The 144,179-nt window shown below is 41.6% G+C and overlaps 2 protein-coding genes and 1 long non-coding RNA gene across 8 annotated transcripts in view; 1 reads left to right on the top strand and 2 right to left on the bottom strand.

The window, feature by feature from the left end:
• Kiaa1549l (KIAA1549 like) overlaps positions 1 to 44,096 on the top strand; it is a 273,131-nt gene extending 229,035 nt beyond the window's left edge. For both annotated transcript variants that reach the window (XM_006975888.4, XM_015994802.3), the window contains exons 17-21: positions 20,251 to 20,601; positions 31,132 to 31,229; positions 32,891 to 33,039; positions 34,659 to 34,810; positions 40,713 to 44,096. In XM_006975888.4, the coding sequence (XP_006975950.1) occupies positions 20,251 to 20,601; positions 31,132 to 31,229; positions 32,891 to 33,039; positions 34,659 to 34,810; positions 40,713 to 40,994 (1,032 nt within the window). In that variant the 3' untranslated portion in view covers positions 40,995 to 44,096. The remainder of the gene's footprint in view (positions 1 to 20,250; positions 20,602 to 31,131; positions 31,230 to 32,890; positions 33,040 to 34,658; positions 34,811 to 40,712) is intronic.
• On the bottom strand, positions 30,608 to 32,896 carry LOC121828758 (uncharacterized). The gene is made up of 2 exons (XR_006071307.2): positions 32,675 to 32,896; positions 30,608 to 32,206 (listed from the first exon to the last, which is right to left on the bottom strand). It is a non-coding gene; the product is annotated as an uncharacterized LOC121828758 (long non-coding RNA).
• A 19,163-nt stretch (positions 44,097 to 63,259) lies between the features above and the next one.
• On the bottom strand, positions 63,260 to 134,104 carry LOC102914100 (uncharacterized). 5 transcript variants are annotated; one of them, XM_076570195.1, is made up of 21 exons: positions 134,036 to 134,104; positions 120,536 to 120,602; positions 117,604 to 117,697; positions 115,408 to 115,478; positions 114,841 to 114,928; positions 112,373 to 112,434; positions 109,962 to 110,055; positions 101,404 to 101,432; positions 101,242 to 101,314; positions 97,896 to 97,951; positions 95,373 to 96,268; positions 89,786 to 89,966; positions 85,311 to 85,360; positions 84,262 to 84,379; positions 83,361 to 83,569; positions 80,028 to 80,241; positions 77,420 to 77,532; positions 75,525 to 75,645; positions 70,069 to 70,283; positions 68,088 to 68,316; positions 63,260 to 64,217 (listed from the first exon to the last, which is right to left on the bottom strand). In XM_076570195.1, exons 5-21 carry the CDS (start codon positions 114,917 to 114,919, stop codon positions 64,179 to 64,181), a joined length of 2,778 nt encoding a protein of 925 aa, XP_076426310.1. In that variant the 5' UTR covers positions 114,920 to 114,928; positions 115,408 to 115,478; positions 117,604 to 117,697; positions 120,536 to 120,602; positions 134,036 to 134,104; the 3' UTR covers positions 63,260 to 64,178. The 5 variants fall into 5 exon arrangements, with proteins under 5 accessions (XP_076426310.1, XP_042131764.2, XP_042131765.2 ...); XM_042275830.2 differs by lacking the exon at positions 134,036 to 134,104 and adding an exon at positions 129,432 to 129,546; XM_042275831.2 differs by having other exon boundaries at positions 63,394 to 64,185; positions 134,036 to 134,100.
• Positions 134,105 to 144,179: the final 10,075 nt, after the last annotated feature.

Here is a 144,179-nt window from a genome sequence, read left to right as displayed (position 1 = left end):
TAATTTTTGTTGTATTTGTTTTTGTTTGTTTTTTTAATACTCATTCTTGGTGAGGTTTTTTGTTTGTTTTGAGAGAGAGAGAGAGAGAATGAAGTTGGATGAATAGGGAGGTAGGGAGGATCTTGGAGGAGATGCAGGGGGAAGAACATGAACAAAATATATTGTACGAAAATAATCTAAGAGTTAATAAATATTAAAGGAAAAGTTTCCCATAGAGCCAGAGCTGTTGGATCTGCAGAGGAGAGAGCCCTGCGAGAGTTTGGAACTGCCATGTTTTGCAGCAACAACTCTGGACTTCCTCTCCCTCCATCAGCCAGGACACTGAGTGATTGTGACCTAATTAGTGTCATTTTCTAAGAGTACACACTCATGATAAAAGGGTGAATTATGTTTAAAAAGATGTCCTAAACTGATCACTCTTAACAGGCAGACTAGATAATTAAACCGTTTTTGGCTTTGAACTTAATTCCTCCTAATGCATATAGCAGGAAGAAAACAATATCAGACTAATGTACAAAGGGGGGAGCCTCTAAAATTTAAAAAAGCTTATCTTTGTGTGTATATGTGTGCACATGTTTGTTGTGCATGGTGTATGTATGTGTGCATGTGTGTATGCACCTGTGTGCGTAGGTGCTTGCACACCCATGTGTGCCTGTGTGGAAGCCAGAGTAAGACTTCAGGTATCTTCCAATATCACTCTCCACCCTGTACCCACCCTTCCCCCAAGACAGAGTCTTTCACTAAACTTGGAACTCACTGTTTTCCATTTAGGCTGGCCAGCAAGTCTCGGTCATCCCCAAGTCTCCACACCCTCTGCCCCTTGTCCTGGGGTTACAGGTGCATATGGTCATGTCTACCTCCTTTAAAGGGATTTGTTTTTATTGTTTATTCATTTGAATGTGAGTATGTATATTTGTGTCTGAGCATGACTGAGTGTGCTGGTACCCATGGAAGCAAGATGAGGGTATCAGAGTCAGCAGGCCTAGAGTCATAGGCCATTGTGAGCCACCCCATGTGAGTCCTGAGAACAGAACTCTGGTCCTCTGCAAGAGCAGCATGCCCTCTTACCTGCTGACCATCTCTCTAGATTTCTAAGTATAAATTTTCCTAAAATGTTGCTTTCTGAGCTGGAGAGATGGCTCAGCAGTTGGGAGTATGTCTTGCCTTTGCAGAGGCTGGGGGCTGGCTCCCAACACCTACATTGGTGACTCACAACCATCTGTGTCTCCAGCTTCATAGCATCTGATGCCATCTTCTGGCCTCCTAAGGAATCTGCACTCACATGACATAATTTTTAAAACATAATTTTTAAAAAATATTTTTAAAGCCTATGTTAAAATAAAATAAAATGTTACTTTATGAATGAAAATTATGTAGAAAACAATTAATTCATGAATAAAAATGTCCCACCCTAAATCTTGAGCAGAATAAGGACTGAAATGACTTCTTCCTGTACCAGCCCAACCGTTCACCCAACGTGCACAGGTGGAGCAGGCTTTACTTCTGGAGGACTAAAAACATTCAAATCATCCCCAGAACTAAAAATGCACCCCTCAGCTGGTTATTTTGTCCCTTTTGGGGGACATTTGTTTCTTTGCTTTGCAATGCTGGGTAAGTAACCCAAGGCTTCCTACATGCTAGCTAGACAGTCATTCTACCACTGAGGGACACCACCAACCCTGAGGTCGGTCTGTCTGTCTGTCTGTCTGTCTGTCTGTCTGTCTGTCTGTCTCTCTCTCTCTCTCTCTCTCTCTCTCTCTCTCTCTCTCTCTCTCTAATTATATTAAACTTTCGTCCTCTCAGATCTGCCCTCTATTCTCCAACCCCACTTAACTTCTTGTCCCGATCCAGTTTGTACCATCCATATAGTTATGGGCATGGAGCCATCCATTATCCGCTGAAGCGTGGTTGGCCTACCAGGGCTGCAGTCTTAAAAAAAAAACTAACTTTCCCTAACCCAGAAGGCACCTGAGGTGTTTCTGGAAGTTTGTGTGTTTTTAAGTCTATGACAGAAATGGAGGCACCTCCAAGTCTTGACAGTGGGGGAGCATCTGAAATGACTATTTGACCTCCAGCTTTGAGGATGAATATTAACCTCTAAAAAATGCCATTGTTACCAGCTAGGGGTCTGGATTGAGTGGTTTCTCTGCCGGTTACAGAATTTAAAAGGCAGGAGAGGATCTCACGCATAACAGGTAGCAGCGTGGAGAATCTCAGACACAGCAAACAGAGTCAACCGATGAAAACCAACCTCCAGTAATGGTGAAAGGTCACACACACAGCAAGGAACACAGAAAGGGGGCCTCTGCACAGAAGAGGGGGCCAGGAAGCCAAAATCTAGGCCCTCCTCGAGGGCTGGGGATTTTGAGTCCTTGGTGGTGGAATTGGGGTCCTCTTCTCTTAATTTGCAGTTTAAACCAAGACAGGGACACTGATAGGAGCACAAATTTGGGTAACCCTGGCCTGGTTTGGCCTTGAACCTGTTCAAAGCTTTTGCTGGCAGGCGTGGCCTCTTTGTGGGAGAGAAATGCCTACCAGGCCTTGTCCCAAGCTACCAGGCCTTGTCTCATCTCAGATAAGGAAGGTGAAGAAGAAGCTGAAAGTGTGCCATCTTTATTGTCCGTGGTCCCTGTGCCTAGCAGGGATCTGTCTAACTCCCGGTCCTTCATTATAAACTGATTCCCTGAAATTTCTCTCCAGTGCTTTGCCTGAAGTTCCATATTCTAGAGCTACAGGTGGCCCCTGACACACGAGGGTTTTATTTGTGACATTTTTTTTCCCTTCAGGGTGGTGATTAAAGCAATATGTATTCAGAAGAATTTATATTTCAGAGTTTGAATATTGATCCTTTCCTGGGTTCATATGGGGTCCCACGTGACCAATGATGCTGGCTGCCACAGTGAACCACAGCTTCCTAGTCGGAAGCTCCAAACTCTTCCTCCTTCCTCATGCACACCAGCTCCAGAGGGCCGAAGACCACACGGTTAGGTTTATCACAGCGATGGGTCCACTTTAGTCCCCAACTTTCCGCCTCAGTCACCTTTCCCACTGCTCTGACAAGAGCGACTTGGGGAGGGAAGACGCGGTTTGTTTCGGCCTACGCTCTGAGGGTCCGTTCCGCGGCAGCAGTGAAGGTCTGGCGGCCGGAGGGTGTGAGCTGTGCACAGTGTGTCCACAGCCAAGAGCAGACAGAGATGAACGTGGGTGCTCAACTCACCTCCTCCTTCCTGTTCCCTCTGTGGGACCCTAACCCGGGGGACAGTGCCACCTACGTTCAGGGTGGGTTGTCTCTGCTCAGTTAAACCCTTCTGGAAACTCCCTCATAGACATACTCAGGGTTATATTTCCGTGATGATGCTAAATCTAATCAAGCTGACAATGAAATTAGTTATCATAGAGACATGGGGGGGATGGCCCCTGGCTCAGAGCTCAGTCCCCAACAGCTCATGAAGCTTGGATACACTTTTTCATGTGTAATGGGTGTTTATATGAGTGGCCGTGTGCTGACAGGGCCGCCAGCTCCCTTGGTTAGAGAGGAGCAGTGGTTCCCAGAAGGAGGCCAAGGAGTTGAAACAGTTATTTTGATGGATTCCATATAGAAGGGAATAAAATATGATCTGGAAATAAAATATGCAACAGGCCATAGCAACTCTGGGGTCTTCTAGGTAATATTGTTTTGAATGCAAACTGTTCTGGCCCCGACTTCCTCCCTCTCTCTCAACATCTTCTGGCTTTCATAGAGACCAAGGCAGATCACAGGTATGTCCTGCAGTGTTGGAAACATTCCTACTGAGGGGCCTGTCAGCTTTTGACTTCCCTGGGAAGCGAAGAGCTAGACTTGGGACTTTGCCCTTCCCTCTGAGTGGTTTGTCGTTTATCCTAGAAGCAGCCTGCATGTTGCTCCCTTAGCTAGCTTCTCTTGTGTTTAACCCCATCTCACCTGGAGCTTTCCTATGTAGTCCCCCATCTCAGCATTTAACCTCTTCCCCCACTTCTGCCAACTGATTTGTGCAGTAGTGACCTTAATTTGATACATTACCTGAAGTTCATTTGCAGTACATTGTATTTTTACAGGGGCTTCCAGTCCAAAGGAGATCATCTGGTAATGGGAACTTGGACTCTGGGAGAACCCAAGACAGAGGTTGAGGTACTTGTGGTAAAGGAGCTGTAGGTGAAGTCCTAATCTCATCAAGCTAGGCCTGTCCAGGAAGATACTGACCTTACCAAGATGGGAGCCACTTAGTAAGGTGCGGAAGAGGGGGTAGAAGATGGAATTCTTGTGGGCAGGGTTGTGGGGCAGCAGGAAAGATGTCAGAGTAGCCTAGTAACTTTATTCAGGACCATGCATGGCTCTGCAGGCCCAGGGCTTCTCTTCCATAAAGACAGCATCCCACTGACAAGTGACAAGCCTTCCCTCTGCCAGGGCCACTCGGGTGTTACCCACCCGCTCATTCCATCAGATCCCCTGTGCTCTAGATCTGCCTGCTCTTATCCTGGGCTCCTACCTGGGCATCGTAACGTCTCTCAGACTCTCAGATCTGTGGCCTTAGGGTAGCCCCTGAATGCAGGATGATCTTTATATAAATACCTGTTGCCAAAGGGGGAAAAGCAGGACTGGGCAGAGTTAGAAGACAGACCATGGTGTAGATACCATTAGGTCTCAGATGACGTCCACTGGAGTATAGATGGCCCTGCAGCGTTGTACTGAGTTTGACTGAAGCAGCCTGGCTTTATAAACCAGTCATTGGGTATCTTTGGTTAAGGTTCCTGTCTTTATCCATGGATGGGTGTTCCTAGCAAGAACTGATCTCTGAGGCTGACAGCTGGAGATGTGCCTAGCACCTGGGCCCTCTCGTCCTGAGAAGCAATCCTAGTCTTCTAGTTTCTTCTATGCCTATGTGTCCTTTTGCCTACCTGTGGGTCCCTAAGCCTTTGGGGAGCCAATGCCTGTCAGCATACACATGAGAACACTCCTGGGGACTCACTGTCCCTTCCACTGCCCATCATACTTTTGTGGAGGCGATAGAAACAAGGTCTAATGATATTGCCCTGGCTAACCTGGAACTCACTATGCTGACCAGGCTACTCTCCAACTCACAGAGATCTGCCTACTTCTGTAACCCAAGTCCTAGGATTGAAGGCTTGTGCTGCCCTGGCCTGCATCCATCATACTTATTGAGTTTGATAAAACCATTACAGGCTGTGTGCATTTAACTGATTCAAATTCAACAACATGGCCCTCAAAGAAAAATAAAAAGTTAACCTATTGCTAAAAACTATCTTTTATGTATATTCTGTTCACCTTGTATACATACATTTCTTTTTTTCCCCCCCTACTTTCTATAAGACTATGCACAAGGCCATGTATGCAGTCCTGCATGGGTTCTTTAAGAGAGTTTCCAAAAGCTTAACTCTTCATGATTTTACCTTCTCTACTGGCATGAGTATCTAAGCCTCATATGTGAGGTTCTACTGTCGTACCTGGGCGAAACTCTGGGAGGGTGTGGTGGTTTGAAGAAAATGGCCCCCAAAGGGAGTGGTGCTATTAGGAGATGTGGCCTTGTTGGAGGAAGTGTGTCACTGTGTGGGCGGGCTTTGCGGTCTCCTTTGCTCAAGCTTCCCTCAGTGTCAGTCAGTCACCTTCCTGTTGCCTACAGGATGTAGTACCCTCAGGTCCAGCACCACATCTACCTGCATGCTACCATGCTCCCCATCATGATGATAATGGATTAAACCTCTGAAACTGTAAGTGAGCCACCCCAATGAAATTATTTACTTTATAAGAGTTTTTGTGGTCATGGTGTCTCTTCACAGCAATTAAAAACCCTAAGACAGAGGGGATGCTGAATCAATTCTGGGGCCTGTCCCAGGTTATGATTAATGATGCAATGAACTTGGGTAGGGGAAGAAAGAGTCCTTCAGGAGGTCTGATCTTCCCTGGACATCCCACAGCCACTGCCCAGTGTAGTCACTACTGCTCACTATCACGGACTGAGTGACCTCTACAACACCACACACTCTGCCTGCAGATCCTCTTGTAACTCCTAGAGCTTTGAGTCCAGATCTCGAATCTAAGTTCCCAGCATCTCAAGACTTACATGCTGTGGCTGAGCCAGCCATGTTCTGCTAGCTGGTACTTCCACTCCATCACCTAACCCATCAGCTGCAACCCAGATGCCCTTCCCCATACCTGTTGTGTCATGTGATTTCTTTGCTCCCTGTATTACATGCTTGTCACTCTATGGAAAGCACGTCTTCCTGCCTGCTTCTTCATCTGATGTTAAGACTTGGGCCTGGTTAGTTTTCGTGTGCTTTTTATTGGACAGCATCCCTGGCTCTACCTGGGAGCTGCCAGTAGCCCCTCCCAGTCACAACAACCAAAAATATCTCAGGACATTGCCCTACATACCCCTCCAGGTAAAGATGCTGGTGTGGACCGTGCTTTCAGAACTTACTTTAATGTCATCTTGCCCACAGTCTTTTCCAACCCCCCCCCCCACGCCTGTCTATGGGTCTGGCTTAGATGCCCATCTTTTTTTTTTTTATTGTTCCAGTAATACCTAGTCCTCAGCCCACAGTCCTTACCTCCCACCGCTGGCTTCCGCTTGTTGGTTTATTTGTATTATTTCTCCAGTTGACTCTTCAAGGGCAGAAATCATGTTTTATTCATTGCTGAAACCTCAGCACTCAGGATAGGAGCTGGCATGCAGTATATGCAGTGTCTCTATTTGTTGAGCAAATGAACAAACAAGGGTGTCAACCAGAAGAGGTGACTCCTGAGCTGAGACTGGTAAAGTGGGCACATTCATCCCCCTGAATCACACAGGCACAATCGAAGCTGTAGACACATGCTCGTGCGCACTGCTGTTTGTAGTGAGTGGTGGTGATTGGTTCAGATGCTCTGGCTGAAAGCAGCAGAACACCCAATGCCACGCAAACCATTTTCAAACAATAGGGAATGCATTCGTTACGGTAAATCCAGGACAGTTTGATTGATATGTCAGTTCATCCCTCTGCATTATACAGGGCTGGGTCCCCTTAGGCATGGGCTTGCTTCTCTCTGACGAGTGGCAGCAGCAGTCCCAGCCGTCACAACTGCACCTTGCATTAACCAGCACAGCAGAAAATTCTTTTCCCAGTTATGAAACAAAATTTATAATTTTTACTCCGACTGCGCCACCATAAAGTGAATGCCCAGTTCCATGTCAATCACGCTGACAGCAAAAGCCAACACTAATTGACTTACCCAAGCCAGGCCTAGCCAGTAGCCCTGGCACAGGCTTTGTCCCACCCAGAGCCCCTGGCTGAGACACAGAGTGTGCTGGCTTGGTTTTGTCAACTTGTCACAAACCAAAGTCACCTGGGAAGAGGGAACTTTGACTAAGGAATTGCCTCTATCAGATTGACCTGTAGGCAAGTCTGTGGGACATTTTCTTGATTAATGATTGGTGTGGGAAGGCCTGGCCCACCATGAGAGGTGCCACCCCTGGGCAGGTAGCCCTGTATTACTTAAGACAGCAGCCTGAGCAAGCCAAGAAGCAGCACTCTGTTCCAGAGTCTCTGCTTCAGTTCCTGCCTCCAGGTTCCTGCCTCCAGGTTCCTGCCTCCGGGTTCCTGCCTCCGGGTTCCTGCCTCCGGGTTCCTGCCTCCGGGTTCCTGTCTCCAGGTTCCTGCCCTGAGTGCCTGTCCTGACTTCCCTCAGTGATGGACTGTTACCTGGAAGCATAAGATGAGATAAACCCTTCCCTCCCCAAGGTGCTTTTGGTCAGTGTTATATCACAGCAACAGAACCAAACTAGAACACAGAAAGGGAGCGGGCAGATGCCAAGGCTGTCACAGTCCTCGCTGCTTAGGAAGGCTCCTCTCTAAGGAAGCCCAGCACACTCCTCCAATGTCACTGTCTCCTTCCATGTCAGCCTGTCCTCTTTGGGTGGCCACTCAGGACACAGCCAGCCTGGGTGGTACAGGGCGCCCTGGTGGTACCTCAGCTGTTCACTGTGGAGTTGGGAAGTCCAAGCTCAGTTGGAAGCATGCGCATTAGAGGTGGATTTCAGAGAGGGGATGCTAAAGAGGCTTTGTCAGGCTTTTGCAAGGCTGAAGAGGAGGAAGAGCCTCTCAGGGTAGGTGTGGGGACAGTCCCTCAGCTACGAAGCAGTGTTTACTCACAGGAGAGGTCCTTCCTGGCCTGCAGCACCGGCTCAGCCAAGGTGATTCATCTCAAAGTACAAAACAAAACAACTTCCCAAGAGGCTTTCAGACTGACTCCTTTGGAAAGGGTAGTTTTTATCCAGGTGACTGTGGCTTATCGATCACTCTCAAAGTTCACAAGCGAGGCAGGAACTGTACTCACAGATTCTGGAGCTGAACTGCAGCCTAGCTGTGTGAACTGTGGATAGTTGCTTCACCTATCTGTGTATAACATGGGAACAAACATGGTCCTCCCTCATGGGATTACTGTGAGAACAAATGGGTTAATGCTGGCAGAGCTGTTTGTACGAGGGAGGCAGGCAACAGTGGTACCCATGGCTTTCAGACTCCACCAGGGGTGAGTGATGCTCTGTCTCCTGTCTCCTTTCCATCCCAGCCCTGTAGACATCTCCCATCTTCTGTGAAAAATGTCCTGCATCAAGGAAAGGACTCATACTACCCAAAGGGAACCTTCCAGGTGTGATAGGTGTGGTGATGAGTTCCTGAGACCTTTCCCTGTCACTCCAGCACATGGCCACACCTCCAAAGGTGATCTCTAAGGTCACACTCTCCCAAACAGTGTGGGCTTATGGGATATTTTAATCTACTTAGTACTGGAGCCCTGCCCCCTCAGGCTCCTGCTGCATGCTAGGGAGCTTCGCTTGCGAGCAGGGATGACAGAGAAGAGTGAGGACGCCTCCTGTCTCTCACTGTCCTGTCTGTGTGGTCTCAGATCTCACTCCTTGGAAGATTAAAAGTCAGTGAAGAAACCCCATCCTGTCTCTTTAGCTCGCCCAGAACACAGAAACCACACTGTCTTCTTCTCACCCTGTGGCCTGTATGACTGCAGTGGGTCCCTAGAATGGATGTGAAATTTTGCAGGTGCAAGAAGTCCTCACAGCCTCCTTTGGACCACAGCCTATGCTGATGAAGGCCAGTCCCGCTTTATTGGTAGAGGCTGGTTGGAGGTGTGGCCTCAGAAGGAAGTGGCTACAGAGGTCTCTCCAGTCCTGTGCCGCCTCCCACAAAAGCAGAGCCCCTGAGTTAGTTTTCCAGAAGTAGCTCTCTAAATATATCCCTGCTTCCGCCGAGGCAGGTAGCACGTGGGCTTGTGAGATCCAGAGCATGCATTAAAGGGGGGAGGTGGGCTGCCCTGTTTTGTGTGGGCCCCAGGACCATGGTTAGTGGTAAGGAAAACAGACAAGGAGCCAGATCCATTCATCATGCCTGGAGCCCATCTTATTAACCATCCTTTCCGGCCTGCTCTTGGGTCCTTGCCAGGCAGATGTAGAATTTGTGGAGATGTAGAATTCCTGGAAGGTGGAGCTGTGGTTAGCACCAAGGAGAAAAGCAGAGCCTTGTGGCAAATTTTGGAGGGGCTTTTCAAACTTTTGTACTCTAAAATGCAGTGTCTGGGTTAGGGCGAGTGTGGAAAGGAGAGGCCTGTGAGATGTTCCTCTACTTTGGGGCCGTAACTGGGATTCTAGAATACAAGCTCTTACAAGCCCCTCAGCCCCATTTAAAATACGACTATCTAGTTCATTCTGGAACTGTGAAGTACCTTCCCTGCTGAAGACCTTTAAACAGGTGTTCTTTAGGACTTTAAAACTACTTTGTACCTATTCATTCCATGAGTATTTATTAAGGTCTCACTATGTGTCATTTGGGGACTCAGCAGGGAACAGGGAAAGTCCCTGCCCTCCAGGACCTTGCAGTCCAGTAGGAGAATGGAATTCAAGGCACAAAGATGGGCAGGGGAATGCCAAAGGGACACTGGAGAGCCAAGGAGTAGAGTGAATGGTAGAGAATGACAGGGACTAGTCTTAATATCTTAGCTAAGGGCAAAGGTCTCTGGGAAAGTCACTTCTGAGCAGGGACCTCACATCAGAGAGCCATACACATTAGCCCCGGGGAAAGAGAGCTCCCAATAATGGAACAGCAAATGGAAAGGTGTAGAATGAATCTTAGAAGGTCTTATTAATAAAATCAAACCTGAGGCCAAGTATTGGGGTGAACACTGGAAGATCAGAGAGACAGAACAAGCGACAGCTAACCTCACCTGGTCAACTTCTCAGCTGGTCTTGTTTCCTCAGACTGGAAGCTTCTGTGTCCTCATCCCAATGGCTCTCAGCTGAACTGCTGCTTGAAAGCCTGAATGCCTAACCAGCTAAAAGCTTCTAGTTTCTGGTCCTCACGCCTTATATACCTTTCTGCTTTCTACCACCACTCCCTGGGATTAAAGGCTTGCTTTCTGAGATTAAAGGGGTGAGTCACTATGCTTGGGCTGTGTCCTTGAACAGATGGATTTCTGCCTCTGGAATGCTAGGATTAAAGGCGTGTGCTACCACTGCCTATCCTAAGTATCTAGTGGCTTTTCTGTTCTCTGACCCCAGATAAGTTTATTAGGGTACATAATATTTTGGGGAACACAATACCACCACGGAAAGGCCCAGAAGAAGACACAGTTGGGGAGCTTGGGGAACATCAAATGTACAAACAGCATGATTTCTCTTAGGAAAAGGCTCAGCCTAATTCCATCCTTCCCCTTTGTTTCTCCCACTTCTAATCCATCAAGTCCTGTTGGTCCTCTTCCAGAATGTGTCGTGAAGTCACCACATTGTCTTTGCCCATGGCCACCCTCATCAAACTCCTGCCATTTTTTTCTTGCCTGGAATAATGCATGGGCCTCCTAAGTAACTTCCTAGAAATTCCAGCCACGCTTCCCTCCTGCTTAGAAGTCTATAGGTGTTTGCAATTGTTCTCTGAAAACAGGCCAACCTTCTTTCTGTGGCCTTTGGGACCTCTTGGGATCAGCCCCAATCCTGGCGTTTGGAACTTCAGCCACAAGGTCGTGTCTTGGTTTGCTAGAGCACAACGTGGTGTCAATAATAGAAGTTTGTTTCCTCAGAGTCCTAGGGACCAGGAGTCTTAGGTCAAGGTGTGGGCAGGATTAATTTGCCCTGGTGTGCAGATGGAAGTCCTGCAGAGTGTCATGCTGTCTTCCCTCTGTAGATATCTGTGTCCAGATGTCCCCCTTAGAAGGACATCCGTAGCGTTGGTTTAGGGCCCACGCAAATGACTTCATTTTGATTTGATCACCACTCTAAAAGACCCCCAAACAGGATCACATCCTGAGTTCCAGGGAATACCACCACAGGGTGTGAATTTGGGGGTCACAGTTCATTCCATAATGGTTCTTTCTCTGTTGCACATGCTCTAAACTCTTTCCTACTTTAGGGCTTTTTTTTAAGCCCTCCCAGTGATAAGTACATAACCAGCCCCTTTGCCTTCAAGTCTCCAGAAATATCAGGTCCTCAGGCACACTTTCCCTGACCAGCCTCTTCAAAGCAGCTCTGGTGCCCCAACCCACTTTGTTTTATCATGGTGAAACTGATATATAGTAAAGTACTCCGATCTGTGGTAAATGTGCACACCCTCGCAGCCACCAGCCCAATCAAAATACAGCAGCTTTTTCTCTCTCACACCCACCCACCCCAGATGGTTTCCTCACTCCCCTTTCAGTCAAGCATCACCCTCCGAGAGGCAGCCACCCTTCTGATACCCACCCTCATGGCCCTGCTTCTTTCTGGACTCAAATGAATTGTTCAGTACAGACTGTGTGCCTGACTTCTTCTTCCACTCTCGATTCGTCTACCCCATTGCATTATCAGTGTCTTGTTCTTTTCTGTTACTATTCTATCTTATAAATCCAACGCTATTTGCTTTTTCGTCATTCTACTCTGGGCTATTTGGGTTGTTTGCACTTCAGAGCTAGTGTGAAAATTACTCTTAGAATTTAGCTGTGTCGTGAACATATGTTCTCATATATCCCAGACGACCAGAATAGGATTTCTGGGCTGTAAGGTAGGTATATAGGTCTGACTCTTTCATAAACTACAGTCAGACTTATAGACATGGGAGCCTTCTCCTTCTCATCAGCAATGATAATTCAATCCTGCTCCTCTGCCTCACCAGCATTTGCTGTTATTACACTTTTTCATTTCACTCATTCCACTGAATTTGAAGTGACATAATTTTCCCAGTCACTGATGATGTATGTGTTTATCGGACATTTTGATAATGTCCTTTGTTGAGATACCTTTTCAAGCATATTATTACATTTTTAAATTGGAAGTCTCTTATTCGTTTGTAGAAGCTATTTGTACATTCTGAATACAGACCCTAGTATTTTCTGCTAGTCAATAACTTGTCTTATCATTAGTGTAGTTTTTTCAAAACTAGTTGTTAATTTATTTTTGAAGACTTAGGGCTACAAATGTTCCCCAAGGCCAAGCAGTAGGATTAAGTTTGTGGAATAGTTTCCAGAAACTCTGTGGGGTCCCCAGCAGAGCTGTGATGTCCCTCAAGTTTGTTCCCATGGGGTATCAAAAGAAACTGAGGTCAAATGAATTCTTAGCCACTGTGTAGGCGGCCTTGGTGTATGGGAATGATCTACTCTTTGGAAAACGACATGGAGGGCTGGAGAGTTGGCTCAGTGGTAAGGAGTACTTTTTGCTCTTCCAGAGGACCCAGGTTCAGTTCCCAGAGCTACCCATATGGTAGCTCACAACTGTCTGTAACTCCAGTCCTGGGGATCCAACTCCTGATCTCTGTAGGCATCAGGCTCGAACACAGCACACACACATACATGTAGACAAAATACTCATACACATAAAATAATAAAGTAAATAAAACATTTTAAAAAATTAAAGAAAAAAACAACATGATAAGAACTGTAGGTGTTTGTCCTATGTGGGGGCACCATAAAGTTCAAGACCAGGGTCCCCTGAACACAGAGAAAGAACAGTTTCAGTTTCTTCTATGGGTTGTGATATACCATATGAAATTCTATAACTGCTCCAAACCTTAAATATGTGCATATTCTCTATACCAGTAATTCCACTTGTATAAATTTACTCATGGCTATATACAAAGTTTAATAGAAAGGATATCTTTTACAGCTTGCTTTATATAGTAAGATATCAAAAGACCATTTAAAACAGTGGACTGTTCATTATAATCTTAAAACTACATATGATAGAGTTACGACATTATTTAGGTTATTCCTTATGAGTGCATGTTTATTGACAGAATGTTATATATAGTATTTATATATAATAATTTATAGATACATTAATCTGTTGTATTTTTTAAAGCTTTACATGGGGGCTGGAGAGATGGCTCAGCAGCTAAGAGCATTTGCTGTTCGTCCAGCACCCATATCAGATGACTTAACTTCTAGGTGATCCAACACCCTTTTCTGGCTTCTAAGGGCACCTGTATACATGTGTCATATCTTCACACACATACACATAAATAAAAATTAAATAAACTTTTAAAAACTTCATATGGTTATATCCAGTTTACATATGCACATATGCTTGTTTTCTGTTTATAAAATCATAAATCCAGACAGTTCATTCTGAAAGAGTTTGTAAACCAAAGAACAATGCTAACAATAATAACTTGTAAATATCTCCAACCCTCTATTCATATTTTTCATATATGTGATATCACCACACTCAGTGGTTATGTTGGTTAGTTTTATGTCAGGTTGACACAGCTAGTCGTCTGGGAAAGGGATCTCGACTGAGAGAATCTCTATGAGATTGGCCTACGGGCAAGCTTATCTAGCATTTTCTTAATTACTGATAGGTATAGGGGGCCAGCTCACCATGGAAGGTGCCATCCCTGGGCAGATGGTCCTGAGTTATCTAAGAAAGCAGGCTGAGCAATGGAGAACAAGCCGTAAGCCGCATTCCTCCTCTGCTTCAGTTCCTGCCTCCAGGTTCCAGCCTCGAGGGCCTGACCTGACTTCCTTTGATGGTGGATTGTAATATAAGCCAAACAAACCCTTTCCTCCACAGCTTGATTTTGGTCATGATGTTTTATCAAAGCAATAAAACCCTGACTAAGATTGTGGTCCTTTTTAAATTCTGCCAATTTCTCTCCTTCGTATACCATGGATATACTTACGTTCTTCTCTAGAAAAAAAAATCCTACTTTAAAAACCCTAAAATCCAGCCAGGTGGTGGTGGCAGTTGCCTTTAATCCCAGCACTTGGGAGGCAGAGACAGGTGGATCTATGTGAGTTCAAAGCCAGCCTGGTCGACAGAGCTAGTTCCAGGACAGCCAGGGCTACACAGAGAAACCCTGTCTCAAAAAAACAAGCAAACAAAACCCTACAATCCACACCCCTCCTCTCTCTAGTTTGCTGCTCCCACTTCCTATTCTCTATCACAGAAGTCAAAGAATTTGATGTCCAAGTATGAGCCCTCTTTAGAAGGGATACAGCTGTCATGGCCAGTATGTCATTATGTATTCTGACTGGGACTGGGGGGTGTGGTTAAAGGTGTTGGTCATGGACAGTATGTTGAAAGTGCTCTGTATGATCTGTATCCTCTTTCAAATGCATAGAAACATCTGGAAGGACATGCATGAAGGTCACAATGTTAGCTGTAGTTATTATAGCAGTCGGATTACAATGGGTTTTAATTTTCTTTGTTTGGCTCATCTCTGTATTCTATTATTATTATTATTATTATTATTATTTTAGTAGTAGTAGTAGAAGTAACAGTCATAATTTGATTGTTTTTTCTCTTTTTAGAATTTCTGTTGAAGTATATCTTGATTAACTTACAGCTTCCCAGGATTTTTTCAATATGAAGTTGAGAAGCAATATACTAACTTTCAAGTTAAATGGGCTTAAAAATACATTCTCTAACCCAAATTTGGCCCCAGACAGACACTGTACTCAAACCAGCCATCAGCCAATATAGGAAGATTTTACTTTTTACTTTTACATAAAGCATATTCATAAGTAAACTTAAATGAAGGGATGGGGCAAGGGCTGGGTGTCTTAGTTAGGGTTTCTATTGCTATGAAGAGACACCATGACCATGGCAACTCTTATAAGGAAAACATTTAACTGAGGTGCAGCTTACAGTTCAGAGGTTCAGTCCATTATCATCATGGTGGGGAGCATGGCAGTGTACAGGCAGACATGATGCTGGAGGAATAGCTGAGAGTCCTACATTTTACAGGCAACAGGAAGTCAACTGTAACATTGGACCGTATTCTGAGCATAGGGAACCTCAAAGGCTGCCCCCACAGTGACAGACTTCCTCCAACAAGGCCATACCCACTCCAACAAAGCCACACCTCCCAATAGTGCCACTCCTTATGAGATTTTGGGCTCAATTACATTCAAACTACCACACCAGGTAAGCTAGTGGTCGTGGTCTCCCTCATCTGAAAATGGATACATCTGTTATATGTTCCTGTGAGGCTAAACAAGGCAACACATATGGTAGACTCCTCATAGGGCCAGAATATTACAGGCCCTCAAGCTAATGTAAATACGCACTACGTGGATTTCTGTAGCAGGAATCTTAGAAGTTCTTATTAATAAAATCAAACCTGAGCCAGGTATTGGGGGTGAACTGGAAGAACAGAGAACCAGAACAAGCCACAGTTACCTCACCTTGATGGATCCTCAGCTGGTCTTGTTTCCTAATCCAGAATGGGTCTCAACTGAACTGTGCTGCTCAAAATCTAATGCTTAACCAGCCAAATGCTTAACCAGTCCAAATGCTTCTAGTTTCTGGTCCTCATGCCTTATAAACCTTTCTGCTTTCTACCATCACTCCCTGGGATTAAAGGCTCACTTTCTGGGATTAAAGGCATGAGTCATCATGCTTGGCTATTTCCAATGTGGCCTTGAACTCACAGAGATCCAGAGGGATTTCTGTCTCTGGAATGCTAGGATTAAAGGCGTGAGTACCACCATTTTCTAGCCTTTGTATCTAGTGGCTGTTTTGTCTCTGATCCCAGATAAATTTATTAGGGTGCACAATATTTTGGGGAACACAATATCACCACAGATTTCTTTCACTCAACAACCAATCAATGGCTTTAGGCATGCAGCCCTGAATTGAGGGCTATGGTTGCCCTAACTCATTAGCTATAGATGGAAAACCCCAGAAGAGTGGCCCATCAGGTGGGGGTAGTTGGTATTCATCAACTGCTTATTGTTAGGTTTACTACTGAGCACTTTGTTTATACACTGGTGCTTTTTTCCTATGGTCTCTGAGATAATCTTAATGATTCCTCTATCTCTGTCCTTGTCTCAGAAGTCTATTTTGGTTTTGGTCAGAGCACACACCTATGGGGTGGTAAGAGATCTGTTTATATAATGGATAAGAGCTTTCTGTTGGACTTGTCAATGCCTGGATTTGCTCATCTGTACAATACAAATAATCATACTCATTAGTATGTGAGAGTAAGAAGGGTCGATGTATACAAAATTCAGACAACAGTGCCTGGCATATAAGCTACTCATCACTGATAGCTGATATTACTGTTGTTGTTTAATCTCTCCTAGAGGATACTCCTTCAAGGCCAGGTCACAGTTTTAGTGATTGCTTCATAATTCTTAATGAAGCCTGAAAAAGAACTAAGGGCTGAAATCAGTAATTGTCCCATCAGGAAAAGAAACCTATGACCCGTGCTGCAAGCAGAGGGCATGGAGGTGTTTCCCTTCCTGAGTGGACATCAGGGGACTGAGGTTAGAGGGATGTGGCACTTCCTGGGACTGTTGGAGTTCAAGAGATGGTGTCTTAGTTAAGGTTTCTATTGCTGTGATGAAACATCGTGATCAAAGAAACTTGGGGAGGAAAGGGTTTATTTGGCTTATGCTTCCATAGCACTGTTTATCATTGAAGGAAGTCAGGACAGGAACTCAAGCAGGGCAGGATCCCAGAGGCAGGAGCTGAGGCAGAGGCCATGGAGGGGTGCTGCTTACTGGCTTGTTCTCATGGCTTGCTCAGCCTGCTTTCTTACAGAACTCAGAATTACTCGCCCAGGATGAACCCACCCACAATGTTAAGAAAATGCCTTGCAGCTGGATCTTCTGGAGGCATTTTCTCAATTAAGATTCCCTCCTTTTGGATGATTCTAGCTTGTGTCAAGTTGGCATAAAACTAGTCAAGACAGATGATAAACGTCAGACAGTTGTAGTTCAGTTGAACTACAGAGAGCAGCATTCCGAGTCCCAGGGGGTCCATGCAGCTTGCCCACGTGTCAAACAGTTCATTAGCATTGGAGGAAATGTGATAAAGAAAGTGGACCTTCCATCTTAACCTCAGGCACACCCCATGGGGAGCTGGGTGGGATTTCTAAAGTCAGGTTGAGTCTCAAAGTTTTATTGAATGCCAAGTGCCTTAGTGTGGCCTCGTGAGAAAGAGAAGTGCCGTGAGTTCAGGGGGTGTCTGGTGGGGGGCAAAACAGACATTAAACAAATTCAAGCATATCCTGAGCCAGAGTCGGTGGGAGCTAGGCTTGTTTCCATCTGTGGAGAAGGAAAGACTAAAAACCACCTGAGAACTGGGACAGAACAAAAGTCTTTGCCGGCCATGGGCCATGACACTGGACACTTAGATTAAAGGAAGCCCCGGTGCAGGATGAAAACCCTGTTGAAAGAATCAAGAGTTAACTTCTGCTGGGGCAGTATGGTGGCAGATGACTGCAGGAGCCTGGAGTCAATGTTTCCCAGCACAGGAACCAACTCAGAGAGGTGCCCTGCCCCCAGCCTGTGCCCTTGCACAGCCCCACCCCGGGGATCTTGAGGAGGAGAGGGAGAGTAAGATATGTTACTAAGACATGCACTCTTGCCCTGCCTAACACACAACTCTAAATTCACACAAGAATATATTCAATCTTCTGACTTCAGATGCATAATACCACTGAAAGGTGGCAAACCATGGCTCAGCTCACCTTGGTGCCATTAATCTCTCACCTGGGAGTAATCTGGCATTAACATCCATTATGTATTAGGGAGACTGAAGAAATGGGGAGGAAGGCCCTGTGTGGGTAGCAACAGGCATTGATGAGGCATACGGCACAGTGGGACATGCCCAGGAAAACACACCCACTCCAGGTGACTTTGAGCAAATCAGTTAACTGCTCTGGCCTCAGCTCCCTCTCCTTTACAATGGAGCTTGAATTAAAGACCCCAGGCTTTGAACTTCAATTCCCAATGTTCTCTGCATTATACAGAAACTTTCTTCTAGAAGTTGTCCTTGTTATCTAGAAGATATCTCTGGGCAAAATCTTAACAGGCAGGTTTGCTGGCCTTCAGAAAACCCACTTCCCAGACAATGATCACAAGCCTTCTAAGATCTCAGTGGCATGACATGTCCTTGTATTAGGGGATAATTTTATGTCCTATCCTATGAACTGCTTTGCATATGTTAAAATAAGAAGTAGTATTTGAGCCGGGCGGTGGTGGCGCACGCCTTTAATCCCAGCACTCGGGAGGCAGAGGCAGGAGGATCTCTGTGAGTTCGAGGCCAGCCTGGGCTACCAAGTGAGTTCCAGGAAAGGCGCAAAGCTACACAGAGAAACCCTGTCTCGAAAAAACAAAAACAAAACAAAACAAAAAAAAAATACCAAGACCAAAAGCAAGGGTTTATGTGGCTTATACTTCCATACCATAGTCCATCACTGAAGGAACTCAGGGCAAGAACTCATAGAGGATGGGAACCTGCAGGCAGGAGCTGATGCAGAGGCCATGGAGGAGTGCTGCTTACTGACTTGCTCTCCAGGCTTGCTCAGCCTGCTTTCTGATAGAATCCAGGACCACCAGCCCAGGGATGGCACCACCCACCGTGGGCTGGGCCCTCTACCATCAACCACTAATTAAGAAAATGCCCTACAGACCTGCCTACAGCCTGATCTTATAGTTATTCCCTTAACTGAGGTTCCTTTCAGATGACCTTAGCTTGTGTGAAGTTGACGTAGAATTATCCATCGCAAACATGAATATATCGCAGCCCTGACTTCTGTGATCTGTGAGCGCAGGGCTTGCCTGTGTGAATGGATTCCCTACTGATATCTTGCTGTGGTGTCCATTTTAGCAGCCAAGTGCCTCATTCATAGTAATTCCAATTCGTGAGAACTTGTATGAGTGACAGCACTAATGGTGATGAGAGCGCTAGCGTGTCTGTGCCCTGCGCCACTGTTCTAAATCTTCACAAAGACGTCCACTGAATCCTTGTACACCCCTCTGGGGCAGTACATCATCCTTTCACAAATGAAGAAGTGGAAATAAAGCAGCTTTCCAGGCTGGGACATCTTGAACGCCCTAGTTTTTAGCTTCTCGGTGCACCTTAGATCTGGCTCTTACCACAGTAGTTACTGTGGAGCAGTGGACTGGACCACCTGAGCCATCCCTTGTCTCCTGCTTTTTGCATTCTGAAGTTTGTGCGTGGCCGGTGTGACAGCGTGAGCACTTACATGCATCCCATAGAACTGGTGAGGAATGGGCCCTCACAGGCATCCCACAGAACAGAATAAACAATGTACTAAACATACCTTCATCAACTGAAGCTGATTGTCCATGTAGACTTCTCTGACGCTAATGAGATCCAGTTGTCTATCTATCCCTCTCAGTTCTACAGCTACACCCTGAATGATGGGTGCAGGTGAAAGAGAATGTTCTAGATCAATAGATCTCAGACTTGAGCAGGCATCAGTCTCCTGGCATGCTCCAGCTGGGCCCCATTCAGGGCTTTTCGTTCATGTCACATGATAACTTGTAGACCATCTGTGTATAAGGAAGACTGTGTTGCTCTCCATGCATGATAAATGGAATCAGGAAACCAGGAAATCCCTAACCAGTGGCCGGAGCCAGGCTCATTTAAAGTGATTTGCCATCCTTTGGGGTATAGACTACAGAATGCTCCACATTCTTATACCCAAAGGCATCTAGATTTTGAGAATGCCATTAATTTAATCAGTGAGAGCCATATCTCATTATTATGCTAATTAGAAAGTCTGCGGGACTGGTGTAGTGTGGACACCTGAAGACTACAATGGTAGTTGGAATACAGCCTTGCCTGTGTAACCCGAGCTGACTGCTCCTGCTGTGGGAATTCCTAGATAGAGCACATTGGCTATGACCTAAGTTAGCACAGACTCATTATCTCATCAGCCCCAGTGAATAGTTTAAGATTCAAGAAAGAGCTTCATTAACAAATTGCTGCGTTTTGTTTGATCCCACAGACTGAGCCCGAGATCATAGAGGAAACCAATGTGGACAGAGTCCATGAGCCCCGGGGCTACGGCAGGGCCCGGCAGGTGAAGGGCCACTCAGAGACCTCCACGCTGAGCTCACAGCCTTCCATCGATGAAGTCCGGCAACAGATGCACATGCTCCTGGAGGAGGCCTTCAGCCTGGCATCCGCCGGCCATGCAGGCCAAAGCCGGCACCCGGAGGCCTACGGCTCTACTCAGCACCTGCCCTACTCAGAGGTGGTGACTAGTGCTCCAGGGACCATGACACGGCCCCGGGCTGGAGTGCAGTGGGTGCCCACCTACCGCCCAGAAATGTACCAATACAGTCTGCCCCGACCGGTAAGTCACAGCTCCCGGCCACCAGCTCCCGGTCTTTGGGTTTGCTCTTCCTACCACAGTCCAACAGGCGACCCACAGCCGGGATTTGGGGGTTTAGAGACCAGCCTTCCTGGAGTCTCTTCTCATTCTTCACTCATGATCCACAGCCAGACCTTGTTCTTGTGGGACAGGTCCCCGAGGAGCCTAATGTGAAACCTTAACCCATTTTTGAGGCATTCCCTTTTCTGCTATCACTCCTGAAAGGGTTGACCCCATTCTCCACTCACTGGTGGTTTTCTCCACTCAGACATGAAACCCAATTAAAATGTCAAAAGGCATCAAGAAGTCCCGCGTGAAGGGCCTGTGCATCCCTGTGGCTAAGAACGTAGGCTGTGAGCCACGTGGCTTGACCTTGAATCCCACCCTGACCACTTTCTGGCTTTGGAACCTGAGGAAGTTGTTTTAAGTTTCTGCTGGTAAAAATAAATACATATGAACAATAACCTACTGCCTAGTAAGTAGGACGTTCCTCTGTAAGTGCATAAGAGTTAATTATTATATGCTGCGCTGAGCTGGGCGTTAGTTGTATGCTCTGCAATCTGTACAATCTACCTCTGAGACAAGGGCAGTTTTATTCCTATCTTACAGAAGAGGGTGTCCAGCCCCCAGGAAACTTGTGTTACAGACATTTGTGAGTTGCCATCTGGGTGCTAGGAATGGAACCATGGTCTTCCAAAAGAGCGTGCTCAGCCAGGTGGTGGCGGTGCATGCCTTTAATCTTAGCACTCGGGAGGCACAGGCAGGCGGATCTCTGTGAGTTCGAGGCCAGACTGGGCTACAGAGTGAGTTCCAGGAAAGGCACCAAAGCTACACAGAGAAACCATGTCTCAAAAAAAAAAAAAAAAAAAAAAAAAGAGCATCTTCTTAACCACTGAGCCATCTCTCCAGCCCCCAACACTCAGCATATTAACTATTTTAAAGTATACAGTTTGGTGGTATTCACATACTCACATCTTGTGCAACTATCTCTAGGACGCTTCATCTTGCCAACGTGATCCTCATTAAAAAAGACTCCCTTGTTTTCCCCCCATAGTCCTGGAAACCACCACTTACTTCTGTCTATAAAGTTGTCTACTTTACGTGCTTCATACCTAATATTTGTCTTTATATGATGGGAATATTTCACTTAGCATAGTCCTCAAGTTTAATCCACGTAGCATGCATCAGAAGGCCCTTCCTAAATTTTAAAGCTGGATAATACTCAAATGTACATACCACATCGTATCTGTTTGTCTGACAATGTGTACAGACTTGAGTTGTCTTCACTTTTGGCCATAGTAAATTGTGCTGATTCTCACACAGGTATACAAATATCTCTTCCAGTTCTTGCTTTCACCTTTTGGGGTACCTATCTCCCCGTGAGTAGGGATGCTGGGTCACATGGAGTTCTATTTTCTACTGGCATCGTTGTCTACAATGGTTGTACCATTTTCATTCTCTCCAACAATGACTTTCTGGTTTCTTCACATCTCATCAATGGTTGTTGTTTTCTGTTCTCTTGATAGTAGACATCCCAGTGAGTTTGAGGTAGCTCTCATTATGCTTTTGTTTGTGTTTCTCTAATGATTAGTGATTTGAGCACCTTCCCATGGTTTTGTTGGCCACTCATACATCTTCTTAACATAATTTAAAAGATACAATATATTTGGGGAGTATAAATTTGTCACTGCCATTAGAAAACTTTAGAAACCATGCATTCCTAAAAAAATGTCAGCAACTCAAAGGCCACTCCAGTCACATTCCCAAAGGCCTGGATCTGAAAAGATGGCAACAGTCTCTCTCAGACTTACATATTTGCTGTTATAAGATGCTTTCACAGCCAGATGTGGTGGCACAGGCCTTTAATCTCAGCACTTGGGAGACACAGGCAGGAAGATCTCTGTGAGTCTGAGGCCAGCCTGGTCTACAGAGCCAGTTCCAGGACAGCCAGAGCTACACAGAGAAAACCTGTCTTGAAAAACCAATAAATAAATAAACGAATGAATGAATGAATAAATAAGTAAATAATAAAATGCTTTCCCACATCATCATCCATATTCCAGTTTCCAAGATCACAGTGTTCTGATAACGTGTATTAAGTTGGTACCTGCCCCATTCAGGGAGGGAATTTCCTCCCTGAGATCTATAAAATACCCCAGTCTTAACGCATTTATATACCCCTCCTAGGAAGTTGTCTTCTGGAAAAGGCCACTCATATCTGTTCTGTTTTGATTACCACCCACTTCATTGACTCATCACTTCCAGTCTCTGTATCAGGATCCCTAAACTTGACCCCTAGCCCAAAGTGGAATGGTGCTCACCAACCAGATAATCTCGGACTAGTTCTGAGTCTCAGAGTCTGCTTATAGTGGTGGTTGTAAGAGGGTTGTTAGTTCCTGCTAAATGGTTAGCACAGTCCTGGCACCTAGCAAACATCCTAGACCAGTTGGTTGATAATCAGTAGACTGCTTGGCATGGTGCCAACTCATCAAATTATTTGACAGACGGTGTCCATTATTATCTAACTAGTTCTTCTGTTTTGCTGGGCCTACTGTCTATGTCCCTCTCCACTTTCTGAGACCACTTCTCCTTCTCCTGCTCTGTTAAGCCCATTTAGGATACGCACTTAATGCCCCACCTCAGGGTCCCAAGGAAACTTTGCTTTTGTTTGGTGACAAGTCTTGGGAGCCACTGGCTGGAGGCTAATTCTAGGAACCCAAAGGGCTCTGGGTTTCAGAAAACTTTAGATGACCGAGAAAGGTCTTCCAGTCAGCATTGAGTGAGCTGTTGCCATAGCCCTTACACCTCAGTCCAATAAAGCCATTTAAAACCATGGGACATGTGAATATTCAGGCATCTGCTTGTTGTGATTGGGAGTTGGCAATTGTGCTGAACAGGACAATCCCATCAGAAACTGTGGTGCTTCATAGGGGAAAGGTCTGAGGCATAACCCAACCTCGGGGCAAACCATCAGACCAGAACACACTAAAGACTATCCATTCGTTGTCAAGGTTTCCTTCTCTGCCCAGTGTACAGGAGACTCCTGTCTCCATGAAAGGAGAAAATAGCCAACAACACACAATGGAGATGATGATGCTCAACCCAAGGTCTTGCAGAGCCCCCTTGCTGTGATAATGTGAAAATCAGTAGAAAAAGCAACATGATAACTATGATTACTTCTTGTCTTAAAAAAAAAGAAAAAGAAAAGAAAAGAAAGTGCTCCAAACCCTGCTGGGGGGATAATTGGGAGCTGGTGTTTTTAATGTGTCAGGGCCAGCCTCGTGGGATTTACATCATGGGTAAGGTTACTGCTAGCATCTTGGGATTTCTGCGGTGCAGTTTGGGAGGCTTTGCTCATATTTTACCTCTTGAATCTATAAAGAAATTGGACCTGACACCCAACGACCAATCCAATCTTGCTAGCAGCCTTAATGGGTCTATGCCACGTGGGATGAAAATATCCTACAGCTTTCCTGCCGGCGAGAGTGTGAGGACTCTTAAAAAGGCATTAGGGTTGAAACATCTCCCCCCCACCCCAGACTCTCTACAGAGGAGTCAACAGTACTGCTAATAATAGCACTTGCCCTCTATTGGTCCCCATTGGTGGCTGCATTCTGATGTAAATGCTGTGTAGACATGATCTCTCCCAATCTATCAACCCTCCCATGATGTTGCTGCCACTAGCCCCAAGTACTCAGAAAACAGGTTGGGAAGAGTGAAGAAACTTGTCCATGTTTCTCACAGTCACCCCTTGATGTCCACAGGGGACAGGTTCGAGACCCCTCAAAAAGCAGCAGAACCCCTCCATACTCAAGTCCATCATAGGCCTCGTTTGCACATGTAACCCACTCATAAGCTCCTGTGTCATCTCTAGGTTACTTAGAATGCCTAGCAGGACATAACCCAAACACTACGCGAATAGTCGTCATCTATTGTTTGGGGAATAATTATAAGAAAAGTTTGTATGTGCTCAGTGTAGCCTCCGTTTTCTTTCTGAGTACTTCCCATCTTCAGTCATTACTGGGATCTGTAGATGGGGACCAACTGAGCCGTTCTTGACGGCAGAAGTGGGTTAGAACTTACTGCTGTCTAACACTGATGCTGACACGTTTTCCATCCCCTGACTCAATGTGAGTTATAGGGAATGTCCCCCCAGCTGTAATGGAAATGCAAATATCTATACTGTTGGAAGTCATAGGAAGATGAATTAGTCTGGGGGGGGCGGCTTTTCCATTCCTGTTATTGGCCTAGTAAGGGAGACAGCTCTAGGGGGGTGACATTGGGGGTTTGACAAGTTTACGTTCCTCCTTCCCCCTTACAAACAGAAGAGTCGTCTCCCAGACCTTTAATAATAAACCATGCCAACATATCAGGCATGTTTATAGTCACCACAGTGCCAGGATTCACAATCTATCACATCGCTTGTATTTCTCCAAATAAAATTTGAGTCTGTCCTGAGCTTCCGTCTGGCCAGGTGGGTAAGTAATTGCAGGGGATGCTCCCGACCAGTCACAGTTGATCGTGTGTCGTGCAGTTCTCAGGATCCTTGAAGGCAGGCCACTGTGCCTCACTGACTGACTCGGTGAGCGGAAGGCTGTTTGCCTTTTCTCTTCCCTGAGCAGTCCCCCTGGAAACTTGCAGAGCTCTGGATATCTGACCAAAGCATGCTCCACTAAACTTAGGAGAGCCACCGGATCTACAGGAAGGTTGTTGCATGGGAAGAGAAGGGAAAAATCTGGAGAACGCCTCGCCCTGCCCACTGAATTAGTTACTGCCATGTCACGAGGACACAGATGCCTGAGTGAATGGCCTGAAGAAGGAAAGCTGAAGCTAGCTCCTGGCTTCAGAGGGTTTGGCCCATGTTTTGAAGGAAAAGGGGGACCAGGGATAAGATACGCCCGAAGACTCACTTCCTTCAGCTTAGCCCTACCTCCTAAAGGTTCCATAACCTCTCCTCAGATACCACCAGTTGGTGACCAATGCGTACCCACGAGCCTACAGGGAAATGCCATACTGAAACCGTAATAGTCGCTGGGTGTTTTTCTGGCTGTTCCAGGAAAACCAGCTTTGTTTTTCCATCACCATCTTGGTCAGCTCAGGCTCCTACTGATGTCTGGGCACCTGCATGATGCGAAACTGTAGGGGGAGTCAGGGAGAAGGCTGCAGCTTCTGGTCCCAGTTTTCCTCATGCCCTGGATGGCATCCCCGAAAAGTGCATGCCAGAAGAGGACAGTGGCACCTTCCTTTAGTGTGGAGAAGTCCTTACCAGACTCCTCCCTCTTCTCCTCCCTTACTGTCTGTCCTTGCATGCTAGTGCTGGCTCTCCTTCCATTCCTGTTTCTTTTCTTTCCCATCCTCCTGTTCTCACTCTCTCATGAGAGGCTTGCTCACCCACTCCATCCTGTCTCCAGAAACGTCCTCACCTATCCCTGCAGGACTATTAAAAGCCCTTGCATCTGGCTCCCTCATCCTCTGACTCTTCTATCCTACATTGGGGTGGAAGGCTTCAGATTCCTAAGCTTTCCTAGAGGTGCACACAGGTCCTGACTTTCAGACTTACCCACATCTTCATGGGATTTAGATCCTCATCCCACAGGGTGAGACAGGAAATAGCCCCTGCGTAGGCATAATTTTCTGTCCCACCAGCCAGCTCCCAAATAACCACACAGAGACTTATTATTAATTATAAATGCTCAGCTGATAGCTTGTGCTTGTTACTGACTAGCACTTACAACTTAAATTAACCCATACTTTTTAATCTGTGCTCTACCACTTGGTGGTACCTTTTTTCAGCACAGCATGTTTATCTTGCTTCTCCTGGTGGCTCTGCCCTTCTTCATACCAACCAGCTCTCTCCTTGTCGCCAAGTCCCGCCTAACCTCTTCCTACCTAACTATTGGCCATTTGGCTCTTTATTAAACCAATGAAAGCAATACATCTTCACAGTGTACAAAAAGATTGTTCTGCAACACCCCTGTAACAAATCCATTGGCATCCTAGACTCTGTTGCCTCCCTTCCAACTTCCCTTTCAATCAAAGGGTGTTTGTTAAGTCCTGAGACAAAGTGCTCTAAATGTTCCTTATTTCTTCCAGGTCTTTAGTCTATCATGGCATCAAATTTAGACCCCACGGGCTTTAGGACTTAAATGGTTGATACTCATAATCTAGGGCTTTGTGATTAGTAACTCCTATTTTTTGAAGTGTCAGAAAGAATCAACTCTTGGCAAGTTTCAATCTGCTGAGACTTTCCTTCCCTGAGGCAAGAATCTGGGATATCCTGGATGTTGGTTGGAGTATGGAAAGGATCTTAGATTCAAAGAACTGTGGGAGGGAAACAAATCTTGATTATTTCAGTTACCATATCAGAGTATTATTTTGTCTCAGAAGAAAATAGTTCACACTTACTGAGTACCTACTTGTCTCAGATTAAGCTAGACAGCCAGCTTTGAGAGGCTCTGTCCACTGCTCTTAGACACTGCTGTGTCCACTGCTCTTAGACACTGCTCTGTCCGTTGCTCTTGGTTGGTTGAGCGATCAAGATAAATAATGAGTTTTGTTTCTTCTTAGAGTGAGATTTTAATTGTCAAGCCCATGTTTTAAAAAGTCAGAACTATCCTTCTAGAAGATCTAGTCTGTACAAAGTTACCTGTCACTGGATATGAAGAGAGTGGATTGCTGGCCATGGGCAAGGGCTTCTGCTGTAGGTTGGATCTGAGTTGTCCCCGAGCCCATGGTACTATTGATAGGTGGTAGAGTCTTTAAGAGGTGAGGCCTAATGTGGCAGGGGATTGTAGTCAGATCACTGGAGATATGCCTTTAAAAGGAGTGATAGAACCCCAGTCTCTTCCTCTTCCTCCCATGATGCACTACCACAAGACCAATGCAATGGGACCAACCAACCATAGACTGAAACGTCTAAATCTTCAAGTGAAAACATAAAAAGAAAACTTTTCTTGGATGATAAATAGATTCTCTTGGGTAATTATAGTACTAGTACAGAAGGCTAGCCAATGCAGCTTCTAATGAGGATAGTTGAGCTTTGACCATGAGTCTACCTTCCTCTGCCAATACAAAGCCCAAGATCCCCTGGCCTGCTCCAGTTGGGATGCTGCTGTCAGCCCTTTATTGCTCTGGTGCTATCCTGTGTTCACATGTCCAGCTGTCTCTCTTTTAGTAACTGTATGCTCACAGGAGGCTCCTACCTATCTGTGTTCACTCCACAGAGATTGCCAGGGAAGATAGCTATGCCCTGGTCCTTCACCCCCAACCCAAGTGGACTGGAGCATCGCCTTCATTCTCTTCACATTGCAATGGAATTTCTGAGCCCAAATATTGCCTTATTTAGTCATAGCCAGCCTCTTTCAGCCTTGGAGACCAGAGACATTTATAAAGGCTGCCTTGAGTTCTGAGTCTCCAGCCTTTCCTGTCCAGAGAACAGGGACCCCTCCACACCCCTAAACCCACAAGATGCATTCTTGGGTGACAAGCTGAGCACATCAAGCATAACTGTGGAATGACAAGCTTGGGGTGCCATCAATAGTTTTGAATAGTAGATGGCTTCTAGTGGTGCAGGAGGAACAGCTCCCCATCACACAGGAGCCAACAAATGCCAGATTGAATGGACGCAGAAAGGGACCCAGGATGCAAGACAGGAATTCAGAACCTCTGGAACTTACATAGAGGAAAGGGAGAAAGATTTTCTCAGCTCATGCACACTTGCAATGGCCATCTCTGCTGTTTATGTGACTGCCAAAGTTCCAAGGACATAGTCCTAGAGTGGAGAATCTGCTGTCTCATGTAGGTGTGCTTTATGCCTGAAAAAGCCCACTAATAAAGGGGACTCCTTTAACGCTCAACAGAAGTGCAGAACTTTTTGTCAAATCTTTTTTTTTTTTTCTTGGCTAGAAAACTGTGTTGAGTACAGAATAAGCCTTCCAAGATCCAGGGATAAAAATAGATGTCTGCATCCTTAGCTGAATAGCATCAGAGGCCAGAAGAGACAGAGGGGTTGTGAACCCCTTTATTTTGTGAAGGGAGCACATCACTTGTTGAATTATTAAGAATTCTGAAGGTACATCTGGGAAGGCATGCAGGACAATGGTTTTCAACCTGTCTGCAAAACTCGGAGTTCAGGAAGCACCACAGGAAGCCGTCATGAAATAGGGACGGGCCAAATTTATCATCCTTTCTCTCCCCGATTTCAACCAGACGCACTGCTTTCAAGTAAGTGTTTCGTGTCTGATAAAATAGTTTCATAGATCTGTGAAGATGGTGTGGTGGATAAAGCTCTTGCTGTATGCAGTAGGAGACCCTGCCTAGGATGATAAAGTGGAGAGCAATGTAGGAAGACGCTCAACATCACTCCTCCTCTCCTGTTCTTCGGCATCGAGATACCGATGTCAGACCTGTTCATCCCCCAACTCTGCATCTTTTCTTTTTATATTTTCAATTTCCTATTTTTTCCAGTTAGTTTTCACTAAGTTCCTCAGTTCTGTTTCCAAGTTTCTTAATTCTCGCTTCATCAATTCTGAATGCACAGAATTGAATTCCCTGACACTGAATGCTTTAGCTCAGGAACCCTCTTTCATGTCTGAAAGTTGTTTTTGAGTATGCTATAGCATTCCTGATGACATCTCAATTTGGTCAGTTAATACTTTTTTTAAAAAAAAATGTATATTTATTTTTAAATTGTATGATATGTGCTATGTTAGAATGTGGTTTTTATACATGCAAGCATCATGCCCACTGGGCCAGAAAAGGTGTTGGAGCTGAGGTTACAGGCGGTTGTGAGCTGTCTGATTCGGGGGCTGGGAACTGGACTCTCGTCCTGTGGAAGAACAGAACAGTATGTGCTCTTAATCACTAGCCATCAGCCCTGCTTGATTAACTCTTCAACAACAACAACATTTCTTACAATGTTATTTTTGTTTGTTTTATGTCTGGACAGTTGAAACTTGGAAGTCTTTAAAAGTTTGTGTCTGTGCCCTTGGTACTGATATTCATTCCTCCCTCTGGTACATTTCATCAGCTCCTGTTTGTAGTATAAGTGCCTATCTAATACTTTAGAAAGAGAATTTCCAGGTGTTTCCATGTAGACTTTGAAACCTCACCAGTCACCCTCCCAAGGAGAGGCCAGGCTTGCCAGGCACATGCCTACCTCAACCACATGCCCTGTGCTGAAGCCTGAAATCATAATTGGACATCGGTTGCCCAATTTATCTTCTGGGAAGCCACATCTTTTGCATTTGCTTCCTGCTCACTTTTTCCACCTCTGGCATCAGCTCACAGTTCTGTTTTAGTTTGCTGAGATGCAGGGGAGGAAGGGTACCAGAGCTGTCCTGAGCGATTTCCCTTACAGCTCACAATTTTCATGGTGCCTTTCGAAAGTGTGTTTTCTCTGCCGCCTCGCTGCTATTACATGGGTTAGCCCTGACAGTGTGGTGTTTGCTGTAGTGCTAGAGGGGGGCAGGGGGCCTTTTCCAGTTCAAAAGAATACTGTTTATGGGGTCCCCTCTCTGCAGAATTTTGTGCTGACACTTTGGGGGCTAAAGGCCTGCCATCCTGTTCTTTTTGAGAGTCTGATAGGCAAGCACACTGTCCTAAAAAGACAAGTTGAGCTCTGTCTACCCCAAGAGCATCTCTAGATTTCCTCTCGATACAGTAAGCCTTGCCCTGACCCCCATTGATCCTGTCTGTCTTTCCTGTATCCCCTCGAATGTTGACCGAAGTCTGTGCTTTGGCTGCACAGTCTGTGCACACACAGGGCCTTGCCTATCTTCTCAGTAACGCCCTGAGTACAGTATTGATGTCTCCACTTCAGAAGAGGACATTGGAATCCACAGAGGCCACCTGACTTCCCTAGGAGTTGAAAGTCTGTTCATGAGATCCTCCTGCCTCACCCCCTCTCCCCGCCACCCCAACACACTACTTTCCCACATTAAATCCCGTTCCCCGAGAAAGGAAACTGCCCCAGCCATTCATTCATTCCTTCTTCTGCGCTAATATTTATTGATCTTCTGCTACGCACTATTCCAGGCATGATATTACTGACAACAAAACCTTACCCTTAAAACCTCAGATTACAGTCTAGCTGGTGGCGGATGATGAATAAGCAAGGAGCCCTATAATTTAGCCAATAAGTACTCATTTCCTTAGACAGAGAAAAGGGAGGTATGGGGCAGGTTGAATGCTATAAAGGAAGGAGCGATGGGCAGAACCAGGAGAAAATCATGCCAGGAAGAGGGAGCAGCATTTGCCAAAGCCCGAGGAGGAAAGTGTGCTCTAAGGCCACTGAAGGGCTCTGGGACTGCAGTGGTCCAAGCGAACCAGAGCCACAGAGAGAGAGGCGCATGGGATGAGCGTGGGGACTGGGGTAAGGAAGATCTAGGGGACACATGTGAGGGAGGACTGAGGGTCTGGCCCCTGGAAGGGTTCTTCCTCCTTAAATAAGGAGCTTTGTGCTGGGGGACACTGGTTTAAACAGCTCTCTCTAATTTGCTCGTCTCTTCACAGGCTTACAGGTTTTCCCAGCTTCCTGAAATGGTCATGGGCTCTCCCCCGCCACCTGTACCTCCCAGGACAGGCCCTGTGGCTGTGGCTTCCCTCAGGCGGTAACGCATTCCTTTCATGGCTTTGGGAGATTTGGGAAAGATTTGACCCCCAGGCTGTTTAGTCCTGTGGGCAGTCGTACCAGTAAACTCACTCCCTTCCCTGTCCCAGTTCAAGGTGCGGCCCCTGCGGCTGGGGCACAGGAGTGTCACGAAGTGGAGACCACACTGAACAATTTGCATGCCTTTCTAAATAGAAGGTCCCTGATACCCCACAATCCAAACCGCCCAACCTGATTGCCCTGCACCTTGATTGCCCATACCCTGACCTTGAAGATATGAAAATGACAAGTGCAGCTGCCTCATCCTGTGTTAGCATACCCAGAAGTCCCTTTGCTATTTGTAGGACAGTGTCTCAGGGGCCAGGGAGTAGTGGGTCTGGGCTACCCACTCCCAGTCTTGACTTTTCGGAGAGGCTGAACTCACACGTCTCAGCATGAGGCATTTGCTACGCCTTCTCTTTGTTCTTTACTGACACAGCCGGCACATGTCTTTAATAAAGTGGGACAAGAAATAGAAAAACCAGGAGCTCTGGGGAAGAATGAACTAATTCTGATACCCAAGCTAGGAATAACCCTGCCCTGGGGAATGCTGGGTCACTGGCCCAGCCTTGCTCCACAACCTTCCCCAACATACTGGGCAGCCCATCTGTGGGCCACAGGCATGGACTTTGTGCAGGCGGTTTAAAAAAAAAGGGGGGGAGCGTCCCTAGGAAAGATGCTGTTTTCAGTTCTGACCGTTCAGGGTCGAGCCTGCTTCACATCATCCCTGAGGCCAGTGGTGTCCAGGGTGGGGTGGTAAGAAGCTGACCAAGGGGCCCGTTGCCTCATCTGCCAAAGGTCTGCCTTGTGATTCATGGCAGACCACCTTGCTTCTTGGGTCCCTGATGTAACTCTCTAGGACTCCTCAGGAAGGGCTCGCAGCAGAGTGCACAGGGAAAGATCCAGAAGTTTTCCTGGAAAGGGTCATCTGAAGCAGAGCTGTGGGAACAAGCCAACAGGGAAGGAGGGATGAGAAAGTGAGACCCCACACTGACCGCCCCTCCTCCGCCCACCCTACTGTGTGGTCGGATCTCCCCAGCCTCCCTGAGGAAGCACGGGATTCTGAGCTACTTCTGTGAACTCTCCAGATCAGTTGCCCACCTCAGTCCTTAGTGGCAGGTCTGCCGATAGCCATCATCTGTCCGTTTCTTCTGCCAATCCCCCACCCCCACCTTCTCCGCCATCTGCCGTCCTCACCCACATGAGGATGACACTTCCTTCACGGAAACCCAGAGCATTAGGCCAGGAACGCACGTTAGAGGTAAAGCCGTCCATCCCATTGGCTGCTCCAGATGTCATTGCCTCCTAGGTCTGCCGTCCCCAGCTAACACCCAGAACTAGTTGCCTCGCTGCCTTTACATGGAAATTAAATATTCTGCTACCCAGAACCATCCTTAGAGAACTAACCTCAAACAGGAAGAACAAAAACCGACCCCGCTATCGCAGGTTCTGGGTGCCTGCTGCCTGCGGACGCCACCAGCGGTTCCGTTGCTATTGGCAGCGAGTCAGTCCCAGGACCTCATGGGAACGGGGGCTTGATGACGTCAGACCACTTTTCAGTGTAACGTGACTGCTTGGTGCCTGAGGCATGCTCACACCACACGGTCCCTCCGCCCTCCTCAGGTCCACATCAGATATCGGCAGCAAGACCCGGATGGCTGAGTCCACAGGCCCTGAGCCCGCCCAGTTGCATGACAGTGCCTCGTTTGCCCAGGTGTCCAGAGGTCCCGTGTCCGTGACGCAGTTGGATCAATCGGCTTTAAATTACTCAGGTGAGCAGAGGAGAGGAAGCCTGTTCCCTGTGAGGAGCCTTCTTCCCAGTCCACACAAACTGCCGCTGTCAGGACCCAGAGCCACCACAGGTGGACCAGAGGAACTACTGGTTTTATTTAAAAAAAAAACAAAAAACAAAAAACTGAAACCACGCAAAATACCTAGTTATGCTAAAGTCAAAGTAATGTTAATATTTTGTCATATTTCAGGTTTCTGTTTATTTTACCTTCACAGCATGACACATATAGCCATTCTTTCCCAAGGTGACCATGGTCCTCAGGCCATGGGTTTTAGACCTGTGTTGTGTTATGTACCTATTTAAAGATATATGCTAATTCTATATGTATTTTAAATTTGCATAAATCATATACTACCCATTCCTTTTGCACTGTCTTCTTAACTCGATATTGTTGCAGTACTTCTCCAGATGGCTGTCTGAGCACGGGTTAGCCATTCATTTCCACCGCCATCCTTCCCATCATGTCCCGTGACATGATGTGCAACGGTCCATTCCTTTGATGGACATAAGGGTCATTTCCAGTTGTGGTGGGGTTTTTTTTGGTCAAACTGACAGACAATGACAAATGGAACTGGAGGTTTGCACACACCCTACTTTGTGTGTGACCTGGTTGAATTTTTATTGTATACATGCCATACCTTTATGGTTAGACCTACTAGCACCAGTTGCCAACCATTTGTGGTTTCCAGGAATTCCTCTGGTGAAATCCATTCCTTTTGACTGTTTTTGTTAAATCTTTAAAACCGCATGTCCTCCTGGGAAGAAAGCACCTGCGTCCAAGGTGTCCTTTCCTCTGAACAGGTCAAGGCCATTAGGGTAGGATGAGGGAGAGGATGGGGGCTCTAGAGGGGGAGTTGGACTTTCAAAGCCTGGATGGCTGGTCTGAGCCACAGCAGATGATGCCTGCCACATTGACTAGGCAGGTGATGGGGGCTGGGCTTGCAGAATGAGGCCTCTTACTTCCTCCCCAATGACCTTTTCCCTCACATCCTCTAACCTGGACCAACGTCAGAGTCCTCCCTAGATTTCCAGCTTCCTGAACTAGACTTCATGCAGGTGCCGTGGGAAGGACTGGACTCTCCTCCCTCTTTAGGAGGATGGGAAAATGAGGCACTGCTAGCCTGTGAAGCAGCCAGAGAAGTGGGGGGAAAAAAAGTGGATGTAGCACCCACCCCTGCAAAGAGGGCACAGCCTGGATCTCAGCTCCACTTGGTCTCTGTGCCAGATACCCTGAGTAGGGCACCACCTGCTCCCCTTGGCAGTCACCGTGACCTTGGAAGAGCTCCACTAAGAGAGCCAGGTGCCCTCCACCTCAGCCACCCTCTTCGCTGATGCATTACCCAGAGTTTCAGCCACTCCAGCAGGGCTCTGCTCTGCATTAGATGGAGTCTCTGTGCCCAGCATCTCCTCTGCCCTACATAGAGCTGCTTCATATTATAGCCAAGAACATGCTTCTCACCTCATGCCTGATTTGCTGAGATTTGGGGCCCAGCAGGCAGCCAGGTGGTCTATGAAATGGGGTTCAGCTGGCTCTTGCGGGGAGGGGTCTGGATCCAGAGCCCAGACTCTCCTGACCTCCCACCCACTTCCTCTGTGCAGGTAACACGGTGCCAGCGGTGTTTGCCATCCCAGCTGCCAACAGACCTGGCTTCACCGGCTACTTCATCCCAACACCTCCCTCATCCTACAGGAGCCAGGCCTGGATGTCCTATGCAGGAGAGAATGAGCTCCCAAGCCAGTGGGCTGATTCGGTGAGATCCTTGATGGTGCTCTCATAAAACCTCCCTTGCTGGGCACACCTCTAGGAGAAAATGAGATGAAAGACAGACGCTAGGTTTCGGTTCTCTCAGGACCCCTCCCACCACGCCCGTGGATGAGACTGGCCATTTTGAGGGAGGTAGTGAGGAGAGACATGTGACCTCTGATGGAGGAATTTGAGACATTTTCTAGCACACATTCTACCTCTTCCTAGCAGGGTGACTGTAACCAAATAAGTCTTATAGTCATCACTAGCATCTGTTTAGTATTTTCTATATGCCAGGCCCTGTCTAGATGTTCCATTAGACTGTCATATTTAATCTTCACAACAATTTGATCAAGTGAGTTTTAGAACTCCCAGGACTACTCCCAGCTTGTGGATAAGGAACTGAGGCTTAGTCACGTGACACAATGTCTAAGGCCACACATCTGGAGAAGAGCCAAGGCCAGAGTTCAGACCAGCCTAACTCCAACATGTCTATAAAATGTATTCCTTTGAAGTGTCACATTCTACAAGGTTTTAGATCAAATGTCAGCAAATGAAGCCTCGGAAACCCTGAAAGCACCATGTGGCAGATCCTAAGACTTCCTGCTGACCTCCCCACAAGCGTTTGTCCCAGTCCTTTGATATCTCCCTTCACTCCCCTCATAGCTGGGTGACACAGATATACCTGTCTTTGGGGTTTCTGGATGTGCCAAAAAAAAAAAAAAAAAAAAAAGAGCCATCTATGGTGTCTGTAGTGGGGTGGGCTGTCTTGTCCCTGAGTGAGCTCACCTGGTACAGATGAGGAAGGCAGGTTACTCCCTGAGCTGAACCTGACATTCCCTGCATGTTTTAGTCACTTTCTGTATTGGTCTCTGCCCTTGGAATAAATTCCTAGCTTTGGAAAACACCTTGATACAGGAATCTGGCAGTATCTCTATTCAAACCTCTGAGGTCACCATACCCTGCAGCCTGAGTTCCAACACCAGACGGGTGATCCTACGTATAAACTTCCCTGTTGTCCAAAGCTTACTTCTTTGGTTTCTAAAACATAAAAATACAGGCCACATTGCATATAAAGTATTTCTGAAATGAATGCTCTCTATTCCTTCTCCTTTCAAGTGGGTATAGTCTGACTGAATGGTCCTCTTTGAGAGGTTCAGCATCCTTATGAAGTCCCACGAGTCTCAGGAGGCGTTTGGAGGTTGGGCCTTAACAGTGTGAGGATTCTGGCCTTTTTGTTAAGTATTACAAACTATTACTATCTGGACTTGATACTACGGCTTAATGTGCTTGTTCTTTGCATGAACTTCCTCCTGGCTGGTACTTTATGCTGTCAGTATCTCCACATCTTCACATGGGCCTTTCCTAATGTGCTGTTCTCAGCAAACGAAACATTGAACTCATTCAGATTGTTTGTGGAGTTGGAGTAAGTAAGCTCTGAGAGAGGAACTAGAGAGATTTCCTGCTGTTGGGTCAGTGGGTCTAACCTGGGACCTCATAGCATCTGTTTGGGTAGTTGTGGAAGGGCTCATCTTTACCTTTCTTTCTGGGTTATGTTGTTTTGTCTTTTTTTCCATTCTTTTTGTTTGCTTTATTTTTGGGGTTTGAGGATGGTTTTGTTGTTTTGCTTGTTTAGTTGTTGTTGTTTATTTTGAGACAAGGTTTGATTCCTAAGTCCAAACTGGTTTGCAATTCGCAATGTACTGTGAAGCCAAGGCCAACTGTAAACTCCTGCAATCCTTCTGCCTTAACGCCAGTGCTGAGCCACCGTGTCTGACTGGCCTTTCTCAGCTCTCCATCGGATTTGATTGTTTCGCATTGCCTGCATATCCAAACATTGGGTAGGACCGATCAATTCAGAGTGTGTTTGACTCTGTAAGTCTTAAAATGTAGAAATAATGTATGTGCTTTTCAGAGTAACTGATACACGTGTGGTACAGGGCAGGCTGTAAGCCTGCAGCTTGAACAGCTATGTGCTCTGCAGGATTCAAAGGAAATATTTTCCAATCCTTGACCTTTGCCCTCAAGATGCTCAACACACATAGCTTACCTAGGCTTTCAGCTATATCTAGCTGCCCTTGGGATCACCTCACCTTAGAGAAAAAGGCAAAAGACCTCAGCAAATACAAACCTAACCTTCGTGACAGGATGACAGGGTCTTTCCAGAATCATCCCCAACAGTGTGAAAGCAATTGAGTTTCCCTGGCTCTTTTTAATGCTGCAGCCTTAACAGGTCTTTCTTGGGGCCCAGTTACCACCTGTAGCTCACCTGAGGAGTGTGCCCAGGCCTGGTGCCAACTGTGCTTACTGTACAGGGGATTCAGAGCAAGTGAGAGACAGCACAGGAAGTCCAGAAAGCCACCTAGAGAAAGACACCCCATTTGGGGTGATTGAAGAGAATTCATGTCCTCTATATTGATGTGAGAAAAACAAGACCCCCACCTTCACTTGGGTGTCTGACCTTCCTGTTCCCCCAAATTACCTAGACCCAGGATGTCATATTGATTTCACCCTTGGTGCTAGATGGAGACACTTCTGGAGGAGGTCTCGGGGTGTATTTGTTAATCTCTCATTATTGTGACAAAAATAATCTGTCAAGAAGTAATTTAAGGGAAGAAAGGTTTGCTTTGGCTTACTGTTCAGAAGATCCCATCACGTTGAGGAAGGTGTGACAGCAAGAGGCTGCTGGTCATATTGTGTCTGTAGTCAGGAAGCAGAGTGAACAAAAAGTGAGGCTGCGCTTTAGAACCTCAAGGGTCACCCTCAGCAATCCACTTCATTCAGTAAGGCTCCACCTTGGAAATATTCCAGAACCTTCTCAAACATCACCACCAGCTGAAGATCAAGTTCAAATACATGAGCCTATGAGGCATAGTTCACATTCAGAATCACAACAGACTAATCAGGAGCTTGTGCTGTGATCATTTGGTAATGTCTGTCAAGGAATAGTAGTATTTATAGCCCTTGGTTGCTTGAGTTATCTCCAGTCCTGCCTGGGCTGTCAGCCACTCAGACTCAAATAAACACACAGATGCTTATATTATTTAAACTATTTGGCCTAATGGCTCAGGCTTCTTGCTATCTAGTTTTTATATCTTAAATTAACCCATTTCTACAAATCTATACCTTGCCACATGGCTTATGGTTTACTGGTATCTTACATCTTGTTTCTCATGGTGGCGGCTGGCAGCGTCTCCTTACTCAGACTTCCACTTCCCAGAATTCTCCTCTCTCTTTGTCCCGCCTATACTTCCTGACTGGCTACTGGCCAATCAGCACTTTATTTATTAACCAATCAGAGCAACACATTCACGGCATAGAGAACATCCCACAGCAGCCCTGGATTCTGGCCAGCAAAGCATAATGATGCTTGCCTACAAAGAGACTATTTCCTTATCTTCCCCACTTCTGAGTACTACCTGGGACCACCCCAGTTGGCTAGTTATCTTTCCCTTGCTGGTTCTTGCCACTAGCACCAAGATTTGATGTCACAGAGAAAGGGCCGTGTATTGACTCCCTCCACTCCGAGGCATGCAGTTGGCTAAGTGTGAAATGTAGCAGCTTCCTCCCCACACGTTTGGAACTTACTGGCCATCCTCCAGTGATTTCCAAACTGTGCCTAGAACCCCAGGCTCTGGGAGACTTCCCGCTCTGTGCTAGGCATAATCCTGAGCATGGGGCAAAGCAGTGAGAAGGTGAGGGTGGAGAGAGTTCCGCCTTCACAAAACTGAGGGCCTGGGACAGGGGATGATGGCCCCAGGAGGAAAGCCTGCCACTCTAAAGAAACCGCATGGAACTGTTGGCCTGTGTCAGACTGGGAAAATTCCCTAGAAGAATGGAAATGTGAACTGAGATCTGAAAGGCTTCCTGTGTTCCGGCTTTGGTTCTTGGTCAGCTCCAGTCACCCGCATATTCTTAGCTCTTGTGGCTGGCTGGCTAAGTGGGACACTCCAACTCTGGGTTTCCTCTAAAGTACAGGGGAAACCTTCCAGCCCCCGTGTGTACAGACATTAGCAGCTTTTTGCCACTTTATTTTTATTTGTAAGGTCTTGTGATGAAATTTAAAGCCCAAACTCAAGCTTAAGGCATCAATCCAATTACTTCCATTGAGTGAGTCCTTGCAGCCTCACCTGGGCAACTGAGGTAGCCTCGGAGCTCACTTCTGCCAGATCCACCCCCGAATGACCTTGCTGAAGCTGACTTCTCTGCTGACACCCATGAAGGGTTCCCAGCCCATGATCTCAGAAACCTACCTCCTCAAGAGGGGCTATCAGAGCGTCCAGCATCCTACCATCTACTCCCCTATCCCAAATGTCTGAATGTTGGTGTCCCTCTGCCTGACTCACATGTGGAAGTCCACAATGCCAAGGTGATGGCTTCAGGGGATAGGCCTTGGGGAGGTAGTTGGTTTGTTGAGGGTCCAGCACTTGTGAATAGAATTGATGTTCCTATAAAAGAAGCCTCCACAGAGCTTTCCTGCTGCTTCTGTCATCTGGGTGACAGGAAAAGGCAGCTGTCGAGAACCGGGAAGCAGCTTCTTACCAGACATTGGAGTCCCCTTCATGAGTATAAACATAAACTCCCATTCCTTATCAGCATCCTGGTCAGTGGTATCTTGTTATAGCAACCTGAAGAGGTTAAGACAGCTGTCCTGCCCCATCCTCCCCAGTGGCTCCAGATGAATGTATCTGTTGATGGGGAAGGAGGCCGGGTGTGGTAGTGCATGTCTATAGTCCCAGAAGTCAGGAGACAAAGCTGGGGGGAACACCACAATCACAAGACCAGCATGATGTACCGTGAGTTCCAGGCACACTGTAGAGACTCAGCCTTTGTTTCTCACAAGTGTGTCCAAGACAATAGGTAGATGCACTAAAGAAGCCCGTGCTCCATGGACTAGCATTCAGTTGCTTTTAGAGGGGACAGGCTGAGGACACCATGCCCCCCACACCCCTCCATACCCTGTGCCTTTGCTCTTGTCCTTCCACCTGTCTGGCCTGCCTAGCCTGCCTCCTGAACCTGGAAGTGGACTCCCAACACCCGGTCTCTGCCTGCCCTACAGTACCGTGTGCCTACATCCTCGGTATTCCTTTTCCCAGCATTCCAGCCAGCATCCTGGGATACAAAGGTCTGTGTGGACCAAATACAGCCCGCATATGGTACTGTTTCTGTGGGCAAGCTATTCATAGATTCTAAATTTTTTGCTTGTCTTTATTCCTAGAGACTTCTGTTGTTTAAGTAGAGAATGGTGTATCTCCTACTTTTGATGAAAAGAGTTGTTTTTTTCAAGAATGTGGTAGTGTACCTATATAAAAAACACTGTAGTGCACAAATGAATTCCCAGCGCTTGGAGCCAGATGCACCTGTGCAGACCGTGGCTGGGTGGCTGGGTGGCTTGGTGGCTGTTTCCTTAGATGGCGGTACCCTTTGCTTCAGTGTGCTCACCTAAGAAACAAGGATGACACCTGAGCGGAGGTTGTTGCTGCAGAATTAAACGAGACACTATGTGAAAATCATTAGATTAGGGCTCAATGGATACTAGCTATTCGTGGTAGTGAAAAGCCCCCGGACTCCCTTGCCATAGTTCTGTTTACTCAGTTGTACTTAAGTTAAAAAGAAAGGCAGGGTCATCTAACTGTGAGCTCAGGTGTGTTCTTAACGTTCTCAGCAAAGTTGAAAAACACCTGTGTAATTCATCCAGCCATCCTACTTAGTGAGTTCAAAATAGCTGTTTGCTAAAGAAACTGACTCCAGATTGGAAGGGCTGTCGCTGGGATAGCGTATGATTTTAATTCTCCTTGAAACCTCTTTCCTTGACCTCAGTGGCCTCCTGCTTCCAGTATTGGGTGTATCCTGTGCCTTGAGCTCCCTCCTAACATGAGTCTCTCCTCCTCTCTCCACCCCCTGTGCAGGTCCCTCTTCCTGGGTACATCGAGGCCTATCCGAGGTCACGTTATCAGCAGAGCTCACCCTCCAGACTCCCTCGCCAGTATAGCCAGCCCACCAACCTTCACCCAAGCCTAGAGCAGGCCCCTGTCCCCTCCACAGCTGCCTCACAGCAGAGCCTGACGGAAAATGAGCCTCCAGACACTCCGTTGACCAACATCTCTACCGCAGCCCTCGTGAAGGCTATCCGGGAGGAAGTGGCCAAGCTGGCCAAGAAGCAGACAGACATGTTTGAGTTCCAGGTCTAACGCCTCAGCCCTGAGGGAATCTGCACTTGAAGACTGTGAGACAACAAGCGGGCTTCGGGGCTCCTCGGCCCTAATGTGTGGGGGCTCCAGACAATGCATGGGTCTTTCTCATCCTCAGATTCTAAAAATGCCCAGCGGTGGGGCTGCTGGGAAACAGAAAACTTGTGAACAACTGGATTCCGACTCCTGCAGCCAATTGTGGGTCAACAAGTCCCTAGCTGGGACCCTGCGTTTGATGTTCTGTTGGGCTGAATGTTTGAACTGTGGGTGGAATTTCCCTAAGGAGCCCTAGTCGTGAGAGGCTCGAGTTAGCCTGCAGGTCCCTGTCCAATGTCCCATTTTAGTAAATCGCCAGAAGGGAGAGAATGCCTCTCTGTCTTCAGTGACCTCTGCATGTTCTCTTTCTGTGTTAAAGGCAACACAGGAGTGTGATTAACCACCAGACTGTACTCTCTCATTGAGCCATGACCGTGATCGCTTTAAAAATCACCTCTAGTCTGTAAGAGAGACGCTGCCTCTCCAGCCAAGAAACTTGAGTCTCTTTGCTTTTAAAGGCTCATGTTCAAAGTCAAATGAATTGGATGGAAATCAGTTCCAATGGCTGTGCCTATAAATAGTCCTGACTCTCCCCCTCCACACACACACACCTGTTAATTAAAGGCCAAGAAGGAGAGACGATGAGCCAGAATGGTGGACTTGTGTTGACAGGCTGTTTAAAAGGTGTTGTCATTTGGAAATGAGGTCTCCTGCAAACTGGATCCAAATGAAAGAGAATCGGTGCTAGGAGGCTTGGGAGCCTGTAAAAGAGAAGCAGTTATGTGTGGAGGTTTCTCTTTGCATTGAAGATGGCCTGAGAACCTGGCCATCTGAGGGAAATAATAGATACAGCAACTTTAACAAGATGTCTCCTCCATAGTGGAGTCCAGCATGTGCTGTGGAATGGTACAAAGGAAACCATTACTGGTTACGTTCGAGATGGGAAAGATGGATCCACAGTCACCCCACACTGCAGCCTCTGCTTCTAGAAAGCTTCGGAATGTAGAAAATCTGAGTTGAGATGAAATGCGAAGCATCTTTTTAAAAGTCTGTGGTGTTCACCAGTTCTCCATGGTGGATGGATGCAGGGGGACATTGGCTGAGATGGCAGGATGCTACCTTGGGATGGCACTGCTTCATGCTACTCTCCCTGGCATGAAGCATCAGCCTCCAGAGTCCTGGGCAGAAACACTGCCTTGTAGCTCTTGGGTACCGGCCACTGATGACCCCTCTGTGCAAATAAAACTGATTTGGGGTACCACGGGAAAAGGGAACCCTGAGTTTCTTCCCCAATTTTGGGAGCCATATATGATGTCGGGGAGGGGGGGCTTATCTGGTGTCTGTTGGAGAATATGGTCCTATCCTGCCTTCACCCATGACCCATCTAGCTTTCAGCTGTACCCATGCCCCTCTGACCCCATCTATCCATTGTCTTCATGAGTTTCTTTGGCCTTTACTGAAAGAAGAGAGAGGAAACTTAAGAGTAGGATTGGAACTGATTAGAATGGGAGATTCCAACTGTCAAAGCACAGACTTTCCCAAGAAGCTGTTTTTATTTCCCTATGGCAAATTGTCCTTTCTGGAATGTTCAGAGATATGTCATGGAATCTCCAGACAAGTCTCTTGTGGGGATGATGTTAGCTAGTGTCCTTTTAGTATTGCTGGTTGATCTTTCATAGTGTTAGTTTTTTGTTACTTAATAAGAAATCAGCTATAAATAAAATGTATTTTTGTAATTTCCATGTGTATATATGGTATATTTCTACCAATGGCCAGTTGTAGTCCAAAACTGAAATCAGCTTGCAGAACACTGTGGACAGTACAAGTTTTTACTGACAGGTTAACACGACGCCTAAGTCTATCTAAACAGGCAATCGATGCACTTGAGTGGACAAAGCCAAAGAAACTCAGCCTTTTCATGCAAATGATGTGAGTCTGATAAAGCCAGATGCATTGTTCCACTTTATCAATAATATCAATATTTCATCAGTGCAGTGGGATCAGCACAGTACTGTGTGGACTTGGTAAATGTTTGGAATATGAGAGAAAAGTTTCTAGACTATAGAGTATGAATGCTTCTAAGCTTTGGGTTCCAGTAACTTCCAGATCATGAATCTAGAGTTAGTGGTGTGGCTCCAGATAGTCAGGACAATGGAGCTACAGCTCACTGAACCCCATGAAATATTTAGTTCATTGAGACAATTAAAATATAGCATGACAAATCAGATACTATTAAACTAGATACTGTGGATTCAAGAAGTCTATGCGAAGAAAACCTTAAATTAATAAAAAAAAAATGTGTTCATGTTTTTCCACCATCATTAAAGCCTGCTGGGACTGAGATGTGGCCCCTTCTCTAAAGAGTCTCCTATCTGTCTAGAGGTGATAGGTCCCAGGACAGGAGACCATGAGAAGTTCATATGGTCAATCACTACATAGATGTGAACATGGGGTTCCATGAGAGCCCAGAGAGGGCAGCGGTGAGGTCGAAGTGTCATGATCTTCCAGACAGGCACAGAAGCCATAGAGGATTTCAGTGACTTGGAAGGGGAAAGCCAATGTCCAGACAAATGAAGGGTTGAGCCCCAGCCTGCTGATCCATGCCCCAGCCTGCTCTCCATTTCACCATGCTGCCTGTACACTTGTTGGAGACACATTTCTTTAACTGTGCCCAGAAATGTAAAAAATAGGCAAGAGTCATGTGGGGGACTCCATAATACTCTTGCCAAAAGAGGGGGTTGATCAATTTTTTTTTCCCCAGAGAATACCACCGAAGAAACAATGTCCTTGGTTGGAAGCCAGTGGAGGTAACTTACTCATTCAGCACCATGGGTCAAAAAGGCAGGCCAGGATGTACTGACACTCTGTCCGTTCATCAGGTGACCTAGTAGGGCAAGAACATAAAGGTCCATTGTGTGGCCTGGTGCCTGTGACCCAAGGCTTATGCAGGAACAAGATGGCAACTGTGAACTATAGACTGGGAAGTTGCCTCTTGAAGGGTTCAAGGCAACTCACTGTCCTAGGGAAAGTAATGCTGTGTACTTGTTATTTTAAGAGCCCAGGGGGGGGAAAGACAAACACCAAAAATATGTATTTTCTAAATAATTTTTAGGCAAGAAAGGAAATTATAAAATCTGTGATTAAAAAGAAAACCTTCTGTGAGAGTAGGTAGAATGGAAGATGTATGAAGTTCTTACATCTAAGTAAAAGAAATACTTCCCAGCGAGGCAAAAACTGAAATGGATCAAAAAAATTGATTTCATATAAATGAGCCTCATTTTTTCCACATAACACACAAATGCTCAAAGTTAAGTGTATAATGAATGTAATAGAAGTTTTCAAGTTTGAGAAAAAGATTTGAACTTAGACCTGAATTTAGAATTTGGACTTCCCTTTCAATTTACAGTCCAAGACTCTCAAGGTGTAAGTATAATTTAGCTTGTCACTGACTGGGTCCAAGTATTAGGAGTTAGATTCTGCCATCTAGGCCAACCTCAAAGGTGTTCCAGTGTTGGAAGTTCTCAAGGACTAGAAACCTGCTCAGCCTTACTTCAGCGCAGGGGCTGATGGAAAGACACGGGGGTAAATTACAGAAGCAAAGGGCCAATGTGGCAAAAGGCAGGTGGCCATTACCCAGCGCTTCTTCCTGATGGCTCTTTTTCCGGCCTTCTCTCCCCTCACCTGCTTTCATCTGCTTCTCTCAATGCATCCTCTCGCTTGCTCAAACAGCCTACTCAGTAGTGCATAGGAACCAAATGCACACCTCAGGACTCACACTACACTTTTCCTTCCCAGTGCAGACTGCTCTCGGATTAGCATCTTTGAGCCCCCCATTAGGCCAATGCTTGAGAATCTGGTTCAGTTCCTATCTATCTGCCTGTGGCTAAGCTGCCCTCAGGTCAGGTGCCCATCCAGTCAGCTGTAAGCAAAGAGATGGTGTTATGTTCTGCAAGTGTGGTCCCTCGGTTGACCCGTTTGGCAGGAGCTCTTGTTGAGGGTTGGTACCCAGAGGAAGGAACATGATCAGCGAGCAGGAGCAGGACTCTCTAAAGGAGCCTGCCACAGACTGGAACTGACCATACCCCTAAGATCCCACCGGGCAGCCAGCCCTCTAGATACTGGCCCTCACCCCAGGCAAGGCATCTCCCACTTGTACATCAGGTGAGAGTGCACACACTTGGACCCCCTGTAGACGGGCTAGACTACCCCCAGATACCTCCCACCCCACCCACACTAGTTCCTGAATGCCACTGCTGGGCCACAGCAGAGATCTCTGACCAAGGCCCGGTTAACTTAGTGTCTTGCTCAGCTCAGCAGACAATACTTGTAAATTGAATTGCATGGTCTTAGCCCAGGTGCTATTATTGTGGCTCCCAGCCACACATTTGCATGGATGAGAAAACTGATGAGCCTTGCCGTGGAGTCTCTTTGGAACAAAATTGGTCTCCAGTGAAAGGGATGCTACCTACCATGACTCTGACCTTCTGGCTACAAGCAGTTAGTGTCCTGAGAACTGCAAGGTCTCCTGACTGCTGACGTGAACTGTTACAGAATCCTAGGTGGCAGTCAATACTGAAATGTAGGTGTTTCTGAAAAGGGGTGTTTAGGAAACTAATTGTACCAGAAACAAATTCTCTTAGAAGATGTTGAGTTGCTTTGATTCTGTAGGTTTCAAAAGGAGGGAAGTTTCGAGAAGGTCGAATTTAGCCTCAGAGGTCAAACCCATACTTGAGTCAGAGCCATCCTATTAGAAGTCTAGAACATCCTGATAAATCTAGAGACTAATTGTTTCGTCCTCTGGCCTTGCTCAGGCTCTTGTAAATGATGGAAGGAGGCCATCCAATGTACTTTACATAAATTAACCATGGCCTCACCTTCCTCTCCTTTGTCTCTTCTTTGGGTCTAAACTCATCTCCACCCTCACTTAAATTAAGGAGAGGAAAAAAAAAAGGGAAATGTACCAAACAAAATCAGAGGAGTGTTGTTGGACTGGAAATTTTGAGAAGGTGTAAATACTCTAGAACTTGAGTGACTGACTTTGAACTAGTCTGTGACTCCTCGTGGGTCAAATGGGAATAATAACATCTGTACTTCCTACCTCCCATGGCGGTTGTGAGGAGCGTGTGCACAATGTGTCTGAACACGGTTTGGAAAGTATACTGGAAGAATTTGCTATTAAAACTATCCGTTTCACAGTTCGGTTTGATCCAGCTCCTGCTACCCACTGAGGTAATTTGCGTTGTCATGTGTTCAATGACACAATTTCTTATCAAGGAAAAATAAAAGAATTCTGCAGTTTGTAATAGCCCGCAAAAGTCGGCCCACATGGAGTTGCTGTTAACGTTGTTTGTCGCCTGTGGTTTGGAGGGGATGGAAATGTTTCCACGTGTGCTTTGACTCTGGGTGGAAAAAACCCAGACTGTGATTCTCTCAAACCACTTTGGATGCATTGGGCAAAGTACCGAACAGGAGCTTTGAATGTAGCTGTTATTTCAATGCTTTGCTTTCTAATTAACTTTGTACGTCCTTTGCCTCTGCCGGGAACAGAGTGTTCATACGCTGTTAGAATTTTTTATTGTAAAATAAAATGACAAAGGCTTTCATACCCCCAAACCTGCCTGCTTCTCATTCCATCTCCTCCAGATGGTGTAATGGCATCTTTTCCACAACCGATCTGCACAACAGTGCCTATTGGAAGTTAACTACAGGGCAGGGGCAGACCGCAAGCCCCAGTGAGATCTCAGAAGTCACACCTGCTTGGGCATGGGAGAATGGGCAAGAAATAGATACTCACTTTTGTGTGGTTTCCATGGCCTCAGAAGCATTGGGGCTCCAGGCAGAAGTCAGTGTCTGTTAGGGTGTGCTTTCTAGAACATAAAAAAAGTCCCACGGAGGTCAAGGGCTCCTGAGGAGTCCACAGATAGCAATGGTCTTGGGAGTCATGAAGCCTACCTTGTGTGAGCCCTACCCAGAGACCAGGGGGCTCCTGTATGCTCTGCCCTCTGCCTTTTGCTCAGCTGGAAGACTCAACTCAGAGGTTATGGCTGGAAGACTCAACTCAGAGGTTACAGCCTGAGAATGTGGCTTAGTCCGTGAACAAGGCTAAGCATATTTTCCCACTAGAAAATGCCAAGACACAGGCTGTTAGCAGCACATGTCCAAACTGGATGGTCAAGACCCAGACAAGTCATGATGGGCTAATTCAAAACAAAGATCTAAGAATCCAGAAAATAAGTAAGAAGCAGCCTTGAGACAAGACTACAGCAGAGGTAAGGAAGCTTGGCTCTTGTAACACAACAGACAACCCTGAATGTTTCTGGGTACCCATGTGCCTAATGGTGCATCACAAACCTTTGCCATTCAAAGAGGACTAGGACACACTTCCATAGCTGAGCCCAAAGCCACTGTCACATGGCACCAAGGAGAAATAAATGCAGAGTGCCTTTAACAAGGTATTCCGTGGGATAGAGGCCACTGCAGAGACTGAATCTATCCAGAAACTGGGGTGGCGGAGGGTTTTCCTACCCCTCCATTTCCTTGTTCCTTCTTCCTGGATGCTGGTGGCTCTGGACTCTTTGGGACAAATGAAAGGATCAAGCGAAAGGAAATGGCGGTGCCCACTTCCGCCCACGAAATGGGTGTGGACAGTCGCAGAGCTGGAGACGGCATGTGTGTGCCCAAAGTCCCCGGGGCAGAGCAAGGACAGCAAACTTATTCCAAAATGCAGCGTATTCATTTCATTCCTATTACTTTGATAAAAATACCTCAACAAAAGCAACCTGTGGGGAGAACGGGCTTATTTTGGCTCACAGTTCCAGAGGGGTACAGTCCGTTATGGCAGGGTAGAAATGGTAACAGAAGCATGAGGCAGCACATTATGTCAGCAGACTTAAAAGAAGTAGAGCCAGCCTATAAAACCTCAAGGCTCACCCCAGTGACATATTTCCTCCAGCCAGGCTCCACCTCCTTAAGATCCCATAACCTTCCCAAACAGTGCCACCGGCTGAGGGCCAAGTGTTCAAACCCATGAGCTAACAGAGGACACCTCACATTCCAACTGTAATAGACTCTGTACACTCCTCTGAGCCAACACTGGCCCAGCTCATGAAGTCTGTTGGCCCCTATGCATCTAGGAAGTAGCCTGGGCCTGAGAGTAAAAACACTAGTGGGGGGCAACAATCCCCAGAATGTTCACAGATGGTTAGTAGATGTTAGAGACCAAATGTGGGCATGTCCCCAGGCCCAAGTTCATCTTAGCACCTGAGCACTGCTGTGAGGGGATTTGGAAGTTGCGCTGTTGGAGATAATTATGTCCAGATGCCTCCTAGACAAAGAGAGGCCCCAGAGAAGCCTCGGCTCTCTCGCCATCAGGTGGGAAGCAGGCCTTTTTTGGCAGACACCAAAACTGCAGGTGCTTCTGTCTTGGACTTCTCAGATCAGCTGTGAGGAATTAATTCCTGCCATCTCTAAGCCATTAAACTTATGGTTTGGGGTTACAGCAGCCCAAACAGACCAAGAGTGTGGGAAGCACAGCTCTGCATCTCTCCATGACTACGTGGAAGACAGATTGTGGTCGATACTGGTCTGCACTACTGGGCAATTGGTTTGGTCAACATCTTAAAGTTAATGTTTACACAAGCACAAAGCCAAACTTGAACAGAGACCATGTGACTCACTGGAACCAAAATAAAGTTTGGCTGGCATGACAGTTTTATCAACAGCCTCATCTAAGCCTCTGGATTCTGAAGGGCCTTTGCTGAACATATACAAAGAGTTTGCTCTCTCTTTTCTGCCTACAACTTTCAAAACAGATGTAAGTTCTTATGTGCTGCTCCAATGTCATTTCTGCCTGCCACGCTCCCTCCCATGATGGTCATGGACTAACCCTCTGAAACTGTAAGCAAGCCCCCAATTAAATGCTTCCTTTTGTAAGTAGCCTTGGTCATGGTGTCCCTTCACAGCGATAGAAGAGTTAACTATGACATATAGGTTTGGGTTTTTATTCAGCCTCCGAATTATACTCTGTGGCACAATCTAAGCAGGCAAGCCGCTCCATCTTTGCAGTAATACCATTCTTTATTGCATTGGTGTGCTTAGCTTTCTGGAAATTGTGTTTGTTTGTTTGTTTTTTCTTGGCAAATTTACATATGAAATAAAGCACATCCACTCCATGGTAATTTTCCTTCCGAAGTGTCAGCAGAGATTCGCGCTCATGGCTTTTCTTCTCTCACATCTCTCCAGTCTCTCCAGGAAAATATTTTAACAAGAATTTACAATATCCTCAGAGTATTAGGCATGGCCATTGGATGAACTGATCTGGCTCACTGTTTTAAAAATGATGAAATCCAGGGCTGGAGAAATGGCTCAGTGGCTAAAAGCACTGAGAGCCAGGGTTCGATTCCCAGCACCCACACGGCAGCTCAGAACTGTCTGTAACTCAGGTCCAGCCGTCCAGTGCCATCTTCTGACCTCTGTGGATGCCAGGCATGTTCATGGTGCTCAGGCAAACACTCATAAAATTAAAAATAAACCTTAAAAGAGGAAGAAAAGATAGAATTCCAGGCCCTGAGTTGGAAGGGGACTGGGTGGAATACTATTTAGCTTTATATTTCAAAGTCACCACAGATGATAAGACTCGTCTTACATATTTGAAATTGCTTCCTGATCAGGGCTTAAGCAGAAAGAGGGCTTCAGAAAGTCTGGCACCTCAAATGAGAGGGAGTTGGGCTAGGCAGACGGCACATCAATTAAGAGCGCTTGCCGCCCCTGCAGAGGACCCAGGTGCGGTTCCCAGCACCCACGTAAGGCGGCTCACAGCTGCCTGTGACTCTGGCTCCAGGGGGTCCAAAGCCCTCTTCTGGCCTCTGGGTACCTGCATGTATGCGGCATGCACACAGAGAGAGGCACACACATACACATAAGCATAAATAAATAATAGATAAAAATGAGGCAGTCAAATGGAGTGAAGAGGTTAAGAAAGATGGAGAGATTTTTAATATAATTCAGTGTTTGGGTGGAAATCAATGTCAGTACTCTGGGGTGGAGAGGGAAGGTTACAACTTTATTGAAATTCTTTTTACTTATTTTAGAGTTTAGCATTGTTTTATTTAAAATTACAAACGAGGAGTAACTAAAATCTTTTCAGTTTGGGTCCTAAAAAGGTTTTACTCTAGCTTTGAATCTATTCATGGCCAACATGATCACACTTGCAGTAGATCTCTGTTGTGTTACTCAGTTTTCCATTACTGTAACAAAACACCTGATACAATCAATTTAAAAAGAGAAAAGGTTGCTTTCAATCCTGGCTTCAGAGGTTCCAGGCTATAATCAATTGATCGTATTGCTTGGGCCCGTGGTGAGGCAGGCATCCCATGATGGAACCAAGCTGTTCACCTCATGGTTAGACGTGTATTAAACAAGAGAGACAGGATCCCCCAGTGCCTTCTCTGAAATGTCTCCAATGACCTAAAACCATTAACACACTGCCTATGGGGAATATTCCAGACTTGAACCATAGCATCTGCGTCAGGATCTGGGACCTGCAGATCCAGGTTTGAATTTTGCCTTTACTACATTCTAGCTGTGTGACGTTGGGTATCTTGTGTCCTGTCTCTGAGTCTTATCTTATTGAGAAGCTTTCTACAGAAGAAGACACTGTAGAGGGGCTGACAGAGGCCCACTGTATGCATGGTGCTTACTGTGATTCCCACAACTCTTGCAAGAATATTTCCAACAGTGGGGACCTCCTTATCTTGCCAGAGCTGGCATGTCACCCATGGGTCACCTAGCAGAGACTCTACTATGCTTCCCTGACTCATCCTCTGTGAAAAATCTCTTTTTGTCCAAGAGCCTAGAAGACTCATAAGCCACCAGAGCAGAGTATGAGCTCAGAGACCCTGGGGAGAGGTGGAGGGGCTGTGGAAGGAAAGCCCTCCAGCATTCACCAGAGCAGGAAGCGAGGGATTGGACGCAGATCTCCCCAGCACAGCTACATTCTTCCGCTTGTCCTGATGCATCCCACCACCCCTGGGAGTCATTCTCCTGTGCACTCAACTCCCCAGGGCATTCCAGCAACCTCATGAAGCAGCTGGCTTTGGTGCCTCAACAGGTCTGGCACAGCATCAAGCTTTGTTCAAACAGCACGGGTCACAGGCCCAGAGTCATGTGGCAAGCCATGGAAAACAAGACACCATTTGAGAGCACTCCATGGGCTTTCCCACATCACCTGCTCAAGAGCAATGTGCTAGGTTTGTTTGGGTTTCCTTGGTGAATCTCTGATAGCCACGGCTTGCACAGAGAAAGATTTCTTTTTGGCTCATGGTTCCGGGGACTTTGGGCCATGGTCAGTTGGGTCTCTCGCTATGAGCCTCAGGAAAGGGTGAACAGCTGGGCTCCTGTAGACAAACAGAGGGAAATAAGAAGAAAAGGGTTAGGGCAAGATATCCCTCAAGGCACCACCCCTCCCTCCACCCCGTCCCTATCTCCTCCAACCAGTCCCCATCTTCCTCAGGTCTACCCTCCTTCTCAAATAGTCTATTCAAATTTCAAGTCCATCAATGGCTAAACTGCTGATACAGGCAGAGATCTCAGGATCCAAAGGAACCTTTAAGTATTGTTCATACTGGGGACTCAAGACTTCAGTGCATAAGCATTTTTGAGAGGATACTTCATCTCCAAACCATAATACTCAGTGCAGTTTACAGTAGAGTTCACTTGTCATAGAACTGAGAAAATTCCTGCCTATCCTCACTTTGGAGTCCAGACTTGGTGGAAACATTCTTCATCTTCATTGATTGATATGGGCTGAGGGGAAAAGGGAGAATGTAATAGTTTGAAACCAGTCACCAATACATTAACTAAGGGTTCAGATCCAAAGCTTTAAGGTAGCTTGGCTCCATCACAGATGTGGGTTTCTCCGTGTGTGTGTGTGTGTGTGTGTGTGTGTGTGTGTGTGTGTGTGTGTGTGTGTGTGTGTAACCTAGGGTTTGAACACATCCTACTAGTAGGTAGCGGTGGTAAATATGAATGAGATGACTCTTTTCATTTGTTTGGGGTTGGAGGGACAGAGTCTCACTATGTAGCCCTGACTGGCCTGGAACTCTCTGCATACACCTGGCTGACCTTAAAATTTCAGCAGATCCCATGTCTCTGCTTCTTCAGCGTACTGAGTTACTGCTGGGTGACAACATGCCTGGCTTCCTTTTCTTTCTTTCTTTCTTTCTTTTTTTTGCAGTAGGCTCTTATTGAGTGTCCAGACTGACCTGGAGTATATGATCCTCCTGCTTCTCAAGCAGCTGGGATTCTAGACATGCACCACCAGGTCTGGCTCCGTGATATTCTGCAACAGCAGCTCGAGCAGACGCATACAGGAAGACCAGTCAATGAGTTTGGTTTAGCTTTGTTCTTTGTGAACTGGACATTCACCTTGAAACCAAATCTAAAAAGAGCACATTTCCAGGGGCGAGCAGAACACTCCTGCCGCAGGCCGCCATCTGCAACCTCCGGGAGAAGCCAGGTGCTACACCTGTGTTTCTGCGCTGCATGCTTTCAACTGCTGCCGTGGCTCTGGGTCCCCCTTCTAGATCTTCTTCTGGATGATAGCGAACAGTCAGGTAAATGTCAGCCCTGTGCCTGTGAGAGGACTTGTGGAGGGTGGGTGGGTGGGTATGTTGGCAAGGTGTGTGTGTGTGGGGGGGGGTGTCACACTTCTGAATCTATGCTGCCATCTAGTGGCTACTATGAGAAACCTGTGACATGCTTATATGAAAAACTCAGAAACCTTGCCGCAAATTGTCCAGGAAACTGAGATAACAATGGTGTAGGCAGCAGAGACAAACAGTTCGCAGACACTACCCCAGTTAACCGGCAACAGTCTGTTTTTGTGCATGTTTTCCATGTGAGAAAAGAACAGAAAGGAAAACACACGAACAATCAAATGGGGAAAGGCAGGACTTGCTTTGTACGTGGCTTTCAGAGTTACAGAAAGTCTGCACTGGGTTGAAAATCTGCAATGAGAGGCACAGCCCTAAGTGAGTCTGCGGCGACACAGAAGAGCTCTTCCTCTGAGCTAGGTGATATTCTGAACTTTCCCTACATATTGACTCACCTTGTGCGGTCCCCCTTCAGATGAGGAACCCGGTGAAGTGAAGTTGTTTTCCATGTGTTCCACAGCTGGGGTGTGCTGGGATTCTGACTCAGTCCAGCCCAGAGCCTGCAGTTTTCATCACTGCGTTACAAACCACCTCTCTGAGAGGGGATGCCTAAGGCGCATCCCTAAGCCTCAGTCAAGAACTCAAGGCACTATGGTGTACTTGTAATATAATAAACAACCATTTGGCCCAGATAATTACTACATCCAACTGCGTCCAACCTTTTGACATGGCAACACAATGCTGTCTTTCATATTTATACTCAAGAACCATGCAATTGAGTTACCAAAAAATGCAACAACAACAAAAATCTTATAGTGTTTTAAATATGCTTATGATTTTTACTGGACCACATGCATAGCTATCCTTAACCACATGTGACCACCCCTGATAAGCCAACTTTTCCTGTGGTTTTGTACAAGTTAATGTTTTAATAGGCTGGACCGAAAGTCAGACTGTAAGACAGGGAGTGGCAGCTTTTCCCTCTCAGGTCAGTAGCCATCAGTGTGCTCAAAACACGTTTGAGGGGTGTGTGGTGTGAAGAGAACCTCGGGCTCAGGGTGCGATGATGTCAACACAGCCCTGGACCCAAAGATCCCGACAGAGCCGAGAAAAGGATAGGCAGACAATCCTACTGCAGGCCATAAGTGCCAGGAGGGGATGCTCAGGGTGCTAAGGGGACTCAAAGCAGGGTCACCTAAGCTAGACTGGGGAGGAGCATCGGGACAGACTTCCTGAAGGGAATGACATCCAGCTGCTGGGAGAGAAGCAGCTATCATGGCTTCTCTTCTCTTCCCTTGCTTAGTGCCCTGGGATGAAGAAGGACTTGTGTATATTTTGAAGATTGATAATTTGAAGATTGATAAACTGGGAGTATATAGCCGCATGCCACCCTCCGTCCTCTTTAAAGAGCTGAGTACTCACGATCAGTGCACCAGGACCCTATGTCGCTCCTACAGCTCTCTAGCAGCTGAGTTGTGGGGCAGCTGGCTGCGAAGGGACAGCAAGTCCAGCAGCGAGAGGAGAGGTGAGCTGCCTGCATCCTTGCTGGTTTCTGGGCAGAGGCAAATCTGAGAGGTCCGGAAGGGAGCCTGGGGTGTTCTGTCTCCCAGGACTCATTTTAGGACCAGTGACCCCTCTGCTTCAAGTGGCACTGGGGGCTATAACAATAGACCCCAACCACCCTCTTCCCAACACAGACAGATCCAGGGAAGGCAAGGCTGAACAAGCCCAGGCAGCCTCATAAGAAATGGCTATGGATCACCATCCCTGACTTCAAGCTCTACTATAGAGTTATAGTGCTGTGGGATATCTTTCTGATGCTGTGAATATGTGTTGCTCTGATTGATTGATAAATAAAGCTCTGATTGATGCTGCTAGCCACCACCAGGAGAAGCAAGATGAAAAAGTACCTGTAATCCACAAGCCACATGGCAAAGTGTAGATTTATAGAAATGGGTTAATTTAAGGTGTAAGAGCTAGTTAGCGAGAAGCCTGAGCCATTAGGCCATATAGTTTGAAAATAATATAAGCCTCTGTGTGTTTACTTGGGACCAAGCAGCTGCGAGGCATGGGTGGGAGAGGCTGCAGGACCTGTTCTGACTGCAGGACCTGGGTGGGACACAGGAAAACTTCCAGCTACACTATAGTAATAAAAAACAGCATGGTATTGGCATAAAAAATAGACAGGTGGATAAATGGAATCAAATTGAAGACCCTGACATAAATTCACACACCTATTAATACCTACCTGATTTTTGACAAAGAAGTCAAAATTATACAATGGAAAAAAGAAAGTATCTTCAACAAATGGTGCTGGCATAACTGGATGTTGACATGTAGAAGAATGCAAATAGATCTATACCTATTGCCCTGCACAAAACTCAAGTCCATGTGGATCAAAGACCTCAACATAAATCTAGTTACACTGAACCTGATAGAAGAGAAAGTGGGAAGTAGCCTTGAACACATTGGCACAGGAAACAATTTCCTGAATAGAACACCAGTAGCACAGACACTAAGATTGACAATTAATAAATGGGACCTCCTGAAACTGAAAAGCTTCTGTAAGGCAAAGGACACTGTCAATAAGACAAGACAGCAGCCTATGGAATGGGAAAACATCTTCATCAACCCCACATCTGACAGAGGACTGATCTCCAAAATATATAAAGAACTCAAGAAACTAGACATCAAAATACCAAATAATCCAATTTAAAAATGGGATACAGATTTAAGCAGAGAATTCTCAACAGAAGAATCTCAAATGGCTGAGATACACTTAAAGAACTGTTCAACATCCTTAGCCATCAGGGAAATGCAAATCAAAATAACTCTGAGATACATTCTTACACCTGTCAAAATGACTAAGATCAAAAACACTAATGACAGCCTATGTTGGAGAGGATGTGAAGTAAGGGGAACACTCCTCCACTACTGGTGGGAGTGCAAACTTGTACAGCCACTTTGGAAACCAATATGACAGTTTCTCAGAAAATTGGGAATCAATATACCTCAAGACCCAACTATACCAATCTTGGGCATATACCCAAAGGATGCTCAATCATACCACAAGGGCACTTACTCAGCTGTGTTCATACCAGCATTATTTGTAATAACCAGAACCTGGAAACAACTTAGATACCCCTCAACTGAAGAATCGATAAAGAAAATGTGGTACATTACTCAGCAGTGAAGAACAATAACTTCATGAAATTTGCAGACAAACTAGAAAAAAAAAATCATTCTGAATGAGGTAACCTAGACCCAGAAAGACAAACATGGTATGTACTCACTCATAAGTGGATATTAGCTATAAAATAAAGGATAACCAGGCTACAATTCACAGCCTCAGAGAGGCTAAGTAGCAAGGAGGGCCCAAAAAGGGATGCATGGATTTCCCTGAAAAGGATACATAGAAGAGACCTCCTGGGTAAACTGGAGGTGGGGGGGCATGAGGGATCAGGTTGGGTGGGTTAGGGACAGGCAGAGGGAGAGAGTAATGAAAGAGGTATCTTGATGAAAGGGCCATTTTGGAGTTGGGAGAAACCTGGTGCCAGGGCAACTCCCAGCAATCCACAAGGATGACCCAAGCTAAGACTCTTAGCAACAGTAGAGAGGGTGGCTTAACTGGTCTTCTCTGATTGTCATCACAGAGCCTTCATCTAGCAACTGATAGAAGCAGATGCAGAGATCCACAGCCAAGCACTGAGCCAAGCTCTGGGAGTCCAGCTGAAGAGAGGGAGGAGGGATTGTATGAGCCAGGGAGTCAAGGTCATGACAGGGGAAACCCACAGAGACAGCTGACCTGAGCTCCTGGGAGCTCATGGACCAACAGCTAGGGAGCCTGCGTGGGACCAACCTAGGCCCTCTGCATATGTGTGACAGTGGTGTAGCTTGGTCTGTTTATGGGGCTCCTAGCAGTGGAATCAGGACCTGTTCCTGGCACTTGAGCCTTGAGCTGACTTTTGGAAACCTAGTCCCCATGCTGGGTTGCCTTGCCTAGCTTGGTCCTGTCTCAATTTGATGTGCCATGCTCTGTTGACTCTCATAGGAAGCCTGCCCCTTTCTGAATAGAGACGGAGAAGGAAAAGTGGATGGGGGTGGGGAGGGTAGTAGATGGGAGGTGGGGGGAAGGGAACGAGAGGAGAGGAGTGGAAACTGTGGCCAGTATATAAACAGAAAAAGGTTTTAATTTAATGAGAGAGAGAGAGAGAGAGAGAGAGAGAGAGAGAGAGAGAGAGAGAGAGAGAGAGAGAGAGAGAGAGAGAGAGAATGGCCTTTGGAGCTGAGTTTTTCAGGGGTGGTTCTTCATTCCTTTTCTTAAGTGTCAAAGGACTCCCTTTTCAGTTTTTTCAGGTTTCTTTTTATGGCATGTTACCGAGGACCTGTACCATTTATTACCCATAATGCTACTTGAAGAAGCTATTTCTTAACCACACCCAGGACAGATGATCATGTAGCTTCATGCCATGGATCTTCCAGATTCCCATATAACCACATTCCCTCCAGGTGATGTGTCCATATCACCTTGGATATGCTGACATCATGCTCTCCTTGAGGTGCCTCTACAGAGAAGCGGAGTCCTGGGCCCCGTGTATTAGGAAGAATTACTTCCCCCAGCTGCCTCCCAGCCACACCCATCTCCCCGTCCCCATTTGTGAAGCTGAGCTCTAGGGTTCGGTAAGGTCAGTGCTTCTTCCTCTCTGTGTCCCAGCCTCTCACCAGCTCAGAGCTCTTAGCTACCATCACTGCCGGCACCAGTAACTCGACACTGAGGGCCATGTCCCACAAGAGACCTTTGAGGTGGATGACTCCCACTGTGGGACAGCTTCACAGTTGTCATCCTACAGCTGTCCAGCCAGCAATCATCCTGTGACAGCTAGGGAAGCAGGCTCAGGGAGGTGAGGTAACACTGCCAAGGTTACACATTTGCTTTGCGATACCACTGAAGGGAAAAGGCCAAAGGGCCCTAAGAACCAACAGTAACAGCATGCTCGCCTGCAGTGGAGTTGAAAACTTAGAGCAGTTTTTAAAGCTCTTTTCTCTCTGTCTCTCTGTCTCTCTGTCTCTCTGTCTGTCTGTCTCTCTCTCTCTCTCTCTCTCTCTCCCCCTCTCTCCCTCTCCCCCCCCCCTCTCTCTCTCTCTCTCTCTCTCACACACACACACACACACACACACACACACACACTCACTCACTCACACACCATTTCCAGAAGCCAGTCCCCACAGGTGCTGAATCCTGCCTGATTCCATTGTCACCGGGAGAACACACAAATGGCTAAGATAATAAGGCGATGGAAGAATCTGTTGCCATGACCAAAGGGTCACTGTAGAAATACTGACTCCAAGTCCTAGTGGGTTTCCTCTTCTGTCTTGCTCAGAACTATCACCAGTGGAAGACAAAGGCATTTGGCCTCTGTGTACAGGTTCCTGACTCTGCCTCACCCTTGACCTTGCAGAAGTCGGGAACCTTGTGCTGTCCTTCTGCTCCTTGTGTCTATAGCTAGGCAGGCTGGGATCAACCTGCCTTGCCTGTGGCCAGGGCTGGCTGCTTCTTTCATGCCTTTCCCTCCTCCAAACTGAGGGGACAAAGCAAGCAGGGGAAGCAGCTAGCTTCATCTCTATCTGCAGCTTGACCTTGATGACCCCCGACCAGCGGTCCCTGTAGCACAGCTACAGACAAGGCTGTGCTCTATTCCCCATTTAGCGGGTATGTGCTAGTGAGTGTCTAACAACCTTCTCTTCGGGGAAGAGGAAGACAGCCCTGCCTTGGTGCATGTGCAGCTTCCACGGTGGAAATATTCTCACTGTGCATCACTGGGAAGAGACGCAATTATGCAATGTTTCCACCCTACAGACACAATAGGGGTAAATTATCTCAAGAGCAGATAATAGCAAAATCATTAGGAAGTGCAGAATTGCTAACATATGTTGTTGGTTTTTAAGATTTATTTATATGTGTGTTTGTGTGTGCCTGCATCTGTGTGTGTGCACCAAGTGCATGCTGTGCCCGAGGAGGTCAGAAGAGGGCATCAGACTCCTGGAGCTGGAGTTACAGATGGTTGTGAGCAGCCGGAAACCAGTGCTGGACACTGAACTTGGGTCTTCTGCAAGGGCAGCAAGTGCTCCCAACCGCTGAGCGTCTCTCCAGCCCCGTGTGTTACACTAGTTTTAAGTGTAGCTCAATCGTAAGTTGTTTGGGGACCTGTTGTTGTTGTTGTTGTTGTTGTTGTTGTTGTTGTTGTTGTTGTTAGAAACAGCCTCACAGTACCCAGCAGACCTGATGTTGGAAGCCTTACCCTCCTGTCTTTACCTTCCTGGGGCTGGGATTAGAGCGGTGCCACCGCTCTGTTGTAAAACGATAATTTAATGTTTTGTTTTTGTTTTTGTTTTTGCAAGACAGGGTTTCTCTTCATAGCCCTGACTGTCCTGGAACTCACTCTGTAGCCCAGGCAGGTCTCAAACTCAGAGATCCACCTGCCTCTGCCTCCCGGATGCTGGATTAAAGGCGTGCACTACTGCCCCCTGCTTTAACTTTACTTTGTGGAGACAGACTCTTGCTGTGAGGTTCAGTTGGACTCGAATTGATTATGAAGTCCAGACAGGCCTCAGACTCCTAACCCCCTGTCTTGGCCTCCCAAAAGAGTTGTTAAAGAGGACTGTATTTGACAACCAGCTCACAGAGCTCCTGAAAAATGGACAATTGGCTCTCCTAATGAAGAGATTCTAGCCAGCTCCAGCATGCTCCAGTTGCTCCAGCAAACTGGCTCTGGCAGGCCTTGCCTTTCTCTCCGTTCCCTCTGCCTTGCTAAAGATCATTAGATTACATTCCTAAAGCTAGTCCCTATGGTCCATTCCCTTATATGGCCAGTCCCTCCTTCTGAGGCCGACTACCAAGAACCAGCTATCAAAGTATTGAAATCTAGCGATCAAAAGTCCCCTATGGATCACCTAAATAATATGCCCAATTAAAATTCAACACCTCATCCTAACACGGTGTCCCCTTGTACCTTTATAAACTGGCATTTTCCTATGCGCCATGTCTGTCTCCTCTCTATCCACACATGCTATGTCTGGCCTTTGTCCCGCCCTCTCCAACTCCAGAGCAAATACCCCTTCCCACCCTCCTTTGTCCCTTTTCTCCCCTCTAACTTGTTCCCATTCCCCCTCTTCCTCTATCTTCTCTCTTTCTCCTTTATCCCTGCCTTCCATCCTTCTGGGGCAAATAAATCTCCTTTGTGCTGGGAACTTGGTCTGGGTGTCTTGAGTCAAGTTTTAGGTCCCCTGCACCTAACCCTGCAGATGACTCTCTTCTGCTCCTTCCCAAGCCTGGGGAGTTCCTCCCATCACAGTCCCTTTCATCTGCCAGACAAGTTTTTCTATGGAGAAACAGCCTCTTCCATGCTGTCTTGTCACTGAGAAGCAATCACATGATCTCACGTCATGGGGTGAGCAGGTGGGTAACACCAGAATACTGTCAGCCCTGTCCTCACTGGGGAACAAGGGAAAGTTGGAGGAAGGAATCCAGCTAATTCAGAATCTGTCAGTATTTACACTGAAATGTCCCCATTCTTGTTCCATCCTGGTCTCTCTCCCTGCAGGGTTACTGTGACAGGACCACCTGTGGCCCTAGAAAAGGGCCACACCTTCTGCCACGGGCCCTGTGCACACCGTCCTCTCTGTTCCCATTGCTCCCCTTCATACCCGAGGCTTTGGGTTTGCAGGAGCTACCGCGGTTCCCCACGGGCAGCCCACGCCTTCCTAAGCAATGTGTCCTTGTTCACTTGGGCTGTAACAAAGCACGGCCCTTGGAGTAGCTCCTAAACAACACATGTTTACTTCTAACACTTTTGAGACAGGGAAGTCTATGATCAAATGGTAGCACACATGTTTGATGAGGGCCTGCTGATTGGCTCTTTCCATTGTGTCTTTAGGTGGGGAAGATGAGAGGATACTCTTCGAGGATTCTTTTTCATTATCTTTGTTATTGATTTATCAGAGGAGGGGACAGAATATGAATGTAGGCATGCATTGCCACAATGAGTGTGATAATATAAATATATATTATCGCTAAGTTCGTTATCACTAAACCAACATAGTTGAGATACTTAAATAAATACTGTACACAGAGGAAAGAGAAGGAATGCACACACACACACACACACACACACACACACACACACACACACACACAAACAAACAATAACCGAAGAAAAAGAGGCTGTCAACCTGAGAGTGTTGGATGAATGGGGGAAGGGATGGCTATAGGTAGACTAGTGTAGCTGGATGGGGCCAGAGAGAGGGAAAGAAAGAGAGAGAGAGTGTGATATAATTCTACTTCAATTAAAAACAGATTTAAAGAAAGATCTAAGGAAAAAATAACAAGATAAAATATCATAATAGCATCCAATTTCTCTTAATCAAACTTAGAAAACAGGGAAAATGGAATGAAAAACTTCACAATGTGAAGATAATTTCCAACTAAGATTGCTTTATCAAAAATGGATTTTAAAAATCTACTGTTAATAGGATGTTTCAAAATAAATACAGAGCACCAGCTCATTATCACTAAGCTAATGTAGTGGAGATACTTAAATAAATACTGTACACAGAGGAAAGAGGAGGAGTCCCAATTATGGGACACAGGAAAGAATAAATACCTTAGGAGCAGTATCTGAACAAAGAGTTGAATGAATCCATCATGTCCCACAAAAGAAATCAGCACAGGCCCTGACACTAACTGGGGAGAATGATGAAGCCAATAACAATGCAACACACCAGAAAATCAGGGAGCAAAAGTGCAGTTATTAATAAACATCTTCAACAATAACTTTACACTTAAGTAAGCCAAACACACCAATAAGGAAAGCTAGATTGGCTTAGTGCATTAACAAAAGTGCATCCAATGATCTGAGGTCTCCAGGAAACACTGGTAAAGGAACTCATGGACAGAGTAAAAAGGGTGAAAATCAACCTCTATCCTACCAAGTGGATAGAAACCAAAGAAAGTCGGCATAACTACTCTGATAGCTGATAGTAAACTTCAAACGAAAATTGGGCCACTGCATATCAACAGAGAACAGATAACAGAAACATTTACTGACATTTTCCTTGGGTATAATCCTCACAGCAACAGCAAGGCTAATTTGTGGTTTCAATTATCAACACAGGAGCACTGAGAAGAAACAGACAGATTAACAACTAATAGTTTTGTTAATTAGGAAGTAGAATTCCATTCTAGTAAGCAGCTTCCTTTTGCAACTCTCCAGATGTAGTTTTAGAACAAAATTTGCTTGAGATGTGCTATCAAAATCCATGTCTCTGGAACATTTCACTGGTAAAATAATGAGTGCAATATAGATTGAAACTCATTTTTAAATATTCACATACTACATTTTATATGGATATGGTAATCTAATTCCTTACTTGCTATGGGATGTTCTGTATGTCCTGTGGGAGCCCTTCTTGGGTTCTTTGTGGCGTTACCCAGCAGGTCCGTATAGAGGATGATTAGGACCATGGGCCTGAGTGCAGGTGTTTGAGATGGTCTGCACTTGGCTGTGCTGGGGGATGGTCTGTATGTCAAGTTGTTCTGATTGGTTAATAAATAAAACCTGATCGGCCGTGGCTAGGCAGGAAAGATAGGCGGGACTAACAGAGAGGAGAAATAAAAGGACAGAAAGGCAGAAGGAGACGCTGCAGCCACCGCCATGACCAGAGACACTGCAGCCGCCGCCATGACCAGAGACACTGCAGCTGCCGCCATGACCAGCAGCATGTGAAGACGCCAGTAAGCCACCAGCCACATGGCAAGGTATAGATGTATGGAAATGGATCAATTTAAGATAAAAGCACAGTTAGCAAGATAAGGACAGTTAGCAGGAAGCCTGCCACGGCCATGCAGTTTGTAAGCAAAATAAGTCTCAGTGTTTACTTGGTTGGGTCTGATAGGCTGTGGGACTGGCGGGTGACAGAGATTTGTCCTGACTGTGGGCAAGGCAGAAAAAATCAAGCTACATTTACTGATGATTGTTTTAAATATAATGCCATAATCTGATGATGCTTAAATCAATACCCTTGTTTCTTGGACATGCATCTATATATGCATTCAAAGTCTGTATATTAAATATTATTCAACTGTGTTTAATATGTATCACATATGTGTGTACCTCTTCTATTTTGCCTGTGATAGACAATATTGTTTCTCAGAATGTGTGTTATTGTGTTTAAAAGCAACATTTTCCCATCTGATTCATTGTAAGTTTTATATTTGATCTTAACATTTTGTGATCTTGGAGGTTATAAAATGGATATGCATTCAATAATCTGAAACTGTTATTTCACAAATCCACATTTAAAATTGATTTATGTAAAGATTTGATTGTATATATAAATAATTGAGTTTTTATTTTTGTGAATAGTAAAAGTATTTCAGAATCAAAGATTAAATTATGATCATTTGGCTAGCTGTGTAGTATGAAGTTTTATTTCATTGAGTCTCTGCTACAATATTCAACAGGACAATATTAAATGTTTTATGTTTTTTAGCATACTAAATATGCAGTCATCATCCCAGAATTTTACATTTTAATTCTTTTTTAATAACTTTTTAAGAAATTTTTATTCATTTACATATCAATCACAGATCCTCCTCTCTCCCCTTCTCCCACTCCCCCCAGCCTTCCCACCTCAACCCACCCCCCACTCCCTCCTCCAAAAAGGTAAGGCCTCCCTCCGATGGGGAGTCAGCAGAGTCTGGTACATTCAGTTGAGGCAGGTCCAAACCCCTCCCCCTGCATCAAGGCTGTGCAAAGTGTCCCACCATAGGCAATGGACTCCAAAAAGCCAGCTCATGAACCAGGGATGGATCCTGATCCTACTGCCAGGGGGCTCCTTAAGCAGATCAAGCTACACAACTGTCTTGCTTATGCAGACGGTGGTTCAGTCCCATGGAGGCTCCACAGCTGTTGTTCTAAAGGTCATGAGTTCCCACTAGCTTGGTTTGGTTGTCTCTGCAGGTTTCCCCATCATAATCTTGATGCCCCTTGCTTATAGAATCCCTCTCTTCAACTGGACAATAGGTGTTCTCAATTCCCTTATTTCTTCAAACCTGGTTAAATGTAGACTCAACCAGCTGTCTTTTCTGTATGAATGCTGACATCTAGAAAATGCAGTTCTATGACTGTGGTCCAAAGGAACCTACCTATTGTCTATTCTACATGTCTGTTGTAAAAATGTCAATGAGGGGTAAGGAGGTATAGGAGAAATCTTACCTGAGCTGAGTCACAGATACATATAATTCAACAACACTTAGATCCCTATATAAGCAGATCTGTAACATATCCTTTGTAAACTGATATATAGATGTCATAGATACAAATAAAGATAGGTAGAGAGAGAGACAGACACACGCATATGCACACGAGAGAGGTTGTTAAAAAGTAGATAATCCATATTCTTCTCTGCCATAGAAACTCCTCCAATTGTTTCAAATTGTTTAATATCTGTCAATAAAAATATTGTTGGTTGTCAGTTCCTACAATCAAAGATAAGAAAGCAAAATATTTGTTAGAATCATTCAGTCTCACAAATTTAATAATTATGTAAAGGTAAGCTTCAATATCTTGAGTCCTTATTTTATATATTGTGTATACACAGCCTCTCTACAATTCCAATTACAAATCTCCTTCCAAAAATGTCTATATTCTATCCAGTGTTGTTCTTTTAAATCTCCCATTTTCTTGATAATTCATTTTTACCCTGTTCCATTGGGTTCACTTGCTAAACACATTCTGATCCTTTTCTCATTGCAATACATAGACCAATCTTTCAATTTCTTATTAAAACACCCAGAGAAATCTGTTCTATATTAAGGAATGTTAGGGTAAACCTCATGTATAATATAGTAGGGTAAACCTACTAAGTTCACAGAGGCCCATTAAAAGTTTTGAGTTTAACATTTTACATAAAAACTACCATTTTACCCAGGATATTAAATACAAGTTAATGCAGTGAATAGCATTTTGACTAGTCTTTAAGAATCTCTAGAATTCTGAAATCCTTTGTCATTTTGCTACTTTCACATGAAAACAGAAAATATTTAGTCAACATAAATAATGTTCAGAAAGAACCAAATGGAAAGCAGGAAAGATAGTCAATATTAGCAAAAATATTACAGAAAAAAAACCCAAGCATTGGAACAAGTCACAAGGAACAAGACAAGGGAAATTATTGGAAAGGAATACCAAATAGAAATCTCCATAGAGAAATCTATCAAAATACCCTCAAGCTTGGTGTGGGGTTGCACTTTTAATCCCAGCAGTCAAGAAGAAGAGGCAAGTGGATCTCTGGGTGTTCATGGCCACCCTGTTATTCCAAGACAGTCAGGGATATTTTCTTCAAAAAAGTTCTTTAAATAAATGTTAATTACAATAAATGTAAGATATAAAACAGATATTCATTTCTGGCATAGTAATTGTTTTCATGGAATAGTCTTATGTTACATATATTAAGATTCTGGTTCTAAGACGTGTGAAAGTGAGGTCTCCTCTACCACATCTCATGGTAAAAGCAAGGTAATGGCTGAGTATTGGGCTATAGTTTGTCTTCTAAGCAGAATTTGATTTGATACATGGGTTAAAATAGTACTAAATATGACTTTCTGAATTGCCCTCATATGATCTGCATCTCGATGCTAGTACTAAGGTAAATATAGGAAAGAGGAAGGAGAATGTGTCATGGAGTCAGATAGGCTGATAGTCAACTGTTAGATATCTGTTCCTTTATAATTTGTGATGATGGGCCTTTCAGAAGAGAGAGGATCAGCAAACTCCCCAAACAGCTGAATAATATTATAACGACAATCACTTTAAATAAAACTAAAACTTGTTTTATAATCACACGCACTGTCTCATACTCAGCATCAAAGAAAGAGGCCCTTTTCATTCATCTCATGTTTATTCACACTATATTAGCCATACTGTATTAGTCAAATTAGTTTAGGTCTATTAGGAAACAATCTATAGCATGAGTATATATACATATGTATGGTGTCTCACAAGCACAGAAATTTTGTAATACTTTCACTAGATTTGAAAATTTAAAACAAGGATTATTAAATGAGTCTGGGATTTCAGAAAGTTAATCTGAAAAGGCTTTTATTTGTTAAGAATAGTTTCAAAATGCAAGTGACAGATTCATTGTGATAGTAGAAATGAAAATGTGTATTCTTTGGTGCTTGGGGGAAATATTCTGCAGCTAACTGTTCAGTCTTTCTGATGTGTGCTCCACTTAATTCTGATGCTTCTCTCTTTATTTTTGGTCCAGATGATCTATCAATTGGATATAGTAGCACACTAAAATTACTCGTGGGTCAATGCTAAACTGTGTCTTTAAATCTAGCAGTACCTTTTTTTAAGTGAAACTTGGTGCAACAGAGTATGGTGCCTGTATATTTAGGATGGTTGACAGTTCCATGAAATGGAATGAAGTGTATCTTTTTATTTCTTCTAATTAGTTTTAGTTAGAAGTCTCTGTTGTCAGATATTGGGATAGATAGTGATGGGGCTGGTTACTTCCTGGTCCAGTTTGATCAGAGCATTTTTTTCCATACTTTTACACTATCATTAAAGTGTCTATCATTCAAGATAAGATGTATTTCACGTAGATAACAAATATATGGATTTTGTTTCTTGATCCATTCAGTCAGCCCACATGTTTTGATTGGAGAATTGAGGCCGTTAATAGTTAAAGTTACTATTGAAATTTGTGCATGTTACTGGCAGGAATTGTGTTGTTTATTTTCAGTGTTGTTGTTTTGTGTCCCCAGTACCTTGTGTTTTAGCAATTATGTCTTTGTTTTTCTTTTCAAAAATGTAGATGCTTTTAAAAGTTGTAGATTATTAATAATGAGGATGTTATGAATGTTTACACTTTATATATTTCATTCAATGTCTGTAACAAGACTAGTTAATATAGCAAGATAAAGGGAAAGTCAGTTACTATTTAAAATTTATTTCAAAAATCTATTAACTTATTAAATTCATACATTTTGGCAACATACCTTGCTTTATTTGCTTCTCTATCTATAATTCTATTGGGATTTTTGATGCATCTGAAAAACAGTCAGATATTATTTATAACCTTTACATCAATTAAATAATTCTAGCTTAGTGGCTTACAATCACAGATTATGTCTTTAATTCTCAGCACCAAACATGTTCTTTCAGTGATCAGACAATGATTCTTTATACACAGAACCTAAAAGATGTATCTCCTCATGTCTGGTACATAACTTGTAATTGCAAAGTCATAACATCTAGTGGGGAAAAAACAAAAGTATATAATGGCTCCTAGTGCATAGGACACATCATCTTGAAATTAAGCTGGAACATGAAACCTAAAAATAAGATTCATCAAAATGTTGCACGGCCAAGCAAAAGTTGCTTAGAAAGTAAGCCACAGCATGTCAAAGCATACGTAGACTTATGTGCAGGAATCATCCCTTTCATTCACGTCTGTTCATTTATGCATCTATGTATCTATGTGTTCATTTTGTGTGTGTCTGTATCTGGGTGTACACATACACATGTCATGGAGCATTTGTCTAGGTCAGTTGACAACTGATGGGACAACTTGTTCTCTCCTTTCACATGTGGGCTTTGAAAATTGAACAGAGTCATCAGACATCACAACACAGGCCTCTATACACTGAGCCACCTTGTCTGTTCAGAAATAATCATTTCCTAAAAAGCAATTTACATTCAGATTTTAAATATATTTAAATTCACTTACATGTGTATAAAGTTTGCAAATGATATCTCATAAAAATAAGAACACCAGGAACTTTCCAAGTTTATAAGATTTCTAATTTTGTTTTCTCTCTTTCTCTCTCTCTTGTTCCATGTAGTGTGTGTGTGTGTGTGTGTGTGTGTGTGTGTGTGTGTGTGTGTGTGTTTGTGTGTGTACATGTGTACTAACAATGTATGGGGTGGCACTCATCAGTGCATGTACTTCTGTAGGGGTAGCTTACTTCCACTATCTTTCTCTCTCTTTTCTACTTTATATTTTTTTAAACAAGGTTCCACACTGAACCTAGAGCTCACAGTTTATTCAAGACTAGCCTGACTGAGAACCGCAGGATCCCCCTGTCTCCACCCATTCTCCATCACTACAGTGACGGCCACTATGCCAAACTTTTAGGTGGTTTTGGGTATCTGAACTCATGCCCTTGCACCACACATTAGCACAGTTTCCCAGTGGAGCCCTCTCGCTAATCCCTCTACTTTTCTTCTTTATCATGATTCACTCTTGTCTTAACTTAGGAGGTGTCAACCGCAAAGCCTAATAGTTAACCAAGTTGAAAACAAGAACTGCACAGAACTGTACAACGGAAAGCATAGCTAACCATTCCTAGGCAGTCTTCCAGGTCCCTGGTTGATCGTGGAGAGTCTGAGGAAGATGCTGTCAGGTTTTCTCTCCAGAGGAGACTTATTCTGGGTCCTGGGATGCTATCAAAATAGCCAGCAGAAGAGGTCTCAGTGAACGGCCTCAAGCTTTGTGCATTTCCTGTAGATCTGCTGTGCTGCATTTCCATGTGAAGCATTGTCCTGTTCTTCTCTGAATTCTCATTACTCCTGCAAAGATTGTAAAGGGTAAAATCTAAAGCTGCCACTTCCTCCTGAAGGTCTATTATATTACTTGCATTTTAACAATACTGCCATGAGAATAAATAAAATTTCCATGGAAATGCCATGCTAACAGTGAAGGTGCTGCTGAGTGTACCAACTGTATGCATTTGTGGGCATGAAATTTTCCCAAAGATAATTCATGTGATTCTAGAGGTATTCCAAATACAAAAACTAGATTTTTAAAAAAGGAGGGATAGGTACAGCCATCAATGATGCACATCATGACCAATAAGACGCCTTCTATCTAGACTAAATATGTTTATAATGTTATTCATGATGTTACTGGAATAAGTAATAAAATATGTAGAGAGTAACACAAGGTCCTGGATGTTCACTTTCTTGATTAGAGGGATTTATTACATGAAAATTTATTATAACATCATAATGTTATGCTTAAACATATTCACTTGAAAAGCTAAAATGAAACATCTAGGAATATGTGGATTTCACTATAATACCACTCTGTCCTTTGGACAAGATATGGCTTTTGCCCTCTTAAAAGCTTAGTGGTTGTAATTATCTGCACCAGAATTGTTGACACACAGGGCCCCTTATTTTCATATGGAGTTGGGGCCTCATGAGTCCTTACTTCTCCATGAGAACATAGAGACAATTAATCATTGCACAGAGAAAGAATCTCTTTCGTGGTTGCTGTAGCTCCCTGTAAGTTCCCCATGTTACTGTGAGTAAGAGTTCACTCAAGCTCCTGTAAGTTACCCCAGTTCCACTCACTGCCCCCACAAAGCTGGGATGAGTAGAATGGTCATCTGTGTGTCATCACTGCAGTCCTCATGCCTTCCAAGAAGAGGTCATACGATATTTGTAAACCAGTTAGTAGATTTTACAAATATCACCTTTTGACACGATTTGAAAAGATTTTCTTTCCCTTATGTGCACCTCATGTATTAGTTGAGTATAATTAAACATTTGGCACTGGGGTATAATTCACAACAAACTCCAGGGAGAATGTGATGTGGGGCTGTTAATGAAAAAGAACCAAAGAAGCTTAAGACACTGTGACATCATTTCCTCAACACCAAGGCAGCACAGTGGAAATCGCCAATATAGCTTCCAATATCTTCACACTCAACAATTTTTAAACATTGTTTCTGATCTAAGCTTTCTTCCCCAGCCCCATGTTGGTCTTTCCCTATATCACAGTATGCCTTTATGAAGAGTATAGAAACTCGAAAGAACAGTTTGTCTCCTGGCTCCCCCTAGTTAGTGGTATGATCAAAGTTCACAACAAAGAAAATTATCTGCCAACTGCCAGAATATCCCTGGAGAAGGAGGGATGGTGGTGCTCGTATCCTTGGTTTTAAGCTATACTATCTTAAAGATAGGTCAACATTCAATATTTAGTTTTACGATAATGCTTACAAAAAGTTTTATGTAACTATCATTGTCTTAATTATAAAGTCTCAAAAATACACAGGTGAATATATACCTGATTTGACTAAGTATATGAAATTATCATGTGTAATAAAAAGCAGAAAATATCATAATCTGCAAGAGTGATCATTTAAAATTAAGTTTATGTAACAAAATTATTTCCCAAAATTATATAGCTCAACTAACTTTCACCTTTGTCAAAACATTCCTTATAGGAATTTCACAAATAGTTTTTTGCTAAAAATTAATTTTTAGAGACAAATGAATGAACTTATTAGGCTTTCTAAATATATGTGCTTTCCTTACTTGTTTAGGTAATATTGAAATGATTTTCTAATGCTTAACTCTTCGTGATAGAGGTACTTATATCGTTCCAGTTCCAATGCACTTAATGCTCTGCTAACTTTCAATTTAGAGAGTGTAGATTTAAGGCTTCTAATTTTGGTTTCTATCACATTTATTGTTGAAGTTGTGTGACTCTCTCTTAAGAATTCTGAGTATGGTTTAGTTGTTGTTTGTGCCTGAAACATTAAAAGCAAAACAAAACAACGTCAAAAACAGTTATATTCAGCCAATGCAGGGTGTTTGATGATTATAGTTTTAAGTTAGTGAGTAAGAGAAAATTCAAACATGCAGTAATTAAGAGATACTAGAACCTCAAGTCTTCATTAGTATCAATTGTATTATGTCAGCACAAAATTTGACTTGCACAATTGTTTGCATGTGAGGCACTTGGACATCAAAACCAGATCTTGCCATTTGTTAGGTACATGCTCTAACACATGAGCCATATCTTCAGCCCTGAAATATGACATGGTCTGTAACTTTAAAAGAAAGAGCCACAAAACATCCAAAGGTATTACTAGAGGAAGCTCACAAAGAGACTGACTGAAAATTATAAAGGTAATGAAGCTTGGAGGAAGCTACCTAGCAACTGAATTTACTTGATACACAAGCTAAAACTCTGTGAAACACAGAAGAGCCAACATTTACTGTGTGCAAATACTGGTTTCTAGTTTTTACACTATCCATGTACAAATTGTTTTAAAAAAAATGGCAGTGTGAATGACTTCTAATGAGATCAAACCCAGATGCCACTGAGAATCCACACTCTTAAAAGGACCATGGATGTAAGAATTCAGAAAATGCTAAGGCAATGTCACAAATTTTCTGGTGAACCTTAGGGTCCTGGTCTTAAAACATTGTCATAGTTGGGCTAAATGGGAAGCCAAGATGATGAATTCACCTCAAAAGGATTTCTGAAAGTTCCTTTTAGAATGGCATGAGTTCCAATAGAATTCCAAGGAGATTCAAAGCTCTTAGAAGAAATGTGGTAGCTGTTTGCTCACTTGAGTGAAGGGAGACCAATATAAATTTGCATAAACACATACATACATACAAAATACATATATGTATGTAACAATAGCAGTGAAGAAGATGCTATCAACTTAAAAGGAGATCAGACGGGTTTGAGGTAGGGTTGCTGGGAGGGGAGAGAGGAATGAAAAAGAGGTGTAAAGTGATGGACTTTTATTTCACTGAAGATTGTGTAAAAATAGAGAGAGACAAAAACAATATTATAGCTAAAGTTTTCTCCAGTCCCACCCAGGCCCACAGCTGCTCAGACTCAAATAAACACACAGAAGCTTATGTTAATTACGAACTGTATGGCCATTAGCTCAGGCTTATTACTGACTAGCTCTTACACTTAAATTAACCCATAATTCTTATCTATATTTAGCTACATGGCTTGGTACCTTTTCTCAGTTCTGCCTTGTCATCTTGCTTCCTCTGTGTCTGGCTGGTGACTCCCGATTCAGCCTTCCCCTTCCCAGAATTCTCCTTGTCTGCTTACCCTACCTACACTTCCTGCCTGGCTACTGACTAATCACCATTTTATCAACCAATCAGTGCAACACATATCCACAGCATATAGAATGGCATTCCACAGCACGATATTATTGAAAGAGGCAACAGAACCTATCTAGAAAACAAGATGAAAAAAACAATTCAGTTGCTCAGACACAGTCTGTTTCTTAGGTAAAGGAAGAAATAGAGGGTCGAGGGCATAGCAGAGAGCCGCAAAGAATGATGTCGATATTGAGGGCTAATTTCTCAGCGTGACCTCAGCCTGCACTGTCCCTTCTTATAGCCTTGCACTGTTCTGTTTGGAATGGTAGGGAGGGCAAGTGAGCAGATAGTTGAGCAGGTGAATTGCAAATGGCATCACTTCATGTGAAGTCTCTATATGGAGGGAAACTATACATGAAGGTATTATAATCTAGTAACCATGACACAGGCACTACAATCTCATATTGAATGGTAAGATGGTTTAAAATTTTTATCTTTGTGTTATGTGGGGCAGACAGATGGTGTCCTTGGAGGCCAGAAGGAGGTGATGGATCCCCTGGAGCCAGAGTTACAGGTATTTTGAGCTACCCAAAGTGGGTTCTAGGAACTGAACTCAGGTCCTCTGAAGGATGGTTGAGCCAGCTCATTTTGATAAGATCTTAGCATCAGGGCTGGAGAGATGGCTCAGCAGTTAATGAGCCTTGTGGCTCTTATTAATTAAAATAATTTTAATTTTCAAGTGGGGAGACTATAAAACAGTATGACTAGAGATCTGGGTGTGTGGGTTTTAATTGTTTGATTTTCATTAGATAAGAAAATAGAATGTAGGCCAAACATCAAAAAGATGAGAATGAAGTCAGGTGACTGGCAACACTAGGTTAGACAAAAACCTCTGTTTCACAGCATTGACCCCTTGAACTCAGGGCTATGTTGTAAGACATCAGGAGAAAGCCTATGCTTCCCAGTAGAGCTGCTTGTTCCAGTTAGGCTAGCAGCAGCATCTACAGAAGGTACTACACACAGGACAGAGCATTGCTCCAAATGATTCTGCACCCTTCCAAGTCGTAAAGCTGACCAAACTGAAGCAGGGGGAATCAGAAACAATCTTTCATTCCTAGACTCTTCTCAAACAAGATACTGAAAAAAGAAAAAGAAAACTATGTTGTCTATGCCACTAAAGATAAAAATAAAGACAGGAGTTGGAAAGATGGCTCAGGAGTGAAGAGCACTGGCTGTTCTTCCAAAGGTCCTGAGTTCATTCCTGGTGCCCACATGGACTCTCACAACCATCTCTAGTGCCCAGACACATATGCCGGCAAAGCACCTGAATATATAAAATGCACAAATAAATAAGTCTTTTAAAAAACAAAAATAAAAGACAGTTGTTTTGAATAGGAGATAATAACAAAACCTAAGTCACATCTTAAAAGTTACTCTCCTTTAAAGAGGGTCCACTGTGTGGTAATATTAATTTAATGATGGCAAACACTGCCATTGAGAAACAGCAGAAAACAAGAAGGATGACACTGGAAGAAGTTTATGCCCCAACTCTTTCAATTGAAATTTCTTTTAAGTAAGCAATTTTGCCAGAATATTATCTCTAATTTGTAGTATGAATCTTAAAAGGTCTTATTAATAAAAACAAACCCGGAGCCAGGTATTGGGGTGAACGCTGAAAGATCAGAGAAACAGGACCAGCCACCACTAACCTCACCTCGCCAATTCCTCAGCTGATCTCATTTCCTCAAACTGGAAGCCTCTGAGTCCTCATCCGAATGGATCTCAGCTGAACTGCTGCTCAAAAGCCTAAAAACTTAACCAGCTCTAGTTCCTGGTCCTCACACTTTATATACCTTTCTGCTTCCTGCCATCACTTGCTGGGATTAAAGGCGTGTGTCACCATGCCTGGCATTTTCCAGTGTGGCTTTGAACTCAGAGATCCAGATGGATCTCTGCCTCTGGAATGCTAAGATTAAAGGCATGTGTACCACCATTTTCTGGCCTCTATATCTAGTGGCTGTTCTGTTCTCTGACCCCAGATAAGTTTATTAGGGTGTACAATATATTGGGGAACAATATCACCACACTAATTAGGATGTGGAAAATAATGAGAATCATGACTTAAAGTACTATAGTAGAAAACAAAGAAACAAAAACCCAGAAATACTAGATAACATAACCAAATTCAGACACCTAATCTGCTTTCAGCAATTAATTCTCAGAATGAACTAACTTTGAGTAAGGCTTGATAGATCTAACCTTAGATAGATTCTTTTATTACAATTACTATATTTTAATCATTTTTCTTTCAGAAATTGTTTAGACACTGCTGAATTTATAAATGTTATCTGGCTGAATTTTTTTTTTTGCTTGGAGGGATTGAAATATTTATTCTAGCCGGGCGGTGGTGGCGCACGCCTTTAATCCCAGCACTCGGGAGGCAGAGCCAGGTGGATCTCTGTGAGTTCGAGGCCAGCCTGGGCTACCAAGTGAGTTCCAGGAGAGGCACAAAGCTACACAGAGAAACCCTGTCTCGAAAAACCAAAAAAAAAAAAAGAAAGAAATATTTATTCTAGAAATTCTGTAAAAGTTATGCATGTGTGTGTATGTGTGTGTGCGTGTATGAGCATGTGCATGTGTGTATCTATCTAAATGTTTTAAATTAAAGGCAAGTGAAACAGCAGGGAAGTATCATTTTTAGGATGTATATTCAGCACAGTATAAATGGATAGCTTCAGTGTTATATGCAGGAACAAGACCTTATTGTGAACTCCAAGATCAGTTTGACTTTAATAGGAGAAGCTGGCTTCTGAGGGTAATCTTCCCTTTCCTACCTAGCAAATTATGTAAGCTGTAAACATTGAAATGAGTTAGTCAACCACAGTGTAACAAACTGCAGACCGAATCAGCAGATCCTGTAACAAAGATATGATGGAAACTGAAGTGAAAAAAAAAAAAAGAAGTAGTTCTGGATGAGGGAGCAAAGATTTCAATGAAGAAAAGAAAAATAACAGATTGTCCTTATAAATTCAACTGAAAATCATATGTTGAGATCAGCAAAGCACAAACTGGACGGGATGAAATGGTAACCCCCATCTGCCTCAACTGCATCCTGGTTGGGAAATAGCCTGGCACTCACAGCTCCTCAAAGGTTTATACAGTATTATCACATGACTCAACAATTTTCCCAGTAAGTATTCATTCAAGAGAAAGGAAAACATGTGCATGTGTGCATTCATGTCCACAGCAGGATTACGAATATACTGTAAGTGGAAATACCAACTAATGGATCAATAAATAAGATGCATGGTGTATAGATACAAGAGAACATTAGCAATAATAAGAAGCCAAATGCAAACACCAGCTACAATAGGAATGGACCTTGGAAACATCATGTTAAGTTAAAAAAAAAAAGCTAATATAGAAAGGAGCTATTTATTTGAAATGTCCAGAAGAGACACATCTGTAGAGAAAACATAGCTTGATGTCTCCCCAAGAATGAGCAGTGGAAGGAGGGTTACATGATGGATGAAAAGGATGGAATTTATTTTGAGAATAACCATGATTATAAAATTATGGTTATGATAGAGAGACACAAATATACTGAAAACATTGAATTTTATAATCGAAGTGATTGCATTTCATGGACAGTGATTATGTTTCAATAAATTGTTACAAAAATACTTTTATGGTCATAACTTAGGTTCATATATTGCTTTCCTTTAAACTCTTGTGAAGTATCAAGTTACAGGAGAATCAAAGCATATAGTTTCAATACAAAAAGAAAAATTTTCCTATGATACCAAGTCTCTCACTCTACCAAAAGTATTCATTTCACTGCTCAAAGTACTGAAAAACTTATATTTTTACCAATTAAATGAATTCCAGTCCCCAGACTTATTAAATCTTACCGAGTATTGCTGCATTGAAACTGGAGTCCTCCTTCCAAATTGGCAGGTTTCAAAATCTCTGTGAGAACCACACTCTCCAATTTCACATTTATGATTTATTATCTTAAAGGGTTTCCCAATTCTGAAAAATGTAATGAATCAATGTATGTTAACAATAACTGTTAATAGTAAATACTTATAATACTATGTTTTATCATGAAATAAAAGACATCTATAAATTATTCTCCTCTTACTTATTTGTAGCTGATTTTTCCTCAAATAATTCTAATAATAATCATATGCAAATAATATGAAGGGAATAAGTATATTTTGTTTGGTAATTACATAATAGTTATTCAAATCAGTGTGTACATATAAAAAATTAAGTCATTATCATCTGTCACCAGAGGTCAGTTCAAAATGTGAAAAGGAAAAGAAAAATTATACACAAGAATTTATCAAGAAATACACACACACACACACACACACACACACACACACACGCATGCAATATTTGATTATGATTTTTAAGTCACCATAGTTAGTTAAAAGTGACTGAGGGTGATGAAAACATGTGCTACATCACTGTTTAAAATGAATTTAATCAGGAACATGCTCTTTTAAAAATAGTACCTTATAAAACAATAAAAATTTAAAGATCAAACAGATTTTAAATTGTTTGTACACAGGGTAAACTATTTAGTTGACATAAGAAAATAGAATCTTTAAAGACTCCTAATAGTCACATTTATAAATTATACTCTAGGAGTAAATATGATTAAATAAAAATGCATGAAATTCTCAAAGAATAAGTAGTTCAAATGTAAAAAAGAAAATAGAATGATCAGTACACACATACATACACAAATAATAATAGAAAAACAAGCTATTGATTTGGAAAAACATGGGAGTATTGCTACATGGAAGGGGTCTGGAGGGAGGAAAGGGAAGGGGGAAATGATGTAATAATATTTTAAGTTCAAAAAAACTTTTTGAACATGAGAAAAATAAAAGTAATGGGATTTACAAATAGTATCATAATACCTCAAGGTGAAAAACAATCATATGTGATTACCAGGAAATAAATTTGTCTAGATCACACCACTGTTTATTAGGAACTTGTGTAACCATGGGTTTTGGAGTGTTCAAAGGATTCTGGGACTAATTCTCACCAGCGACAATGCAGGACTATACAAACATCTGGATCATTCTATACCTAACCAATGCCATGGCTCTATTCAAGGAAACTACTGTTTTTTCTTAAAATATCAATATTCAGATATATGCAAATATTTAATAACATGTGTACTTTGTGCATGTATGGAAGACGCCAACAGTAAAGTGTTCGTCTCCCTCATATATTCCATACATTATAAAAGGAAAGATGCAGAAAGGAAATAAACTCAATACAGATAATATAACATTGTTAGAAGTGATGGAGTCTATGTATAAAGTTTTTTAATCCTGAAGACAATGAAATACAAAAGGAATTAAGGAGTGAAAAGTCATATAAGAATAAACATTTATGGCACATAAAGTAGAATGCAGTTGCCTCTCCATGCCAAAGGTAATGCTCCATTTGTTGTCAAAAGCCTTGAAGAATACACAGAATATTTTTATTATTTTGCTATTCAAAAACATCTGGTTTTGTTGTTGAAATACATATATAATATATAATGTATATATGGATATATTCAGCACTTGGAAGGCTGCAGCAGGGGGATCACAATTTGAAGTCAGGTTGGCCTAATATTGCAAAACATTGTCTTAAAAAAAGTTTCTGTATGAGTTTCTTGAGTACATCTTAAAGTACTGTTATTTAAATGTTAACAACTAAGTATAAAGTGAATTTTAATTTGGGCATTACTAAGGTTAGAGTTAAATCACCAAAATTATCTGGAAGATTAGCATCTTACCCAGCTAGTTCTTCTACGCAGCTATTTTGTTTTTTCTGCGTCTCCAAACTAAGTTGCACGGATTGTTTTAAGTCACCAAGTCCTTTGCTTAGCTCTCTCATATCATTTTCAGACTATTAAAACATAGAATATAATTTTAAAATTCTAGAGGCTCACTCATCTTTCTTGAATTATTAATACTCATGAGTTTTGAGGAATGTGGTCAGATGGGGCTTAACAAATGTTATAAACTTGATGGAAACAAGGAAAGAACACAGAATTGATTACTTTTCTTCAAAGCTCTCAAATTGATATATGTAGGGAAAAGGGGACCAGCCAAAGAAACCCACCCCGGCATGGAAACCAGAGCTAGTGAAAAAAACACATCCTGGATCTCAGACTTGAGCCAATAAAAGAAACATTTTATGTCTGAACACAGAAACCCGAGAAACATGCCTTGACCCTGAAACCAGTGCCAAAGAAACACACTTTGTCCCTAGAATCAGAGACAGTGAAAGAAATATGAGCAAAAAAAAAAAAAAAAAAAAAAAAATTAGAGCTAAAAGGCTAAAAAGGACCAGTGAAAGAGCCATCTCTGTTCCTGACCAACGAAACTAACCAATCCCTGAGCAGGAAAACTAACCAATCCCTGAGCAGAAAATCTTCTCTCTGGAGAAACTCTGCCCCCTAAGAAGCTCTATATAAACCCTTCAGCCTGTTCAGTTGTGGGCTGTGCTTTCCCACTCTGGCAGAGGCAGCCGCTCTCCTGGACTCCTCCTTTCCACATAATGCCTTTCTCAAAAGAGTCTTGAGTGAAGACCTTCATTTGCCAGCACAGAACAGAAGAACCTTGCTAAGACGTCCCTTAGGGGACTGAGCAGAAAGAAACCCTGCTGAGACGTCCCCTTAGGGAGATGGTTGCATTTCTGCAGGGGTTTCCCCTTTCGCAGAGTGAAGCACAGGAAGCAACATCTTGGGCCTGAGAGAATCAGCAGAGCTCTGCTGGGAAACCCCTTAAGGAGGGCAGAGTGAAGCTCAGCTGTAAAGGCTTTCTCTAGAAGAGCAGGATTGCTACATCCTGTGGGGAGACCATCCCCCACCATCCCCCAGCTTCAGGTATCACCTGACTTCTGGACAAGTCAGGATACCTCTCCCTCCAGAGCTGAGCTGTCCTGTTATGGCTCCACCCTCCAGATCTGTCCTATTGTGGCTCTAGGTATAGCCTGGCTTCCAGGTAAGTCACAATTCCTTTCCCTCCAGAGCTGTAAAACTCGCTTACAACATGTGTGTACATTGTCTGTTTTGTTAAGTTGCGAACACTTACCTGATAAAACTGTAAGATTTTGGTAATAAGTGTTAATGAAAATATTAAAGTTAGGATTTCTTATGAAGTTTACCATGACTGGGGAACACATATCTCACAAGCAAACCACAGGTGTGCTTTAACTCCTGTGTTTGGTATAAGAAAAAACATTTCTCCAGTTATCAGGTTTTTCTCTGACCTCAATAAATACTATAGAATCTAAAGTACTCTAAATATCCTCAACCTGTGGGTTATGACTCCTTTGACAAACCTCTATCGACAAAAATATTTACATTATGATTCATAACAGTAGCAAAATCACAGTTATGGCATAGCAACAAAGTCATCTTATAGTTGGGGGTCACTACAACATGAGGCACGGTATTAAAGAGCTACAGCGTTAGGAAGGTTGAGAATCACTGCTTCCGGTGAAAGCATTAATAACATAGTTCATAGTTCACCACATTTATAGGCTGGTTTAATTTATGATAAGAGTTCCTTTCAGATGTCCTTCAACTTAGATATCTGCAAATGTCTAAATGTCAGTCACTCGCTTATGACTTAGTACAGTACAAATGGGAATCTGTAGAAGCCTTAAAGTCCCTGCAGGGCAGCAGAGACACAATGACACAGAAGCCTTGCCTCAGCCTGTCCAAGGGTCTGGAGCTACGTCTCCATGCTAAAATAAAATGTCATGTCACCGAGGCTTTTGACAAAATGTAAAACGCAACTGTTTACTGTTTAGTCATAATTGTGTAATAAAGCTAAATTTGTATCTCTTGAAAATAGGAGTTTGAGGGACACCTTAAAATGGCAAAATTTTCCCATCCAGATCTACTCCCTTTCTGTCTCTCATTGGAAAAGAACAGGCTTCTAGGAGATAACAAAACATAACAAATAAAATATAGTAAGATGAAATGAAAGCCATCATATCAAATTTAGACAAGACAAAATAACAAAAAAAAAGAGTTATAAGAAAAGGCACATGATTAAGAGACCCACTCATTTACACATTCAGGGGTCCCATGTAAGTGCTAACTGAAAGCCATAGTATATATGCAGAGGACCTGGTGAAGACCCATGCGTGAGGGAGGGACTGGGAAGAGTGGAGGGAGAGGAAACGGTATTCACATTACATTGTATGAAAAAAGGATCTGTGTTTAGTAAACAGGAAAAATAAAATTCCCCCCAAAATGCAAACTTTGTTTTCTCTCACCAATAACACATATTATTAGAACCTTAACATTACACATATAATCAAATAATAACTTAATTGAAAATGAGAAATACATCACAAATACAAAGGATAATGATACTCAAACACACCATCCACGGGTAGTGTGCCATACAGGCATGAGTAGATCCTGTGGTTGAGGAAGGTGCCGCCAAGTTTTCCCCATCTTCATTTCCCTTTTGGTGAGTTTTTTCCACACAAGAGCACTTATGAACCAGCCTTGTACTCAGTGTATTTGATGCAGAAATGTTCTGCTCAAATTTCATGTGAAGTTCTGTATGGGACTCTTCTTGACTGTTGTTAGTCCTAGAGATACCAAAGAGACAAACACTGAGTAGTAATCGTTTTCCCCGAAAAATTCTGAAAGGACTTTCAATAAAAATTCTTCCATAATAATAAATTTTGTTTTGAAGAGAATCTTAACATTGAAAACTACTTCAAATTGTACCTACTGAAATACAATTACAGCCGGGCGGTGGTGGCGCACGCCTTTAATCCCAGCACTCGGGAGGCAGAGCCAGGTGGATCTCTGTGAGTTCGAGGCCAGCCTGGGCTACCAAGTGAGTCCCAGGAAAGGCGCAAAGCTACACAGAGAAACCCTGTCTCGAAAAACCAAAAAAAAAAAAAAAAAAAAAAAAGAAATACAATTACATGTTCAGAATTCTTCCAGAAGAGCACATTCACTACGGGCCTAGGAAATGGCCCAGCAGGTAAAGTGGGTGCATCATTGTCATCCCAGCATAGGACCAGAGTTCAGATCCCCAGGCTATGAAAGTACCAGGTGGGTGCACCTGCAACCCCAGAGCTTCAGGGGCAGACACAGGGCATTCTTAAAGCAAGCAGCTAGCAGACAAGCCAGATTAGAGAGCTCTCAGTTCGAGTGAGAGACCATCCTCAATATATAAGGAGAGAGACTGAAGAAGACATCCAGCATCAAAGTCTCACCTCCACATGCATGACACTCACATGTACATGTCCAGATGCCCATATACAAACACACACACACACACACACACACACACACACACACACACACACACACCAATGCAGAAAACAGAGTATATATATACTTTTGGGGAAAATTCCCCACTAAAAGGAAACTCAAACAATATAAGAGATAGCAACAATGTATGACTACTTAACTTGTAAGCTGGTGCTGAGAGGAATAATATAATTATTGAGATCAGATTAGAGATACTTAAATTCAAAATATAGTTATGTGATATGATGTACCCATCATATTAACATTCATGATTTACTACCAAATGAACTACATGTGAATTTATTAAAACATCACATTATACTTTTCAGACCTATATAATTAATAAAACAAAGCTATAAAAAGCAATGAACATTTGTACTAGTAAGGAGAGTTAGGAAGTTAAAGGAAACAAAATGACATTCTCAAGCATTTGCTTTCAGGATTTGTATATTCAGTGGGTAAAATTAAGCATTGGACATTGTTCTAGTTTGCTTTCTGTGGCTGTGAAAAAACACTGCCCCCAAAACAACTTGGAGATGAGTTTGTTTGGCTCCTGGGTTACAGTCAAGAGAGGCCAAGGCAGGAAATCAAGGTAGAAGCTTGAAGCAGAAACCGTGGAGCAATGGAGAAATTCTGCTTACTGGTTAGCTTTCCATGCCTGGCTTAGCCACCTCTTTCATGCAGTCCAGGTCTGCCTGCTCAGAGCTGGCACCACCTGCAGTGGGCTGCACTCTCCCATATTAACCACTGGTCAAATAAGCATCCCACATGTGTGCCCACAGGCCAGACCTGACAGAAGTAACTTCTCACACGAGAGTTCCTTCTCCAAGATGTGTTGGTATGCTTAGGTTTATGTCAAGTTGACAAAAGCTATGACAGACATTAAGCGATAAGAGAAACAAGGATCTGGCTGAGTTGATAATCAAAACAAAACAAACAGAACTTTGAGTACAGTTGGCCATTTCAAAAGTACCCAGGAATCAGATGGGGGACCCGCCCCTTCTTGGCTTGTACACAAGCTCTCCTACTAACAAAGGAATTATCTTTGTCAACATTGTGGTTTGTATTAACCCCTTTTACCATGGTATTTGTCTCTACTCTAATACAAGGCATATAAACATTCAAGAGTACAGTTTTGTCACATAAGACAAAAGATAACAGCGGAGAAAAGTTAATTCACCAGGTTTCAATAGAATTAGCAGTACTTCCCCCCTGGGGTTTCAATTGTATTCATCCCCAAACAACCAATTTTTTTTAATTACGATTTTTTTTTTAATTAAAACATAATGGTCAGGCATGGTGGCACATGCCTTTAACCCTAGCACTTGGGAGGTGAAGGCAGGCTGATCGAGGACAGCCTGGTCTGTATAGTGAGTTCCAGGACAGCCAGAGCTACATAGTGATACCCTGTCTCAAAACACCCCCCCAAATTAAGTTAAAATTTTATTACATCACTTCCCCCTTCTGTGATCCCTCCAACCTCTCTCATGTCTACCCCTCACTCTTTCTATAACTAATGACTTCTTTTAAATTATTGTTGTTACACATATATGTACATAAATACATAAAGATAACCCCGTGGGAAGTGCGAGAAGGAAGGCCTGAGTGAGGGAAGTCCTGAAAGAACATGTGTTGTTGAGATGGGTACAGCCATGTCAAGGACTCCAATGTCTCAGTCCCGTGTGAGTGGCAAAACCTTACCAGGATGAGACTCAGAGGGTTGACAAAGCTTTTTGAACTGGAAAGGGTGCCACATGTGTACAAACACTAGCAACTGCGGCTTCCTCCTCTTCATGGACGCTGCAGCTTGAGGCTGCTTGCCTACCGAGAGTAGACAGCACACCCTCCCACCCCAGGATTGTGCATGACTAACACACTCAAGTTCAGCATCATAGCAGGAATGGGTGTTGGTCCTTCAGAGTGCGTATGCACTGTCTGGACCCCAGCTCTTCCATACGTGTGTCCATGTGCTGTTATTTCTTCATTCCCTAGCTGACGTGTCCATGTGCTGTTCTTTCCTCATTCCCTAGCTGCCTGCCCTGTCAGAGTTCCAGATCCAGGCCAGCAGGACTTAGCACAATCTGCTGACTCCATTGGGGATGTGTCTTCTTTGTATATGTTGATAGGCAATTTTATACCTATAGAGCTGCATCTAATAGAAAACTTTTAGAAATAAGTGCCTGAAAATCTGGATGCTTAGGTTAACTATATGAGAATTTTAATGAGGAAAAAGCCAAACATAACTAAAAGAGGGAAGGTAATAAAATGTGCCTGGAACAACATTTTATCAGTGAGTCCATCTTCTGATGTAATTTCCCAAAAACATATGGGCCAAGTAGCTTTTGCCTCCCATTAGTGTGAGGATCAAATCTGACTAAAATTTATGATTTAGCAGTTTATGAATGAGCAGACTGCATCTTCTGCAACCTTCTCTTTCACTCACCTGTTTAGTTCATATAGTAGGAAGTTTTTGTTTCTTAGTTCTTCCAGATAGCATCGCCTGTACTTCCCCAGTTCTCTCTGTCTGGACTCGCTCAAAGTTTTAACACTGGAGATTTCTGACCACAGCCTCTTAATTGTGTTTTCCATCTCAGTTATTACTGCAGTGTGCTTCTTACAGAGCTTCTTATTTTCCTGAACGGCTGTCTGTGCCTACCGCAGATTGAAATTTATAATTAGAGAAAATCTAATTCCAATCATCCTAGTATATTTGATTCTTTTACTTTTGACATTTCATTCTTTCAAGGTCGAAAAAAGAATGATTTCTATAACAATTTTTAAATATGTGAAAAAATACATTGCTGTTTTAAATATTTCTTACCAATGTAAGCAGTATTAAATCTGAATTGTAAAAAATACTCATGTATATGGTATTGGTAACTAAACCCAGATTTCGGCACCATGCTAGGAAAAGACTAACTCCAAGCTATGCTATTCACCCTGAACCATTCCTTCCCGTGGAATTAGTTAATGCAAAGAGAAATTGGTGGCTTCTTGGAGATGGAGAGTTGCCTTCTCCATAGACGTGAACCTGAGAGGCTAGCCATGCTCCAGTAGATGACTTTACACCCATGCACATACTGGCAGCAGTGAGCTAAAACGCAACACTGAAAATAATTCAAAATGGGCACATACAGTTAGTAGGGAGAGTGCTGAAAGCAGTGAGAAAAGAATTAAAGTGTAGCAATTTGGAGGGAGATTTGATTTAAACAATCTATGTATGTGCAAAATTATCAAACAATAAAAGTGTTTGCAATGAGACATTTCATATGAACACATTTCATATGTTCCCTAAAGTATTTCTTTTTATTGCCAGAAAGGGGGTTGACATGACACTGACTTACCAAACTCGAACTCTGGGCCAGGTTTTTCTGTGTGTCCTGCAGATGTCTCTGCAGATGTTCTATTTCCGCCTTTTGTTTCTTCACTGTAGCTAGTAATGAGGTATTTTCTAGTTCTAACCTAAAATATATTCAACCATATATATATATATATTTTTTTTTTTTTTTTTTTTTTTTGGTTTTTTCGAGACAGGGTTTCTCTGTGTAGCTTTGCGCCTTTCCTGGAGCTCACTTGGTAGCCCAGGCTGGCCTCGAACTCACAAAGATCCGCCTGGCTCTGCCTCCCGAGTGCTGGGATTAAAGGCGTGCGCCACCACGCCCGGCAATATTTTAAAATACATTTTTTTCACATATCACATATTTAATGCCACATTTTTTTACTCTTTAAGTTTCAGTTGTCAGGTAAGTATCACATTTCCTTGTGACATTTTCACAGAGGTTTATTATTACACTTTGTTCTTATCTGCCATCAAAACCATCTCCTGTCCCTTCCCCCTCTTCCTGGAGTCTTCCTCCTCCTCCTCCTCCTCCTCCTCCTCCTCCTCCTCCTCCTCCTCCCTGTTGGTGTTTTCATGTCTCAAATGTCCCAACTAATCCTTGTTGCTCCCCTCCCACTTCCCATTAGAACTCTTTACACCCTTTCACAGCCCCCTTTCTAATCTCTCTCTCTCTCTCTCTCTCTCTCTCTCTCTCTCTCTCTCTCTCTCTCTCTCTCTCTCTCTCTCTCATAATACACATGTGAAACAGTGACTTTTTAAAAGAAATCTATTAAATGTCGATGATGTACAAATTCTATCATTTTTGAGCCTTTTTAAAAGAATGAACAAGATGTAGGTACATGAAAAATTATGTACTTTTTGGTTGGTAATGTTTGGAAAATAATATCCCTCATGCATGCAGAGCCATGCTATCCTATTGAGGCACTTCCTAAACTCTGTGTTGTGAATTTCAAGGAACTTAGAGCAATGTTCAGTGTTTTCACAGTAACCACAACTTGGATGAGCCTCATGTTACTCATTTGCTATATAAATATATGCTGATTTAAAGTTTACATTTGTAGGTGATCTTCCATCTTCTGTGCATGTTCTTTTTCTTTATGTAACTAAATAAAAGATAAAAAGAATGTTATTAATACTCTGGTACAAATTGATCCATCGTCTATTTACGTGCTAAAGCTTTTGTAGGAATTCGGGCGGAACCTTTGGTATGTGCACTCTACATGGCTGCTTCGATGCTACCACTACAGGTTTAATTTACTTGTTGCAACAGGATTCTCCCAGCTCACAGGGCAGGATGTAATATTTCCTCACTCTTCATAAGAGTGAGCTGATGCCGCTAAAAGACTGAAATGCATTACATTTCTATTTCAATTTTGTTTTATCAAATATGGAAGCTGACAAAAATGAAAGGCCCTATGGCCTTTGTGATTTTGCTTTAAAGGGGCCACACAGTCATTTTCATTTAAAAACTCTCCATAAACATGTATGGCCAAAGCTGTGCCAGCAATGGTAAACATGACGTAACATTGTGTATGTATGCTGGTGTGTATGTGTGTGTGTGCACAAGCGTGTGCATGTGTGTGTGCATGTGTGTGTAAGGTCACGGCTGCACTGAAGACAATCTGAAGTGTTCTTTGGGATCTGTTTTGGCTTTTTTTCCCTTCATACCAATATGGAACTCAGCAAACAGGACAGGCTGGCGTGCTGGTGAACCCTAAAGAGCCATCCATTTCTGCCTGTCCAGCGCTGTGACACAAGCATGCACCCGCATGCCTGTTTTTAATGGGTTCAGGGACTGAACACAAGTCTTTCTGCTTGCCTTGTAAACATTGTGCCCACTGTGCCGACTTTCTAGCCCCTGACATGAGATGTTTTAGTTGTAATCAGATATTTTACTGAAGGGTGTCAGCAAGGCATAGAGGCAGTTTCAACATGGATGCCTGAATGTGAATATGTGATCCTTTTCCCAGTTCCAATTACTACAAGATGTTAGTTCTGAAACAAGTTAAGGTCCTATGTCTCAGTTTTTTTAGATCAGTAAAATGCAAATGATGACAATGTCTATTGTTCTCCAATATTGGGAAGGTTTACTATGCAATGTACATGCTTTTATTCTCATGTGGCATAGTAATATGTATGTATATATGATGTAACATACCTTTGATGTAACACTAATATTATTAGCACATTTTATTTCACAATAAAATTAGGCCTATTAAGAAGGCAGCACACCAGTTAAATAATTCTATCTAAGTAAACTGATCCCTTATTCATACCACTGGTTTGGGGACAAAGGATCCATTTCCAGTTCTTCATGCAACTTCCACCAATTCCACTAGCCAATGGTAAATTATACTTCCCTGAAAAACTTCATGCTTCTGTTAAGTGACGATCATATATGTAAAATGTAAATGGTACCCTCCTACTATGTCATTTATTAACTGGTGTGTAGATGGCATGATCATCAGAGGTGGCTAAAGGCACTGATAGGAAATATTGCACTTTACATTATAAACAAGTTTCTCTAGACTCTTTCCATGAGAAAATATGTGAATATCTTGTTTATTTACAAGTTTATTACACAGTTATTCTACCATCTTCCCATTTTATCTTTTATCATTTTGTTTAATCTTTTTATATATTTCAATCATATTCTTTGTCCTTCTCCAACTCTTCTCATATCCTATCCAGCTCCAACTATCCCATTCACCCCACTTCATCTCTCTCTCTCTCTCTCTCTCTCTCTCTCTCTCTCTCTCTCTCTCTCTCTCTCTCTCCCTCTCTCTCTCTCTCTTATTTTCTCTCTCTCTTTCACTCTTTCCTTCCCTCAAGGAAAAAAAACACAATAAAAACAACCAAAAATGAAAATCAAAACAGATGAACAAAAAAAAATAAAATCAATGAGACAAAAAAATACCAAAATAAAACAAAAAGTACACACACAGACAAAAAAAATAATTCATAAAGTCCCCTTCTATTGGCCATCTTCACTTGCGCGTGAGGACTGCTTGATATACCCAGTGGCACTCCACTGGAGAAAAGTGATTTTCTTTTTCCAAGCAGGTGTCGACCATAAATAGCTTTTTGATTGTGGTGGGAGTTTGTTCCCACTCCCCCTTCTCATGCTGGGATTTTGTCTGGTTTGAACCTGAGCAGGTCTTGTGCATGCTGTCACAGTCTCTGTAAGTTCATATGTGCATAAGCTGTGTTGTGTCTGGAAACATTGTTTTGTGCCTTCTCCATGACTCATTCTTCCTCCTCTTCTGCATAGGTCCCTGAGTGTCAAGGGAGAAGTTTGATGAAGACATCTCATTTACGGCTGAAAGGTCTCACTCCCTGCTCATCACCCAGTTGGCACTCTGTTAATTACCATCCACTGCAAGAAGAAGCTTCTCTGATCCTCTCTGCCTTTTTAGGCACTACACTTCTTTTGCATATACACCTGGCCCATTATGCATTATCTGAAACTGTATTCTGTACATTAGAAACTATGTAATGTTTTCTTCCTGATTTGGCTTATTTCTCTTTGCCTAATGATAACCAGCTTCCCATGTTTTCCTGGAAATGGCAGGTCTTCATTTTTTATACCTGAATAAAATTCCTGTGGATATATTCTACTTTTACTTGTCCATTCCTCTGTTGATGGACATGTAGTCTTTGTTTATATCTTGGCAACTGGGAGTAGAACTAAGACAAAGACGGGTATGTAAGTGTTCCTGGCGAGTGCCAACTTAGATGCCTTTGGAGATATGTCCAGCACTGGTATAGCTGAGCACATTTTTCATTTGTACTTCTGTCTTCCAGAACTAATCTGGATTCTTTTCCTCATTTGGTGTTAAAATTCTGAGTTCCTTATAAATTCAATATATTACCTCCCTGTTTCTCCTAGTACATAGGTTGACCCTGTACTCTGCCCATTCACACAAATCCTATTGTCAGTTCTTGCTACCATTTTTTGGGCTATTGGAATCCTTTTTATAAAGATTTCTTAAGGGACTTTCACAGTCCAGAGTTTCACATCTGACATTATGGGCATTGGTCTGTTTAGTTGATCCATTTACAGGGAGAGGTAAATGAAACTATATTCATGCAGATGTCCACATTTCCCAGAACATTTTATTTGAAAAGACACCTCTTCTCAAAAGCATGGTCGTGGAACTTTTGTGTTAAAACAAACAAACAAGCAAACAACCCGAACAGGTTGCTGTAGTAACCGTACGGTTCTGTTTCCTGTTAGATTGTACTTGTCTACATGCTTATTTTTGTGACAGTAGCGTCTTTCTTTTGTTCCTATGTCCTCTGTTATAATTCAAAACAAGTTGTATTTATTTTCCAGCATTGGTGTTAATGCTTAGAATAACTTTGGGTGTTTTGTGTTTCCATAAGAATTTGGGGTAAACAAAGCAGATAAATGGACAGCACTCAAAAAAAAAATCATCCTGAGTGAAATATCCCAGACCTAGAGGACAAATTTGATCAGAGCTTTGCTCATCCTCATCAGAGAAGCTTCCTATTGCCAAAGATGGGAACAAATACAGGGACCCACAGTTAGACATTAATGCAGAGAGTGACAGTCCTTGAAACACACAGCCCTGAATGTGATGTCTCCATCAAATCCCTCTGCTCAAGGCTCAGGAAATCCCATGGAAGAGCTAGAGGGGATAGAGGGAACCAAGAAAATGAGGCCCTTTAAATCAACCCTATCAAATCTCATACGAACTCACATAAACTGAGGCAGTAGACACAGGGCCTGCAAGGGTCTGCCCAGGTCCACTGAGTATTTCTTATGGCTTCCAGTGTCTTCATGAGATTTCTGAGTGTGTGAACAAGTTGGTCTCTGACTCTTGCACATTCTTTTCTGCTCTTTCCTCATGTTTGCTTGTCTTTCCCAACTCTAATGTGATAGTCTGTGGCTTGTCTTATTATATTTTATTTTGTTATATTTTATTAACGTCCCTTAGAATCCTTTCTTTCTAATGAGAGACAGAATGGGAATGTATCTGGATGAGAGGGATAGTGGGGAAGATCTGGGAGAAGTAAAAGTGAGGAGAAAATACAATCAAGTTAAATTATATGAAAAAAGAATCTATTTTCAATAAAAGTAAAATATAGTGAAATTATACTGTTGATAAATCTCAACTGGTTTCCATTCCTTCATTCAGAGATCATACACGAAATACTTACTAGATGACAACACTTTTAAAAAGTAATTTTATACTAAATATCATTAATTTATAATGAAATAAAATTTGGGTTGAACCCTAAATAAAACAATCATACATCAAATAGCAATGATTTGGTCAAAAACAGTCTACACATCCAATGATCCCATCATAAGCTTGCATAGCGCACTAATGAGGTAGATTTGTATGTATATGCTAATGAAGTTTACACAGTGATGATGCTGGCGAAGGAAACATTTTTTACATCATGTATCTGTTATGAGGTGAAACATAATCAAATCAGAGGAATGTGTAAATAGCAGTGATCTGGAGTTGAAATGCTATTTTTGTTCAAGATTAAATTACCTGCTTCACGCCCGCGTCTCTTGTTTTCTGACATACTTTAAGTTCCTGTGTCTCTGTGACTTGTCTCTGGTAGTGCTCTCCTTGTATCTCAATCATCTCTTTTTTGACTCTCAGTTCTTCCACAGTCTCATAAGCACAAATTATGTTTCTTTTCTTCTCCACTTGCTCTTTTATGATTGACCTGTAGTTAAATAAGCTAATCTTAGAACTACTCTTCTCAGAAAACAAAATGTTCATTTTATGAATTGGCCCCTCATAAGTTGCTTGTAACATTTCTAAAAGTTCATATTCCCAGTTTTCATTTTTATTCTATGTTCTAAATTTTATAATTAAGCTAAACAATCTAATATCCATGAGCATGACTTTCATCTATTTTTTATCACAATTTCTACTTACTTTGTTGTTTATTATGCATTTTATGAACAACTTAAGAATCAGTTCATTTAGCCGGGCAGTGGCGGCGCACGCCTTTAATCCCAGCACTCAGGAGGCAGAGCCAGGCGGATCTCTGTGAGTTCGAGGCCAGCCTGGGCTACCAAGTGAATCCCAGGAAAGGCGCAAAGCTACACAGAGAAACCCTGTCTCGAAAAACCAAAAAAAAAAAAAAAAAAAAAAAAAAAATCAGTTAATTTAAATAACAACTAATGGTAACCATAATAATAAAGATCAGTGCTTTTTAAGTAAAAGCACTTAAATGACTGTTTTTCTTCTTAATTGATAGACATGAATTAATAAATTGAACCACTATATAAGTATGACTAAGAAATAGAGTGATGCCTACTAGATGTAAGGTCCTGGGTTTGATACAAAGCTTCACCCAAATGCATATTAATTTTTAAATTTGTCAGTAGGTTAAAATTACCATTTGTGGTGGTTTGAACAAGAATGTTTCATAGGCTTCTATGTTTGAATAAAGTTGAACTGTTTAAGGATTAGAATGCTTATGATGTGGCCTTGTTGGAATAGGTGTGGCCTTATTGGAGGAAGTGTGTCACGGGGGTAGACTGAGATTGCAAAAGTTCATGTCAAGACCAGTCTCTCTCTCTCTCTCTCTCTCTCTCTCTCTCTCTCTCTCTCTCTCTCTCTCTCTCTCTCTCTCTCCCTCTGTCATCATATCAGCATGTACAGGTCTCAGATACTGCTTTAACATCTGTCTGTGTGATGTCCTGCTCCCGGCCACCATGCTCCAAGCCATGATGAAAATGGACTAAGCCTCTGAAATGGTAAGCAAGCTCCTAATTAAATGTTTCCTTTAATAGGAGTTGCCTTGGTCATGGTATCTCATCAGAGCAATAGAACAGCAATAAAGATACCATTTAATAATCTGTTCTATGAATGATCATAATTTTTCATGAGAAAAACTTGGAAATATTGATCAAAATAATTTTAAGGTTCTAAATAGTTCAACATATTTCTGCACGGGAAATATATTCATTATAGACAATTAGAAATAGAAGAAATTATTCACTTCAATGCTGTTTCTTACAGAATTATTTGTAATACATAACAAAATGCCCCATAAAATCCTAATTGTTAAATATAGATGCTTCCATGTGGTAGGCTTCCATATACACATTGCATTGGCATATGCATTCTGCTACCTATGTGTGAGACAAACTATATTAAAAGTATTAATGGTTATATAGTGGTTTTATTATTTCCAAACATGTATTCAGGAGTGTATACACACACACACACACACACACACACACACACACACACACACACACACACACACACACAAACAATAACCAAAGAAAAAGAGGCTGTCAACTTAAGAGTGTTGGAGGAATGGGGGAGGGGATGGCTATAGGTAGACTAGTGTAGCTGGATGGGGCCAGAGAGAGGGAAAGAAAGAGAGTGATATAATTCTGCTTCAGTTAAAAACAGATTTAAATAAAGATCTAAGGAAAAAATAACAAAATAAAATATCGTAATAACATCCCATTTCTCTTAATCAAACTTAGAAAACAGGGAAAATGGAATAAAAAACTTCACGATGTGAAGATAACTTCCAACTAAGATTGCTTTATCAAAAATGGATTTTAAAAGCCGACTGTTAATAGGATGTTTCAAAATAAATACAGAGCACCAGCTCATTATCACTAAGCTAATGTAGTGGAGACACTTAAATAAATGCTGTACACAGAGAAAAGAGGAGGAGTCTCAATTATGGGACACAGGAAAGAATAAAAACCTTAGGAGCAGTATCTGTACAAAGAGTTGAATGAATCCATCATGTCCCACAAAAGAAATCAGCACAGGCCCTGACACTAACTGGGGAGAATCATGAAGCCAATAATAATGCAACACACCAGAAAATCAGGGAGCAAAAGTGCAGTTATTAATAAACATCTTCAACAATAACTTTACACTTAAGTAAGCCAAACACACCAATAAAGAAAGCTAGATTGGCTTAGTGCATTAACAAAAGTGCATCCAATGATCTGAGGTCTCCAGGAAATACTGGTAAAGGAACTCATGGACAAAGAGTAAAAAGGGTGAAAATCAACCTACCAAGTGGATAGAAACCAAAGAAAGTCGGCACAACTACTCTGATAGCTGATAGTAAACTTCAAACGAAAATTAGGCCACTGCATATCAATAGAGAACAGATAACAGAAACGTTTATTGACATTTTCCCTGGGTATAATCCTCACAGCAACAGCAAGGTTAATTTGGAGTTTCAATTATCGACACAGGAGCACTGAGAAGAAACAGACAGATTAACAACTAATAGTTTTGTTAATTAGGAAGTAGAATTTCATTCTAGCAAGCAGCTTCCTTTTGCAACTCTCCAGATGTAGTTTTAGAACAAAATTTGCTTGAGATGTGCTATCAAAATCCATGTCTCTGAAACATTTTACTTTGCAAAATAACGAGTACAGTACAGATTGAAACTCATTTTTTTCCTTTTTTTCTTTTTTTAATTAAGAAATTTTCTATTCACTTTACATATCAACCACAGATTCCCACCTCTTCCCTCTTCCCACCCCTTAGCCTTCCCTCCCAACCTACCCCCGCATCCCCACATTTTCCAAATCAAGTTCTCCCATGGGGAGTCAGCAGAGCCTGGCACACTCAGCTGAAGCAGGTCCAAGCCCCTCCCTGCTGTACCAAGGCTGTGCAAGGTATCACACCATAAGCACTGGCCTCCAAAAAGCCTACCCATGCGCCAGGGAAGGATCCTGATCCCCCTGCCTGGGGGCCCTCTTAACAGTTCGAGCTAAACAACTCTCTCCCATATCCAAAGGGTCTAGTCTAGTCCTATGGGGGCTCCATAGCTATTAGTCCATAGTTTATGGGTTTCCACTAGTGTGGCTTGCCATCTCTGCACATTTTCCCATCATGATCACAACATACCCTGCCCACAGAATCCCTCCACTCTCTCATTTATTGGATTCCTGGAGCTCAGCCTGGTACCTGGCTGTGAATCTCTGTATCTGCTTCCATCATTCACTGGATAAAGGCTCTATGCTGACAGTTACAGTATTCACTAGGCTGGTCACCAGAGTAGACCAGTCCAGGTACCCTCTCGACCACTGCCAGTAGTTCAAGGTGGGGTCATCCTTGTGAATTCCTGAGAGCTTCCTCAGCACCCTGCCTCTTCCTATTCCCATGATGTCTTCATTTATCATGATATCTCTTTCCTTGCTCTCCCACTTTGTCCCTGTTCCAGCTTGAACCTCCCATTTCCTTATGTTCTCATCCCCCATTCTTTGCTTTCCATTACCCCCCCCCCACTCCCAGTTTGCTCATGTAGATCTCATCTATTTCTCCTTCCCTAGACTATATGTCTCTCTTAAGGTCCCTCCTTGTTAGCTAGCTTCTCTGGAGCTGTGGGTTGTAGTCTGGTTATCCCTTGCCTTACATCTAGTATCCACTTATGAGTGAGTACACACTATGTTTGTCCTTCTGAGACTGGTTACCTCACTCAGGATAATATTTTCTAGTTCCATCCATTTGCCTGCAAATATCATGATATCATTGTTTTTTATTGCTGAGTAGTACTCCATTGTGTATATGTGCCACATTTTCTTTATCCATTCTTCAGTTGAGGGGCATCTAGGTTGTTTCCAGGTTTTTGCTATTATGAATAGTGCTGCTACGAACATAGCTGAGCATGTGTCCCTGTGGTAAAATTGAGTATTCCTTGGGTATATGCCCAAGAGTGGTATAGCTGGGTCTTGAGGAAGACTTATTCACAATTTTCTGAGAAATCACTATACTGATTCCCAGAGTGGCTGTACAAGTTTGCATTCCTACCAACAGTGAAGGAGTGTTCCCCTTGCTCCACATCCTCTCCAACATAAGCTGTCTTCAGTGTCTTTGTTCTTAGCCATTCTGACAGGTGTAAGATGGTATCTCAGAGTCATTTTGATTTTTGACAAGGAAGCCAAAACTGTACCATGGGAAAAAAAAAACAAATTGTGCTGGCATAACTGGATGTCAACATGCAGAAGATTGTAAATAGATCCATATCTGTGGCCATGCACAAAACTCAAGTCCAAGTGGATCAAAGACCTCAGCATAAATCCAGTTACACTGAACTTGACAGAAGAGAAAGTAGGAAGTACTCTTGAATGCAGTGGCATAGGAGATCACTTCCTAAATACAACACCAGTAGAACAGATACTGAGAGCAACAATTAATAAATGAGACCTCCTGAAACTGAGAAGCTTTTGTAGAGCAAAGGACACGGTCAATAAGACAAAAGACAGCCTACAGAATAGGAAAAGATCTTCACCAACCCCACATCTGACAGAGGGCTGATCTCTAGAATATATAAAGAACTCAAAAAGCTAGACATCAAAATACTGAACAATCCAATTAAAAAATGGGCTATAGAGCGTAACAGAGAATTCTCAACAGAAGAATCTCAAATGGCTGAAAGACATTTAAGAAATTGCTCAACATCCTTAGTCATCAGGGAAATGCAACTCAAATTGAAACTCATTTTTTAAATATTCACATACCATTTTATATGGGTATGGTAATCTAATTCCTTACTGATAGTTATTTCAAGTGTAGCACCATGATCATGGTCTGATGATGCTTAAATAAATACCCTTGTTTTTGGACATACATCTACAAATGCATTCAAAGCCTGTATATTAAATATTCTTCAACTGTGTATCACATATGTGTGCACCTTTCTATTTTGCCTATAATAGACAATATTGTTTCTCAGAATGTGTGTGGTTGTGTTTAAAAACAACATTTTCCTAATCCAAAAGAATTCATCCTTAAAATGAAATTGTTAGATCAAAACAGTGATGCTTTGGAATTGTGTGAATCATTGCTACTATATTATGGCTCAAAATTGATATACATACTGGTTTCCAAATTTCTTTTGCCTCACACTTGACAACCTTGGTTATTATCTTTTAAACAAAATGCATCAATATTAATGGGACACAATGGTACCTAATTTTGCTTTTTTTTTTTTTTAGGTTTTTTTGTTTGTTTGATATCTGCCCGTTCAAGATTATCCCTAATAAAACCATGTCAGGCATGGAAATTATCAAGAAGTAGAATTCATTCAACAGGCAGGAACAATACCTAGTTTAAATCTTCCTAGTCTTACCCATCATTTTCTACCTCCTCAAGGCAGGGTTGCTGCTTTCTTGCTTCCTCATACTTTCCTTGAAGAATCAATCTTCTTTTTGCAACGGCAGCAGCAGCGGATGCAGCAGAGGGAGCATCAGAAGGATCCGGTACTGCATCAGCAATAGCAGCAGGAGCTACCGCAAGAGTACCTGGAGGAGCATCAGCAGCAATAGCAGCAGCAGCTGCAGCAGCGGCGGCGGCGGTGGCGACAGCAGGAGAAGCAGCAGCATGAGTAGCAACCGCAGCAGCAGCAGCAGCGGCAGCGGCAACAGAAGAAGGGGCTGCAGCTGACGCGGTAATAGGAGGAGGAACACAAAGAGCTATAGCAGTGACAACAGAAGCCGTGTGGGCAGCTGCTGCAGCAGAACCAATAGCAGCAGCAGCAGCAGCTACAGCAGCAGTAGAAGCGACAGTGGGGACTTCAGAACCAGCTGCGGCCGTGACAGCAGAAGCAACCACTGCAGCAACAGAAGCAGAGGCAGTAGTTCGAGACGCAGCATCCACGAAAGCCACGGCATCAATGGCAGTGGCAGAGGCGGCGGCAGCAGCAGCAGCAGCAGCAGCAGCAGGAAGAGCAGCAGCAGCCGCAGCAGCAACAGGAACAGCAGGACTGTCGGGTGCAGCACCAGGCGCCACAGCAGCGAGAGCATTAACAGTTGCAGAAGCAGCAGCAGCAGGAGCAGCAGCAGCTGTTACTGCAGCTACAGCAGCAGAGGCAGCAGCGGCTGCAGCGGCGGGAGTAGCCGCAGCAACGATAGCAGCGACAACAGAAGCCTCGGAGACACCAGGAGCGGCAGACGATGCTGCACAACCGTAGGAGTGTGTTGCATCTTCCGGTTCATTGCTTGCACGTTTCTTCCTGTTTGCTGCAACCTTTAATGAGAGTTGAGTATTAAGGATAACTGTTTTCATAATAAAGATCTATTTTCCCCAATAGTCTTTATGAGTTGACTGTTGAAAATACTGAAGAACTTATCTCATAAAATCTCTATGTGCTTAGTTTGTCATAAGAGGTCATGGAAAGTTTAGAGAATAATGTTTCATTTATTTCTAAGTAAAAAGGTATGCCTTCTTTTATTTTTTTTAAATTTTAAATTGGCACTCCTCATTTTGAGCTTTTTCTTCCATGTATGCTTTGCTAACTCATACTTCTAACTCCTATATAACTGTTATAAAAGAAACACTGTTAGTGATATGTAACATTAAAAGCCGTCTTTAGAATTGTAACTTTTGGTTCTTCTACAACAAAGGTGTTGGGGGGGGGGGGTCTCCTCTATCTGAAACAAGGTATTTTCTCACATAGTCTTTTATGTTCCCTCCTTTTTCACTGGGATTTGGGGTAACCAAAAATCTAAAGGGGCTCACAAAAATGAAGTCAGGTTTGCTCAAAGCAAGGGAGAGAGTGGAACTTCAGAGTTCTAAGTATGATATCTTGAAATAATTGGAAAATGTAAGACAAATTTCATATTGATCCACCATAAAATTTGACAAATGCAAGAAATTTTTATCAACATGATAGAGTCAAAATCCAATTATAAAATTCAGCAAAGTATCTACTTTAATTAAACAGTATAGCTGACAAAGTGGTTTGATGTCTTTGAGGAAGATGGGGAGCCTTAACATAGTTTTACTTTTAAGACTGCCTCTGGAACCCACAGCCAAACATTAGGCAGAGCTCAGGGAATCCTGCAGAAGAGGGGGAGAAAGGACTGTAGCAGCCAGAAGGGTCAAGGACACCACAGGACCCACAGTATCAAGTCACCTGAGCTCATAGGGGCTCACAGAGACTGACCCAACCACCAGGGAGCCCGCACAGGACTCATGTAGGCACTGTTTATGCTACAATTATATAGTTTGATGATCTTTTGGAACCCCTAATAGCAGGGGCTGTCTCTGACTCTGGTACTGGCATTTAGGACTCTTTTCCTCACGCCGGATCACCTTGCCCAGCCTTAACACATGGGGAGGTGCTTTGTCTTGCTGCAACTTGATATGCCACGTTTTGTTGATATCAATGGGAGACCTGCCCTATCCTGAACAGAAATGGAGGAGGAGTGGATTGGGGGTAGGAACAGAGGGAGAGTTGGGGAGAGGGGCTGGGAGGAGGGAAGGGAAACCACAGCCAGGATGTAAAGTTAATTAATTCAAAGAAAGAATGCCTCTGTATATTTTTTACTGTCTTTGATTCAGTATACCTCACAATTCAGCCTTCTACTTATTAGTATATGCTGATACAAAGCAAAAAAAGGTGAATTAAATCTACTTGATAACAATAACCTGTTACCTACCTTAAAGTTTGTTGTTTCTACCCTAACAATAATTATAGCTCCTCTAGAAGGAAACATTTATCATTTAAAGGATATTTAAAATGAAGTATGAAATTATTACCTATCTATCCCATAGAGAAGTTTAAAAACATAGTGCTATTTGCTCTATGCTACAGTATTTTTTAAAAGAAAACATTGCAACACTAGTCTTTTAAATTTAAGTATTTACATACCAATGGCTGGTTGTTTTTGCTGCCATCACACATATCGTGATCATCTTCTAATACCACTGTTCATAATAAATAAATGTACTTAGTTATACAGCAAACACTGAAGAAAACAACACAGATTTAATATTAGCCAAAAACTTTTAAATCTGCAATAATAAATACTATTTTTTCTAAAATCTGCAATAATAGATACTATTTTTTTCTATTTTCCCATTTGAGAATTTCAATTCAGCCTATTTATCTTTAGCTGAAAACTTTATTTCAGGAGATAATTCCCATTATCTAAAACTTCAATACAACCCTTTGACAGACACCAAATATTTCTTAGCTTTAAGGCAACAGAATTGGAAGATTTAGTCACAATTGTACCCACCATATCTATCTATCTATCTATCTATCTATCTATCTATCTATCTATCTATCTGCCAATATTTTTTAAATTCAAAATTAAAGTTAAATGTAAAAAAAAACATACACATAGGAATTCACCGTGTATACCTTTTAATACTTCAAAACAGAAAATACAAACAGCCTGCTAAGCATTACAGTTGTTTTCCTGACTTCATATGTGTACACAGCTTTCATTCATTTCTTCACCGTGGTGCTAACTTTCCTTGCTCCTTTTAAGGTTCAGTTGACTTTGAGAAGTTTTCCTTCATCCTTTTTTTCCTGAAGGCTAGGCGTCTCTTTTGAATTAAATTAATGCTTTATATGATTTTTTTTCTACTTTGGCTTTACCAGCAAAACTCTATTTGCTTTTCAAAATTATTCATTTTACTCCTGGATCAATTGGTATGTTAAAATTTTGCAATCATCTTTGTTGCTGGAGGGCTTCTCTCCAGGTTCCACCAAGCCCTGCAGTCCCACAATCCACGTATAAAATAAACACTCAGACGCTTATATTACTTATAAACTGTATGGCCGTAACAGGCTTCTTGCTAACTGTTCTTATATCTTAAATTAACCCATTTCTATAAATCTATACCTTGCCACGTGGCTGGTAGCTTACCAGCATCTTTACATGATGCTTGTCCTGGCGGTGGCCACAGTGTCTCTCCCTCCTTCTTCCTGTTTCCCAATTCTCCTCTCTCCTTGTCCCGCCTATACTTCCTGTCTGGTCACTGGCCATCAGTATTTTATTTATATAGAGTGATATCCACAGCACATCTTAGTATAAATAGTCACTATTCTTTCAGTAAATATCAAGGTCCTGCTACATGTGAGGTGCTTAAGATTATTAAAAGCTATTGGTGAAAGTTTTCAGGCATGATATTCCAAGAGGGAAAGATGGCGCCGAGACTCGTAGAGCGGCTTAGGCAGATGGAAAGTGTGAAACATGAGCAGCAACAGAAAAAGAATTAAGTGAGGTATAACCTGAAAACCCAAGAAAGGATTATTAATCCATGCAAGAGGGAAACAGGAAAGGTGAGAAAAAAAGTTGTAATTAAGTCACATTAATGAATGAATAATTTATTACGTCTGACTTTGAGGTTCTAATCCAGGAGACAGTTTATAATGATGAATTACATACACTGTGGATATGAAAACTGAGATAGATAGATAGATAGATAGATAGATAGATAGATAGATAGATAGATAGATAGATAGATAGATGTATATATATTACATAATGTGTAATTTGTTGTCACAGACTTCATTCCATGAGCTCTTAAAAACACTGGATAAATTGGCTCAAATATCAAACCAAATGTAAGATGTAGTTAGTTACTGGACTAGTGTTCATGGTACTAGAAGATTCTCTGCATGCTACTGAAGGAGAAAGGAAAATACCACCCCTTAGGCTACAATGGTGACATGCATGGAAGATGTGTTAGTCCAATAGTGGCACCAAGCTTGTGGGAGTAACAACCAATATCTGACTGGATTTAAGATCCACTCTGTGGTCTGGAACTTATCCCTGATACCTCTCTGGTCGTCAAAAACCTGAAGTTAGATAGGCTGGAGACAGAACCTAAGGGAAAACTAAATACAAAAGGGATGTAGAGAAAGTGACTCCTAGCAGTATTCTGCTACACTCATAGATCTGTTCTTATTCAGCCATCATCAGAAAAACTTCCTCCTGCAGTAGATGGGAACAAATATAGAGACCATAGCTAGATATTATGCAGAGAATGAGAGACCTCTGAACACCCATGGAGGTCTCCATGAACTCCCTCCCCTCAAAATTCAGGGAACCCTGTGGAATAGGAGGTAGAAAGAATGTAGGAGCCAGAGAGGATGGAGGACACCAAGGAAGCAAGTCCTTCTAAAAACAGAAGGACTGATACACATGTGAACTCACAGAGACTCTGGCAGCTTGCATAGGGCCTGAACAGGTCTGCACTAGATGGAGTACCAGCACTGAGAGAAATGGGCGTAAGCCACCATTTCTAACCCAGAGGCTATCTCCAATTGACAACCACTCGCAAGTGAAAATAGTTTTTCCAGTGGATTCTCACTGGACAGACAAACCTTTTTTAAAGCAAGGACCTCTTCCCAGCAGTAGATGGCCAACACATTTTGCTGTTGTCTCTGAATGATTTGTCTGGCTTTTCTTTTTACTTTTAACTTACTTATTTTTACTCTACAAGTCTTGTTTGTGTATCATAGCTTCCAATGCTTTTTTTAGGGAATTCTAGTGTGTGCCATGCGTGAGTCTCTGTCTTCATCTGCTCCTGTGCTGCAGCTGCGGCTCTCGTTTGTTTTGTCCTGTTCAGGTTTGTTTGGTTTTATATTATTTTATTATTTTTTTCATTTTCTATATTTTACAAATGCCTCTGTTTTCTAAAGACAGAGAGCAAGGATGTGGATTTGGGTAGGTAGAGAGGATCCGGGAATAGTTGGGGTAAGGGCAATCCTAATCAGAATATATTATTGACAAATCTATTTTCAATAAAACAGAAACTAAAGAATATGAAGCGATCTTGCTGTACTGATCAAGTTGTCTTCAAACACCTGGGATCCTGGAGAGCTCTGTCCTCTGGATAATTTTTGCACAGAAATTAAAATGTATGAGATGGGGACATTCTTTTCTATGATCATTTTTAAAGTGTGGAAAATACTACACTTTCAAAATTAACCCCATTGTATCTCTTAGCAAATATAGGGATTTGGGCTGGAATGTTAGGATGCAGACACATAAAGGTAGAAATACCTAAAGAAGCGTTCATTTATAAAACATTTTCATAAGAGTCTAAATACTTTTTAAGCATTGGTAAAACTGTGATATTTTCATTAATTAGGACAAATCCTTCTGTTATATTGGGGGAAAATGAAGTAAAGACGAGAACACTGCACCCATTTCAAGCATTTTAAAATGCTTCTTTCCAAAATAATTTTGGGCAGTTACCTGATTTGAGTGTTTGTATTTCTTTTCTTTGTAATTTTGTATTTGCATAGGAGTCTTTTATTGCAATGGAACCCTGTATGGGATTGAAACAAAACTCTCATTAATTAATTTATATTCCATAAAATATGTTGCAAATTTTATTGGGTAAATAAAAATACTTACCTTTTGTGGAAGATATTTCTTGTGAGATGCTAAAAAGAATCAAAGAAAATCTAGTGATTTAGATGTAAAAACAACTATTCCAAAAGTCATTCTTTGTCATTTATATGCAAATGGCTACTTTAGATTTGGATTTGGGAGAATAATGTTCCTTGTTTGCTTTTGAGAATATGGTTTTAATAAACTGACAATTCTGATAAATTTAACTGAAATAGAAAAGGAAGATATACCAACTTGAACTGCTGATTAATAGAAACATGCTTTGTATAGTATCGGATCATGATCCTGGGAATTGACTTGATTGTCAATGAATAAACCAACAAAAGGCAAATGTGTATTTCTTTAATGGAACCCTTCACAGTCAATTATTCCATTAAATTATAAAAATGTATCAAGTCACATTCTTTGGTCTGTAATTTAGGAATTGAAAACTGATGTTAATATGTTAAAAGAAAAATGTAATTTGCTATACACAAAAGTTTTTATGGATGAATAAGCTTGAATGTACAATTGTAAAAGATAAGTTTATAAGATATTCACATTTGTGTGTGATAATTGTATGACTACATGTTTCTATGTAGTTTGGACATATGTCTTGTTTCTGAGTAACTTGTGTGAGGAGTATAAACTATTGCTGGGGATGTCTTTCTGTATGCTGTGAATGTGTATTGGTCTGATTTGGTTGATAAATAAAATGCTGATTGGCCAGTAGCCAGACAGGAAGTATAGTATAGGCGGGGTAAGCAGAGAGGAGAATTCTGGGAAGAGGAAGGCTGAGTCAGGAGTCGCCAGCCAGACACAGAGGAAGCAAGATGTGAAGGCAGAACTGAGAAAAGGTACCAAGCCATGTGGCTAAACATAAATAAGAATTATGGGTTAGTTTAAATGTAAGAGCTAGTCAGTGGTAGTCCTGAGCTAATGGTGGAACAGTTTTAATTAATATAAGCCTCTGTGTGTTTACTTGGGTCCAAGCGGCTGCAGGACTGGTGGTTGAGAGAGATTTGTCCTGACCATGGGCCAGGTGGGACACAGGAAAACTTCAGCTACAAACTATGAGTAACATTATCCTTTAGTATTGGTACATGGTTATCAAAAAGAAACACAAGAGAGATATTCAGGCCCGGCGACAGCCGGCAGAGACATTCAGTCCCAGCGGCGGCCCACAGAGGTAGACAGGCCCGGCGGCAGAGACAAGCAGACGCAGGTAGGCCTGCGGCGGCGGCCCGCGGAGGTAGACGGGCCCAGCAGCAGCCCGCTGAGGTAGACGGGCCCAGCGGCGGCAGCCGACAGAGATATTCAGGCCCGGCGGCAGCCGGCAGAGACATTCAGGCCCAGCGGCGGTCCACAGAGGTAGACAGGCCCTGCGGCGAAGACAAGCAGACGCAGGTAGGCCTGTGGCGGCGGCCTGTGGAGGAAGACGGGCCCAGCGGCAGCCCGCTGAGGTAGACGTGCAGCGGCCGACAGGGACATTCAGGCCCGGTGGCGGCCCCCAGAGGCAGACAGACCCAGCGGCAGCTGACAGGGACATACAGGCCCGGCGGCGGACCGCAGAGGTAAACAGGCCCAGGGACGGAGACAAGCAGACACAGCTTGGAACAGGGACGCCCCTAACCCCAACATCTGGGGAAGAAGCTATCTCCGTGGGTCAGAACCAGAACGAATCTGAACACTCCGTCTGAGGACAACCCAGGGCCCAGCTGCTGATCCTGTGAAACCCAACAACTTGGAGGTGTTGGTGAGACTACCCTGCTCAGCTGAAACCCATCTGGGAGAGGATTCAGATGCCTACAGTTTAAAGTCTGAAGAAACAAGATCAGCTGAGGAGTTGACAAATGAACAAAAAGTGACCTGAGAACACAGAAGAAGGCGCTACCCAGACACCAAACCAGATCACCAGAATCATAAGTATATAATTCACCGATCGAAATCAGCTGCCCCTGAAGAAATAGCCCAAAAGCACCAATTTAACCAAGAATCCCTACTAAACCAAGACTAAAAATTAGAACAAGAGAGGCACTCTCAGACACAGACACCACCTGCACCTCACAGAGGAAGAGATGAGTAGGCGCCAGTGCAAAAATACAGGCAACAACATAAAGACCTATATGGCAACATCAGAACCTAGTGATTCTACACCTGCAAGACCTAAACATACCATGACAGAAGAAACAGAAGAAATCAACCCTAAAAATGACATTAAGAAGATGATAGAGGCCCTTAAAGAAGAAATAAAACATTCCCTCAATGAGGAAATAAAAACTTTCCTTAAAGAGGAATTGAAAAACTACCTTAAAGAGGAAATAAAAACTTTCCTTAAAGAGGAAATAAAAAACTCCCTTAAAGAGGAAATAAAAACTTCCCTTAAAGAGGAAATGAAAAACTCCATTAAAGAGGAAATAAAAAACTCCCTTAAAGAAATGGAAGAAAAAACGAACAAAAAATGGGAAGAAATCAAATCAAGCCAAGAAAAAGCAATTAAACAGATGAAAGAAACATTCCAAGATCTGAAAAATGAATTTGAGACAATAAAGAAAACACATGCTGAGGGAATGCTGGAAATAGAAATCCTGACAAAACGAACAGGAACTACAGAAACAAGCATAACCAACCGATTGCAAGAGATGGAACAGAGAATCTCTGACACTGAAGACACGATAGAGAAAATAGATTCGTCAGTCAAAGAAAACAATAAAGACAAAAAAGTCCTAACACAAAACGTCCAGGAAATTTGGGACACCATGAAAAGACCAAACCTAAGAATAATAGGGATAGAAGAAGGAGAAGAATACCAACTCAAAGGCACAGAAAATATATTCAACAAAATCATAGAAGAAAACTTTCCTAACCTAAAGAAAGAAATACCTATGAAGATACAAGAAGCTTACAGAACACCGAATAGGCTGGATCCAAAAAAAAAGTCCCCTCGCCACATAATAATCAAAACACTAAACACACAGAATAAAGAAAAAATATTAAGAGCTGCAAAGGAAAAGGACCAAGTAACATATAAAGGCAAACCCATCAGAATAACACCAGACTACTCAATAGAGACTATGAAAGATAGAAGATCATGGACAAACCTCATGCAGACACTAAGAGACCATGGATGCCAACCCAGACTATTATACCCAGCAAAACTCTTAATCACCATAGGCGGAGTAAACAAAATATTCCAGGATAAAACCAGATTTAATCAATACCTGTCCACAAACCCAGCCCTACAGAAATCACTAGAAGGGAAAATTCAACCCAAAGAAGCTAAACACATCCATGAAAAATCAAGCAATAGATAATCCTACACCAACATACACCACAGAAGGACAACACAACACAACCAAAAAAATAACAGGAATTAACAATCACTGGTCATTAATATCCATCAATATCAATGGTCTCAACTCACCTATAAAAAGACACAGACTAACAGAATGGATTAGAAAACAGGACCCATCCATATGCTGCATACAAGAAACACACCTTAACTCCAAAGACAGACACTACCTCCGAGTAAAGGGCTGGGAAAAGGTTTTCCAAGCAAATGGACCTAAGAAACAAGCTGGTGTAGCTATCCTAATATCTAATAAAATAGACTTCAAACTAAAATCAATCAAAAGAGACCAGGATGGACATTACATATTCATCACAGGAAAAATCCACCAAGATGAAGTCTCGATTCTAAATATTTATGCTCCAAATACAAAAGCACCCACATTCATAAAAGAAACACTACTAAAGTTTAAAACGCACATCAAACCCCACACATTAGTAGTGGGAGATTTTAACACACCACTCTCACCAAAAGATAGATCTACCAGACTGAAACTTAACAAAGAAATAAAGGACCTAACAGATGTTATGACTCAAATGGACCTAATAGATATATACAGAATATTCCATCCTAACACAAAAGAATATACCTTCTTCTCAGCACCCCATGGAACCTTCTCAAAAATTGACCACATGCTTGGACACAAAACAAATCTCAACAGATACAAAAAAATTGGAATAACCTCCTGTATTTTATCAGACCACCAAGCCTTAAAGTTAGAACTCAATAACAACAAAAATTATAGAAAACCCACAAACTCATGGAAACTGAATAATACCCACCTGAAACATCAATGGGTCAAGGAAGAAATAAAGACAGAAATTAAAGAGTTCCTAGAATTCAATGAAAATGAAAGTACAACATACCCAAACTTATGGGACACTATGAAAGCAGTGCTAAGAGGAAAATTCATAGCTCTAAATGCACACATAAAGAAGATGGAGCAATCCCATACCAATGAATTAACAGCACAACTGAAAGCTCTAGAACAAAAAGAAACAAACTCACCCAGGAGAAATAGACACCAGGAAATAATCAAATTGAGGGCTGAAATCAACGAAATAGAAAACAAGAGAACAATACAAAAAATCAATGAAACAAAGAATTGGTTCTTTGAAAAAATCAACAAGATAGACAAACCACTAGCCAAATTAACCAAAAGGCAAAGAGAGAACACCCAAATTCACAAAATCAGAAATGAAAAGGGAGACATAACAACAGACAATGAGGAAATCCAGAGAATCATCAGATCATACTTCAAAAACCTGTACTCCACAAAAATGGAAAACCAGGAAGAAATGGACAATTTTCTGGATAAATACCAAATACCAAAATTAAATCAAGACCAGATAAACCATTTAAATAGACCAATAACCCCTAAAGAAATAGAAACAGTCATCAAAAGTCTCCCAACTAAAAAAAAGCCCAGGACCAGATGGTTTCAGTGCAGAATTCTACCTGACTTTCAAAGAAGAACTAATACCAATCCTCTTCAAAGTGTTCCACACAATAGAAACAGAAGGAACACTACCAAACTCTTTTTATGAGGCTACAATTACCCTGATACCCAAACCACACAAAGATGCAACAAAGAAAGAGAACTACAGACCAATCTCCCTCATGAACATTGATGCAAAAATACTCAACAAAATATTGGCAAACCGAATCCAAGAATACATCAAAACAATCATCCATCACGACCAAGTAGGATTCATCCCAGGGATGCAAGGATGGTTCAACATATGGAAATCAGTCAATGTAATACACCATATAAACAAACTGAAAGAAAAAAACCACATGATCATCTCCCTAGATGCTGAAAAAGCCTTTGACAAAATCCAACACCCCTTCATGATAAAGGTCTTAGAAAGAATAGGAATACAAGGAACATTTCTAAACATAATAAAAGCAATTTATAGCAAGCCAACAGCAAACATCAAATTAAATGGAGAGAAACTCAAAGCGATACCACTAAATTCAGGAACAAGACAAGGCTGTCCACTCTCCCCATATTTATTCAATATAGTACTAGAAGTTCTAGCTAGAGCAATAAGACAACAAAAGGAGATCAAAGGGATACAAATTGGCAAGGAAGAAGTCAAACTTTCACTATTTGCAGATGATATGATAGTATACATAAGTGACCCCAAAAACTCTACCAGGGAACTTCTACAGCTGATAAACTCCTTCAGTAAAGTGGCAGGATACAAGATCAACTCAAAAAAATCAGTAGCCCTCCTATACACAAATGATAAAAGGGCTGAGAAAGAAGTCAGAGAAACATCACCCTTTACAATAGCCACAAATAATATAAAATACCTTGGGATAACACTAACTAAACAAGTGAAAGACCTTTTTGATAAGAACTTTAAATCTCTAAAGAAAGAAATTGAAGAAGATATCAGAAAATGGAAGGATCTCCCATGCTCATGGATAGGTAGGATTAACATAGTAAAAATGGCAATCTTACCAAAAGCAATCTACAGATTCAATGCAATCCCCATCAAAATCCCAACACAATTCTTCACAGACTTGGAAAGAAAAATACTCAACTTTATATGGAAAAACAAAAGACCCAGGATAGCTAAAAGAATCCTATACGATAAAGCAACCCTTGGAGGCATCACCATCCCGGACCTCAAACTCTACTATAGAGTTATAGTAATAAAAACAGCTTGGCACTGGTATAAAAACCGACATACGGACCAATGGAATCGAATTGAAGACCCTGACATTAATCCATGCACATATGAACACCTGGTTTTTGACAAAGGAGCCAAAACTATACAATGGAACAAAGAAAGTATCTTCAACAAATGGTGCTGGCATAACTGGATGTCAATATGTAAAAGATTACAAATAGATCCATATCTGTCACCATGCACAAAACTCAAGTCCAAGTGGATCAAAGACCTAAACATAAATCCAGTTACACTAAACTTAATAGAAAAGAAGATAGGAAGCACTCTTGAACGCATTGGCACTGGAGACCATTTCCTAAATAAAACACCGACAGCACAGACCCTGAGCACAACCATTAATAAATGGGACCTCTCAAAACTGAGAAGCTTTTGCAGGGCAAAAGACACAGTCAATGAGACAAAAAGACAGCCAACAGATTGGGAAAAGATCTTCACCAACCCCACATCTGACAGAGGATTGATCTCCACAATATATAAAGAACTCAAGAAACTAGACATCAAAGCACTGAACAGTCCAATTAAAAAATGGGCTAAAGAGCTAAACAGAGAATTCACAAAACAAGAACTACAAATGGCTGAAAGACATTTAAAGAAATGCTCAACATCCTTAATCATCAGAGAAATGCAAATCAAAACGACTCTGAGATACCACCTTACACCTGTTAGAATGGCTAAGATCAAAAACACCAATGACAACCAATGTTGGAGAGGATGTGGAGCAAAGGGAACACTCCTCCACTGTTGGTGGGAATGTAAACTTGTACAACCACTATGGAAATCAGTACGGCGGTTTCTCAGAAAATTAGGAATCAAACTACCTCAAGACCTAGCCATCCCACTCTTGGGCATATACCCAAAGAATGCTGATACATACCATAAAGATACATGCTCAGCTGTGTTCATAGCAGCACTATTTGTAATAGCCAGAACCTGGAAACAACCTAGATGCCCATCAACGGAAGAATGGATGAAAAAAATGTGGTACATATACACAATGGAGTACTACTCAGCAGAGAAAAACAATGAAAGCATGAAATTTGCAGGCAAATGGATGGAACTAGAAAATATCATCCTGAGTGAGGTAACCCAAACCCAGAAAGACAGTTATGGTATGTACTCACTCATTGGTGGATTCTAGATATAAAATGAACAATCAGACCACAACCCATAGAACCATAGAGGCTATATATATATATATATATATATATATATATATATATATAGCATGGAGGTCCGTAGGACGACTGTGGCATATAATAAATTTCAGTTTTACTCAATTATTGAAAAAAAAAAAGAAAAAAAAAAGAAACACAAATCGTATTTCCAATTAAATACTTGCTACAGTTTAAGTAATCCTTCTCTATCGTATGAATAACAATTTGAGTATTCAAGGAAGATCTTTTATAATGATTTTTGTTTTTAAAATTATTATAGGTTAGTTAGTTATATCATCTTCATACTCAAAAGAATTTATGGGAAGCGTGTCTACTGATGTCATTCATGTTCAGGTTATGTTTGGCAGCCATGTTGGTGAGACTCCCATGAGTTTGAAAGAGAGCAAGAGGAAGGGGAATAGCACCTAAGTCAGCCTGAACCAGTTTTCATTCTCACCTCTGCCTGCCATGGAATATTTCCTGCCTGCCATGACACCTGCAGGAACCCCCTGACCCGACAAGTCACAGAGCTTAGAAGTCCCAGAGATGAGATATTGGCACAAGCATTGTTATCGCTGTCTACACAGGCCCTTCGTTGGTGTTTGAGTAGACTTGTTTGACGATGACTTGGCTTCAGTTCCTTTTCTTGTCACCAATTACCTTCTTGGAATATAACCTTGAGCTCATCCTTATCATATCCTCCAAACTGAAGTATGGAAATTCTCTGACTTCTCAGTATTTCTGGATCTCTCCATAACTACACTATGAAATTATTTCCAACTCTGTTATTTTGACATATATGATAATATCTTTCAAAATAGCAGCATTTTAAATAACGTTGTTATGTGCATGGCTGACTGAATATGTACACATATGCCTATGATAAGTAAAACACAGTCGTGCAAGATCATTTTCTCAGTGCTTAGCAAGGCTCCAAAAGAAGGTAATATAAAAAGACAGGAAAATTCAGATTAATTTTTTTCAAATTTGTGTTTTAAACATGATTTATATAATTTGCACATTTATTGTTTCCATCATTTTTTTTTCATTATGTGTACCTGTCAAGTTTCCTTTCATGCACTCCCAGGACCTTCTATTTTCTTATTCTTTACTTTCCTTTCTTCTTTCTAACTATTTATTTTATTAAATCCCTCAGATAAATAATACCTTATTTTAGAGTTACATTTCAGATCCCATCTCACATCACAAATTTGAAATGTTATTGGAACTTTTATACATACTGAACTTGGTACCGTATTATGCACATTATTTCTTACTACACATTTGATAGGCTATTCTTGGCTCATAAATGCATGGTTCACCCTGATTTGGGGAAAAAAGGTATTTTTTGGAATACTAATAACATGCAACTTTCACCTTTTCCTCGTCTTCTTATAATATTCATGGGTCTTGGAATTAGCCCCATCAATAAATGACGGATTCGCCTTGGTTGAAGCTGCTTCACACTATCCTGGTAAAAACAAATATCGAAATGAGTTAAATTAAGATTTTCTAATCACTCTAAAGGAAAATAAATGAATTTTCTATGTTTTTTTAAAAAATATTTCACTGTTTCTTAGTTAAAAGTGAGCATATGATTTTAAAATATCTGAAGAGTATATAATGTATGTTATCTAAATCAAGTCCATGATTAAACTCACATGGTTAAGAGAATGTAAACATCTCATGGTAGGCAAAAGGAAATAAATTCAAAGTCAAAACCTCAGTGATAGGTCTATTTCAACAGACATTCACTTCAGATGTGGCATTATATTTTTCATAAAATTTTCAAGCATTTAAAAACACATTTTGATGTATTAAGTTTACTTTATTTACTACAGAATTTAGAATTTTACTAACAGCAAATATTGTTTAAGTTAGAGAAGGATGTATAAAAAGTGTATAAGTAAAATGTGTCCATAAAAACCAGAAGTATGTCATTTGTAGAAAAAGTCATGCAACTGTAATAATCTTATTAACCAAATTATCCAGCCTCAGAAAGACAAATAGCATAAATCTTCTCTTGTTCTAGACACTCATATGTTATGGAGATACATCAAATTGTTAGTATATATAGGAGAAAATAACTAGAAGTACCACTGTCTTGGAACAACAGGGATTAAGAGGAAGTAGAGGGAGTGGTTAACTCGGGGGGAAGGTAAGGAATGAGGGAGTATACTCAGCATGCAATGTTACTTCCTGATTACTTTTTAAATTGAAAGCTGAAAATTTTAGAAAACAACAGAAAGGTGTAAAAGAGCATCATTTTATATGAATTTTCAGAAATGCACATGAAATACATAGATAAATGTTCATTATTAAAAAATAAGAAACAATTTTTTTTCTCAGCTTTTAGTTCATTCTGCATGGATAAATTCTGATCTGTATTATTTCATGGTAGATTACAAGCATTTTTATATATTGTTCAATGTTTTGACATTTTTTTTAAAAAGACAGGTTGTAAGAGGCTTAATAATTTATCAATATAATATAATAATAATAATTTCATGTCTGCTTTATTCTGAAATGAATATCTAAATATTTCAGGTAAAATTTCACTAAGTACAAAACTTGTTTTTGATATGCCAACATAATGAAGGGAATATTGTTTGGGTTTTGCTTTGATAATATGTAGCGTAGAGACTGTACATACGATATTAAAGTTCTTGCTAAATCAAATAAGGAGAATAATCGAAAGCCTTGATTAGAACAAACCATAAGGAGATAGTTTAGTGTGTGTATGCATCAGGCCAGGTGCTCATAAGCACCTTCTCTTCTCTGTACCTTACAAGAATAAAAATTGGTAGGGGCGCCTTAATTTTTTCCTGCTACCTAGCCAAGAAAAAATTAATTTCATTTTCCCTTTAATCATGACATGCTATTTTATTTTCCCAACCATGGTATTTTTTAATATATTTGGAAGTACTCCCTTCCATTACACCACCGATACTCTGTGTGAACCACCAAAAAGGTGTTTCCTCAGAATTTGGTTATGTTATTAAAGTACATCTGTGAGGTCCACTCACTTCCTGTCACTTTGCAGACATGCGACCATTGAAAATGGTTAAGGTCACCAAAACAATGGAAACCTGATGTGCCTTTCGTCACAGGTTTGACAACCTGTAAAGCTTATTCAGCATCTAAGGAATGAAAACGGCTTAGGGAGATCTCAAGCACAGAGCAGCCTGTTTCCACAGCACAGGACTCTACAGTTACCTGAGAAATACGAAGTCAGGATCTAATCTACTCTAATGGCCACTCACATCGGCGGCAACTATTCTCATTATATTTTCTGTTTTTCTTAAGTAAAATAAAAGTTTGGAGCTATTGTTTGGTATGGAATAACAGGGAAATTTGTGTATCATTGTTTATATTTTCAGGTAGTTTTTAATAACAAAGTTCCATATTTTACTTAACATTTTTACAATTGAAGAGTAAAATAAGAAAAATATAGAAAATACGGGAGTCTTTGCCATGGGGGAGATGGGAATGAGGAGTGAGCTGGGGGGGAGGCGGGGGGGGGCGGGAGGGGGGAGAACAAGAGAATCCGTGGCTGATATGTAAACTTAAATTATAAAATAAAATTTAAAAAATAAATAAATAAAAGAAAAATACAGAAAATAAACAGCAAAAATTATAGGGGTTTCTGTAGATTCTAAGAGGGTTCAAAATTTCTAACTAGATGTATTTAAAATTAAATGTATAAGAAAACTGAATTTGGCATAAACTTACTTGTCTACTAATGAAAATAATAGTGATTAAAATTTAGCAGTTAAATTTTTACATACAGATGATTGAATGCTTCCATTGCCATCAATATTTCCCTCTGATTTCATCTGTAAGTCTGTTTCTGTTGAAAGAATTCAGTATTTATTTAATTTAAATAAATTATGAATAAAATCTTGAAAATAGTAAGCTTTTCAAACAAAAAATTGATTAAAACTTTATAATGAAAATTACTTTTTATTTTCACATTTACATTTAATCAAATTTAATCTTCAGATGCATATATATACCGAAGTAGAAAATACATGCAGTCAACAAGAACTTCAGTACATGATGTAGATCATAAAAGGTTCCATGTTCAAACATAAACATATGGTAAAGATGCATCCACATATTCATGTACCTAATGCAAATAAGCACATTTTTAGAAACAGCTGGAAAAAAAAAGGATTCAAATTCCTTTTTATATCTTATAACAGTAACTTTATAAGGATGAAATCCAAACCTGTTCTTCATTTAATTGGTATCAACTATTTACACTTTATCCCTTGGACATCCTGTAACTTAAATATAATATGATTAAATTTACTATTCTCACAAAAACTTTTCTTTTTTGATACAGTGAAGCATTTGAACTCTTCCCTGATTATAATTCTCTTTAAAATGTCAATTTTGTTAACTTTTCAGTCTTTTCCACTTTACAGGCAAAATTTCCTGTTATAGATAAAATCTGCTTATTACTGGAATGAAGGGAAGTTTTTATTTCATCTTTGTATAAACTGCCTTCTATCCAGAAAAAACAAAGAACAAACAAACAAAATAAAATAAACAAAACAAACAAACAAACAAACAAAAACTCTACTGAATTTGTACTGGTTCTAGCAGTTGATTAAAATGATGTTGTAAGTATTTTTGAATCCTAATGACAGAATTTATAAAGTTGGAGAATTTAGTAAAGGATGGAAGTTTAAAAATGGATGAGCAAAGTAGAGAGAAGAAAGTGTTAAATGGGAAGTATATCAGCTAGAAAACATAGGGAAGAAGGGGAGCAATAGCAGATTAATGGTATCAAGTAAAATGGAAAAACAGCAACCATCTAACAATTGAGAACAGTATGATGTCTAGCTCAGTACACCACAGAGATATTCTCACATCAAATTTTATTCCCACGGTGGTCCCAATCAGGGAGTCTTCTTGGAATTTCAGAAAGATGAATAGGTAAAGAAATGTTTAACATATCCACTCTGGAAATTTATTCACAACAAAGATAAATAAACCATGGCAATACAGCAAAATAAATGAAAATAGAGATTACTCTGCTGAGCCAACTAATCCAGAATTAGACTAATATTTTTAAAAGCACATTTTTTTACTCTTCTGTTCATATGTAGGTCTAGAGTGAATTTGCCTAGGGAATACATAAACGTGTGTATCAGGGTATATATTTATATTTGTAGTAGGGGGTGGGTTTTATCTCTGTGTTTGTAAGGTATGAGTGTAGGAAGGGGACCATAAGAGGGGAAGAGTAGTCTGAGGTGGAAAGGAGGGCATGATAATAGAAAATATTATAGGTGTGACAATAAAACCATAAAGAATAGTTATTTGTGAGGAAAACAAGACTAGCATGAGCAGGAGAGAGCCAGGGGTGGTGAGAAGACAATAAAAAGAATATAGAAGACTACATATGCATAGAACTTTCTTAATGACAAGAACTACTTTGTATAATATCTAAAATAGTATATTTAATATTATGAACCAATAACTTAAAAGTGGAAGATTTAGCAAGCCATGTATATAACAAAGATTTATGTATAACTTTTAAAAGTATGTAAAATACATTTGAAAGAGGTTCATGTTATTTTTTGAAAATAAGAAAGATCTATCTAAATACAAGGTGGAGAATGAATAATAATGATAAGAATAAAATACACAGATATGGTTCCAAAATAGATAGATGTGTATAAAAATGAAGCAAACTGGAATTCATGGAATTTTCAAATAATATGGTAAAATTATCAATGGACAGTACAGAACAAGTAATCATACTCAGTGATTAGTATAATTCAATGACTGCATAGTACCGTTTTAATCTTCATTTATCATTTTCTATCCAAATTCTTACTTCTTGAAATTACTCAGATAAAAATAATTTACCATGTAGTTCTTATGAAGTGCTCATCTTGACAATAACAACCTAAAATGTTCCTGAAATTTCATGAGCTGTATAATACATAATCACTGAATAAATCTTAACCCATACTACACATTTTATATGCAGTTTTGGGGCTAGTAAAATATATTGCTTTCCCTCATTTAAAAAAAAATGCATTCAGCCAGATAGTAGTGGCACACGCCTTTAATCCCAGCCTCAGGAGGCAGAGCCAAGCAGATCTTTGTGAGTTTGAGGCCAGCCTGGGCTACAGAGTAAGTTCCAGGAAAGGCGCAAAGCTACACAGAGAAACCTTGTCTCAAAAAACAAAGAAACAAAAAAAATGCATTCAATGACTTATTGATGACATATGAGTCTCACCTTCTCCTGAATTAAGATCTATGAATCTTGGACTTAGTCCCATTGATGAATGAGGAATATTCCTGGGTTGAAGATCCATAATGTTATCCTGGCAAAGTAAATATCAGTAGTGAATTCCATGAATATTTTTCAAGGACTTTATCATAACAGATTTCCTGTTTTAAAGAAAGTATTATTGAAACCAAAAGAAACATGTTTTCCAAACTTAGAAAAACACAGGCATACAAAAAATGTTACAAAACATGAATTTTAAAAAGTTATAGAATAACTAGATGATAAGTACATTATTGTTCATATCTTCATGTCCTTTTCAGTTAAAAATTTTCAAAGAAAGGAAGTGTACAGGATAAAAACTTAAAGACGAATCTGAGAGGAAGATTAGTTAGGAACTATTGTCTATTCTAAGAAAGTTCTAAGTTTCTAACCAGCTAAATATTTCTAAAATTAATTTTAATTATGACTAATCAATATAAAGGCATATACATAAGAAAACTTCATTGAGCCTATGATAAATTATTTTACAAAAGAAAATATCTAAGTAGCAACTCGTATTTAACATTGACTTACAGATAGTTGAGTATTTTTATTGTTCTCAAGATTGTTTTGACTTTTCACTGATTTCTTTTGAAATTCAGCCTCTGTTGATTGTTTATGCATTTGAAAAAAAACAGAAAACAAAATGAGCAATAGCACTGGAAAGAAGTCTTTATATCCAAAAATAAAGCTTAAAATTTATTTTTATGGAAAAGAATGTTTGTCTTTCTAACTTTAGCGCTCAGTTTAGCTTAACCTTCTACTGCACATATACAGATGTAGAAAATATAGTTAGCAAGTACATCAGTGACTTGGATCACAAAAGGTTCCATATTCAAGATATGAAGATATGTCAGATGTCATTCCACATTACCTCCCATTTAGAATATTGCTTACAAAAACTTACAAAGACATAAATTCAATTATGTGCTAATACCCCTAAATAAGACAGAATTTCATATAGAACTAAACTGGTAAATTAATGTAGGATTTCTCTGGGGGAAAGGTTACTGGAGTTTGGAAGTATGGTCAATTATCATATTACTTATGCTTTAGTCAGGTTGTGTTATAAATGTACATAATACTCATGTAAAAATAAGATCAAGTATTTGACTAAATGACTCCAAGGTTATGATTCCACTAAACATAATTACGTTCAAGAAGAAAGTTTAAAATTCTTAGAACTGAATGAAAATTAAGGCACATCATAAAAAAATCTGTAAGACACATGGGCTATTCTAAGAGGACATGCAAATATTCAAGGCATCTGAACTTAATAAATTAGTGATGTATCTAGAAGCCTAGGGAAAATGATACCAAGCAACACTCAAAAAGGAAAATGAAAAGACGTAATCAAAATACCTGGTCCATATCATTTCCTTTCTACCCTTTCTATTATTTTAATCTTTATTTCCCATCTCCTTTCCAAATCTTATATCTTGAAATTCTTCAGTTAAAAAATACTGTCTACTTAGTTGATTCGGTAGGCCATGTTCCACTGGTGTCCTTTATCCCTCTGGTACCCATGATCTTTCTTCCTCCTCTTCTACCAGGGTCCCTGGTCTCCGAGGGGAGGAACTTGATGGAGACCTCCTATTTAGCCTTTCTGCATAATGCCTGGCTGTGGATCTCTGTGCCCGCTCACATCTGTTTCTGGAGGAAGTCTCTCTGTTGACAACTGGACAAGTCACAGATGTATGGGCCTGGCATGGGTCTGCTGGGTCTGCAAAAGGTCCTCTGCCCATATGTAAAGGCTGTTAGCTTGGTGTTTCTGTGGGACTCCTAACAGTGGGAGCAGGTGTTTCTCTCTTTTGCCTGCTTGTGGGTCTTCTATCGTTTGCCTTCCTCAGCAGCTTCCATAGGAGGGCTTTTTGCCTTGTCCTACTCTATCTTGTTTTGTCTTGTTTTGCTGTTGTCTCTTGGAACCTGCTCTTTTCAGAAGAAGAAACTAAGGGGGGAGTGGGTCTGGGGGAGAAGGGAGGTGGGGGTTTGGTGATATTTTAATTGTGCTGAAATGTGATTTTATTTGTATGTTAATAAATAGAGTTTGCCTGAAGATCAGATGTTATTAGTGAGCCAGGAATAAAAGTCAAGTAGTGGTAGCCCACACCCTTAATCTGATCACCTGGCAGGCAGAGTCTCTGTGTGGTCAAGACACAGCCAAGTGTGGTGATCCTTGAATCTTTAATCCCAGTACCAACCATAGAGACTAGGAGGTCTGTATAGACCGGCAGTGACGAGGAAGTCATGTGGCTGGGCTTAGAGCCAATGAGAAGGCAAAACAGGAAAGCAATAAAACACAAGACACACAGGAAGAAGGTCTCTCAGGGAAAGGATGGCAGCGAATGGTAAGATAAGGTGGTCTTGGGCTTTTAACTCTGTATTTGGCTCTGTGCTTCTTATTTAATAAGACTGTTTAGAATTTCGTCTACATGGGGGAGAACTGGGAGGAGAAGAGGGATGGAAAATGTGGTCCAGTTGTATCGTATGAGAGAACACTCTTTCTTCAATAAAAAGAAGAATAGCACCTACTTTTATAATGCAGCTTTTATCAGACACCATTTAAAAATAGTATCAAAAATTTGTGAGATACATAACTTATTACAACATAATGAATTGTTATTTCTAAAGCACTTTTTATAGGCAAGGCTTTTAGCTAATGGTATGTTGCTCACCCTGATTTTAATCAATATTCTTTGAAATTGCTTAGTGATGATACATAACTCTTACCTTTCCTTCATTCATTTAGAAGATTCGTGGGCCTTTGAGTTAGTCCTAATGACAAATAAGGACTAGGCCTTGGTTGAAGTCCTGTAACAGAATTCTGGTAAAATCAAAATCAACGTTATTAAATGAGGAAATCTAATCACTTTGGGACAAAGTACATGAGTTCCATTTTTAAAGGTAAATATCCATGAAACTAAAATAGCATGTTTTAAAAACATATACAAAAATATAAATACACTAAATTACATGTTTCCAGACAAAGGCTATGTGTGCATTTCTGTGAATATTCTTTATTAAACATGTACATATAGTAAATAAGAACAGAATGTTGGAAATGTTTTTAATTTTAATTTTTAATTTAAATATACTCAGGTTTTTTTTTCCTTTTCTTTCCCTCAACCCTGCCCATATACCTTCCCATGTTCTCCCTCTTGAAAACAAGGCCTCTTTTTCTTTATTATGAACTGGTTGGAATTTTTTGCACATTTGCTTTATATAATAGGATGGAAATGTTAGATGAATTATAGAACTCTTCCCCAAGAAATATTTATTAAATTGCAAAAATTAATTAAAAGGGAATCAGAACATATTTTAGTAAGTCTAAATTAATCCAATATATAATAACACATTTTCTTCCCCTTACAGGAATGAAAAAAAATGCATTAAGCCTGATTATCTGAATCCCAGCCTCCTTTATATAATCTTGGTTTCTAAAGACTGGATTTAAAACAGGCATGGCTTTCTTTGCTCTTTACCCATGATGCTGTTGTTTCTTTTCCAAAGTAGCTTCGCTGACAATCCACAAAGATCTCCCTCAATATAAAGCCACACTCTTTCTCTGATTTCCACAATGAAGGAAAATTTCTCCAGAGCCACAAGGTCAGTGTTGTTTGTGTGTGTACTTGAATCCTGATTTTTGGTGACTTTGTTATTTTATTCAAGCATATCACAAAGCCTCGTCTGCTATACCCACTGTCTCGCTACCTGTCACTTCTCAGATATTCAATAACTAAAAAATAGCTGAAGTCAGGCTGGAGAGATGGCTCAGCGGTTAAGAGCACTGGCTGTTCTTCCAGAGGTCCTGAGTTCAATTCCCAGCAACCACATGGTGGCTTACAACCATCGATAATGAGATCTAGTGCCCTTTTCTGGCCTGCAGGGATATGTGCAGACAGAACACTGTATACATAATAAATAAATAAATCTTTAAAAAAAATAGCTGAAGTCAATGGAAGAAAGATATTCTAGATTCTGTCTCTGCTTAGATGATAAGAACTGGTGGAAAACTATTCATCAAGGGAATGAAAATGACGTTGGGGAGACCTCAGGCACAAACCATTCTCCTCCCACAGGATACGTAGTCTATCAATTTTCTGCAAGCACATTGTCAAAGACCTGCATTGTGTATGGGTATTAGAACAAGATCTAACATAAAGTGACCGGAACATAACAATAGAAGGATCAAGGCAATAATAATAGTGTTCCTATTTCCAGGGTTTACTAATAAAAAATACACAATTCTCTTAGATTTTACAATAGAAGAATAAGGGAGGAAACATATAGTACAGGAATAGTAATATTTCCAAAAGAAAATTCAAGTATGTGCTAATTCAAGGAAAATTCAAGTTTCAACTATTTAAATGTTTAAAAATCAAAATGTAAGCTTTGAAGTATTCTGTCTAAATGCATGTTTAGAGGAAGATTTAACTTAACCTGCATCAATTTAAATTTACAAAGCTGTTTACAAAGCAAATATTAAGGCAGAAATTCAAAATTAAGGTTTATGTACATATGATTGGATACTTTCATTGTCTTCAAGATATTCCTGAAATCCTGTTTTCATTTTCAAATCTGCCTCTATTGAAATAAGTAAATATTTATATAATTCAAGTAAACTAAAAGTGACATTTCTAATGTATGAATGAGTCTTTACAACAATACAAATATTAAGATTTAGTTATTACAAAAATTAAATTTTGTTTTATCATTTTTAAGTTAAAGTTTATTCTTACAAAGGATGTTTACTTATGTAAAAAATAGAAGGAAATTACCATGGGCAAACAAGAAAAACATGGGGAGATTCTCACAGGATAATTGGAACAATATATCCATATATGTGTATGAAACCAACATCATGAGGGACACTACTTTGTATGATGCTTAAGAAAATGCGAATGAATCATGATTTTGAGACGGATCATTTGGAAAATATCATCCATATAATGACATCTTTTATACACCATTTAGAAATATACCTATGATAAGTTCATGTTCACTTCTGAAACTGAGATAGATCTCCTAAATGTGACCATGAATATGAGTGGCACAAAGAAAAAAAGAAGTTATTTAAAAGATAAATATCTATAAATATAGTGTAACCTTGAACTCATGGACTGCAAAACAATTAGTGAAAAGTATAGAAAAAGACCAGTTGAAGGAGTGTAAATACAAATTGGGATTCCTTAGTGACTACATGCTGTCACTACACTTAGGAAACAGGTTGTGGTGGAACTCCATGAATTAAGGGTTTTTTGTTTTTTGTTTTTTTATTTACTTTGACATTTTCATTTGTATCTATGAATGTTGCTGGGATTCACTGAAATTTTTTTCAAGAACTGGTGATTCATTTTTGAAACAGAATCATCAAGAAATAATGCAATGAAGTTTAGTTCATTTGTATTTTTGGTTGTGAGCCTAGCCTTTAACGGCTGAGCCATCTCTCCAGCCCAGTTTAGTTCACTTGTAAAGAATGTAAATTTCATATGACAAACCCTAGGGAAGATGTAAAATTCACTCTAGTAGGTAAGTATTTAAAGTGACAAAACTACAATTAACCATAAACTTGAAAAGAAAACTGTCAAACAAAAACCAGTGGGGTACAAAAGAAATATTAAAGTATAAAACAAAGCAGAAATTCAAATTTAACATTACATACAGATGATTGAGTAATTTCATTGCCATCAAGATTTTTCAGATTTCCATCTTCAACTGTAAATCTGTTTCTGTTAAAATAAATATTTATTTATATAAGTCAAATAAAGTAGAAATAACATTTCTAAAGTAGGAATCTTGAATAGAGAAAAAAGTTTAAAAAGTAGGTTGAGATTGAATACATGAGAAAAAAATAAATGTTTTAAAAGTGGTTATTATGATAATTAAATGTTTATTTTCTCAGTTTAAGCTTCATCTAAGCTTATTTATCAATGGATATTTGCTGATATACAAAATATAGTTACAGAGAAATTCAGGATATGATTTATATTATAAAGGGTTCCATGTTCACATATAGACACATGTCAAATTCACCAACATATCTATGCACCCAACATAAATGAATGCACCTTTTAAAATGTGATTTTGTACCTTCCTAACAGTAACTTTCTCCAGAAGAAAAGCTGTCTTTACTTAGTTCAACTTCTGTGAACTGTTTACACTTCACTGGACACTACAATTTATACATGATGATTTCTTGTGCTTTTTTGAAATACAGTTTTCTCTGACTACTCAATGCAACATAACATGTCTTCCTTGATTATGTTCCTCTTTCCCCAGAAAAATGTGTTGCTTTCAACAATCTATCTACAGCGCTCTCCTCCATTTCCTTACAACTAGAAGGGTAAAATATTCAGTTATAGGTTTAATCATTTTATTACCAGACTGAACAGAATCATTTTTACATCTTTGTGTAAACTGTCTTCAATTCAGTACTCTTAGAATTCAATTACTGATTATGTTCTAGGTTTTGGATCCTGAATTTGATGGGTATAAGAAGACCTGACATGGAAGGTTTTTTTGAGAGAAATAGATGTTTTCACTAGTAATGTGAGAATTTATGAAGCGCAGTAGAAGCAGAAGTAAAAGGTACAGTATTAAGACTGACAGATAAATGTTAATGGGAAGAAAATAGAATATAGAAGATGATAAGGTAGAATGGAGAGCAGGGAAATGATGTCATACAATACGAGAAAAAAGTCTAGAATGTTGGAATGCCAAGGCCATCGAGTGTGAACACTGAGATACTAGCACTTCCACTTTTATCACTCTAGTAGTCACACTACCTAAGGTGGGGAATCAGCTTAGAGTCCAATAGCAGATGGGTGGATAAAGAAAATGTGAGACCAGTCAACAAGCAGGTGAGTGAACTGCCTGTCAGCTGGACGGCCACCATCCCCAGGGTCCTGGTCCCTAAGACCCGCTCCACAAGCCAACCCCTCCCACCCATCACTCTCCTCATGGCCAGCCCTTCTCCACAGCTCGAGCAAACTCCATAGGAGCAAGTACAGTCCACTCCACACCTGTCAGAAGAACAGCAACGTCCCTCCACCCCCCAGGCTCCATATTCTGGTCTACAACTTCAGAAGACTTAATCTTTACTGGAGACCAGGCTGGAGCTAAGGACTCAAGGCCCCCAACCTCAAGTGGAGACACCCTACTGGACCTGAAGACTTGCCAGTCATCAGAAGTCTTGGCCACTTAGGCCAGATCAGAAAGGAAATAGAAAACAAAGGAATAAAACACCCATCCAACAAAGACAAACATGGGAATCAACACCTAGGCCTATAATCATCCCAAGCACAAATGTCTAAATGCCAGTGTAAGAACACAATAACACAAAGGGCAATATGGCACCACCAAAACACAGCAATCCTACAGCAGCAAGACCCGAACACTCCAACACAGCTGAAGCACAAGAAAGACCTTAAAAATAACTTTATGAAGGTGATAAGAGGCCTTTAAAGAGGAAATGAAAAATTCCCTTAAAGAAATTGAGGAAAAGACAAACAAAAAAATTGAAAACCAATAAATCCTTTAAAGAATGCCAAGAAAGATGGGGAAATAAAAAAACAAACAGGTGAAGGAAATGGTTCAAGACCTGAAAGTGGAAATAGAAACAATATAATAAAGAAAACAAACTGAGGGAGTTCTGGAAATGGAAAACTGGGTAAGCAAGCAGGAGCTAACTACAGATGCAAGCATCACCACCAGAATACAACAATGGGAGACAGAATCTCGGGCATTAAAGATACGATAGAAGAAATAGATTCATCGGTCAAAGAAAATTCTAAGTCTAAAAAATTCCTAACCCAAAACATCCAGGAAATCGGGAACATTATGAAAAGACCAAACCTAAGAATAATAAGAAAAGAAGAAGGAGAAGAAGCCCAGCTCAAAAGCTCAGAAAATATATTCAGCAAAATCATAGAACCTAAAGAGGACATGCCTATAAAGGTACAAGAAGCCTACAGAACATCAAATAGACTGGACCAGAAAAAAAAAAAAGGTCTCCTTGCCTCATAATAACTAAAACACTAAACATACAGAATAAAGAAAGAATATTAAAACCTGCAAAGGAAAAAAGTCAAGTGTCATATAAAGGCAGACTTATCAGAATTACACCCTACTTCTCAGTGGAGTCTCTAAAGCCAGAAGGGCCTGGACTGATGGCTTACAGATACCAAGAGACCACAAATGTCAGCTCAGACTACTATATCCAGCAAAACTTTCAATCATCTTACATGGAGAAAACAGTATATTTCATGAAAAGTCAAATTTAAACAATACCAATCCACAAGTCCAGTGCTACAGAAAGTACTAGAAGGAAAACTCCAACCTAAGAAAGTTGGCTACACCCATGAAAATACAGGAAATAGATAATCTCACACCAGCAAAACCCAAAGGGAGGAAACACACACACACACACACACACACACACACACACACACACACACACTACCACCACCAACAACAACAACAACAGAAACAAACAAAAAAAAAAACATGAATTAGCAAACACTAGTTGTTAGTATCCCTCAATGTCAATGAACTCAATTTACCAATTTTTGTATTCATTCTGTTAGTCTGTGTGTTTTTATTGGTAAATTGAGTTCAGACTAACAGAATGAATACAAAAAACAGTATCCATTCTACTGCTGCACATAAGAAACACATATCAAAACCAAAGACAGACATTACCTCAGAGTAAAGGATTGGAAAAAGATTTTTCCAATCAAACAGACTTAAGAAGCAAGCTGGTGTAGCTTATCATAATAACTAACAAAATAGACTTCAACCAAAATTTTAAAAAAGCAATGAAAAAAAGACATTTCATATTCATGAACGGAAAAGACCATCAAGATGATGTGTCAATTCTGAACATCTATGCCCCAAATGTAAGAGCACCCACATTTATAAAAGAAACATTACTAAAACTTAAATCACACATAAAACCTCACACGATAATAGTGAGAGACTTTAACACCCAACTCCCACCAATGGACAGGTCTTCCAGACAGAAACTAAACAAAAAAATAACAGAATTAACAGATGTTATGACTCAAATGATATTTAACAGACATCTACAGAACATTCACGCAAACACAAAATAATGTACCTTCTTCTCGGTACCTCATGGAACCTTCTCCAAAAATAATCACATATTCAGTCACAAAGCAAGTCTCAACAGATACAAAAAAAAAATTGGAAATGGCCCCCTGTATCTTATCACAGCACCATGGGCTAAAGTTGGAATTGAACAACAACACAAACTATAGAAAGCCTACAAACACATGGAAACTGAACAACTCTCAACTGAATTACTAATGGGTCCAGGAAGAAATAAAGAAACTAAAGACTTCATAGAAATCAATGAAAATGAATATACAACACACCCAAACTTAGGGGACATAATGAAAGCAGTGCTAAGAGGAAAGTTCATAGTAAAAGAGCCTCCATAAAGAATTTCAAGAAATCTTGCCGGGCGTTGGTGGCGCACGCCTTTAATCCCAGCACTCGGGAGGCAGAGCCAGGCGGATCTCTGTGAGTTCGAGGCCAGCCTGGGCTACCAAGTGAGCTCCAGGAAAGGCGCAAAACTACACAGAGAAACCCTGTCTCGAAAAAAACCAAAAAAAAAAAAAAAAAAAAAAAGAATTTCAAGAAATCTCATACTAGCAACTTAACAGCACACCTGAAAGTTCTAGAACAAAAAGAAACATATGGACACAAGGGGAGTAGAAGGAAATAATCAAACTGAGGACTTAATCAATAAAGTAGAGACAAAAATAACAATACAAGGAATCAATGAAACAAAGAGCTGCTTCTTTGAGAAAATCAACAAGATAGATAAACCCTTATCCAAACTAACCAAAAGGCAGAGAAAGACTATTCAAATTAACAAAATCAGAAATGAAATGTGGGACATAACAGTAGACACTGAAAATACTGAGAATCTTTAGATCATACTTCAAAAACCTATACTCTATAAAACTGGAAAATCTAAAAGAAATAGAAAATTTTCTTGATAGATACCACATACCAAAATTAAATCAAGACAATAAACAATTTAAAAAGACCTATAACCCCTAAGGAAATAGAACATTCATTAAAAGTCTCCCAACCATAAACAGCCCAGGGCCAGATGGTTTCAGGGCAGAATGCTACCAGACTTTCAAAGAAGAGTTAATACCAATACTTCTCAAATTATTCCACAAAATAGAAATGGAAGGACCATGACAAATCCTTTTTATGAGGCCACTGTCAGCCTGATATCCAAACCACACAAAGACTCAACAAAGAAAGAGAGTTTCAGACAAATTTCCCTCATGAACATTGATGCAAAATATTCACAAGTAGAATCCAAGAGAACATCAAAAATATCATCCATCATGATCACATAGGCTTCATCCCAGAGATGCAGACATGGCTCAACATTTGAAAATCTGTCAATATAATCCATCATATAGACAAAATGAAAGAAAAACAAACCACATGATCATCTCACTAGAAATGATGCTGAAAAAGCCTTTGACAGAATCCAACCTCATCTCATGATAAAAGAATTGGAGGGATCAAGGATACAAGGAACACACCTAAACATAATAAAAGCAGTATCACCAAGCCTATAGCCAACACCAACTTAAATGGAGAGAAACTCAAAGCAATTCCACTTAAATCAGGAACAAGACAAGGCTGTCGACTTTTCCTTTACCTATTCAATATAGTACTCGAGGTTCTGGCTAGAGCAATAAGACAATAAAAGGAGATCAAGGTGATAGAAAATTGGAAAGGAAGAAGTCAAGTACTGCTTTTTACAGATGATATGATAGTATAGGTAAGATCTTCGAAAACTGTACTAGGGAACTCCTCCAGCTGACAAACACCTTCAGTTATGTGAATGGATACAAAATACACACACACACACACACACACACACACACACACACACACACACACACACACACAAAGAAGCCCTCTTATATACAAATGATAAACAGGCTGAAAAGGAAATCAGAGCAACAACATCCTTCACAATAGCCACAAATTATATAAAATTTCTTGTGGTAACTCTAACCAAGCAAGTGAAAGACCTGCATGACAAGTCCTTAATCTTTTGCCTCTGAGCTTTCACCTTTCTCTATTTCTGTAAACCTTTCTTTCTTACTCCGCTGCTGGTTGTGTAGCTGGGTGGCTGGCCCCTTGTATTCTCCTCCTTCTCTCGCTCCTTCTTCTCTTTTTATTTCCAACCAGATTTTTCCTTCTAATTATTTTCTCTGTCTGCTAGCCCTGCCTATTCTTCCTTCTGCCTCATCATTGGCTGTTCAGTTCTTTATTAGATCATCAGGTGTTTTAGACAGGCAAAGTAACACAGCTTCACAGAGTTAAACAAATGCAACATAAAAGAATGCAACCATCTTTGTATCATTAAACAAATGTTCCAGAGCATAAACAAATATAACACACCATAAAATAATATTCTACAACAATACTTGACTTCATATGAAAAAAAAAAACCCAGGATAGCTAAAATAACCCTGTAAAAGAAAAGTACTTGAGTTTGTATCACCATCTCTAATTTCAAGTGCTACTTCAGAGTTATAGTAATAAAAACAGCATGGTACTGGCATAAAAACAGATAGGTGGATCAATGGAATTGAATTGGGACCCAGATGTAAAACCACACACCTATGCATACCTGGTTTTTTATAAAGAAGCCAAAAGTATACCATAGGGGAAAGAAAGCATCTTGAACAAATGGTGCTGACATAACTGAATGTCAGCATGTAGAATAATGCAAATGTGTGTGTGTGTGTGTGTGTGTGTGTGTGTGTGTGTGTGTACATATCAACCTGCACAAAACTCAAGTCCAAGTGAATCAAAGACCTCAACATAAAACCAGATATACTGAACCTGACAGAAGAGAAAGTGAGAAATAGCCTTAAACACATTGGCACAGGAAACAATTTCCTGAATAGAACACCAGTAGCACAGACACTAAGATTGACAATTAACAAATGGGACCTCCTGAAACTGAAAAGCTTCTATAAGGCAAAGGACACTGTCAACAGGACAAAACAGCAGCCTACAGAATAGAAAAAGATCCTCACCAACCCCACATCTGACAGAGTGCTGATTTCCAAAATATATAAAGAACTCAAGAAACTAGACATCAAAATACCAAATAATCCAATTAAAAAGTGGGGTATTGATCAAAACAGAGAATTCTCAATGGAAAAATCCCAAATGGCTGAGATACACTTAAAGAAATGTTAAACATACTTAGCCACCAGGGAAATGCAAATCAAAACAACTCTGAGATTCCATCTTACACCTGTCAGAATGGCTAAGACAAAATACACAAATGACAGCTTATGCTGGAGCGGATGTGGAACAAGGGGAACACTCCTGCACTGCTGGTGGGAGTGCAAACTTGTTCAGCCACTTTGGAATTCAATATGGCAATTCCTTAGAAAATTAAAAACAATGACATCGTGAAATTTGCAAGTAAATGGATGGAAATAGAAAATATCATCCTGAGTGAGCTAACCCAGACCCAGAAAAACAAACATAGATTGCACTCACTTACAAGTAGATATTAGCGATAAAGGATAACAATGCTACAATTCACAGACCCAGAGAGGCTAGGTAACAAGAAGGGCGCAAGGAAGAATGCATGGATATCCCAGGGAAGGGGAAACAGAAGAGATCTCATGGGTGGAATGGGGGTGCGTGGAGATGGGAACATGAGTGATTGGGTAGGGGGGTGGAGGGGGGAGTACTGAAGGAGATGACTGGAATGGGGGTGCATTCCAGGCTCAGATAAAAACCTGGTGCAAAAGAAACTTCTAGAAATCTACAAGGATGACCACAGCTAAGACTCTGAGCAATGGTGGATGCATATCCTGAACAGACCATCTCCTGTGACCAGATGGACTTCCAGTGAAAGGACTGGGACTCTACCACAGCCATACAACCTTTGACCTACATTCTGCCCCACCTATTGGAAGTGTGGGGTTCAGGGTGGAGGTGGGGCAGGGCATAATCAGGGTAGCAAGGAGATTGTGGGAGTGGCCAACCAATGACTGGTCTAGCCTTAGACTCATACCATGAGAGTGAGCCTACCCAACACTGCCTGGAGTGTTAGGACCCAGAGGCTGAATGGTCCAGAGACCTACAATAAAACCAATAGATTGTTGACTACCTCAATTGTCATTAGAGAGCCTTCATTCAGTAACTGATAGAAACAGATGCAGAGACCCACAGCCAAGCATTGGACTGAGTTTAGGGAATCCTGCTGGAGAGACAGAGGCAGGATTGTACAAGTGGGGGGGGGGATCAATAACAACACAAGGGAACCCACAGAAACTACTAAGCTGGGCTCTGAGGAGCTCACGGTGTCTGAACTGACATCAGGGAACCTGCATGGGACTCACCTATGCCCTCTACATATGTGTTAGCTGTGTAGCTTGGTCTACTTGTGGGACTCCCAGCACTGAGAGCAGGGGCTGTCCCTAATGCTTTAGCTGGCTTTGGGGAACCTAGTCCTCATACTGGGTTGTCTTGCCTAGCTTTTACAAGTGAAAGAGTTTAGTCATATCTCAATTTGATATGCCATGCTTTATTGATACCCATGGGAGGCCTGTTCCTTTTTTAACAGAATTGGGGTAAGGGGAGAATGGGAGGGGGAAGGTGATGGGAGTAGAGAATAGGGTGAATAAATATAATCAATATTTAAAAAATATATAAATACAATGAAAAGACTTGCAATGGAAAATCATCATAACTGATTTGGGGAATGAGTAAGGATATTTGGAAAGCATTTTGCTGGATTTTCTTTGTATGTTGTGCTTAGAGTCTTTCTAGATCTCAAATATAGGATATTTGGTAAAACAAAAAGGCCTAATATGTAATTGAATGAAAAATTGCAAAGCATGATCATAATCCAAATAAAAATAACTAAACTGAATACAAAAGTCATACACACCACTATGAAGTTTGTAATTAAAGTAAGACAACCTATCTCAAAGTGAGTGCAGGTTGAAACCAGCGACTCATAGTGGAATTCCAACCATCCAAACTGAAGTAGAATGCTGTCTCATATAAACACTGCAGAGACATTCACACCAATGCACTCTCAAAGCTACCATATTGAATTGTAATCCCGCAAACATGAGGCATTGACAAAATACAGTGAAGGGAATAAGTCACTTCTCCACAAAAAATGTGGACTGAACTGATCCACTCATAGAATAATAAGGATTACTTTGTATGTATACAAACATGCTTAAAACTGTGAGGAATGCATTCCTTTTTACTTTCTAGATAACATTGTAGTAAGGAATCTTCGAATCAAGGAAATGTAAATACAAAATAAATGTCATTTATAGCTGAAATAAAACCACAATAGCCTGAGTTTTCACAAGTACTAAAAATTAGAAACCATCCTCTCCTACCTTTGGGTACAGGGCCACATCTAATGAAAGCATGCTTTTGTTATTCTACAACTGAATGCTAAGTAGCATTTAATTTGCTTAAACCACCAGACAAATCCCCATCACCTGAACATGACTTATACATGTAGAGGTCCAGGGCTGTTGAATCAGAGATTAAATTTTAACAATGGTCCTCAGTAGACTGTCCATGAATATTTGAGAAGCCTTAGTTCAATTACAGTCTCCATCCACATTCCGTTATACAGAATTTTACATTGTGGTGTCAAACTCATAGGGTTCTTTCAGTGTTCTAGTACACACTGCCTAAGGAGCCTGAGGCAATGATCACCACTTAGACTGATCGTCTGCTGATCATTTCCTAATAATGTACTGCTTCTGCCTGTCATTGATATTTTGGCCTGTGTCACAGAATCAGAGAAGTAGAAAAACTTGCATTGGACATTCCGTATATTTTTTATAAAAAAAAAAATTAATTTATTTTACATACCAACCACAGATTCCCCCTCTTCCCCTGTCTTCTCCCCCAACCCCTCCCCCCATTAACCCTCCTCTAACAAGGCCAGGCCTCCCATGGGGAGTCAGCAGAGCCTGGTACATTCAGCCAAGGCAAGTCCAAGCCCCTCCCCCTACATCAAGGCTGTGTATGGTATCCAACCATAGGTAGTGTGCTCCAGAAGGCCGGCTCATGCTCCAGGGATGGATCCTGATCCTACTGCCAAGGGGCCTCTTAAGCAGATCAAGGTACACAACTGTCTCACTTATGCAGAGGGCCTAGTTGAGGAGGGGGGTGGCAATAGCAGGCAGGGGATGAGGGATGAGAACACGAGGGAACAGGGTGGTCAAGCTGGAACAGGAACTGAGTGGGAGACCACTGAAAGAGATACCATGATAGAGGGAGACATCATGGGGATAAAGAGAAACCGGGTGCTAGGGAAGTTCCCAGGAATCCACAAGCATTCCATATATGTTATGGGTGACACAGATGTGTATGATTATCTACTGTACATTAAAAGAACTTCCATTATGAACCAATTCTTCAGTCTTTCACACTTTTCCACAAGTGATAAAGACACAAAGTACAGCACCCCTTTCTTTTTCCTCTCAGTCATATTTCCATACCACTAGTTCATATTTCCCCATAAGTCTAATTCCTCACTTCATTTCCTAAAGACATTCTTTTTATACCCTTCGAAATATACATTACCCCAAATCCCTTCCTCTACACCCATTCTACCATTTCCTATCTTCTTTACAAATTCTTACTGCTTGAAATTCTTCAGATAAACAAAATTAAAATATACTTATAATTCCTATCTCTTTTGTAAAAATTAAGTTACTCTAAATTGCATATATTTCTGCAAGTCCTTGTGGGGTATGTTTGTTACTGAGCACAGGTGCTTACAGAAGCAGAGGAGCTGGATCCTCCTGGAGCTGAGTTATGGGTGGTTGTTTTCCTCCTTCAATTTGGGTGCTGGGAACTGAACTCAAGTCCTTTGGAAAAATAGTATGTACTCTTAAGAACTGAGTCAAACTCTATAATTCAGCTCTTGACATACCCAATTTAAAATACTACTGAAGCTTCATGATACTTATAACATTACAGTCTAATGCTTCTTATTTCTTACTGCATAGTTAGTTTTATAGATAACTTTTGGCTAGTAAAATGCACGTTGGCCCTGATTTTAATAATTCCTTAACATGGCATACTGATGACATAATTCTTACCTTTCCCTCCATTTAGAATATTTGTGGGGATTGGAGTTAATCCTAATGATAACTGAAGAATATATCTTGGTTGAATGCGTGTAGAGGTATCCTGATAAAAAGAAATATTAACATAGATCTATCAATTTTCAATCGCTTTTGAATATTTAAGCTATATATATATATATATATATATATATTTTTTTTAGCTTTTCGAGACAGGGTTTCTCTGTGTAGTTTTGCGCCTTTTCCTGGAACTCACTTGGTAGCCCAGGCTGGCCTCGAACTCACAGAGATCCGCCTGGCTCTGCCTCCCGAGTGCTGGGATTAAAGGCGTGCGCCACCACCGCCCGGCTCTATTTTTTTTTTTTTATTTTAAAGAAGGTATTCTAGGGCTAGAGAGATGGCTCAGTGGTTAAGCAGGCAGCCTGCTCTTCCAGGGAGCCTGTGTTTGGGTCCCAGCATCCACCTCAGGTGGCTCATAGCCATCTCTAACGCCATCTTCAGTTTGCTGACTCCTCAGGCCTCTCTGGGTATCTGCACAGAAATGCACATACCCATACAGACCTGAGACACAGTCATACATATATTTAAATAGAAAAAGGTAGTCCTTAAAAAAAAGTAAAAGCAAGTATTGTTGATATGAAAATAAATAATTTCAAGAAGTTTTTAAATAGGAATTTATTATCACACATATACTTCCTAGATGAAATATATATTTAACATCATTGAAAACTGACAATATAAACCCACAATGGAATGTAAGTGGGCATGTATTAACAACCAGAACATTAAGTGATATGCATATTAGACAGGATTTGATTTTGGGACACATAGAACATCATTTTTGCAAATTTCGTATTAATGAGATGTTTAAAAACAGATTTGAGCATAATAATTTTACTGAAATTATAATAAATACGACAGAATAAAGTATTTACAATCCTTACAGTAAAAAATAATTTTTTTTTTCATCTTGTCTTATTTACAGTGTCCTTTGCCTTACGGAAGCTTTTCAGTTTCAGATGGTCCCATTAATTGATTGCTGCTCTCAGTGTCTGTGCTGCTGGTGTTATATTTAGGAAGTGGTCTCCTGTGCCAATGCGTTCAAGACTATCTCCCACTTTCTCTTCTATCATGTTCAGTGTACTTGGATATATGTTGAAGTCTTTGATCTACTTGGGCTTGAGTTTTGTGCTTGAGTTTGGTGATATATATGGATCTATTTGCAGTTTTCTACATGTTGACATCCAGTTATGTGAGCACCATTTGTTAAAGATGCTTTCTTTTTTTCCATTGTACAGTTTTGGCTTCTTTGTCAAAAATCATGAACATTGATGTAAAAATACTCAATAAAATACTGGCAAACTGAATCCAAGAACACATAAAAAAAATCATCCACCATCATCAAGTGGGGTGTTTTCATTTTTGTTTGGTTTGGTTAGGCTCCTACCTCCAGGCTTCTGCTTGAGTTCCTGCCTTGGCTTCCTTCAGTGGACTCAAGGTGTATAAGCCCAATAAAACCTTTCCTCAAGCTGCTTTTGGTCATGTATCACAGCAATGGGAATGTAACTAAGACAAAACATTTGCTATTTCTTTTCTCTAGCCAACTAGAGACCTAACCTTCCCTCATGCCCGATTCTTATTCCAGTCTGCTTCTCTATGTAACTTTACTTCATCTGCATATTGATTCATCTATAATTATAGATTTCTCTATAATCTAACAGTATCTTTTATTTTCATTATCCACCTTCTCATCTTTCTCTTCCTCCCCCTCCATTTATAGTGATGAGGCTTGAATTCAGGGTCTTGTACAGGCTGGGTAAATGTTGTACCACTTGGACTCATTATATAACCTAGACTGGCCTCAAACTAACCATTGGCCTGCCTCAGTCACCCAACTGTCTTGGCTTAGATTGGCTTATAGGACAGCCCACAGAATGGGAAAAGATCTTCACCAAACCCACATCTGACAGAGGACTGATCTCCAAAATATATAAAAAAAAAAAACTCAAGAAACTAGACATCAAAATACCAAATAATCCAATTTAAAAATGGGGTACAGATCTAAACAGAGAATTCTCAACAGAAGAATCTCAAATGGCTGAAAGACATTTAAGGAATTGCTCAACATCCTTAGTCACCAGGAAATGCAAATCAAAACGACTCTGAGATACCACCTTACACCTGTTGGAATGGCTAAGATCAAAAACACTGACAGCCTATGTTGGAGAGGATTCGGAGTAAGGGGAACACTTCTCCACTTCTAGTGGGAGTTGCAAACTGTACAGCCACTCTGGAAATCAGAATGGTGGTTTCTCCAAAAATTAGGAATCAATCTACCTCAAGACCCAGTTATGTCAATCTTGGGCATATATCCAATGGATGCTCAATCATACCACAAGGACACTTGCTCAACACATGCATAGTGGCATTATTTGTAATAGCCAGAACCTAGAAACAACCTAGATGCCCCTCAACTGAAGAATGCATAAAGAAAATGCGGTACATTTACACAACTGAGTACTACTCAGCAGTAAAAAAAAAACAATATCATGAATTTGCAAGCAAATGGATAGAACTGGAAAAAATCATCCTGAGTGAGGTAATCCAGACCCAGAAAGGCACACACAGTATGTACTCATAAGTGGATACTAGGTGTAAAGCAAAGGATAACCAGACAACAATCCACAGCTCCAGGGAAGCTAGGTAACAAGGAGGACCCTAATAGGGATGCATGGATTACCCTGGGAAGGGGAAAGAGATGAGATATTCTGGGTAAACAGGGAGTGGGGGCGGGGCAATAAAGGAGAGGGCATGGGTAATGAGAACATGAGAAATGGTTTGCTTAAGTTGAGGGAGGGATGGAGTGGGAGAGCAATGAAAGAGATATCTAGATAGAGGGCAGCATTATGGAGCTAGGAATAAACCCAATGCTAGAGAAATTCCCAGGAATTCACAAGAATGACCCCAGCTAAGACCCCAAGCAACAGTGGAGAGAGTACCTGAACTGGCCTTCCCCTTTAATCAGATTGGGGAGGACCCTAACTGTCATCATAGAACCTTCATCCAGTAACTGATGGGAGCAGATGCAGAGACCCACATCCAAGCACCAGGCCCAGCTACAGAAGTCCAGTTGAAGAGAGGGAAGAGGATTGTAGGAGGAAGGGGGATCAAGATCATGATGGGAACCTCACAGAGACAGATGACCCAAACTTGTGGGAGTACATGGACACTAGTCCAACAGCTGGGGAACCTGCATGGGACCAACAAGATCTCTGCATGTGGGCAACAGTTTATAGCCTGGTCTGTTTGTGGGACTCCTGGCAGTGGGGCCAGGATCTATGCCTGGTACATGAGCTGGCTTTTTGAAACCTATTCCATATGGTGGGATGTCTTGCTCAGCCTTGATGGAGGAGGTGGGTATGTGGGAGAGAGGTTGGTCCTACCTCAACTGAATGTGCCAGGCCTTGTTGACTCCCCATGGGAGGCCTTACCTTTTCTGAGGAGTAGATGAGGGTGGGTTGGAGATGGAGGAGGTGGGAGGAGGGGAGGGAGGAGGAACTGTGGTTGGTACATAAAATTAATTAAAAAATGAAAACACTCAAAAATAAAAATAATAAATAAATATTTTAAATTTTCAGTAAAAAAGAAGAAAAATGTGTTATCTATAGAACTGTAGGTACTCAAGTTTAAAAACTAAATCAAGTCTCAGAAAGACACAGGTCATGGATTTTCTCTCATTTTTATTCCTTGATTCTTTTGTGGGAGTGTGTAAATTAATGCTTTTAATTAGGAAATCACAAGCTGTTGCTGTTTAATTTTTTATTCTTTTTTAAAAATTCTACTGTACATTTTTTTCTAGCATCAAGAGAGTACTGCATCCGAATCACTCCAGCTCTTCCTTCTCCATCCTGGCTCCAAATCACATTTGCATATAGGACATGAAAGTGAAAAAGGACTTTGTCTTTGGGGAAAAGGGGAGCTAAAAAGAGATCTGAGAAAAAAGAGGAGGTCATGGAGCATGAGGGATGTGTTCAACATGCACAGTTGGATGAATTTCTTTTCTTTTCTTTTTTTTTAAAATTTATTTATTTATTGTGTATACAAGTGTTCTGCCTGCACATATGCCTGCATGCCAGAAGAGGGCACTAGATCTCATTATAGATGGTTGTGAGCCACCATGTGGTTGCTGGGAATTGAACTCAGGGCCTCTGGAAGAGGAGCCAATCAATGCTCTTAACCACTGAGCCATCTCTCCAGCCCGGATGAATTTCTTGTAAAGAGAAATTTAAAGTTTTAAAGGGAGAAAAGCCAGGAAGAGCCTCATTTTACTTTCAGATTTAAGAGATTTTCATGCAAAATTAGCATTCTAACTACTGAAATATTGGAAAATGGTATTTTACACAATACCAAATTCATGCCATTTAGATAATTTGTGGTCTGTGCCATTTTCAGGATACTATGAGCATTTTTTCAAATGTATTAATTTTACATATTTTAAAGATGCATGTCAAAACATTCTTCATAGAATATCAGCAGAATAAATCAGATGTTTGGTTTGGTTTAAAGTGCAAAATGTTTTTCACAAAATAGTAGTTAAGAATAAAACTGATTGAATGAAATAATAAAATAACTTGTGTTGATTTGGTTTACATAATAACATAGAAATTATGTTATGGAAGTCTTGCCCCTCCAAATATAAAGATAAGCACAAGTCATAATAGGAAGGGAAACAGAAGATATTTTTGTGTGTCTGAATTTTTCCAGATGTTTACTCTCACGTTTTCCTTTCATAACATTATAAGAGTAGGAGCAGAAGCAAAGACCCACAGCCAGGCACTAGGTGAAGCTTGGGGTATCCTGTGGAAGAGGAGGAAGGATTGTAAGACCCACAGGGGTCAAGGACACCACAAGAAATCCGCCCACAGAATCAACTAAGGAAGACTCACAGGGGCTCACAGAAATTGAAGTGGCAATCATGGAGCCTGTATGGGTCTGACCTATGTCTTTTACATACACGTTATGGTTGTATAGCTTGGTGGTGTTCTTGTGGGACTCCTAACTGAAAGCAGAGGCTGGCTCTGACTCTTTTGCTTGCTTTGGGGACCGGTTTCCTCCTACTGGGTTGCCTTGATATGATGATGTGTGCCTAGTCTTATTGTAACTTGTTATGCCATGTTTGGTTTTATCCCTAGGAGGCCTGCTTTTTTCTGAAGGGAAAGGAAGGAAGGCTGGATATGGAAGAGAAGGAAGGTGGGGGAGAAACTGGAAGAGGGGAGGGAGCGGAAACCGCAGTCAGAATGACATACATGAGGGAAGAATAAAGGAAAAAACAAGAAAACTGTGTTGTGACTTGGTTATCTGAATTCCTGCTGACTTGTCCACATTGGATTACCAAAACTAAGATGACTAACAGATATGGGGTTCCCTCCTCTTTACTCATGATGCCATTGCCCTTCTCATGTTTCTGACATTCAGAGTTTACCTAGAATTTCATCTTTAATCTCCATTAAAGGAAACGTCTGCCAATGTTTGATGATGTCACAGGGCCAGTTTTCTTTGTGTGCAGAATGAAAACCGGTTTTCTGGTTGCTCAGCTCTTGTGTTAAAGGTCAGCACAGTGGCTCATCTGCTGTGCCCACTGACTCACTGTATGTCACTTTGCAGCTTTTCCATAACTGAAGAAAATAGTCAAAAGTCAAGGAAAGAAAGAAAACACAGCTGTGGTCTTTATTTTGATAATAAGTATTCATGAAAAACTATTCAGTATCAAAGAGACAAAAATGGCCTTGGAATACATCAAGCACAAATCAGTCCATATGGGCAGAATCTGAGAATTTCTACAAAATACATACTCAAATAGTCCCAAACATCTGTGTCATATGCATGCATTACAAGACCTAATATAGTCTCATGTTAACTAAATTCTTTGGATAGTACTTTCATGATATTGGCTGGTTTCCTTCAGCTAGAGTTTAACCATCTGATAGTTTTTATATAGCTTGGTGCAAGTGTACCATGTTGCTAATCAGTTTTCATCATCCCTCCTCAGATTTTTGTCTTTATGTTCTTTACTCAGGGTTAACTGCACATATCCTTAGTTCCCCTCTCTTTGTGAACATGTTCTGCAGATGCAATTAACTCACAGCAGTGAAATGCCATTTCCATCCAAAAAAAAAAAAAAAAGAACCCTGTGAAATATATATATGAAAGCCCTCCTGACAACAAATAAAACCAAATGCATTTTTCGAATAAGAGTCCTCTGGCCAGCTGATGCTGGGACAAAAGTAATACAAGTTACTTTCAGTGTTGACGCCAACATTTCCCCAAATTTTATTTAGAAAATGTGTGGAGAAACACCATGATTCTATAGAACACAAATCAAGGAAAGTTTAAGGGTCATATTTCAACTTTGGAGTGATGTTGAATTTATTTTTGTAAAATCTTTTTTTTTTATTTATTTATTTATTATGTATACATTGTTCTGTCTATACATATCCCCACAGGCCAGAAGAAGGCACCAGATCTCATTACAGATGGTTGTGAGCCACCATGTGGTTGCTAGGAATTGAACTCAGGACCTTTGGAAGAGCAAGCAGTGCTCTTAACCTCTGAGCCATCTCTCCAGCCCGTAAAATCTTAATATTAACTTATAAAATAGTCTTTTTTATATTGACTAAAATGATTATTCATACAGCTAAGAAAGGAGCCAGGATCACGGGACAAGAGAAGAGATAAATTCTCTGTTTCTGTGGGAGAAGTCAATAGACAATGCCTGCAGGCTTAATTAAACATATCCTCAGAGCCCCAGGCTATTTATCATTTCTGAGAAAAGATTAGCCCTAAGCCAACAAAAACACAATTATAAGGACACTATTTAAAAACACTAGTTAAATATCATCCTGCAACTTATTCATACATGTAATGAAAAGATGAGAACTTCAATGAGAACTTCAGTCGATAAATCAGAGAAAACTGAATTTGTGAGTACTCGATGATGCATAGACATTACATTGGGTTAATGTAGTTGTAATGAGACCAGTGGAGACCTGTGGTGTGGAGAGTGCTCCTAAGTGTCAAGTGAATTTACGTTTCATCTTTGATCCAGGCAATTCTTTGTTCTGTTTCTTTAACACAATAAGCCAGTTTGTCTCAAATAAAGCTTAAAGCATTTTATAGAAAAAGTGAGTTTGAAGACTACTGTCTGGAATATGACAATGAAGAGATCAGTACACTGTCAGTATTTCCAAGTGCTTAGTGTTAACAAACACAATGTCTCAGGTTTTACATGGAAGTAGAATGTAAGAATAAAAGCAGACATGATAATGAAATTTTTAATTAATAAAAATTTCCAAAGAAACTATGTATGAACAAATATAGTTTTTATTTTTTATTTATTTGGTTGGTTGGTTGGTTGGTTTAGTTTTTTCGAGACAGGGTTTCTCCATGTAGTTTTAGTGCCTGTCCTGGATCTCACTCTGAGGATCAGGCTGGCCTCGAACTCACAGAGATCCGCCTGGCTCTGCCTCCCCAGTGCTGAGATTAAAGGCATGCGCCACCACGGCAGGGCAACAAATATAGATTTTAAGAATATTCAAAGACTCTATCTACTTAAATATTTTAAAGTTAAATTTTAAGCTATAGGGTTTGGGAATTTAGCTCAGTGGTAGAGCGCTTGCCTAAGAAAGTGCAAGGACCTGGGTTCGGTCCTCAGCTCCAGAAAAAAAAAAAAAGTAAAGCATTTGCGGCACAAACATGGAGAGCTGAGTCCAATCCCCAGAACCCTTGATTGAAAAGGCAGCTTTGCTGCCTGCCTCTGCAACCCCCGACACTGGAGCTGGCTGGCAGCCCTCCTACCTAACCCAGAGCCCCAGGCCAATGCGAGATCCTGCCCAAAAAGGGAAAGGGATTGGAAAGATGACTTGGCAGTAAAGAGCACCGGCTGCTCTTCAGAGGACCTAGGTTCGATTCCCAGCACCCACATGGCAGTTCACAATTGTTTGTTTGTAACTTCAGTTCCAGGGGTAAACACATACATGCAGGTAGAATACCCATACACATTAAAAATTTTTTAATAAAATACAATAAAAATACTTATAGTACACAGAACCCGAGAACTGACAGCTGAGCTTGACCTCTGGTATGTGCATCTGTGCATGCACACATAAAGATGTGCATACACATACATGTACACACAAACCTCTTATATAATATTAGAGGGACCAGCCTTAATATTATACATCCCAGGGCCTCAGGAGAGAGAACTACTAACAGTGAGGACTATTTTCGGAAAATGGAATCTCAGCACACATAGCTCTATATTCCACTTGCTTTAATTCCTCTGGCATAATATCCTTTATACACAGCTTCAGTTCTGTTCTCGTGCTCCTTTCTTGACTGATTTCTCTCTACACTTATCTATTGTTCCCTCTAAGTTCTATCTTAATTCTGCCTCATCTAGGTCCTTTTCACCTTGTTCTTACCCATCTAGAAGTTCCCCCATCTGACTCTTCCTCATCTTCCATCTCGTCCACATGTACTCTTCTTATCCCTCTCCATTCTCCGTCCATTCTCCACTTTCCTCCTATGTCTCCCAGGGATCCAGTTATAAACCCAAGCAATAGCAAGCTCCTGGTTGAGCAAGGTCACCAAGCTTGAATTCTACAGGGTCATAAAGGCAGGTAAGAATTTTCCTTAGGCAGTGACCACCAGGCTTCCAGGGTCAGACAGAGGAGTAATAAGAATCACATAGAGGGGCAGTAATTGTTAATTATTTGTGACCCAAAAGGGAAGTGACTAATGGGGAAATGAATTAACTAAAGGCTAAATTTGGGTAATATCTAAGAAGAGGGATCTTATGTGCTCCATTAAAGTCTTAAATGTGATTGGTAGAAAATGTTAAGAATCTATAACTTGGTAGGTCAATGGGAGAAAATAAAAACTGCCTTCTTTTTTCCTGTGGCTCCTATCTGTCCAAGCTATCTGTGGTTTTTCTGCAGAGTGGGGGAAAGTGTGCTCAGTCGCCAGGCAACCTGTGTACAGCTAGATGCCTCTGGTGATAGTTAAAGGGAGATCTGGTACTAGAGGTAAGATTTGGGAAAGGAGGAAGTTAAGCTTAATTGGCACATCCGCCAGGCCTTCTCAAACAGGTAGTCTGGACACTGAAGTCTGTTCTTAGAGAGTACAGAGGTATCTCTAATAAGGTACTTTCCTCCCTTTGGGGATGGACCTGGCCAGATGCTGCCAATGATGATAATTGCAGGGAGGCTTGACTGGGGTTCTGGCTGAGCATAGCTGTCAGTGCAGGTTATCTAAATATTCTTTTAGTAGAGGGGAAATGGTGCCCAATAAATGATGGAAAAGCTACAACAGCACACAAGAAACTCATAGCAGGAAACAGCTGATAATCAAATATCACCAAGGCTCCTTGAGCCTCAGCTTGACCTCTGGAAGGCCTTTGGCTTCTTCCAGGTATTAGCTTTGTCATAATCAGCTGAAATCCTACTTTGTATATTTTCGCGGCTTGCAGCATTAACCGACTTAAGTGCAGCACTGTTTCCTGCTGACATCCATCTGTACTCACCACAATCCCTGACCACGATGTCCACAAGAGTCTGTGTGGTCAAAACGTGGGCTCTGGAGCCAGCCCCACGTCTAAATTGTCTACTAGCAGCAGCCCTGTAGTGGTGTTAATTTACTTCTGAGTGTCTCACCTTTGGGTGAACCTATAAAACCATCTTTCTACCTTACAAGATCATTCTGAAGATAAAGTTCAATGAGCCATGTAAAAAGTTTAAAACAATGTGCGATGCCTAGAAAGTGCCAGTAGTAGATACAGAAGGCTCTGGTTATATCGCTTTAAAGTTCGTGGTGTGTCTGGTTTTGGCTATAGTCACCATGTATGCAAAAGATCACTCACCCTGTCTGGAACTCTACACTGATTATGTGACCTTCCTGTGTTGTGGATTCTCCTTTGGCCTTCCGAGTTGGAAGGACCTGTGCCATGGGATGACACAATGGGCCATCCTTCCTCAGTGGCTTTGGTTCCCCGTTATCCACTAAATGCCTCCAACTTTCCACAACTGCTCGAGGTACAGACAAATCAAATTTGAGGTGTGAACCTGTATGTCTTTTCCAATCTGCAGGAAATGGGGCTGTGCTGGTGGGTGTAAATAAAGTCTGTCTGTCTGTCTGTCTGTCTGCGGCAGCTGTCTGGGGAGAGCAGGTCCAGGCTATCAGGGGATCCAGAGAGGAAGGTTATGTCCAGTGTGAGTGCATCGGCTGCTGTGTGTAGGCACGGAGGCGTCAGGACCAAGCAAGTGTCCAGCTTAGCATCCTCCATGGCCTGCTGTGTCACCTGTGAGTCCAAGGCCCAAGGAGAACACATGGGAGGAGGTCAGAATTCCTCAGAAGTCATGTCAGCTGTCCTTGCATTGTGTCACACATTTCTATAGCTCCTAGTTTGTCTTGAGGGTGTTTTGTTGGGTTTTGTGGGGAAATAGGTACTTGTGTGTATGTGTGTGTGTGTGTGTATCTGTGTCTGTATAATGCATGTATTTGTATGTATCTGTGTCTGTATAATGTATGTATTATGTGTGTGTATATCTGTGTGTGTATATTGTGTCTGTATAATGTGTGTGTGTGTGTGTGTGTGTGTGTGTGTGTGTGTGTGTGTGTGGTGTATGCCCAGTGCACTGTTATGTACAGAGAGTCTAGAGAAAGATATCAGGTGTCCTGCACTATGACTCTGCCTCATTACTTTAAGATAGGGCCTCTTGCTGAACCCGGAGCTAGCCTGGCTGGCCAACAAGCCCCAACACCCCTGTTCACACCTTATCCCCAGCACTGGGGTTGCAGGCACATGCGGCTGTTCCCAGCTTCTTATGTGGCTGCTTGGAATCCAGACTCAGGTCCTCATGTGTACACAGGAAGCATTCTTACCCACCGAGTCATTATCTCCCCGGCCCTGCTTTGGCTGGTATTTTTTGTTGCTTTTGAGACGGTGTCTTACTATGTAGTCCTGGGGGGGGGGGAGTTCCATGGAGCAGGGCGGCCTTAAACACGCTGTCATGCTCTTGCCTTCACCTTCCATGGGTGGGTAGTTGTGACCATGCCACCCTGCTCACCCTGCTCCCCTGTAGCCTGCTCACAGAGGCAGAAGCATACATGGCAGGCAGCCTCGGCAGCCCTGAGTTCCAAGCCAGCTCTGCGGGCCCTGTCCTGTGCCTGTAGAAAAGTGACCTGGTCCCAGAGCATTGGCCTCTTGTTTAGAAAACAAGATGAGAGACTGACCTATCTCACAATGGGGGGGGGGCTAAATGTCATAAATCAAATCAAATTAATGTCAGCTGCAACACCTGAGCACTTTGCACTTATCTGAGTATAGCCTTGTGAGGGGCTTTCTGGACTCCAGGGAGATAATGGGTCACAGGCCCCCTGGGACACCTCTGTCTCCATCTGAGCTTTGCACTGGGTTGTCCTGGCTGATTCTCATTTGTTGTCATTAAGGTTGTTCAGGCCCCAGCAGTCACTGCCCTGGAAGCCCTAAGTTCTCAAGGACAACAAGAACTTCTCTAGTAGCACCGAGGCTGCCTGGACTCAGGTCTGTCATCTTCCAAGCATGGGAAGAAGGACCCAGAGTCACGGCCAGGGTGGGAGGGCCTTAGTAATAGAACAAAGTTCATCACTGCACGGCACTTCACCTTCCATCCCTGTGGCCTGCACAGTGTTTTGTCATCTGGATGAATTGCTGAGATGGAAAACCAAGGACTTTCACCTGACCCTGTGCTCACATTCCAGCTTTGGGAATGACTGCCTGCGTTAGGAATTTATTCCCTTCAACACTGGGTTCGAATGCTGCAGTGGGCCAGTCCTGCCTGGCCCTCAACTCCAGGGTTTCCAGCCAGGTCTTGCAGGCTTGTAGATTTGTATCCTCAAGCTGGGGGTTGCTGAAATCTGTGTGTATGTGTAGGCCACCTCTAGGGTTCCCATCACCCCATTTACTCACTTCGAGCGTCTGTACCTCCACACAGAGGTAAGCCCCTATTGAGATGAGTCTTCTGTGCCTTCCTTCAAGTGGGTCTCTCTACTGAATGCTAGACACCCTGTGCTGCCGTGTGAATACCTCTGTTCCCTCCAAAATTCATCTTGGAAGCTTAGCCTTCAGTGTAACGGTGTATGGCGGAAGGCAGGGCCTCACAGAGGTGTTTGGGTCACGAGCCCACCCTTCTTTCATCAAATTAATAAAACCAGCTTTCAGCAGTGAGTTCCTCTTCCGGTTAGGCTTTTTTGCCACGAGGGAAGACACAATGTCCCTCCCCTACAAATGATGCAACATTCAAAATGCAGCTTTGCAAGCAGAGACCAACCTGCCGGTGCTTGATCTTTGGGCTTCCTGTGAAAAACCACTCTCTCATAATGAGTCTGTGGTAATCTGTTTGAGGAGCCAATGAAAACGCCATCTTTCTTGCAGATTCAAGCATGCCGCTTGAACAGTTTCCACCCTCTCCACCTCCATCACATTCTGTTGGAGTACCCTCCTCAGAACACAAACAGGCAGCGAGTTTTCAATCTGATGTCTTCTCTTACCACTTGCTGCTCTGCCGGCTTCAGGTCTAGCTGGTATCCTTTGCAGTCAAACCCAAGGAATGGCCAGCGCCCATCAGCTCCAATCCACCTACTCCCAGCCTCTCTTCCTCTCTTAAAATTACATCATTCAGACCTTGATCCTACTGCTCAACCAAAATTACTCTTAAAGATATCACTAGTACAAATTGTGTGCTACTAAGTCTAAGAGTAGACTCTTTGGCTTACCTTATTGCCATGTCAGCACTATATTTTTTTTTAAAGATTGATTGATTGATTATGTATACAGTGTTCTGCCTGCATGTACACCTGCAGGCCAGAAGAGGGCATAGGGTCTCACTGCAGATGGTTGTGAGCCACTATGTAGCTGCTGGGAATTGAACTCAGGACCTCTGGAAGAGCAGCCAGTGCTCTTAATCTCTGAGCCATTTTCCAGCCCCCTATCCTTTTTAATTTAAAAAATATTTAACTTTTAAAAATTAAAAAACTAGCTGGGTGGCGGTGGCACATGCCTTTAATCCCAGTACTCGAGAGGCAGAGCCAGGAGGATCTCTGTGAGTT

Source organism: Peromyscus maniculatus, chromosome 4 (assembly GCF_049852395.1).
Source record: "Peromyscus maniculatus bairdii isolate BWxNUB_F1_BW_parent chromosome 4, HU_Pman_BW_mat_3.1, whole genome shotgun sequence".
Taxonomy (NCBI): Eukaryota; Metazoa; Chordata; class Mammalia; order Rodentia; family Cricetidae; genus Peromyscus; species Peromyscus maniculatus.
This window is presented reverse-complemented; position numbering and strand designations above follow the sequence as displayed.

Bases quoted from the DNA above. Each gene is read 5' to 3' on its own strand.
- LOC102914100 (XM_042275831.2), bottom strand. From the start codon at position 114,919: ATGGATCTTCAACCCAGGAATATTCCTCATTCATCAATGGGACTAAGT. The intron at 83,570-84,261 runs GTAAGTCAGTGT...AATCTGCGGTAG, and splicing joins TGGCCCAGAGTTCGAGTTTG to GCACAGACAGCCGTTCAGGA. The intron at 70,284-75,524 runs GTAAGATTTAAT...TTAATGTTTCAG, and splicing joins TTTCAATGCAGCAATACTCG to GCACAAACAACAACTAAACC.